Here is a 144,179-nt window from a genome sequence, read left to right as displayed (position 1 = left end):
ATAAGTGTGTGCATTTCATTTCTTTGTTATTGTAATTATGAAAAATTTTTTCAAATCTGTATTGGCCACTGCCCAAAACAATTTGTAAATTATTTTGTGGGGAGCATGGGGGCTATGTAAGTAGGCTGTTTAGGTTTTCTTATTGGTAACGCCACATTGCGCTCTATATGAAAAATCACTGGCTGTGCTGTGTGCAGTCAGTGGCTGGTTGGCATTGTTGTAATACTCGCCATTGTAGCGTTGGGCAGCTGGATGCTAACAGCGCGTAGCGTTGCGCAGTTGGAGGTGAGCCGCCAGCAGTGGTGGACGTGGGGAGAGAGATGGCGGAGTTTTGAAATTTGTAAGAATTGGTGTCATGAACTGATATATTTATTATGACTATTAAGGTAAATACATTGTTTGTTCTGTATTAAAATCTTTCATTTGCTAACTATGTCTATCAGTAGTTAGTGCCTTCAGTAGTTTGAATCTTTTATTTAGCTGGCAGTAGTGGCGCTCGCTGTATAGCAGTAGCTTGAGTAACGAAGATTTTTGTGAGGTAAGTGATTTGTGAAACGTATAGGTTATTGTTAGTCAGGGCCATTCTTTCGTAGGGATTTTTGAAAGTCAGATTCCGTTGCGCTAAAAATATTGTGTGTCAGTTTAAGCACAGTCGTGTATAATTTTTCTAAGGAGACGTTTCAACAGAATACCAGAATTGATACTGGAATGGGATCGACGAGGAGAAGAAGAAGAGGACGACCTATGACCACGTGGCTCCAAAATGTACAGCACACAATGAGGAGAATGTGCGCAGAAAAAAAGAGGACACACAAGATCGAAACACCTGGAGGCATATTTTGAAAATATAGTTTAACAACGTTTATTCTTTGTATTATAATTTCCGAGTTACGTTGGAGGTAAGCCTCTGTTATAAGGAAAAGCTCAAATAATAAATAAATAAATAAAAAGTATTGCCAACATGCCCCGGATTCCCCTAACCGCCAGAATATTGACTGCAAGCGTAAATATATGCATGAATTGTGTTATACAGGTGCTGCATGTCAGGGTATGGGATGGAGTGTAGTGTTCGTTGCACTTGGTCGGTCAATACAGGGACGGTTAATGCTGTTTGTGGAACAAACGACGCTTGAATTGTCATCCGATCACGTCCCATATGTGTTCAATGGGAGACAGATCTGGTAATTGAGTAGGCTTTTTGTTTGTCTGCAAGGCTTTGGCTATGTTTATGTTTGATGTGAAGTTCCCTTTGCTACCGCAGCAGTTTTCTAACTCGGTTGTTGTACCACGGTGGCTCTTTTCCATCTCTTTTATGACGCCCACAATTCAGTTTTGTGTAGTTCGCCAACTTTGTTTTAATCAGAACGTTTTGGAAAAAAGCGAAATGTCTCTGGTATAAATAAAAGTTTTATTATGGTCGCTAAAGATGGAATATTTCCCAGTTTATAAACACTGTTTATGTTATAAAGGGTGTTCATTTTAACTGGTGACATGCGTTTGAAGCCCACAGTTTTGTTTAATTTATTTTGTCTACTTTCTTTTGATTGATTGAAGTGCTTTAAAATAAAGTCAAACGCTCCCGGTGTAAATAAAACTTTTATTACAATCGCGAAAGACGGAATATTTCTCAATATTACGTATGACACCTATCTGGTACTTAAATTAAATGAGATATTGTTATACAGTAAATTTTATAAGAAATTTAGGTATCTTCTCCACATTTCATTCTCAACATTGTGGCAACTAAAATCGACCATACGGAAAGTATGCACTATGGACTTTTACCTCTGCAAAATTCTTCAAAATTTCGTACAATGGTTACTACATTTAATGCTGCACAGTAACTGCATTGAGCATCGAAACAAAATTAAGTCATTTACGGGGGGAAGGTATCAGTCAATAAGATGTGTAAAAATCAAATTTTTGGGCCAAACAGTTTATGTGAAATCGAATGATAAGTGTATCAAAGCAGTCGGAACACCACTTCTCTGCACAGGCGAGCAGTGCAGTGATGACAAAATCTCGCACAGCGAGGAGTGCGGAGAGCACTTCTCTGTAGCAGCGAAAGAGTTAATGCAGTCGTGGTGGCTTTACTTCATAAACTGCGCGCTCCCCCCTAAACGTAAGTTTGCGAACTATACTATACTATACTATGGCGCTGCTTCTCTTGGCGCGTACAACTGGCAACGCAGCAATCTCCCGCGTCTGGGCGGGCATGTGCGAGCCGCCAAGATAAAATAATTGAACTGTAATTGTTAAACGTTAAAGTCACTGCACATTAGACAGTTCTGAGACAATGATTTTATCTTGGAACTCTTCCATTTGGTCCGTGTTTGCACAGAAAAACAGTAATATCAGAAAATTGAGTCCCCCTTTATGAAAAACACCTTGTCATTCATTTATTTCTTTATCCTCCCAAACCAGTTTCGGCGACAAATATCACCGTCATTTGTGGGGTTTTTTAATCTTATTTATTGTATGTCACAGCATGTTTTAAGCAATTATTGTCGTTGTTTACTAACAGCCACTCACAATGGTTGCAGATGACATGATGTTCGCTAAGTAAAAAGCGGCAACAGAAAAAAGCGCACAGAAAATATGTCGCAAACAGCGACAATAATTGCTTAAAACATGCTGTAACATACAATAAATAAGATTTAACAAAAACCACTGCTGATGGTGATATTTTTCGCCTAAACTAGTTGTGGAGAATAAAGAAATAAACGAATAACAAGGTGTTTTGCATCAAGGCGGACTCAATTTTCTGATGTTACCGTTCTGAGACCTTATGTTTGCAACACACTGGTTTAACAACTGATCAGACGTAGACGTTTTGTTATTAAGCATTACATTTTAGAACGGTGAACATGATCGAGGTACCGGCTAGTTTAATGGCTGAGCAAATTCATACGCTCTGGAAATCTTTGCAGCGACTTCGTATCTGTCCGCTTCATTTTGTATTTTTGGTGCCGGCTACTCTTTTTCAGGTCCTTGACAATCGTCTCACTTTTTTCGCACTGTTTAGAGTTATTAAATCAAATGGCCTAAAGCTCTGCCATTAGTCATGGGAATAAAAATAATCAGAGGGTGTAAGGTAGGGGCTATAAGGCATAGGTAGTAATGAACTGAACCAGAAACTACACGACTCGATTTGTGACATGAGGCTGTACATTGTCATGATGAAGTCGACACCCACGCCAAGAAAGTTCCGGTCATTTCCTTGCAATTTACTGCCTCAGTTTAGCCGATACTGACGTGTTCTATGCTGCTGAGACAGTAGGGCAAGAGGGAATTGCATGCGGGTAGATCATTCAATGAAAGTCAAAAAATGTGATCACCATCATTTTCTCTGAGGATGGAACTACTTTCGCCTCTTTTGATGTTGGGGAACCTGGCGATTTCCACATCGTGCTGACTCGTTTTACTTCAATATAATAATTATGCAGCCATGACTCATCACGGTGATAATCGATTCCAAAAACGCATACCTTTCATCAGCAAAGAGATGCAGCACCTCACGGCTTGTCTCCATTTGCAAAGCCTTTTGTTGAAGAAGCAACAGTCTTGGCACCCCACTGGCACAAACACAGGTAGTGTGGAGATGATCATGCATAATCGAGAGAACACTGCCATATGAAATTCTCAACACTTCACTGAAGTTACATAATGTTACATGCTGATCCTCAAGGACAATCACAGCAGCTGCGTTGATGTTGACGTCAGCCATAGCAAAAGACAAAACACCAGGCTCACTTTGCTTAACGCAGACAAGTCGGCCTTCTTTGAAGTCCTCGAACCACCTAAACAGTGCTGTACGAGGTAGTGGATCTTTACTGCATGCTTACTGCAGCTTTTCGTTAAGTTTCAGTGGCTGTATGGTTTAACCGAACACAGAAATTTACTGTGCCATACTGCTCCTCTTGCGTAACCTGCAGTGCTTGGTATGCAAAATGCAATAGAGCATTACTACCGGCCTAGCAATATGAGAGTGTTGCTGCCTATAGACATTAGCCACAAAAACCAGCTCTTTTCACACATTCGTGATAAAAACAGGAAAATATCAAGGAGGCTACAGGAAAAAATCGCTCTCTGTCTTTGTTGATCAGCCCTTGTATGTCAGAGTAGATATCGTCTGTATTGTCATCCCTCGAAGTTTGGTCACATGGGGGCTTCTCTCTGAAATGCTGCCTTCACAATGTGCCTCCTCTGCTCTGTGGTGCATTTGTGTTTGTCTGATACCTCCTCTCAAACCTGAGGATCGATTTCAATCAAATATGGCACAGAAACAGCAGTCCTCATAAGTATCTGCACTGTGGGGTTTATAACCTCCTAGCTCCAGTAGCAGCAGACATACAGGCAAAACACACTTCTTTCCAGCCTCTGGCATATAGACTGCCCTGCACAACAGGCATGTTGTGTAGGAATAGCATCAGCCTGCCAGATCAACCTGCTTTACAAGTCAGCTTACGTGTCAGGGGTAGGAAACGGTATCACAACAGGTACACTGCCCTGTATGACAAGTGTGTTGTGTTGGAGTACTGTAGTATCGTCCTATTTTATCGACTTGCTTTGCATGGCAACCCTTACATCAGGGGCACCTAAATGATTTTGGCAACCAAATGATTTTTAGGCCGCTGTTGTGTATCCTGCCCTGCATGACAGGCATGTTGTGGCAGTATTATGAGCTTGATTTTTAGAACTGTAGCGCAGGAGCATGGTTGTGAACAGGCTGATATGGGTGGAGGATACTATGGACAGGGCGACTGGTAGGAATGAATCGACAGAAAGAAGGGACATGCGTGTGGCAAATGGAAGATGTGGGCAGATGGAAAAGGAAGAGGGGAAGACGAGGATGAAAATAGAGAGGCGGAGGAAGATATGGTCAGAGAGAGGGGGGTGGAGGAAGCAGACAAAGAGAGGGCGAGGAAGTGAAGAGAGAGAAATAGCAGGAACGAGGAGATAGACAGAAGTGGAAGGATGAGGGTGGACAGACAGAGGGAGGAAGAGGTGGACACCGTTCAATGTATATGTCAAACGCACACTTGGGTGAAGCCACGGGGTAAAGACTGTTTAAGTAACTTTTTCCTAATATTTATCATAATGGTGCGTTAAGGAGTCATTGTATTGTATTGTACTGTATGCTAATTGGGGACCTAGAAACGGCAGAGAGGCTCCATCCCCACCGCAGCCGCAGTGGTCCACAACCCCATGACGACTACCGCAGTCCACTTCAACCCTCCGCCGCCACACACCGAAGCCAGGCTTATTGTGCTTGTGCAGTTCGCCCCCGGTGGACACACCCCCTCCCCCCCCCCCCCCCCCCCAGGGAACGTATCACACCAGACGAGTGTAGACCCTGTGTTTGTGTAGTAGAGTAATTGATGTGTACGTGTACGTGGAGAACTTGTTTGCGCAGCAATCGCCTACATAGTGTAACTGAGGCGGAATAAGTTACCAGGCGCTCCTTCCCGCCCGGAAAGTCGTGCGTTAGACCGCACGGCCAACTGGGCGGGCATTAAGGAAGCATACTGGCACGGAAGCACGGAGACATTATCAAATGCGTTATAGTTACATGAAGACTAATTTCATGTATGGTGAGGATTACTTGCTGGATTTGGTAGTGACGTTATGTACAAAAATTTAAACTTGTACAGAGAAATTTATGTACAGGGTTAAATTTCGTTTCATAAATGCACCGGCACACTCATCAAATAATGAACATCACACTTCAGAGAAATATATGGGATGGGTATAACCAAACTTGAGCTACTAGGGAGTACCTCCGTTAAAAACGAGTGATCATAGGACTATCAAACTTTGTGGAAACATTTGTAGGGGCATGTGGAACAGAAGTAACGAATAAACCATTGAAAGAAACACATTTTAATTTGCACACGAAAGATTAACGTTCACGGATTTCCAAAACGCTTGGTTAATAAGGGGACAACCATTTGTGTCAGTCAATTTGTATGTTTGTCCTGCCAATGTGTATTGATAAACTTGACTTCGATATGAGTGTATGTAGAATCTTGACCTGTTTTGTATGCTATTACCGATAACACCATTTTATCTGTTTGGATGATTTGAAAATGGGCTCAGTTAACCCGCAACTAGTCATAAATTAAATTAAAACAAACATAATATTGCAAATTTGGCTGTTTTCTGCATGAAACAGGTTAACATTTGTTAATTGCATACCATGTTAAACATCGAGAGTACAAATGTTACTCAATGTGACGACCGTCTCCATCCACGAGGGCCGCGAAGTTTGCACAGATACCATTTCACAATTATTCGCAGCATTTTTCGAACAGTAGTCATGGACTGTGTCAGCTATTGTGACACATTTCGTGACTGCTTGAAGATTGCATATTGGGTCGAACATTCTCAGCCGTGGAAACAGTAACGCCATCAACAATTTGTGGTTCAAAGGCCGTCGGCCTCTCCCAGGAGCAATTCACAAACAGCCAGTTCAGAATCACGTTCTTCAAGCCCAGTGCGAAAAGAGGACCTCTGCGTGCTCCTTTAATGTGTCGATAGTCGATCAGCAGTTTCGATGAAACAGCTTTATGAGTAAAGCCCTGCTCATTTTGGAACACGTATTCGTCCACGAGACTCAGAGGGTCACAGACACGGGTTCACTGGTAGATGCCGTGTTTCTTCACTTCCGCGAGGCGTTCGATACAGTTCCCCAAATTCGTTTAATGAACAAAGTAAGAGCATATGGACTAACAGACCAACTGTGTGATTGGATTGAAGAGTTCCTAGATAACAGAACGCAGCATGTCATTCTCAATGGAGAGAAGTCCTCCGAAGCAAGAGTGATTTCAGGTGTACCGCAGGGGTGTGTCATAGGACCGTTGCTGTTCACAATATACATAAATGACCTTGTGGATGACATCGGAAGTTCACTGAGCCTTTCTGCGGATGATGCTATGGTGTATCGAGAGGTTGTAACAATGGAAAATTGTACTGAAATGCAGGAGGATCTGCAGAGAATTGACGCATGATGCAGGGAATGGCAATTGAATTTCAATGTAGACAAGTGTAATGTGCTGCGAATACATAGAAAGATAGATCCCTTATCATTTAGCTGCAAAATAGCAGGTCAGCAACTGGAAGCAGTTAATTCCATAAATTATCTGGGAGTGCGCAATAGGAGTGATTTACACTGGAATGATCATATAAAGTTTATCGTCGGTAAAGCAGATGGCAGACTGAGATTCATTGGAAGAATCCTAAGGAAATGCAATCCGAAAACAAAGGAAGTAGGTTACAGACGCTTGTTCGACCACTGCTTGAATAATGCTCAGCAGTGTGGGATCCGTACCAGATAGGGTTGATATAAGAGTTAGAGAAGATCCAACGGGGAGCAGCGCTCTACGTTACAGGATCATTTAGTAATCGCGAAAGCGTTACGGAGATGATAGATAAACTCCAGTGGAAGACTCTGCAGGAGAGACGCTCAGTAGTTCGGTACGTGTTTTTGTTGAAGTTTCGAGAACATACCTTCACCGAGGAGTCAAGCAATATATTACTCCCTCCTACGTATATCTCGCGAAGAGACCATGAGGATAAAATCAGAGAGATTAGAGCCCACACAGAAGCATACCGACAATCCTTCTTTCCACGAACAATTCGAGACTGGAGAAGGGAGAACCGATAGAGGTACTCAAAGTACCCTCCACCACACACCGTCAGGTGGCTTGCGGAGTATGGATGTAGATGTAGATCTTGTACACACTAAGGTCGACTGTCTGCAGTTGCAATGCACACTGATGCTTGTGTTTCAGCCCTACGTCGCCGTACCAGTATCGGCGCCTAACGGCAAGTCATGACACCAACACCACTCACAACGCAAATCATTCAGCGCACAGTCTAAAGATCGTTCCTATAACGTTAGGAAACCATACTGTATTTAGTTTTCCGTCTACACTGGCTCAAATAGTGAAAGTTTAATTACAACCACCCTGCAGAAAAGCACTTGATGGAGGCAGCATGCTGTCGAAACGCTTCATGCTAGTATGTGTTAGTAAAAAGTGACTGAAGAAGTTAAAATGATTTCATGAATTTATAATACAGCCGTTGTCCTCAACCAGTTCCATACAACATTGAAAAATGTAGGTTATATATCATTCAAGACTGTCTCGAGAGTTTATAGTCGAATTCGAGCACTCTTTACACTGATAAGTGGTCACCGATAGACAAGTTATGACTGCGTGAATAGATAATGGCTGCCACTGGTCGACCTCAGGTATGACTTCCACATCTCATCATTTAGTGGTGTGCGCACACTGTTAGCATGAAGACACTGCAGTGCCTGACACGGGCTGGAGATACGTTGAGGAGGAGGGCACGTCGTATTGGGGCGTGTTGCACCGTCTGTAATGTCGTTACTTCCTGTCGGGCAGACAACCGACCCGTTTACACCTGGAGAGAGCGTCAAACGCGATGTAAGTCCTCTTAAGAGCGAGAGTCGCCGCAGTGTATAGAGAGGAAGCAGCGCCGACTCCACGTTATCCTAAACTGTTGTTGGCGGTACGGAGGTACAGGGTCCAAGCCCTCACACCCTTAATTTTGTCTCTAGCTACTGCTTCCTTCTATGAACAACACTATCTGTGCCCAAGGATCTCACCTCCCGCGTGTCTTACTACCCGGCAGTTTGCGGCGGCAGCGCGGCGGGGTTGGCGGGCCTCGTTGCGATTTAATTATTGTCCACCTACCTCAGTATAGCGTCCATTAACCACCCATTGCTCTGCCCACCTACCTCAGTGTAGCGTCCATTCACCACCCGTTGCTCTGTCCACCTACCTCAGTGTAGCGTCCACTCACCACCCGTTGCTCTGTCCACCTGCCTCAGTGTAGCGTCCATTCACCACCCGTTGCTCTGCCCACCTACCTCAGTGTAGCGTCCATTCACCACCCGTTGCTCTGTCCACCTACCTCAGTGTAGTGTCCATTCACCACCCGTTGCTCTGTCCACCTACCTCAGTGTAGCGTCCACTCACCACCCGTTGCTCTGTCCACCTACCTCAGTGTAGCGTCCACTCACCACCCGTTGCTCTGCCCACCTACCTCAGTGTAGCGTCCATTCACCACCCGTTGCTCTGTCCACCTACCTCAGTGTAGCGTCCATTCACCACCCGTTGCTCTGTCCACCTACCTCAGTATAGCGTCCATTCACCACCCGTTGCTCTGTCCACCTACCTCAGTATAGCGTCCATTCACCACCCGTTGCTCTGTCCACCTACCTCAGTGTAGCGTCCATTCACCACCCGTTGCTCTGTCCACCTACCTCAGTGTAGCGTCCATTCACCACCCGTTGCTCTGTCCACCTACCTCAGTGTAGCGTCCACTCACCACCCGTTGCTCTGTCCACCTACCTCAGTGTAGCATCCACTCACCACCCGTTGCTCTGCCCACCTACCTCAGTGTAGCGTCCATTCACCACCCGTTGCTCTGTCCACCTACCTCAGTGTAGCGTCCATTCACCACCCGATGCTCTGCCCACCAACCTCAGTGTAGCGTCCATTCACCACCCGTTGCTCTGTCCACCTACCTCAGTGTAGCGTCCACTCACCACCCGTTGCTCTGTCCACCTACCTCAGTGTAGCGTCCACTCACCACCCGTTGCTCTGCCCACCTACCTCAGTGTAGCGTCCATTCATCACCTGTTGCTCTGTCCACCTACCTCAGTGTAGCGTCCATTCACCACCCATTGCTCTGTCCACCTACCTCAGTATAGCGTCCATTCACCACCCGTTGCTCTGTCCACCTACCTCAGTATAGCGTCCATTCACCACCCGTTGCTCTGTCCACCTACCTCAGTGTAGCGTCCATTCACCACCCGTTGCTCTGTCCACCTACCTCAGTGTAGCGTCCATTCACCACCCGTTGCTCTGTCCACCTACCTCAGTGTAGCGTCCACTCACCACCCGTTGCTCTGTCCACCTACCTCAGTGTAGCGTCCATTCACCACCCGTTGCTCTGCCCACCTACCTCAGTGTAGCGTCCATTCACCACCCGTTGCTCTGTCCACCTACCTCAGTGTAGCGTCCACTCACCACCCGTTGCTCTGTCTACCTACCTCAGTGTAGCGTCCACTCACCACCCGTTGCTCTGCCCACCTACCTCAGTGTAGCGTCCATTCACCACCCGTTGCTCTGTCCACCTACCTCAGTGTAGCGTCCATTCACCACCCGTTGCTCTGTCCACCTAACTCAGTATAGCGTCCATTCACCACCCGTTGCTCTGTCCACCTACCTCAGTGTAGCGTCCATTCACCACCCGTTGCTCTGTCCACCTACCTCAGTGTAGCGTCCACTCACCACCCGTTGCTCTGTCCACCTACCTCAGTGTAGCATCCATTCACCACCCGTTGCTCTGTCCACCTACCTCAATGTAGCGTCCATTCACCACCCGTTGCTCTGTCCACCTACCTCAGTGTAGCGTCCACTCACCACCCGTTGCTCTGTCCACCTACCTCAGTGTAGCGTCCATTCACCACCCGTTGCTCTGTCCACCTACCTCAGTGTAGCGTCCATTCACCACCCGTTGCTCTGTCCACCTACCTCAGTGTAGCGTCCACTCACCACCCGTTGCTCTGTCCACCTACCTCAGTGTAGCGTCCACTCACCACCCGTTGCTCTGCCCACCTACCTCAGTGTAGCGTCCATTCACCACCCGTTGCTATGTCCACCTACCTCAGTGTAGCGTCCATTCACCACCCGTTGCTCTGTCCACCTACCTCAGTGTAGCGTCCATTCACCACCCGTTGCTCTGCCCACCTACCTCAGTGTAGCGTCCATTCACCACCCGTTGCTCTGTCCACCTACCTCAGTGTAGCATCCACTCACCACCCGTTGCTCTGTCTACCTACCTCAGTGTAGCGTCCACTCACCACCCGTTACTCTGCCCACCTACCTCAGTGTAGCGTCCATTCACCACCCATTGCTCTGTCCACCTACCTCAGTGTAGCGTCCATTCACCACCCGTTGCTCTGTCCACCTACCTCAGTATAGCGTCCATTCACCACCCGTTGCTCTGTCCACCTACCTCAGTGTAGCGTCCATTCACCCCCCTTTGCTCTGTCCACCTACCTCAGTGTAGCGTCCATTCACCACCCGTTGCTCTGTCCACCTACCTCAGTGTAGCGTCCACTCACCACCCGTTGCTCTGCCCACCTACCTCAGTGTAGCGTCCATTCACCACCTGTTGCTCTGTCCACCTACCTCAGTGTAGCGTCCATTCACCACACATTGCTCTGTCCACCTACCTCAGTATAGCGTCCATTCACCACCCGTTGCTCTGTCCACCTACCTCAGTATAGCGTCCATTCACCACCCGTTGCTCTGTCCACCTACCTCAGTGTAGCGTCCATTCACCACCCGTTGCTCTGTCCACCTACCTCAGTATAGCGTCCATTCACCACCCGTTGCTCTGTCCACCTACCTCAGTGTAGCGTCCATTCACCACCCGTTGCTCTGTCCACCTACCTCAGTGTAGCGTCCATTCACCACCCGTTGCTCTGTCCACCTACCTCAGTGTAGCGTCCATTCACCACCCGTTGCTCTGCCCACCTACCTCAGTGTAGCGTCCACTCACCACCCGTTGCTCTGTCCACCTACCTCAGTGTAGCGTCCACTCACCACCCGTTGCTCTGTCCACCTACCTCAGTGTAGCGTCCACTCACCACCCGTTGCTCTGCCCACCTACCTCAGTGTAGCGTCCATTCACCACCGGTTGCTCTGTCCACCTATCTCAGTGTAGCGTCCATTCACCACCCGTTGCTCTGTCCACCTACCTCAGTATAGCGTCCATTCACCACCCGTTGCTCTGTCCACCTACCTCAGTGTAGCGTCCATTCACCACCCGTTGCTCTGTCCACCTACCTCAGTGTAGCGTCCACTCACCACCCGTTACTCTGCCCACCTACCTCAGTGTAGCGTCCATTCACCACCCGTTGCTCTGTCCACCTACCTCAGTGTAGCGTCCATTCACCACCCGTTGCTCTGTCCACCTACCTCAGTGTAGCGTCCACTCACCACCCGTTGCTCTGCCCACCTACCTCAGTGTAGCGTCCATTCACCACCCGTTGCTCTGCCCACCTACCTCAGTGTAGCGTCCATTCACCACCCGTTGCTCTGCCCACCTACCTCAGTGTAGCGTCCATTCACCACCCATTGCTCTGTCCACCTACCTCAGTGTAGCGTCCATTCACCACCCGTTGCTCTGCCCACCTACCTCAGTGTAGCGTCCATTCACCACCCGTTGCTCTGCCCACCTACCTCAGTATAGCGTCCATTCACCACCCGTTGATCTGCCCACCTACCTCAGTGTAGCGTCCATTCACCACCCGTTGCTCTGCCCACCTACCTCAGTGTAGCGTCCATTCACCACCCGTTGCTCTGCCCACCTACCTCAGTGTAGCGTCCATTCACCACCCATTGCTCTGTCCACCTACCTCAGTGTAGCGTCCATTCACCACCCATTGCTCTGCCCACCTACCTCAGTGTAGCGTCCATTCACAACCCGTTGCTCTGCCCACCTACCTCAGTATAGCGTCGACTCACCACCCGTTGCTCTGCCCACCTACCTCAGTGTAGCGTCCATTCACCAACCGTTGCTCTGTCCACCTACCTCAGTGTAGCGTCCATTCACCACCCATTGCTCTGTCCACCTACCTCAGTGTAGCGTCCACTCACCACCCGTTGCTCTGCCCACCTACCTCAGTGTAGCGTCCATTCACCACCCGTTGCTCTGTCCACCTACCTCAGTGTAGCGTCCATTCACCACCCGTTGCTCTGCCCTCCTACCTCAGTGTACCGTCCATTCACCACCCGTTGCTCTGTCCACCTACCTCAGTGTAGCGTCCATTCACCACCCGTTTCTCTGTCCACCTACCTCAGTGTAGCGTCCACTCACCACCCGTTTCTCTGCCCACCTACCTCAGTGTAGCGTCCATTCACCACCCGTTGCTCTGTCCACCTACCTCAGTGTAGCGTCCATTCACCACCCGTTGCTCTGCCCACCTACCTCAGTGTAGCGTCCAGTCACCACCCGTTGCTCTGTCCACCTACCTCAGTATAGCGTCCATTCACCACCCGTTGCTCTGTCCACCTACCTCAGTGTAGCGTCCACTCACCACCTGTTGCTCTGCCCACCTACCTCAGTGTAGCGTCCATTCACCACCCGTTGCTCTGTCCACCTACCTCAGTCTAGCGTCCATTCACCACCCGTTGCTCTGCCCACCTACCTCAGTGTAGCGTCCATTCACCACCCGTTGCTCTGCCCACCTACCTCAGTGTAGCGTCCATTCACCACCCATTGCTCTGTCCACCTACCTCAGTGTAGCGTCCATTCACCACCCATTGCTCTGCCCACCTACCTCAGTGTAGCGTCCATTCACCACCCGTTGCTCTGCCCACCTACCTCAGTATAGCGTCGACTCACCACCCGTTGCTCTGCCCACCTACCTCAGTGTAGCGTCCATTCACCACCCGTTGCTCTGTCCACCTACCTCAGTGTAGCGTCCATTCACCACCCGTTGCTCTGTCCACCTACCTCAGTGTAGCGTCCACTCACCACCCGTTGCTCTGCCCACCTACCTCAGTGTAGCGTCCATTCACCTCCCGTTGCTCTGTCCACCTACCTCAGTGTAGCGTCCATTCACCACCCGTTGCTCTGTCCACCTACCTCAGTGTAGCGTCCACTCACCACCCGTTGCTCTGCCCACCTACCTCAGTGTAGCGTCCACTCACCACCCGTTGCTCTGCCCACCTACCTCAGTGTAGCGTCCATTCACCAACCGTTGCTCTGTCCACCTACCTCAGTGTAGCGTCCATTCACCACCCGTTGCTCTGTCCACCTACCTCAGTATAGCATCCATTCACCACCCGTTGCTCTGTCCACCTACCTCAGTGTAGCGTCCATTCACCACCCGTTGCTCTGTCCACCTACCTCAGTGTAGCGTCCACTCACCACCCGTTGCTCTGCCCACCTACCTCAGTGTAGCGTCCATTCTCCACCCGTTGCTCTGTCCACCTACCTCAGTGTAGCGTACACTCACCGACCGTTGCTCTGCCCACCTACCTCAGTGTAGCGTCCATTCACCACCCGTTGCTCTGTCCACCTACCTCAGTATAGCGTCCATTCACCACCCGTTGCTCTGCCCACCTACCTCACTGTAGCGTCCATTCACCACCCGTTGCTCTGTCCACCTACCTCAGTGTAGCGTCCATTCACCACCCATTGCTCTGCCCACCTACCTCAGTGTAGCGTCCATTCACCACCCGTTTCTCTGCCCACCTACCTCAGTGTAGCGTCCATTCACCACCCGTTGCTCTGTCCACCTACCTCAGTGTAGCGTCCACTCACCACCCGTTGCTCTGCCCACCTACCTCAGTGTAGCGTCCATTCACCACCTGTTGCTCTGTCCACCTACCTCAGTATAGCGTCCATTTACCACCCGTTGCTCTGCCCACCTACCTCAGTGTAGCGTCCATTCACCACCCGTTGCTCTGTCCACCTACCTCAGTGTAGCGTCCACTCACCACACGTTGCTCTGCCCACCTACCTCAGTGTAGCGTCCATTCACCACCCGTTGCTCTGTCCACCTACCTCAGTGTAGCGTCCATTCACCACCTGTTGCTCTGTCCACCTACCTCAGTGTAGCGTCCACTCACCACCCGTTGCTCTGTCCACCTACCTCAGTGTAGCGTCCACTCACCACCCGTTGCTCTGCCCACCTACCTCAGTGTAGCGTCCATTCACCACCCGTTGCTATGTCCACCTACCTCAGTGTAGCGTCCATTCACCACCCGTTGCTCTGTCCACCTACCTCAGTGTAGCGTCCATTCACCACCCGTTGCTCTGCCCACCTACCTCAGTGTAGCGTCCATTCACCACCCGTTGCTCTGTCCACCTACCTCAGTGTAGCGTCCATTCACCACCCGTTGCTCTGTCCACCTACCTCAGTGTAGCGTCCACTCACCACCCGTTGCTCTGTCCACCTACCTCAGTGTAGCGTCCACTCACCACCCGTTGCTCTGCCCACCTACCTCAGTGTAGCGTCCATTCACCACCGGTTGCTCTGTCCACCTACCTCAGTTTAGCGTCCATTCACCACCCGTTGCTCTGTCCACCTACCTCAGTATAGCGTCCATTCACCACCCGTTGCTCTGTCCACCTACCTCAGTGTAGCGTCCATTCACCACCCGTTGCTCTGTCCACCTACCTCAGTGTAGCGTCCACTCACCACCCGTTGCTCTGCCCACCTACCTCAGTGTAGCGTCCATTCACCACCCGTTGCTCTGTCCACCTACCTCAGTGTAGCGTCCATTCACCACCCGTTGCTCTGTCCACCTACCTCAGTGTAGCGTCCACTCACCACCTGTTGCTCTGCCCACCTACCTCAGTGTAGCGTCCATTCACCACCCGTTGCTCTGTCCACCTACCTCAGTATAGCGTCCATTCACCACCCGTTGCTCTGCTCACCTACCTCAGTGTAGCGTCCATTCACCACCCATTGCTCTGTCCACCTACCTCAGTGTAGCGTCCATTCACCACCCGTTGCTCTGCCCACCTACCTCAGTGTAGCGTCCATTCACCACCCGTTGCTCTGCCCACCTACCTCAGTATAGCGTCCATTCACCACCCGTTGATCTGCCCACCTACCTCAGTGTAGCGTCCATTCACCACCCGTTTCTCTGCCCACCTACCTCAGTGTGGCGTCCATTCACCACCCGTTGCTCTGCCCACCTACCTCAGTGTAGCGTCCATTCACCACCCATTGCTCTGTCCACCTACCTCAGTGTAGCGTCCATTCACCACCCGTTGCTCTGCCCACCTACCTCAGTGTAGCGTCCATTCACCACCCGTTGCTCTGCCCACCTACCTCAGTATAGCGTCGACTCACCACCCGTTGCTCTGCCCACCTACCTCAGTGTAGCGTCCATTCACCACCCGTTGCTCTGTCCACCTACCTCAGTGTAGCGTCCATTCACCACCCGTTGCTCTGTCCACCTACCTCAGTGTAGCGTCCACTCACCACCCGTTGCTCTGCCCACCTACCTCAGTGTTGCGTCCATTCACCACCCGTTGCTCTGTCCACCTACCTCAGTGTAGCGTCCATTCACCACCCGTTGCTCTGCCCACCTACCTCAGTGTAGCGTCCATTCACCACCCGTTGCTCAGTCCACCTACCTCAGTGTAGCGTCCATTCACCACCCGTTGCTCTGTCCACCTACCTCAGTGTAGCGTCCACTCACCACCCGTTTCTCTGCCCACCTACCTCAGTGTAGCGTCCATTCACCACCCGTTGCTCTGTCCACCTACCTCAGTGTAGCGTCCATTCACCACCTGTTGCTCTGCCCACCTACCTCAGTGTAGCGTCCAGTCACCACCCGTTGCTCTGTCCACCTACCTCAGTATAGCGTCCATTCACCACCCGTTGCTCTGTCCATCTACCTCAGTGTAGCGTCCACTCACCACCCGTTGCTCTGCCCACCTACCTCAGTGTAGCGTCCATTCACCACCCGTTGCTATGTCCACCTACCTCAGTCTAGCGTCCATCACCACCCGTTGCTCTGTCCACCTACCTCAGTGTAGCGTCCTCTCACCACCCGTTGCTCTGTCCACCTACCTCAGTGTAGCGTCCACTCACCACCCGTTGCTCTGCCCACCTACCTCAGTGTAGCGTCCATTCACCACCCGTTGCTCTGTCCACCTACCTCAGTGAAGCGTCCATTCACCACCCGTTGCTCTGTCCACCTACCTCAGTGTAGCGTCCACTCATCACCCGTTGCTCTGCCCACCTACCTCAGTGTAGCGTCCATTCACCACCCGTTGCTCTGTCCACCTACCTCAGTGTAGCGTCCATTCACCACCTGTTGCTCTGTCCACCTACCTCAGTGTAGCGTCCACTCACCACCCATTGCTCTGTCCACCTACCTCAGTGTAGCGTCCACTCACCACCCGATGCTCTGCCCACCTACCTCAGTGTAGCGTCCATTCACCACCCGTTGCTATGTCCACCTACCTCAGTGTAGCGTCATTCACCACCCGTTGCTCTGTCCACCTACCTCAGTGTAGCGTCCATTCACCACCCGTTGCTCTGCCCACCTACCTCAGTGTAGCGTCCATTCACCACCGGTTGCTCTGTCCACTTATCTCAGTGTAGCGTCCATTCACCACCCGTTGCTCTGTCCACCTACCTCAGTATAGCGTCCATTCACCACCCGTTGCTCTGTCCACCTACCTCAGTGTAGCGTCCATTCACCACCCGTTGCTCTGTCCACCTACCTCAGTGTAGCGTCCACTCACCACCCGTTGCTCTGCCCACCTACCTCAGTGTAGCGTCCATTCACCACCCGTTGCTCTGTCCACCTACCTCAGTGTAGCGTCCATTCACCACCCGTTGCTCTGTCCACCTACCTCAGTGTAGCGTCCACTCACCACCCGTTGCTCTGCCCACCTACCTCAGTGTAGCGTCCATTCACCACCCGTTGCTCTGTCCACCTACCTCAGTATAGCGTCCATTCACCACCCGTTGCTCTGCCCACCTACCTCAGTATAGCGTCCATTCACCACCCATTGCTCTGTCCACCTACCTCAGTGTAGCGTCCATTCACCACCCGTTGCCTTGCCCACCTACCTCAGTGTAGCGTCCATTCACCACCCGTTGCTCTGCCCACCTACCTCAGTATAGCGTCCATTCACCACCCGTTGATCTGCCCACCTACCTCAGTGTAGCGTCCATTCACCACCCGTTGCTCAGTCCACCTACCTCAGTGTAGCGTCCATTCACCACCCATTGCTCTGTCCACCTACCTCAGTGTAGCGTCCACTCACCACCCGTTTCTCTGCCCACCTACCTCAGTGTAGCGTCCATTCACCACCCGTTGCTCTGTCCACCTACCTCAGTGTAGCGTCCATTCACCACCCGTTGCTCTGCCCACCTACCTCAGTGTAGCGTCCAGTCACCACCCGTTGTTCTGTCCACCTACCTCAGTATAGCGTCCATTCACCACCCGTTGCTCTGTCCATCTACCTCAGTGTAGCGTCCACTCACCACCCGTTGCTCTGCCCACCTACCTCAGTGTAGCGTCCATTCACCACCCGTTGCTATGTCCACCTACCTCAGTCTAGCGTCCATCACCACCCGTTGCTCTGTCCACCTACCTCAGTGTAGCGTCCTCTCACCACCCGTTGCTCTGTCCACCTACCTCAGTGTAGCGTCCACTCACCACCCGTTGCTCTGCCCACCTACCTCAGTGTAGCGTCCATTCACCACCCGTTGCTCTGTCCACCTACCTCAGTGAAGCGTCCATTCACCACCCGTTGCTCTGTCCACCTACCTCAGTGTAGCGTCCACTCATCACCCGTTGCTCTGCCCACCTACCTCAGTGTAGCGTCCATTCACCACCCGTTGCTCTGTCCACCTACCTCAGTGTAGCGTCCATTCACCACCTGTTGCTCTGTCCACCTACCTCAGTGTAGCGTCCACTCACCACCCGTTGCTCTGTCCACCTACCTCAGTGTAGCGTCCACTCACCACCCGATGCTCTGCCCACCTACCTCAGTGTAGCGTCCATTCACCACCCGTTGCTATGTCCACCTACCTCAGTGTAGCGTCATTCACCACCCGTTGCTCTGTCCACCTACCTCAGTGTAGCGTCCATTCACCACACGTTGCTCTGCCCACCTACCTCAGTGTAGCGTCCATTCACCACCCGTTGCTCTGTCCACCTACCTCAGTGTACCGTCCATTCACCACCTGTTGCTCTGTCCACCTACCTCAGTGTAGCGTCCACTGACCACCCGTTGCTCTGTCCACCTACCTCAGTGTAGCGTCCATTCACCACCCGTTGCTCTGCCCACCTACCTCAGTGTAGCGTCCATTCACCACCGGTTGCTCTGTCCACCTATCTCAGTGTAGCGTCCATTCACCACCCGTTGCTCTGTCCACCTACCTCAGTATAGCGTCCATTCACCACCCGTTGCTCTGTCCACCTACCTCAGTGTAGCGTCCATTCACCACCCGTTGCTCTGTCCACCTACCTCAGTGTAGCGTCCACTCACCACCCGTTGCTCTTCCCACCTACCTCAGTGTAGCGTCCATTCACCACCCGTTGCTCTGTCCACCTACCTCAGTGTAGCGTCCATTCACCACCCGTTGCTCTGTCCACCTACCTCAGTGTAGCGTCCACTCAACACCCGTTACTCTGCCCACCTACCTCAGTGTAGCGTCCATTCACCACCTGTTGCTCTGTCCACCTACCTCAGTATAGCGTCCATTCACCACCCGTTGCTCTGCCCACCTACCTCAGTATAGCGTCCATTCACCACCCATTGCTCTGTCCACCTACCTCAGTGTAGCGTCCATTCACCACCCGTTGCTCTGCCCACCTACCTCAGTGTAGCGTCCATTCACCACCCGTTGCTCTGCCCACCTACCTCAGTATAGCGTCCATTCACCACCCGTTGATCTGCCCACCTACCTCAGTGTAGCGTCCATTCACCACCCGTTGCTCTGCCCACCTACCTCAGTGTAGCGTCCATTCACCACCCGTTGCTCTGCCCACCTACCTCAGTGTAGCGTCCATTCACCACCCATTGCTCTGTCCACCTACCTCAGTGTAGCGTCCATTCACCACCCGTTGCTCTGCCCACCTACCTCAGTGTAGCGTCCATTCACCACCCGTTGCTCTGCCCACCTACCTCAGTATAGCGTCGACTCACCACCCGTTGCTCTGCCCACCTACCTCAGTGTAGCGTCCATTCACCACCCGTTGCTCTGTCCACCTACCTCAGTGTAGCGTCCATTCACCACCCGTTGCTCTGTCCACCTACCTCAGTGTAGCGTCCACTCACCACCCGTTGCTCTGCCCACCTACCTCAGTGTAGCGTCCATTCACCACCCGTTGCTCTGTCCACCTACCTCAGTGTAGCGTCCATTCACCACCCGTTGCTCTGCCCACCTACCTCAGTGTAGCGTCCATTCACCACCCGTTGCTCTGTCCACCTACCTCAGTGTAGCGTCCATTCACCACCCGTTGCTCTGTCCACCTACCTCAGTGTAGCGTCCACTCACCACCCGTTTCTCTGCCCACCTACCTCAGTGTAGCGTCCATTCACCACCCGTTGCTCTGTCCACCTACCTCAGTGTAGCGTCCGTTCACCACCCGTTGCTCTGCCCACCTACCTCAGTGTAGCGTCCAGTCACCACCCGTTGCTCTGTCCACCTACCTCAGTATAGCGTCCATTCACCACCCGTTGCTCTGTCCACCTACCTCAGTGTAGCGTCCACTCACCACCCGTTGCTCTGCCCACCTACCTCAGTGTAGCGTCCACTCACCACCCGTTGCTCTGTCCACCTACCTCAGTGTAGCGTCCACTCACCATCCGTTGCTCTGCCCACCTACCTCAGTGTAGCGTCCATTCACCACCCGTTGCTATGTCCACCTACCTCAGTGTAGCGTCCATTCACCACCCGTTGCTCTGTCCACCTACCTCAGTGTAGCGTCCATTCACCACCCGTTGCTCTGCCCACCTACCTCAGTGTAGCGTCCATTCACCACCCGTTGCTCTGTCCACCTACCTCAGTGTAGCGTCCATTCACCACCCGTTGCTCTGTCCACCTACCTCAGTGTAGCGTCCACTCACCACCCGTTGCTCTGTCCACCTACCTCAGTGTAGCGTCCACTCACCACCCGTTGCTCTGCCCACCTACCTCAGTGTAGCGTCCATTCACCACCGGTTGCTCTGTCCACCTATCTCAGTGTAGCGTCCATTCACCACCCGTTGCTCTGTCCACCTACCTCAGTATAGCGTCCATTCACCACCCGTTGCTCTGTCCACCTACCTCAGTGTAGCGTCCATTCACCACCCGTTGCTCTGTCCACCTACCTCAGTGTAGCGTCCACTCACCACCCGTTGCTCTGCCCACCTACCTCAGTGTAGCGTCCATTCACCACCCGTTGCTCTGTCCACCTACCTCAGTGTAGCGTCCATTCACCACCCGTTGCTCTGTCCACCTACCTCAGTGTAGCGTCCACTCACCACCCGTTGCTCTGCCCACCTACCTCAGTGTAGCGTCCATTCACCACCCGTTGCTCTGTCCACCTACCTCAGTATAGCGTCCATTCACCACCCGTTGCTCTGCCCACCTACCTCAGTGTAGCGTCCATTCACCACCCATTGCTCTGTCCACCTACCTCAGTGTAGCGTCCATTCACCACCCGTTGCTCTGCCCACCTACCTCAGTGTAGCGTCCATTCACCACCCGTTGCTCTGCCCACCTACCTCAGTGTAGCGTCCATTCACCACCCGTTGCTCTGCCCACCTACCTCATTATAGCGTCGACTCACCACCCGTTGCTCTGCCCACCTACCTCAGTGTAGCGTCCATTCACCACCCGTTGCTCTGTCCACCTACCTCAGTGTAGCGTCCATTCACCACCCGTTGCTCTGTCCACCTACCTCAGTGTAGCGTCCACTCACCACCCGTTGCTCTGCCCACCTACCTCAGTGTAGCGTCCATTCACCACCCGTTGCTCTGTCCACCTACCTCAGTGTAGCGTCCATTCACCACCCGTTGCTCTGCCCACCTACCTCAGTGTAGCGTCCATTCACCAGCCGTTGCTCAGTCCACCTACCTCAGTGTAGCGTCCATTCACCACCCGTTGCTCTGTCCACCTACCTCAGTGTAGCGTCCACTCACCACCCGTTTCTCTGCCCACCTACCTCAGTGTAGCGTCCATTCACCACCCGTTGCTATGTCCACCTACCTCAGTCTAGCGTCCATCACCACCCGTTGCTCTGTCCACCTACCTCAGTGTAGCGTCCTCTCACCACCCGTTGCTCTGTCCACCTACCTCAGTGTAGCGTCCACTCACCACCCGTTGCTCTGCCCACCTACCTCAGTGTAGCGTCCATTCACCACCCGTTGCTCTGTCCACCTACCTCAGTGTAGCGTCCATTCACCACCCGTTGCTCTGTCCACCTACCTCAGTGTAGCGTCCACTCATCACCCGTTGCTCTGCCCACCTACCTCAGTGTAGCGTCCATTCACCACCCGTTGCTCTGTCCACCTACCTCAGTGTAACGTCCATTCACCACCTGTTGCTCTGTCCACCTACCTCAGTGTAGCGTCCACTCACCACCCGTTGCTCTGTCCACCTACCTCAGTGTAGCGTCCACTCACCACCCGGTGCTCTGCCCACCTACCTCAGTGTAGCGTCCATTCACCAACCGTTGCTATGTCCACCTACCTCAGTGTAGCGTCATTCACCACCCGTTGCTCTGTCCACCTACCTCAGTGTAGCGTCCATTCACCACACGTTGCTCTGCCCACCTACCTCAGTGTAGCGTCCATTCACCACCCGTTGCTCTGTCCACCTACCTCAGTGTACCGTCCATTCACCACCTGTTGCTCTGTCCACCTACCTCAGTGTAGCGTCCACTGACCACCCGTTGCTCTGTCCACCTACCTCAGTGTAGCGTCCATTCACCACCCGTTGCTCTGCCCACCTACCTCAGTGTAGCGTCCATTCACCACCGGTTGCTCTGTCCACCTATCTCAGTGTAGCGTCCATTCACCACCCGTTGCTCTGTCCACCTACCTCAGTATAGCGTCCATTCACCACCCGTTGCTCTGTCCACCTACCTCAGTGTAGCGTCCATTCACCACCCGTTGCTCTGTCCACCTACCTCAGTGTAGCGTCCACTCACCACCCGTTGCTCTGCCCACCTACCTCAGTGTAGCGTCCATTCACCACCCGTTGCTCTGTCCACCTACCTCAGTGTAGCGTCCATTCACCACCCGTTGCACTGTCCACCTACCTCAGTGTAGCGTCCACTCACCACCCGTTGCTCTGCCCACCTACCTCAGTGTAGCGTCCATTCACCACCCGTTGCTCTGTCCACCTACCTCAGTATAGCGTCCATTCACCACCCGTTGCTCTGCCCACCTACCTCAGTATAGCGTCCATTCACCACCCATTGCTCTGTCCACCTACCTCAGTGTAGCGTCCATTCACCACCCGTTGCTCTGCCCACCTACCTCAGTGTAGCGTCCATTCACCACCCGTTGCTCTGCCCACCTACCTCAGTATAGCGTCCATTCACCACCCGTTGATCTGCCCACCTACCTCAGTGTAGCGTCCATTCACCACCCGTCGCTCTGCCCACCTACCTCAGTGTAGCGTCCATTCACCACCCGTTGCTCTGCCCACCTACCTCAGTGTAGCGTCCATTCACCACCCATTGCTCTGTCCACCTACCTCAGTGTAGCGTCCATTCACCACCCGTTGCTCTGCCCACCTACCTCAGTGTAGCGTCCATTCACCACCCGTTGCTCTGCCCACCTACCTCAGTATAGCGTCGACTCACCACCCGTTGCTCTGCCCACCTACCTCAGTGTAGCGTCCATTCACCACCCGTTGCTCTGTCCACCTACCTCAGTGTAGCGTCCATTCACCACCTTTTGCTCTGTCCACCTACCTCAGTGTAGCGTCCACTCACCACCCGTTGCTCTGCCCACCTACCTCAGTGTAGCGTCCATTCACCACCCGTTGCTCTGTCCACCTACCTCAGTGTAGCGTCCATTCACCACCCGTTGCTCTGCCCACCTACCTCAGTGTAGCGTCCATTCACCACCCGTTGCTCTGTCCACCTACCTCAGTGTAGCGTCCATTCACCACCCGTTGCTCTGTCCACCTACCTCAGTGTAGCGTCCACTCACCACCCGTTTCTCTGCCCACCTACCTCAGTGTAGCGTCCATTCACCACCCGTTGCTCTGTCCACCTACCTCAGTGTAGCGTCCATTCACCACCCGTTGCTCTGCCCACCTACCTCAGTGTAGCGTCCAGTCACCACCCGTTGCTCTGTCCACCTACCTCAGTATAGCGTCCATTCACCACCCGTTGCTCTGTCCACCTACCTCAGTGTAGCGTCCACTCACCACCCGTTGCTCTGCCCACCTACCTCAGTGTAGCGTCCATTCACCACCCGTTGCTCTGTCCACCTACCTCAGTGTAGCGTCCATTCACCACCCGTTGCTCTGTCCACCTACCTCAGTGTAGCGTCCACTCACCACCCGTTGCTCTGTCCACCTACTTCAGTGTAGCGTCCACTCACCACCCGTTGCTCTGCCCACCTACCTCAGTGTAGCGTCCATTCACCACCCGTTGCTCTGTCCACCTACCTCAGTGTAGCGTCCATTCACCACCCGTTGCTCTGTCCACCTACCTCAGTATAGCGTCCATTCACCTTCCGTTGCTCTGTCCACCTACCTCAGTGTAGCGTCCATTCACCACCCGTTGCTCTGTCCACCTACCTCAGTGTAGCGTCCACTCACCACCCGTTGCTCTGCCCACCTACCTCAGTGTAGCGTCCATTCAACACCCGTTGCTCTGTCCACCTACCTCAGTGTAGCGTCCACTCACCACCCGTTGCTCTGCCCACCTACCTCAGTGTAGCATCCATTCACCACCCGTTGCTCTGTCCACCTACCTCAGTATAGCATCCATTCACCACCCGTTGCTCTGCCCACCTACCTCAGTGTAGCGTCCATTCACCACCCGTTGCTCTGTCCACCTACCTCAGTGTAGCGTCCATTCACCACCCGTTGCTCTGCCCACCTACCTCAGTGTAGCGTCCATTCACCACCCGTTGCTCTGCCCACCTACCTCAGTGTAGTGTCCATTCACCACCTGTTGCTCTGTCCACCTACCTCAGTGTAGCGTCCACTCACCACCCGTTGCTCTGCCCACCTACCTCAGTGTAGCGTCCATTCACCACCCGTTGCTCTGTCCACCTACCTCAGTATAGCGTCCATTCACCACCCGTTGCTCTGCCCACCTACCTCAGTGTAGCGTCCATTCACCACCCGTTGCTCTGTCCACCTACCTCAGTGTAGCGTCCACTCACCACCCGTTGCTCTGCCCACCTACCTCAGTGTAGCGTCCATTCACCACCCGTTGCTCTGTCCACCTACCTCAGTATAGCGTCCATTCACCACCCGTTGCTCTGCCCACCTACCTCAGTGTAGCGTCCATTCACCACCCGTTGCTCTGTCCACCTACCTCAGTGTAGCGTCCATTCACCACCCGTTGCTCTGCCCACCTACCTCAGTGTAGCGTCCATTCACCACCCGTTGCTCTGTCCACCTACCTCAGTGTAGCGTCCATTCACCACCCGTTGCTCTGTCCACCTACCTCAGTGTAGCGTCCACTCACCACCCGTTGCTCTGTCCACCTACCTCAGTGTAGCGTCCATTCACCACCCGTTGCTCTGTCCACCTACCTCAGTATAGCGTCCATTCACCACCCGTTGCTCTGTCCACCTACCTCAGTGTAGCGTCCACTCACCACCCGTTGCTCTGCCCACCTACCTCAGTGTAGCGTCCATTCACCACCCGTTGCTCTGTCCACCTACCTCAGTGTAGCGTCCACTCACCACCCGTTGCACTACCCACCTACCTCAGTGTAGCGTCCATTCACCACCCGTTGCTCTGTCCACCTACCTCAGTATAGCGTCCATTCACCACCCGTTGCTCTGCCCACCTACCTCAGTGTAGCGTCCATTCACCACCCATTTCTCTGCCCACCTACCTCAGTGTAGCGTCCATTCACCACCCGTTGCTCTGTCCACCTACCTCAGTGTAGCGTCCACTCACCACCCGTTGCTCTGCCCACCTACCTCAGTGTAGCGTCCATTCACCACCCGTTGCTCTGTCCACCTACCTCAGTATAGCGTCCATTCACCACCTGTTGCTCTGCCCACGTACCTCAGTGTAGCGTCCATTCACCACCCGTTGCTCTGTCCACCTACCTCAGTGTAGCGTCCATTCACCACCCGTTGCTCTGCCCACCTACCTCAGTGTAGCGTCCATTCACCACCCGTTGCTCTGCCCACCTGCCTCAGTGTAGCGTCCATTCACCACCCGTTGCTCTGTCCACCTACCTCAGTACAGCGTCCATTCACCACCCATTGCTCTGCCCACCTACCTCAGTGTAGCGTCCATTCACCACCCGTTGCTCTGTCCACCTACCTCAGTGTAGCGTCCATTCACCACCCGTTGCTCTGCCCACCTACCTCAGTGTAGCGTCCATTCACCACCCGTTGCTCTGCCCACCTACCTCAGTGTAGCGTCTACTCACCACCCGTTGCTCTGCCCACCTACCTCAGTGTAGCGTCCATTCACCAGCCGTTGCTCTGCATTCGTAAGTACTATGTAGACGATGAGAAAAGCAGCGTTGAGGACAACCACCGTCCATGCTTACGATTACAAAGTCCGCGTAACTCAAGTAACAAGGTAAACATGTAAATCTCTATTAATAACGGGCAAAGTGGGTGCTTCCTCCCTTCATTGAAAATGTTTGTTTGTAGATACACATGTTTTGTTACGGTCCTTTTCATTTAAGGTGTCACCAAGCCCACATTTACGTTGGTAGTACATCTACTGCTAGTTCGTTGAGCTTATACACACGTAAGACAGCCAGAAATGTGCCAAGTCCGACCCGAAATATTACGAAATTCACTCAGGCAATACTCTGTTACAAAACGAGTTCACATTCGGTCCTTTTCAGTGGATATTTCTAAAGAATAAAGAAGATGCTTGCCAAAATGTTCTGTACATGCATAGGGAACACGCCACGCAGAATTACACAAAAAATCCGACAGTTTCACACGCGGTTTTTTCTGCAACTAACATACCAAAACCTCTCAAAACTTCACCGAAATTGCCTCTGCTAGCACGGCGATGTAAACAAATGGTTCAAATGGTTCTGAGCACTATGGGACTTAACATCTGAGGTCATCAGTCCCCTAGAACTTAGAACTACTGAAACCTAACATAGTTATAATGCTCATTAACGTGACAAAAATATAATTTTGTAAGATCTGGGTACAGCGCTTCAAAATGTCCGTCGTCTAACAGGCTGCACAAACTTCTTTTTCATTACCGCTTTCGTAACAGCGAAGCTGCTGCGTTAGTCTTCGAAGGTGTCCTTTGCAGTACAATTTAGTTCGCCGTGGGGCGATATTGGTATATAAAGTTCGCTGTATTTGCGTTTGGTTATACTAAGAGCAATTTTGCATCAGTAAGATGACGATTATAAGTATGAACACGTGTTGTGCCCTTCGGGCAGGTCCGTCACTGCAAGTTCAGCATTCTTTGGTGCTGCCGGTTTTCCGCCATCCTTTCCGTAGTTGCCGTTGGTGTATTTATTCTAACATCGTCACTTACCTGCTATTTTCTTCTTCCCCTTGTCGTGTCCCACCCATCATTTCTTCTAACATATACTTTGTTATGCACTATCTTCTCACACACCGTCCTAAACAAATTCTTTTCCTCCTCTTAATTGTTCGTATTATTGGCGTTTTGTCTTCCGGATCGTGTAATAAAACCCGATCTTTTATCTTTCCGATTCACACACCTCATTCTCCTACAAATACACATCTCAGAGGCCTTCTCCCAGCAGCAGTATCCGTGTTTCAGCAACTCACAGGACACTGCGGCAGAGTGTTGTACTTGGAGGACAGGAACGCATCATGTTTCGTGGTCGGTGTTTCAGTCTAGTGACCGAACCTGGAATGGCACGAAGTAAATGCTGGTGTTCTGTGCAGCCTTTGTAAATGTTACAAGTTCTACATATTTAAGTTCTGTATAATATGTTTAGCTATTTTGAGAATATTTCTGACCCTTCAGTCACAGAGTCTTACGGCTAGTGAAATTTTGTATATTTTTAAAAATTAGCTACATTACGTGTCGATGGTTAACACATACCTTCTCAGTAGTGCAGTATCTTGCACTTTTTTTTTTTTTTTTACAGCGCACTTGATATTGGTAAGTGAAACGAGTTTCTTGAATGTCTTCTACAATTTCCCTGTCTTGAAAATAGAAATTTGTGTTAGTTGCCGAAATCTTCTATTTCGAAATATTTATAGCTTGTAACTGATTTGGTAATACGTCTTCACAATTTAATATCTGTCACTGGTTTCTGGTCTGAAGTGCACTGAGGTGACAATAGTCGTGACACACCTCCTAGCATCGTGTCCGTCCTTGTTTTGTCCGGAGTAACGCCGCAGCTCGACGTGGCATGGAATCAAATGGTTCAAATGGCTCTGAGCACTATGGGACTCAACTGCTGAGGTCATCAGTCCCCTAGAACTTAGAACTACTTAAACCTAACTAACCTAAGGACATCACACACATCCATGTCCGAGGCAGGATTCGAACCTGCGACCATAGCGGTCGCTCAGCTCAAGACTGTAGCGCCTAGAACCGCTCGGCGTCATGGAGTCAACAAGTCGTTGGAGGTACCCCGCAGAAATATTGAGCCATGCTGCCTATACAGCCGTTGATAATTGCCAATTGTTGCCGGTGCAGGATGTTGTGTACAAACTGACCTCTCCATTATGTCCCATAAATGTTCGATGGGATTCATGTTGGTCGATCTGGGTGAGCAAATCATTCGCTCGAATTGTTCAGAATCTTCTTTAAACCGATAGCGAACAAATGTAGCTCGGTGACAGGACTTATTGTTTTCCATAAAAATCCCATTGTTGTTTGGAAAGGAGTAGCCGAAATAACCATTTCGGTCCAATTGGACCTGACCAACCAGTCCAGTCCACGTCAACATACCGCACACTATTATGGAGCCATCGTCTGCTGGAAGACCGGGTTCCTGACAACTTGGGCCCATGCATCCGTGGGGTCTGCGCCACACGCGAACACTACCATCAGCTCTTACTAACTGAAATCGGGGCTCATCTCACCAGGCTCCAAACGACACGGTCACGAGTCCAGGAGAGGCGCTGCAGCAGATATCGATCTGTTGTTAGTGAAGGCACTTGCGTCGGTCGTCTGCTGCCATAGCCCATTGACACCAAATTTCGATACAATGTCGTGATGGAAACGTTCGTCGTAACTGTCATGTTCATTTCTGAGGTTATTTCACGCACTGTCGTTTCTCTGTTAACACTGACAACTCTACGCACAAGCTGCTGCAGTCGTTCGTTAAGCGAAGGCCGTCCATGGTGAAACACAATGCCTGAAATTTGGTATTCTCGGCACACTCTTGACAATGTCGATCTCAGAATATTGAATACACTAACGATTTCTGGAATGGAATGTCTCACGCGTCTAGCTCAAACTACCATTCCTCGTTCAAAGTCTGGTAATTCCCAACGTGCGACTACAATCACGCCTTTTTATACTTTGTGTACGCGACACTACCGCCCTCTACAAACGTGCATGTCGCTATCCCATAACTTTAGTCACTTCAGTGTAGAGTAATAATGTACCGCATGGAGTGTTGTTGTTGTGGTCTTCAGTCCTGAGACTGGTTTGATGCAGCTCTCCATGCTACTCTATCCTGTGCAAGCTTCTTCATCTCCCAGTACCTACTGCAACCTACATCCTTCTGAATCTGCTTAGTGTATTCATCTCTTGGTCTCCCTCTACGACTTTTACCCTCCACGGTGCCCTCCAATACTAAATTGGTGATCGCTTGATGCCTCAGAACATGTCCAACCAACCGATCACTTCCTCTCGTCAAGTTGTGCCACAAACTCCTCTTCTCCCCAATCCTATTCAATCCCTCCTCATTAGTTATGTGATCTACCCATCGAATCTTCAGCATTCTTCTGTAGCACCACATTTCGAAAGCTTCTATTGTCTTCTTGTCTAAACTATTTACCGTCCATGTTTTACTTCCATACACGGCTACACTTCATACAAATACTTTCAGAAAAGACTTCCTGACACTCAGATCTATACTCGATGTTAAAAAAATTTCTCTTCTTCAGAAACACCTTCCTTGCCATTGCCAGTCTATATTTTATATCCTCTCTACTTCTACCACCATCAGCTATTTTGCTCCCCAAATAGCAAAACTCATTTCCTATTTTAAGTGCCTCATTTCCTAATCTCATTCCCACAGCACCACCTGATTTAATTCGATTACTTTCCATTATCCTCGTTTTGCTTTTGTTGATATTCCTCTTATATTCTACTTCCAAGACACTGTCTGTTCCGTTCGGCTGCTCTTCCAGGTCCTTGGCTGTCTCTGACAGAATTACAATGTCATCGACGATCCTCAAAGTTTTTATTTCTTCTCCATGGATTTTAATTCCTACTCCAAATTTTTCTTTTGTTTCCTTTACTGATTGAATAACATCGAGGATAGGCTACAACCCTGTCTCACTCCCTTCCCAACCACTGCTTCCCTTTCATGCCCCTCGACTCTTATAACTACCTTCTAATTTATGTACAATTTGTAAATACTGATTAATTCTTCACAGGTTATCATCCGAGTGGTGGCGTCGTCTTGCCGCAACGTATCAATGAGTTTCGTTCCCATCATCTTCTGCCGAAGATGATATAATTTTAAATAGCCTTTCGTTCCCTGAGTTAGACCCCTACCGCCTACAGAATTTGAAAGAGAGTATTCCAGCCAACATTGTCAAAAGCTTTCTCTAAGTTTACAAAAGCTAGAAACGTAGGTTTGACTTTCCTTAATCTATCTTCTAAGATATGTCGTAGGGTCAGTACTGACTCACGTGTTCCAACATTTCTACGGAATCCAAACTGATCTTCCCCGAGGTCGGCTTCTACCAGTTTTTCCAATCGCCTGTAAGCAATTCGTGTTAGTATTTTGCAGCTGCAACTTATTAAACTGATAGTTCGATAATTTTCACACCTGTCAACAGTGTTTTCTTTGGGATTGGAATTATTATATTCTTCCTCAAGTCTGAGGGTATTTCGCTTGTCTCGTACATCTTGCTCACGAGATGGTAGAGTTTTGTCATGGCTGGCTCTCCCAAAGCTATGAGTAGTTCTAATGGATTGTTGTCTGCTCTGGGGGCCTTGTTTCTACTTAAGTTTTCAAGTGCTCTGTCAAACTCTTCATTCAGTATCATATCTCCCATTTCCTCTTCATCTACATCCTCTCCCAATTCCATAATATTGTCCTCTACAACATCGCCCTTGTATAGACCCTATATATACTCCTTCCACTTTTCTGCCTTTCCTTCTTTGCTTAGTACTGGTTTTCCGTCTGAGCTCCTGATATTGATACAAGTGGTTCTCTTTTCTCCAACAGCCTCTTTAATTTTCCTGTAGGCAGTATCTACCTTACCCCTAGTGATATCCTTACATTTGTCCTCGGGCCTTCCCTGCTTAGCACCTTTGTACTTCCATTGAGACGTTTGTATTCCTTTACGAATGGACTATTAAGTACAATAATGGTAAGATTTTCTCGATTGCAACTGTTTCAAATGTGAACACAATATTTGTTCCTCAGTACACAACCCCATCGTACCTTGGAACAGATTTCCCATATGGGAAAACCATACTTTTCCGAAGAAATTTTTGTAATTTTAGAAAAAGATTGAAACACACGTAAAGTGAATGCTATCATTTCAAAATGGAACAAGACAAGATGTTACTTTTCTGTTACAGAATGGAAAAGTGCTCCAGGGTACAATGCTCTCTCCTGCACCATGCAGAAGGCTGCACTAATCGTTTCCTTAACTGTATACTTTATAGACCACAGAAAATAGTCATCCTCCCGTAGGATATTTCTTTTACAATAGCTATCCTCTTGATTACATGTAATGTTACTGATTATTTTCTTTCCAGATACCTGAAGTTATGAACTTCTGGTACTAATTTGTAGTTCATGATGTACAGTCGGTGATGACGTGGAATAATCACGCAACACTCGCACAAATAGCGCACTTTTACTAACGAAGGGAGGGTACATGTCAGAGGCATCCGAACTCAACAATGTCACAAGCCACACTGACAATCAGAGAATTTTGTGCGAGCTTCCGGTCGACCGCCCTCGGCGATGATCTTGTCGACTCACTGGACAGGTTAAAGATCGATCCTTAGGTTCGTGGGTGGGTCGTGGGTGAGGGCTTGTCATTGTTGATCTTGTTGTTGTGCCTCAGCAAAATGTTTGCAGTCGAGTTGAGCTGACAAGGCGCTGATGCGCGAGGAATAGTCTGCCACAACGTTCTCCACACCTTTCTGGTGGCGGACGTCCAAGATGGAGTGAGCAAGGCAGTCGTAAGTACGGGAACCGTCTACGCAGATGTCCTGAGGTAGGTTTCGAATGGAGACGGCGAGCAGACGACGGTCAGTGTAAATAATCAGGGGCGTACTTCTGCGTATTTCCTGAAGTGGTGCACTGCTCTGTAGAATGCTGGCACACGCAGACTACTTGCTTTGTGACAGCGTGAGATTGCTTGAGAAGAAACGGAGTGGCTGCTGAATGCTCCACACTTCTCGTTGCGGTGCTCCGTCAGTAGCTGAGTCACTCGCGTCTGCTGTTTTGATCTGCTGTGCGCCAGGGGGGGGCGGTGTGCTAAGATGATGGCCAGGACAGGGCTGTCTCTAACGCGTTCAAATCAGTCTTCATTTCGATGGTCCACGTGAGTTTGCTTTCGTATTCTTGCCCGAAGAGGCCATGCGTTAGCAGTGTTTGCAAGGAGGCTGCCTGTGGAAGTTGTCTTCTGTAAAAATTTATCATGTCTAAGAAGCAAAGCAGTTGTTGATAGTCTAGCGATGATGGCAGTTGCTAAATAGTCTCTCTACGTTGTGACGTGGGACGGAATGTATAAGCATTTATAATGTGTCCAAGGCAGAAGATTTTTTTGACTTCAAGTTGGCATTTGCCTCGGCCACCTCACACAGAATTTCTTCATTGATTTTTGGAGAAGTTTAATCCTTCAACCGAGAATGCTTAATAATCGCACGAAACTCGGTTTTCCCCAATTTTGATCGCAGTCGACAGATTGACCAATTCAGACGGTTGTTATCAAAGGCCGGCCGGAGTGGCCGAGCGGTTCTAGGCGCTACAGTCTGGAGCCGAGCGACCGCTACGGTCGCAGTTTCGAATCCTGCCTCGGGCATGGATGTGTGTGGTGTCCTTAGGTTAGTTAGGTTTAATTAGTTCTAAGTTCTAGACGACTGATGACCTCAGAAGTTAAGTCGCATAGTGCTCAGAGCTAGTTGAACCATTTTTTTTTTTTTTTTGTTAACAAAGAACAGTACACTGTGCATCGTTAAAATTCTTTATACAATAATTGCGATAATCAAATTTACCAACTATGAAGGCGCAACAAAAATGTTCCATTCTTTAGTGGAAATTTACCAGACTTACCAAATCACATAAATATACAGTGAAGCAGTAGTGAAGGTGCCTAACTTCTTAAACAAATGTCTTCAAGGTGATCGTGGGTGAATACTACATATTATTCTTACAGCCCGTTCTTGAGCAATGATGGCTTCCTTTCGTAAAGATAAGAGATGCCACAATGTTAGTCCATATGACACTACTGATGATAATATGTAAAATATATCAACTTGCTTATTTGTTTCTCCCCAATACTAGAGTACTCTCCTGCAGGGGTCGAAAGAGGACACGGGGGGGGGTGGGGGGGGGGGGGGGGAGAGCGACACAAATGTGTTGGGTTGGGTGAGATCTGGCAGGACGGGGGGCTGTAACGTACCCTCTCTGTTATTGTTTTTTTGTTATTGTACTTGTAGAGATATGAAATTATTGTAGCGGTTTGCTAAGTCAGCCGTACTGCGGAATTTTTTAAAATTAAATGGTGCCTGAAACTTGCGTAATAAATACTTCGCGTGAAGTGCGATTTGCGGCATAAACAAAAATTAATTGCGGAGATGCAATCCACAGAGTATTAACAGAAAAGCTTTAGAACAATACGCACAACTGACTAGACACATTCAAAGGGAACGTACATTCGCGTACAAGTGGTTGCGATCTGATGAGAAAGATATATCTTAATTTTGTTTGTGTAAAATAATTACGTCGTAACACACTCGGAGATTGCGAACGTACAATCAGGGTAGAGGCACGTACTTTCTATCATTCCCCGTGGCCTGGGTAAAAGAATTGCAATTATTTAAATTTAAGAATATTTCTTTTTCAATCGGACTCCTATTTTTATACGAAAAGGAAGATTGCAGGTTCTGAATGTCTCGGCAAAAACACATCGAAATTAATCTTAGCGGCTATCAAAGGAAAGTAGTGAGCACAATCACGTACCTCTATTGTTGAGCAGCGCCGTCGTAAAGATCGTCGCCTCCATCTAAAATTCGCCTTTCGAATTAACAGAATAATTTGTGCTCCATTGGTATGGGATTTAGGCTTGATCTTGACAGAAATTATAAAACACATTTTTCATCATTTAACACCTTCATTTAACACACACATAGACATGAAACTATACAGTACGTCTTTACGCCAGCACATCAGAACAAAAGAGGTAGTTAATACTAGAAGTAATAAAAGAATCTCGAAACTAATCCTTTGTCTCTCAATGATAAAAAAAGTTTTTTAGAGTATTTCTCTGGTATGACAGCCGAACAAATTTTCTTCTTGTATCTTTGAGATTAAATTACAACATTTTTTAGTTCGTTTTCAGGGCCAGTACGTCAATTGAAACTTGCCACTGTATTCCTCGAACCAGTCCATCACACTGCTGGCATTGTGGCATGGCGCATTATCTGCTTCAAAAATACCACTGCCGTCGGGAGACATGATCGTAATGACGGGCTGGCTGTATGTGGTCTGCATCCAGTGTATGATACTCCTTGGGCGTCATGGTGTCTTGCACGAGCTCCACTGGACCTATGGATGCGCACTTGAATACCCAGAGTATAATGGAGCCGCCGCCAGCTTGTCTCCGTCCCACAGTACAGGTGTCACGGACCTGTTGCCCTGGATTACGATGGATTTGGCTTGATGAAGAAAGCATCGGAATTCATCAGTCCATGCAACGCTCTGCCTCTGCGTCAACGTCCGGTACAGATTGTGAAGTGTCCATTTCAGTAGTAGTTGCCGATGTCGTGATTTTAAATTTGACACGTGCATGGGTCGTCGCTTGCAGAGGTCCGCCATATAAGTGTTCGGTGCACTCTGTGTTCAGACACACATGTAGTCTGCCCATCATTAAAGTCTGATGTTAGTAACGCCACAGTTCGCCGCCTGTTCCGCTTTACCAGTCTGCCCAACTTAATAGAGATGGGGCCCCTCCACTCCCGCACCAACGTGGTGACCAAACCAAAAGTTCTACTGTCACCTCCGTCAAAATGTTAGTTATCTAGTAAGTGGATGACAGGATGCTGGGCTGTGATGTTATCCGTGCGACTGGGTAAGACTACGCATTAACACGGTCCGTCAGGTGATAGATAGTGGGCGAAACGCGAGTGAGGGTAGCGATTTGAAGAGCAGAGGGAAAAATGTGCCAAGGCTCGTGCCGTGGGAAAAAAACCTCTGCGACAGTGGGATGGGTAGTATAGACACTCACCACCGCATTCCTCGAACACCCGAAAAGTCGTGCAGTCGATCAAAGTCTCCAGGTCATCACAATCTGCCCTCGGTGAAACTGAGATCGAGCTCCTGCCCCATCCTAGTCACAGACAGCAAGCGCACCGGTTCTACAGACAACATGTGTGTGTCTGGCCAGCAGCCACTCCTCGCCAGGTGACGCTGCTATGGCTTGGACGGGCTTATATCGATAGTAGGTCGGTAGTCATAATGTTCTGGCTTATTATTGTGTCTTTTACTTGCAAACACATCGGAAAAGCAAAGACAGTTGGTACTGCCATGCAGAAAAGGTGCGTGAGGTCAGTCGTTTAATATGCATAGATCTGTTCAAAACAAGTCGAGCACAGGTAACTGGCTGTAGTCGGAAACCAGTTGTCTTGTTGCATCTTCACCATCCATTTTGTCGTTAGCTCCTAGCCTTTTATACGGAACCTCTAATTATTGAAAAGTAAACTACTTTCCTACATTTACCTTAAGTATAATTACAATTGGAATACAACCCTTAATTGTTTAATAAACGTTAAAATGTATTTTGTAGTTTAGTTATACTAATATATTTACTTGTAACATGAAATATTTATTGTTTTATCGTTTCGATATGTGCAATTGAATGCTGAAGATATTGCGTGTACGTTTAATTTCTTGTTAAATGTAACAACAACTATACTGTTACTAGTCACTGTTTATCTACACTCCTGGAAATAGAAATAAGAACACCGTGAATTCATTGTCCCAGGAAGGGGAAACTTTATTGACACATTCCTGGGATCAGATACATCACATGATCACACTGACAGAACCACAGGCACATAGACACAGGCAACAGAGCATGCACAATGTCGGCACTAGTACAGTGTATATCCACCTTTCGCAGCAATGCAGGCTGCTATTCTCCCATGGAGACGATCGTAGAGATGCTGGATGTAGTCCTGTGGAACGGCTTGCCATGCCATTTCCACCTGGCGCCTCAGTTGGACCAGCGTTCGTGCTGTACGTGCTGACCGCGTGAGACGACGCTTCATCCAGTCCCAAACATGCTCAACGGGGGACAGATCCGATCTTGCTGGCCAGGGTAGTTGACTTACACCATCTAGAGCACGTTCGGTGGCACGGGATACATGCGGACGTGCATTGTCCTGTTGGAACAGCAAGTTCCCTTGCCGGTCTAGAAATGGTAGAACGATGGGTTCGATGACGGTTTGGATGTACCGTGCACTATTCAGTGTCCCCTCGACGATCACCAGAGGTGTACGGCCAGTGTAGGAGATCGCTCCCCACACCATGATGCCGGGTGTTGGCCCTGTGTGCCTCGGTCGTATGCAGTCCTGATTGTGGCGCTCACCTGCACGGCGCCAAACACGCATACGGCCATCATTGGCACCAAGGCAGAAGCGACTCTCATCGCTGAAGACGACACGTCTCCATTCGCCCCTCCATTCACGCCTGTCGCGACACCACTGGAGGCGGGCTGCACGATATTGGGGCGTGAGCGGAAGACGGCCTAACGGTGTGCGGGACCGTAGCCCAGCTTCATGGAGACGGTTGCCAATGGTCCTCGCCGATACCCCAGGAGCAACAGTGTCCCTAATTTGCTGGGAAGTGGCGGTGCGGTCCCCTACGGCACTGCGTAGGATCCTACGGTCTTGGCGTGCATCCGTGCGTCGCTGCGGTCCGGTCCCAGGTCGACGGGCACATGTACCTTCCGCCGACCACTGGAAACAATATCGATGTACTGTGGAGACCTCACGCCCCACGTGTTGAGCAATTCGGCGGTACGTCCACCCGGCCTCCCGCATGCCAACTATACGCCCTCGCTCAAAGTCCGTCAACTGCACATACGGTTCACGTCCACGCTGTCACGGCATGCTACCAGTGTTAAAGACTGCGATGGAGCTCCGTAAGCCACGTCAAACTGGCTGACACTGACGGTGGCGGTGCACAAATGCTGCGCAGCTAGCGCCATTCGACGGCCAACACCGCGGTTCCTGGTGTGTCCGCTGTGCCGTGCGTGTGATCATTGCTTGCACAGCCCTCTCGCAGTGTCCGGAGCAAGTATGGTGGGTCTGACACACCGGTGTCAATGTGTTCTTTTTTCCATTTCCAGGAGTGTATATCCACGACGCGTTTAAACCTCCATCATCTGATGGATTTACATTTGTTAATATGACATCTGTATGTGTGTGTTGTGTTACGATTTTTTGGAGGAACTTGTGGCACTGTGTAGCGGAGAAAAATGGTTCAAATGGCTCTGAGCACTATGCGACTTAACATCGGAGGTCATCAGTCCCCAAGAACTTAGAACTACTTAAACCTAACTAACCTAAGGACATCACACACATCCATGCCTCAGGCAGGATTCGAACCTGCGACCGTAGCGGTCGCGCGGTTCCAGACTCTAGTGGAGAAACAAAACCCTATTTCAGAACATGGTTTTGGATTTATTTTGATAAAAAATTAAACGTATATCTAACGGTAAACACAAAAATAAGTAAAATAAATTAGCTCCAATGGCCACAGGTTCCTTTCACTGTCGTCAAAAGAAACCCAAAACCAAGTTCTGAAATAGCGTTTTGTTTCTCCACTAGATAGTGCCACAAGTTTTTCCAAAAAATCGTAACACAACACACACACAAATGTCATATTAACAAATTTAAATCCACCCGAACATGGAGGTTTAAACCTTTGAAACGCGTCGTGGAGATAAATAAAGTAATTGGTAACAGGGTATTGGTTGTTTCATTTAATGTCAGTAACAGTCACGGTAAAGCCTAACCTAAAATGTTTAATTTGTATTTTGTTACACAAATGTTCCACAAAAATTAAATTTTTCTCTAATAGCAGAACAGGTAACACTTCGAACACGAACAACATACTGGCTTCTCGTAATGTTTTGACTCCAGAACGCGTGGAGTCCAAATTAGCATTGGTTGCTGCAAGGGGTCGCTCTATGAAATTGTAACTCGTTTTGTCGCGTGTAGGTAAAAAGCTTAAGAGTATTTGTGAGAATCTCAGCGGACACCAGCATCTGTATCTGTATCTGCTGAGCTCGGGAGGGCCAGGCCGCTCCAGAGGCAGCGGTCGCGTCCAGAGTGCGGGCAAATCTTGGCCTTAACGCCGGCCGTGTGACGTTTGCTGGACGTCAGCAGCCCGTGAGCGCGTGGCCAGAGAGACGTAGAGTGGATCACTAGGTCCGGCTGCAACTCACAGTCAAAGGACAGCGTGCGCGGGGTCGGACAATGAGAATCTAGAGCAGCAGCCAGCGATCAGAAATACGCTGCGCCTCAGCACAGATGTGACTAGTGTTTTTGTTGACGTCGGTTTTTGCCTATGAGTGAATCTAACTGTCACATCCTTGAAGCTGCCGTTTTGTAGCTCCCACTACATTCTGCTGCGCCCTTCTCCTTCTCTGTCTCTTCTTCCCGTTTGTTACGATATGTAACAAATTAAGGGTTATCACTTTCGCGTAAACATCTGCGCAAGAGTCGACAGTGGCCACATCTGCCGCTTAGGCAGACTGTAAAATGGCCACACAACTCAGCGAATTTTGAAGGACGAGGGCCATACTCATTCATGATGTCTTTTCCTACATTAAAAGAACGAAATCGTGTCCAAGAAGTAGACTCCGTAAAACGTGACCCTTTTTAAAACAACTTTTACTACTAATTAGTTGTTACTCTTTGTCGAGAAGGGTGGCACTATCTGCCTAACATATTGGCTGTTTCAAAAAAAATTTGACGACTTGAAAATTTGAATAACGCGCGACAGTGGCACCATCTATTACTAGTCCAGAATGTCGAGTTTCATCCCACATACAGACATGTCGTACTAATCACAGCAACATCGTGCGTTCGCGTTGGTGTTCTATTCGCTTCGAGGAATCTTCTGTGTGCGTGCAACGTCCCTTTCGTAAGCATTTCAAGATTGAGCCGCGATATTCAATTCCTCCTTGTAGGACAATATTGAACTGGGTACTAAACTTCCGTGCAACTGCCAGTGCATCGAATCGAAATTCAACCGGCCCTAGGAAAGTCATCTGAATTTGCGAGCAGGTCGAACGTATGCGTAACAAATGGCTCTGAGTACTATGGGACTTAACATCTATGGTCATCAGTCCCCTAGAACTCAGAGATACTTAAACCTAACTAACCTAAGGACATCACACAACACTCAGTCATCACGAGTCAGAGAAAGTCCCTGACCCCGTCGGAAATCGAACCCGGGAACCCGGGCGCGGGAAGCGAGAACGCTACCGTATGACCACGAGTTTCGGACGTAATAGCTTACAGGTGAGCCCTCATCGTCCGTTACGAAAACGTGCCCGAACGACCGGGCGAGAAGCTTGCAACAGCTAATAGACAAGACTCACGATGAAATTTTAGGATTCCTTGCAAAAGTTACGAAAGACGTGTTCAAAAAGCCGGCCGCGGTGGCCGTGCGGTTCTGGCGCTGCAGTCCGGAACCGCGGGGCTGCTACGGTCGCAGGTTCGAATCCTGCCTCGGGCATGGGTGTGTGTGATGTCCTTAGGTTAGTTAGGTTTAAGTAGTTCTAAGTTCTAGGGGACTTATGACCTAAGATGTTGAGTCCCATAGTGCTCAGAGCCATTTGAACCATTTTGTGTTCAAAAAACTGGGTGAAACGCCTCGACTATTGGCGTAGCCGCGAAGGGTCGTCATTTGTCCAATGCAGTATTTCTTAGGTAAATTTGATTAAATTTTGTACCTTGTGTAAAATTTTCAACTTCGTTTCGCGATTAGTTTGAAACCATCGAAACATTCTGAAACACGTTGTATTTTCCCTTGACGAACTACGTCACAAGTTCCATGAGGCTTTTCACGGATAATGCTGTTGTAAGCAGAGAACCTGCAACGCTAGAAAACTGTAACGAAAAGCAGGAAGACTAGCAGACGACCGACACTTGGTTCCAGGTTTGGCAAATAATCCCTAACATAAACAAGTGTAACTGGGCAGAAAGACCCACTACTGTATGATTATACGACTGCAAAACAATCACTGGAAGCTTAAAATATACAGGAGCGTGTCTGTAAGCAGTGACTTAAAATGGAACGGTCACAAAAAACTAACCGCGGAAACGGCAGATGCCGGGCTGATACTTACTGAAAGAGTCCTCAGGGAGAGTCTGGCCACAAAGGAAAAACCTAGCTAGACCAATAAAGGAATGTCTCTTTTCAGTCAGAGATCCGTACCAGATAGGATCGATAGAGGAAACTGAGAAGATGCCAAGAGTAACAGCGTGTTTGGTTACAGATTCGTTTGATGACGATGATGATGTGACGAGGTCCCATACGGGAAACCAACACTGTCGTACTAGGCAAGGTGCTAGCGAAGGTGGTTTGCCATTGCCTTGCTCCACAGATTCGTTTAGTAAGCACGAAGCCTCTCAAGGCGCTCAGCCTTCTCCAGCAGCAGACGCTGCGAGAGGTGCGTTTTGCATTACGATGCGGTTTATTGTTAAAAGTTCCGAGTACGTACGTCCCTAGAAGAGTGAACCACCATATTACTCCCTACTGCGTGTATTTCGCGAAAAGAACACGAAGACAGAATTAGAGAGATTCAATCGTTCTTCCAGGTCACCGTTCGCGACTGGAATAGGAAAACGGGCAATGTACCCTATGCCAGACACCAAAGGGGGCTCACAGTGGCAGCCGACACGAGCGGCTTCTTGGGGCACCAAACTAAGGGGACGGGGGGGGGGGGGGGGGGGAGTGTGAGGAGGGCGGAAGGAGGAGGGAGGGGAGCGGTTTCGGGTGAGATGACGCCAGACAGTATACGATAGAAGAACAAAATACGCTCCTGGAAACATGGAGCTAAACGTCAATTGTGTATGTGTGGTTACAAGCTACATCTACATTTATACTCCGCAAGCCACCCAACGGTGTGTGGCGGAGGACACTTTACGTGCCACTGTCATTACCTCCCTTTTCTGTTCCAGTCGCGTATGGTTCGCGGGAAGAACGACTGCCGGAAAGCCTCCGTGCGCGCTCGAATATCTCTAATTTTACTTCAGGGGAGGTATAAGTAGGGGGAACAAATATATTCGATACCTCATCCAGAAACGCACCCTCTCGAAACCTGAACAGCAAGCTACACCGCGATGCAGAGCCCCTCTCTTGCAGAGTCTGCCACTTGAGTTTGCTAAACGTCTTCGTATCGCTATCACGCTTACCAAATAACCCTGTGACGAAACGCGCCGCTCTTCTTTGGATCTTCTCTATCTCCTCCGTTAAACCCATTTGGTACAGATCCCACACTGATGAGCAATACTCAAGTATAAGTCAACGAGTGTTTTGTAAGCCACCTCCTTTGTTGATGGACTACATTTTCTAAGGACTCTCCCAATGAATCTCAACCTGGAACCCGCCTTACCAACAATTAATTTTATATGGTCATTCCACTTCAAATCGTTTCGCACTCATACTCCCAGATGTTTAACAGAAGTAACTGCTACCAGTGTTTGTTCCGCTATCATATAATCGTGCAATAAAGGATCCTTCTTTCATGTATTCGCAATACATTACATTTGTCTACGTTAAGGGTCAGTTACCACTCCCTGCACCAAGTGCCTATCCGCTGCAGATCTTCCTGCATTGCGCTACAATTTTCTAATGCTGCAACTTCTCTGTATACTACTGTGTGTTACATCAGTAGCAAACGTTGTCCTAATTAAAGATCCCTACACACTCATCTCTTTATCGGTCGCCCCACCAATTCCGTGTCACCCTAGACACGACCGGCCCTGTTGTTGTGATTTTCTTATCTGAGTTCGTTGAGTTTATGTCCGCAGCTGAGTGATCAGTGCGACAGAATGTCAGTCCTAAGGGCCCGGGTTCGATTTCCAGCTGGGCCGGAGATTTTCTCCTCTCAGGGACTGGGTGTTGTATTGTCCTGATCATCATCATTTCATCCCCATCGACGCACAGGTCGCCGAAGTGGCGTCAAATCGAAAGACTTGCACCCGGCGAACGGACTGCCCGATGGGACGCCCTAGTCACACGACAATTTACTTTTTATTGTCTTTATGTTCTACGAAGTCCCGCTTGGTTTTACACCGAAACAAAAACTGAGGTTCGCCTCGGCAAGGAAGCGAGTATCGATTAACCCTTTCGGTCGTGGCGTCCTCATATAAGGACATACTAAATAAATGCTTAGTATATTAAAATTCGTTACATTTCACCATTTTTAATTGTTGTCCTCAAATTGTCACATGCAGAGAGTTTATTTGAGAACAGCGTCGACATCTCCTGTCAATCTGTGGTACCACAAAACAAAACTGAATGTGTACAGTCACATGGTCGTTTGCCAATAATATTTGTACCTCCCATCAGCCGATTAATGTCTTCTGAGGCTAGGTAAAAAAAAATATATGTCCTTAGGAAGGTGCAATCTTGAAGATGAAAACTAAAGGTGTCTTTCAGGTTGAAAGGTAAGTGACAAATTTATAACTTTATACATATCTCCAAATGAGGACATTGTCATTGAAGGGTTGTAATAGCATAGAAATTTAGGAGATTATTTCGCTGTCTTGTTAGTTATCTTGCGGTGCTTTCACAATGCCCCGTGTCCAAGACGGACGAAGGCTACTTACAGAAGAAGTTATAGAGCTCCTTAAATCATCTGAAATTGGCAATGTATCCGATGATCCAGGCGATAATTTTGAACAAGAGAGCAATGATGGAGGTAATGTTAACGTTTTATATCATACGGTATACTGAAAGCTGAGTAGCCCAGACGCAAAGCCCGCTAACTGCATGATAAGTGACACTGAGGTAATCACGACATACTCGTCCCATCCAAACGACAGTGCATTGCGAGCAAGAGTGTTATTGTTGTGTAAGAATTTGTTACAGCGCAGCCAACCTAAAGCTGAACAAGAAAAATATCAATTCTAATCGTAACAGCCTACCGGGGTGGCCGAGCGGTTCTAGGCGCTACAGTCTGGAACCGCGCGACCGCTACGGTCGCAGGTTCGAATCCTGTCTCGATCGTGGCTGTGTGTGATGTCCTTAGGTTAGTTAGGTTTAAGTAGTTCTACGTTCTAGGGGACTTATGACCTCAGAAGTTAAGTTCCATAATGCTCAGAGCCATTTGAATCATTTTTTAATCGAAACAGACTGAAAGGTAGCTTTCAATGTCCAGATTGGTAAGTCTGATGTCTGTTAACGTGCTCTGTATCCGGACATGTCAAGGCGGCAGCCACGTCTATTGGGCATTTAGCAGGCTTTGCACCCGAAGACATACAGTTAGCTGCTTTTGAAACCGAACACGATTTTCGGCAGCCATTTTCGACGGTTTATTGCTGGTTTTGCAACCTGAAAGTGGACGCATGTTTGCTCATGCAATTGATATTTCATGCGTAAATACATGAATTGAGTACAAGATAAACGCATCAGAATTAGGTGCTCCTAAAAGTAAGACCTTTAATTTGCTTCACTGTAGGGCAAGTGTGGTCAAAGTACTGACAAAAATAGATAATCCAGCTGCCAGGAAAAAGTGAGAGTTCATGTACTTCAAAATGAGCCAATGCGGAAGGTCGCCAGAAGCTGAAGTTCGATTGGACGACGTTAGGCATCTTCCAGTGATCAGTGACATCGGGCTACGAAGGCAAAACCAAATTTTACTATGTAAAATGTAACATTCACTTATGTCTGTATAAAAAAATTGTTTCTTTGATTATCATTCTTCATAAGTGTAAGACCATACTTTATGTATATAATCATTAAGTAAGCTTTGTGTAATGTATGATATATTGGTGAAATAAAATCAAGTAAAACACTTTGGCTTTTCGACTTACACTGCACCCACTTGAACAGAATGTCCCCCCACCCCTTCCGGGGGCACCTCGTAATATTTTATACCTCTGAAAAATCATAATTTAATTCGAAGAACGGGATAGAAAAGCCATTAATTTTTTCAGGAAAAAAATAATTCGTGACCGGAAGCGTTAATGTAAAGAGAGAAATTAATCCACGCTCTGTTACTTAAGGAGATGCAAGGCTATGATTTCTTAATTACCTAAAAATGGATGAAACGTGCATTTTGAAGCCACTGAATATCATCAAACCATTTTTAGCGGAAATGAATATTGTCATGAGAGCGTACAGCCGTAAGCTGCGAGGAGAGACAGCTACATTGCGTTTTCTGGTCACTGGCTGAAGTTAAGAAGACCTCATATTCAGTGCTGTTGTATCCTCTCAATTATTACCCAAAATGTTTCCTGAAACTTGCAGCGTGGTTTATAATTGGTTGAGGAAATACATCATCGTAAAGCAAAATAAATAAAACGAAATAGGTTGTGCCTATTTTATTAATTTATTTATGTATGTAGAATAAAAGATGCCCTGTATGTATAAGAAACTCATTTCAGGCTGGATGAAGAAAAACATACTTGTTGTGGCTCAAACCATCTAATAAATCCAACAACAGTTACATAAGAAATGAACCATGTAGCAACTGTCAGAACTGTGAAAAATTCCAGAGGTTGCTCTTAAGAGCAGAAGGCTTGGATATAGGCTGGGCTTTTTTAATACTTACAGTAAAGCAGCAAGTATACTTTATGAATAGATATCCATGACTGCTTATATTTTAGTTTTTGGGTTTTACTTCCTGTTGGATCTTCACCACCCGTCGCTAGTAGGATACCTAAGGTTCAAAAGGGCTCTAAGCACTATGGGACCAACATCCGACGTCATCAGAACTACTTAAACCTAAGTAACCTAAGGACAGCACACACATCCATGCCCGAGGCAGGATTCGAACCTGCGACCGTAGCAGCAGCGCGGTTCTGTTCTGGAGCGCATAGAACCGCTCGGTCACAACGGCCGGCCTGGGCGCCTAACAGATGCACCATTCTCTGAATGCTATACAACTATTCATACAAATAACATTAGTAGTTTTATTTCTCGAAAGCAGTTGACAATACTTAACTTTGAGATTTACAAGTTGTTTGTTGTGGTCTTCAGTCCAGAGACTGGTTTCATGCAGCTCCCCATGCTACTCTATCCTGTGCAACGTCTTCATCTTTCAAACCTACTGCAACCTACATCCTTCTGAATCTGTGTAGTGTATTCATCTCTTGGTCTCCCTCCACGATTTTTACCCTCCGCGCTGCCCTCCAATACTAAACTGGTGATCCCTTGATGCCTCAGAATATGTGCTACCAACCGATCCCTTCTTCTAGCAAGTTGTGCCACAAATTTCTCTTCTCTCCATTTCTGTTCCATACCTCCTAATTAGTTATGTGTTCTACCCATCTAATCTTCAGCATTCTTCTGTAGCACCACATTTCGAAAGCTTCTATTCTCTTCTTGTCCAAAATATTTATCGTCCACGTTTCACTTCCATATATGGCTACACTCCATACAAATATTTTCAGAAACGACTTCCTGACACTTAAATCTATACTCGATGTTAACAAATTTTTCTTCTTCAGAAACGCTTTCCTTGCCATAGCCAGTCCACATTTTATATCTTCTCTACTTCGACTGTCATCAGTTATTTTGTTCCCCAAATAGCAAAACTCATATACTACTTTAGGTGTCTCATATGCTAATCTAATTCCCTCGGCATCACCTAATTAGCCTGCATTCCATTAACCTCGTTTTGCTTTTGTTGATATTCATCTTATATCCTTCTTTCAAGACACTGTCCATTCCGTTCAACTGCTCTTCCAAGTCCTTTGCTGTCTATGACAGAATTACAATGTCATCGGCGACCCTCAAAGTTTTTATTTCTTCTCCATGGATTTTAATACCTACTCCGAATTTAATATGTTTCCTTTACTTTTTGCTGAATATACAGATTGAATAACATCGGGGATAGACTACAACCCTGTCTCGCTCCCTTCCCAACCACTGCTTCCCTTTCATGCCCCTAGACTCTTATAAGTGCCATCTGGTTTCTGTACAAATTGTAAATTGCCTTTCGCTCCCTGTATTTTACCCCTGCGACCTTTAGAATTTGAAAGAGAGTATTCCAGTCAACGTTGTCAAAAGTTTTCTCTAAGTCTACAAATGCTAGAATCGAAGGTTTTCATTTTCTTAATATATCTTCCGGCGATTTCTAAGGTAAGTCGTAGGGTCAGTATTACCTAACGTGTTCCAACATTTCTACGGAAATCAAACTGATCTTCCTCGAGATCAGCTTCTACAAGTTTTTCATCCTTCTGTAAGGGATTCGTGTTCGTATTTTGCAGTCGCGGCTAATTAAACTGATAGTTCGGTAATTTTCACATCTCTCAACACCTGCTTTCTTTGGGATTGGAATTATTATATTCCTCTCAAGTCTGAGGGTATTTCGCCTGTCTCATACATCTTGCTCACCAGATGGTAGAGTTTTGTCAGTACTGGCTCTTCCAAGGCTATCATTAGTTGCTTTGGAATGTTGTCTACTCCCGGGGCCTTGTTTCGACTTAGGTCTTTTGTGCCTTGTCAAACTCTTTACGCAGTACCATATCTCCTATTTCATCTTCATCTACATTCTCGTCCATTTCTATAATATTGTCCTCAAGAACATCGCCCTTGTGTAGACCCTCTATACAGTACTTCACATTTCTGCTTTCCCTTCTTTGCTCAGAACTGGGTTTCCATCTGAGCTCTTGATATTCATTCAAGTGGTTCTCTTTTCTCCAAAGGTATCTTTAATTTATTGTAGGCAGTATCTATCTTTCCCCTAGTGATATGCGCCTCTACATCCTTACATTAGTCCTCTAGCCAACCCTACTTAGCCATTTTGCACTTCCTGTCGATCTCATTTTTGAGACGTTTGCCTGGTTCGTTTACTGCATTTTTATATTTTCTCCTTTCATCAATTAAATTCAATATTTCTTCTGTTACCCAAGGATTTCTACTAGATCTCGTCTTTTTACCTACTTGATCCTTTGCTACCTTCATTATTTCATCTCTCATAGCTACCCATTCTTCTTCTACTGTATTTGTTTCTCCCATTCTTGTCAATCGTTCCCTAATGCTCCGCCTGAAACTCTCTACAACCTCTGGTTCTTTGAGTTTATCCAGGTCCTATCTCCTGAAATTCCCACCTTTTTGCAGTTTCTTCAGTTTTAATCTTCAGTTCATAACCAATAGATTGTGGCCAGAATCCACATCTGCCCCTGGAAATGTCTTACCATTTAAAACGTGGTTCCTGAGTCTCTCTCTTACCATCATATAACCTATCTGAGACCTTCCAGTATTTCCAGGCTTCTTCCATGTATATGACCTTCTGTTATGATTAAGTTATGCTCTGTGCAAAATTCTACCAGGTGGCTTCCTCTTGCATTTCTTAGCCCCAATCCATATTCACCTTCTCTTTCTTTTCCTACTGTCGAATTCCAGTCACCCATGACTATTAAACTTTCGTCACTACCTGAATAATTTCTTTTACCTCATCATACATTTCATCAGTCTCTCCGTCACCTGCGGAGCCAGTCGGCATATAAACCTGTACCACTGTGGTGGGCGTGGGCTCCGGCCATCAGTTTCAAACGCCGATTCTCTAAACGTCTCCTTCCCGCCAGGAGTTCCCATTTGAGTTCCCGGAGCATCTCCACAACACATGTTGTCTGAACCTACAGGTAATAAACCTAGCAGCGTCACTTTCAGACTAACAGCTAGCCAGTTATGCGTCCGAACTGCAACCGTGCTCTACGCGCTCCATTCGGGGATCAGTGCAGCTTCCGGACTGGGCGCCGTAAGAGCCAGTGCTGCCTGCACGGGAATGTGCGAGGTGGCTGACGACGCAGCAGCCGACAGCGGTCGCGGAGTGCACACACGGGAGTACAGGAAGCGGCCAACATGTCTGCCCTGCAATGGGTGCTAAACGCGATCAGAAGGTTACGAGCAGACAGTCATGCTCACGTCCATTTTTTTATGGTATTTCTTGCGCAATCAGAAAAAGCTATCTATTTAATTACTGCTTTTCGATGTATTTTATAAGACCTACATCTTCTGAAACAGTAGATAATGATGAGATTTTCCCATAAAATAAAAGAGAGATCGAACCATATAAATTGATCTGTTTAAATGAACAGAATATCCGTTGCTATGTAACTGACATTTATTTGACTTTACCATCTTGGGATCCTTCCTCGCCTGCGTAGACTGAGTCCTTTCCCTGTGTATTTCCAGCTGGGGGAGGGAAGGGGGCTGAGACATTTACCAGATTGGGGGGGGGGGGTAGTTGATCTATCGATTTAATTTATTAGTGGGAGGGAGCTACTCGAATAACTCAGTCCTGATAGCATGTGTGTATTGGCAAGAGGGAGGAGAGAGGGTTGTAGGTTTCCTGAGGGGTGGGGGGGGGGGAGGGGGATGGGTGTGAAGTTTCTTAGTGGGACAGGTAATCTCCAGGGGGTAATGAATCAACCCCAAGGGTGTCATAAACCACTTAGCAGAGCAATAGGTTAAGGTCGTAAATCAACCAGCTGTCTCAATTTAACTACTTTGCATATCAATTGGATATCAAAAGTGTGTCAGAACATAGTTTATCGCCCTACTCATGTAGTTCTCTGAACCCCTCCCGCCCAAAATATGCTGATCGCAAAACACTTGTTGGAGTTTAGTGCTCACAAATATTTTTTTTTTTCTTCTGGGACTTTCCCCAAATATGGCAGTAAAGTCACCAGAAAGTGATAATTCAGATCTTCGTTTCGAGAAACTGAGTTCCTTTCCATGAACATTTGTTATTTTTTGTCCTTCAAGCATCGTCATTTTTTTAACTGCAGTAGCATTATTCATTTCGGCACTATCTTTCTGGGGAGTAGCAAAGTTTTGAATGGCATAGTTTCATTCGATGTTTTGTAGGGTGATTCTGGTTCGTTTTCAGGGGGATCAGGGGAAAAAAATTAGTAGTTGAATTCTGGGTGTCGGCATCAAACGTCTCGCTCTGGACATTACCCTGCAATTGTCTCTTTTGAAACTTGTCCTTCAAAGTCTCCATGCTTTTGAAATGGGCCGACTTAGACTCTTTCATGCTTCCACCTTCGCCTCCACTCCGTGTTTTAGGATTCTTGCTCAAGTCCTTGCGAAACGTGTAACTCAAACGTCGCCTCTTTGTTTTCGATGCTTCGTCTGAAATTAGTGAAAAAAAAATGATCAATGTTTTTAATTGTAACCTAGTGTAATGTTCGTGCTTTGAATTATTGTCTTACTGGATATGTTGACTTAATGTATAGTAGTTATTTCTTATTACAGATTTCTATCGACTGGGATGTCATTCCGAGCTTCACAAGCTGTTCTCGTGCACTAGACTCATGAATTTATCGTAATGCATGGTGAAATAAACAAATTAATCGAAATTCAACGCACGAAAACATCCAAAACAGACACAGGTCGCACGAAAAATATCAAACTTGTTAGAACGCTAAACTGCTTCTGATGACGTCATGGATCCTCTGACGTATTCGTCGGTGCCAGCTTAAACGTTCTCTCTGGAAAACAGGTGTGTGTGTGTGTGTGTGTGTCCGGGCGAACTAGTCCGAACTCACTAGAACACATTTTCGTGGGAACTAGCGTCAGTAGGAAACGTAGCCTTACGCTAAGACTACACGGGCGTTCTTGAACGCAACAACTCTACAGAAATACCTCAACGTTCTCTTACTGCAGTCACTTGGTACACCATACGTTAAATAAGGCACCGTTTTATGCGGTTATTGACGCAGGTTTGGGAGCACGACGGCTACACGATATATTGTTAACGCCATTTCCTTTGTAGCGGGATCCATTGTGCACCGACTGGAGTGTAGGACGCGTGTCGAAAACTGAGAAGTACAGTGACAGAACTGAGCATAACATCGAAAGCGATTATTTCGTTGTTGGTTGTCAGACGGCGGTACGTGGGGAAAAAAAGAAAAACAGAGCAAAAACACCCATTAATTGCAGATTGGCTTCGCAAAGGAAGTTCATAAATATATGTGAAACACTGAAGAATTATCCAACCTGGTTTCTCTATCATCGTATGTCGACACAGTCATCTGAGCATTTCCTTTCTGCAGTACGTGGAAAACTTGCACGCAGACTTAGGAATACGCGAGAGCTCAATCTTGTGTCTTATAACGATTTTTGTAATCAGTGCGCGAACATCACAAACGTTTGTGCTTTTCAGCCTCCATTATAAGCACTTCACTGCCGGTAGACAGCACTGTTGAGTGCCGGGGTACCGGCGAGTACTGAACAACTCGCCAACACTCGAGCTGACCAGTAGCCGCTCTGCCGCTACACCGCGCAATTCAGCGCACGTGTGGCCGCTACCGCTTGCGTCTTTTGGCCCAAGAAAATGTGCCCTGGCCCATCCGTCTACGGTACGACCTCGAGAACACACTTGTCTTTCGACAGTGTGCGTTAATTTCTTACCGTGTAGTCACGTCACATACCGTAACACCGGGTCCTTATTTCTTATTTATCGCACAAAAGTTGCGTTAAAAAACGCCCGTATACCCTATTTTATTATTTATTTATGTGGCCTTCCGAGTAGCACTCGATTTAGCTATCAATGACACATTGTTACAATGTACATAGAACTGAAGAAAAGAATGCAGAAACGCATACTGACAAGTGGAGAAACTCTGTCCATTATACATTTTCAACAATTAGCTGAAAAGATAGTTAAAATTGTGTTGAGTTAAAGTTCACACCATTCCTGAAATATCTTCAGAAACAAAACAGAAAAATAGAATATGTACACCATTAAAACCTACAGATTGTGCCCAGTATTGTTAAGAAACTTAACAATCCCTTTCTAAAAGCGAATGTCTTTGGCAAATAAAAGACGAGTAGCTGATTGAGCAACTGAACAATGTTTTCAGAAAGTCCAACCGTTCACGGTCAAATTTGGGACACACAAACAAGATGTGGCTGACATGAGCTTCCGACTCTGGGTCACACTCGCGTGCTGACAAAGCGTACACGTTGGTCCGATGTAGATGCTAAAGCATTTTGCACAGGATAGAGTAGCATGGAGAGTTGCATCAAACCAGTCTAAGGACTGAAGACCTCAACAACAACATCGCGTCATAGAAAAACCAACCACCAGAACTGTTTATAAACTACATATTCATTGTCCCGAAATGTAAACAGTAGAAAAAGTAATAAGAATATGTACATATTCCTGGCTACTGAAGAGCCTTGCAAAGAATAAAGGTGGAACGATTATGACACGAAATTTGTGTTTCATTCCGTTGCAATTAGATAGTCCAAAAGTAAATATTGTCAACATACCGTAAACTTTATTTATTTATCGCTTCAGTAGCAAACTAAAAAAACAATATTAGATACTTTACTACATACATACATACATACATTATGGTTTATAAATTAAACTAGTCAAGAATGAAATAAATGATTAGACACAACTGTAAACTGAGGTTATTTGGGCCCTGGGATGTAACTTGGACCCAAAACAGAAAAATGTTTTAAATCAGTACTGGGTGTTCTGTAATGCACGAACACAGCTGATTGACCATTTCGTCGACAGGTAGCAGCACTAGCTAGCGCCCAGTGCCCTCTGCATTGCCGCTGCTTTTCGCGCCTCCTCACAGCTAACGTTACATTGTTGTGTAGTGAAACCAAGGATTTTCGCTGCCGGGGAACTTCCACTTTCACCGCGATTTCCACTGAAGTTGCATGCAAGGTAAAGTAAAACTGACGTTTCAAACAGATTCCTTAACTAAATAACTATTGTTCTAATTATGTAGATAAATAATGCCCAGTAAAATTGATATATTTGTGGAACAGGGTGCTTAAAACCTAATCATGGGGTTACTTGGACCCCACCCCAGCTGTGGGTTCAAGTAGCCCTAAGCATTGTATTTAAATTACACACTTCTAAATTTCACTGAAAATAATGTATATCGTTAAGTTCTGTCAATTTATTTGATTAAATCATTTGTACACTGTTGATGTTTATTTATTTGCAGATCTGGAGTCAAAAAAATGACTCGAAATTACAAAAGATCCCCTGGGAGCAGAACGTATTCGGATTTTACAACAGAAGAATTGCAAGAATATTTAAATGCTGTAAGGTCTGGAGAAATGACTCAACGAGTGGCTTCAGCACACTTAAAAATAAGTAGGTCTAAGATAAAAAGGAGACTGAAGAATGACCGTATGAATAAACCAGGACATCTGACCATTTTTAATTATGAACAAGAGCAGGCTTTCGCAAGCCACATAGATAAAATTTGTGATTTCGGATTCCCGTCTATGAAATGGACTTACGTTTTATTGTCAAGTCGTACCTCGCAATGCATGGAAAAACAGTACAATGTTTCCGAAAGAACCTCCCTGGCACTGAGTGGGTAAAATTGTTTCTGGAGAGGTTTTCCCAGTTATCTGTCAGATTTGCAAACAACATAAAAAGAGCTCGTGCTCCCATCGATGAATCAGTAATTGCCGAGTATTTTGAAAACCTGAGTGCTTTTATTATCCACCAGATAACATTTACAGTTACGATGAAACCAGCATATCTGATGATCCTGATAGGAACAAGATAATTTGTCGCCGAGGTAGCAAATATCCAGAGAGGATAATAAATTCCACAAAGACTAACGTGACTGTCATGTTTTGTGGCAATGTTGCAGGATCATCTCTCCCTCCATACGTAATATATAAAGCAGAACACCTTTGGACAACATGGACAGAAAATGGATCAGTGGGTGCTAGGTAAAACCGAAGTAAGCATGGTTCGATTGACCATGCAATATTTGAAGATTGGTTTATCGTCCACCTCGTGCCTGTACTGAAGAAACAAGAAGGCACTAAGATTGTGATTGGAGATAATTTGCCATCTCATATCAGCTTAAATGTTGTTAAGCTGTGTGAAGAGCACAATATAAAATTTGTTTGCCTGCCACCAAACTCCTCACATATGACACAGCCCCTCGATGTAGCCTACTTTAAGCCTTTGAAAGCTAAATGGAGAGAGATTTTAACCAAATGGAAACAGTCTGAAGCTGGAAAGAAATCAGCGTCTTTGCCAAAAGATCAATTCCCCATGTTATTAAAAGCTGTATTAAACGAGATGGAGCCTAGGTTGCCAAGCAATTTGAAAGCAGGTTTTGAGAAAACTGGCATTGTCCCCACAAATAAGAATGAGCTTTTATCTCGTTTTCCGACACACGATAGATCAGTAAACTTAGACCTTGTTGGAGACGCGTTCTTAGCTTACCTTGAAGAAAAGAGGTGTGAGTTTGTAAAGCCCCAGTCTAGGAAAAGAAAAATCCAAGTTTCACCAGGAAAAAGCATTCGTGTCTCTGATATTCAGCCTGAAGCAGCAGGAAGTTCATCTTCTAAAACGCGAAGAGAAAATGAACGTACAATAAAAACGGCTGCAGAGAAAAAAGTGTCTTCGAAGAAAAAACGAAACTCCACGAAAAAATCATGTGAGGAGTCAACATCTGAGGACGAGGAAGCTTATAGTCTCAGGGACTCCGGAGAAAGCGACTTACTTTCTTTTGAAGATGAAATTTATCTGCCACCCCTTCGCAGTAATCTTCCAGAGAACGAAAATAAAGAAGACGAAGAAATGCTAAAAGGTTCCTTACAAGAGCAGGATTTTGTTCTTGTGGCTTGGAATAATGTTTTACTTCCAGGTCAAGCAATGACTGTCAGTGACAACGGTGCCATTGTTGACTGCGTGACACCGGCAAAGGAAGCCTGGGCATGGCCTTCAGAAAATGACATTTCATTCTACAAATGGTGTGACATTAAAAGAAAAATTAACCCACCCACTTTCATTAGAAGGGGTTTATTTTCAGTGACCATAAACTAACCATATTGTGCACCATAATTTATTATTATGAACATTTACAACACTGTAAACCATTGAATACAGTTTATTATGTATTTTTTGGATATTTTGCAATTAAATGTCAAATTAAATGAACATTCTTCACACCAACATATCTATAAATGTCTTTATTTCCAGAGCCCAGGTCCTACTTGGACCCGATGCACCTTTAAACTGCTTTTTACAAGGAAAATAATGCGTGGGTTCATGTTAGCCAAAATCTGGAGTTACTTGGACCCAAATTTCAATAATTTTTTTACTCACATATAAAAAATAAAATTCGGTCTGAAACAGATGTAAACTGCTAGAAAAATATCACAAATTCAAAAGAATTTAGGATATCGGCATAATTAATGGTTTTAGACTATCATGTGGTACTAAATATGCAAAAATTTTCACTTCTTGGGTCCAAGTAACCTCAGTTTACGGTATCGTAATAGTAGACGGAGAACCTCAATGCGTTCCACCGCCGTAAATAGAGGGCTACAGTCATAATCCACAGGAATCTGAGATGGCTACTGCAGATTTCACCTCAGACGTCAGAGGCAAGTTGGCGTCACGGGAAACATCTGGAGGTAACGGTACGAGGCCTGCCAGAAGAAGCGACTCAGTGGCCGCGTGACGTCACAGCTCTTGGCCAGTGGCGGGGCAGAGCTGAGCGGATGACCAGCGCGTCCTGCCGGCGACCTTGCTCGCGCAGTGGCCGACGCGCGGCTGCAGGCTTTTCCCGGTTCACGGTCGGCGTTGAGAGCTGCGCGCGCAGCCGCCGTGCAGCGCCGCGGGCGAACCCAGCTTCGCTCGCAAACATCCGCGCCAGTGTTGTGTGGCGAGCGGCCGTGTTTGTTTGATCCTGCCCCCCTGCGTACACGATGTTCTTCTGACGCGTGGCCAAAGCCGCCCGGTGTGACCTCCCAACGCCCTGGGAACTGACTCTGCACAGAACACGTGAGTACTGCTATATCTACACTTACACTCTGCAAACCAGTGCGAAGTGCGTGGCAGAGGGTGCTTGCCCCCTGGACGTTAACTGAGGCTTCTGACTGTTCAATTCGCGTACTCGGAGCGAGAAGAACGATTGCTTGAACGACTCTGTACGCTTTGACGGTGCCTACAGGAGTGATGCACAGGGGACTGTGGTGGAGTTCCAGATTCCTCAGTTAATGCTCCGGTCTCGTAACCCTGAGTAGGCCTTCGTGTGATGGTTGGCTTCTACGTTCAAATGCTGCCCATTCAGTTTCTTCAGCATCTCCGTGACATTTTCCCAGCAGGCAAACCTGTGTGCTGCCTTTCTTGCATATCATTTTTCAATATCATTTTTGGTATAGGTCCCAAAACATTTGAGCAACATCCAAAAGTAGGATAGGTCGCACGAGTGTCTTTAAGGCATCTCCTTTGTAGGCTGGTTGCGTTTTCCAAACATATCACTAAATCCAAGTGTGACACCTGCTCTACCCAGGACTGAGCCAATGTTATTGTTCCATCTCATATACCTACGAGGCGGCCGGAGTGGCCGTGCGGTTCTAGGCGCTATAGTCTAGAGCTGAGCGACCACTACAGTCGCAGATTCGAATCCTGCCTCGGGCATGGATGTGTGTGATGTTCTTAGGTTAGTTAGGTTTCATCAGTTCTAAGTTCTAGGCGTCTGATGACCTCAAAAGTTAAGTCGCATAGTGCTCAGAGCCATATACTTAAAGAGTTGTTAGACCAAGAAATTTGAAAAACACGACTGATTCCAAGTATCATTCAATGGTGATGTTGTTGTTAGATATAAAGTTTTTTTTCACATTTTGTGAAGTGCGCAATTTTAAGTTTCCGAACATAGAAAATGAGTTGCCAATCTTCGCGCCAGTTTCAGATCGTATCGAGATCTAACTGAATGTTTGTAGACGTATTTTCAGAGCGACCTCGATCACAGATCACTGCATATCTGCGAAAGGTGTGAGAGTAATATTAATGCTGTATTCCAGCTCATCATCAATCATCCCCATTACGGTCGGAGGAAGGCAATGGCAAACCACCTCCACTAGGACCTTGCCTAGTATGGCGGCGCGGGTCTCCCGCGTCGCTCCCCTACGTTCGGTAAACGGAGTATGGGACTCATCATCATCATCATCAGTATGAGACACTAAATTCTGACTACCAAGAAACCTTCAACCCAGTAACAAAGTTTTTGGGTATGCTACTGAGTCAAATGCTTTCCATAGTAAAGAAACTATATGTTCTTCACTGCTTTGATCTATGGCCTTTAGGATGTTCTGTGAGAAACGCGCGAATTGGGCTTCGTATGACTGATTTATCTGGCAACGATACTGTTGGGAATGTATGTCATTCTGTTTGCGACATCTGCTGATATTTTGCTCCCACACGTTGAAGAGCTATTCTCCCGGCTTTGCTTGACGATTTTACTCATAATACAGCATGTTCCAGCAGTTGCGGAAGTACAGGATCGTATGTTTGTTTTGCGAATCACTGAAATCGCGCTGCAAAGGGCATTTACTGTTGTACAACATGTTTTGTAGTGATGACATTCGTGGAAGGAGCGCGGGAAGTACTGTTGCTTAATTACCTTGGTGCCTGCCGTAATTAATTTTCTTGAAAGCGATACATGGGAGACTGACGATTATATGCAATTTCCGCCCGGAAATCCAGTTCTCGGAACTTTCTAAACACGTTTTTGCAAGATGGTCATCTTTCTTAGTGTCTGCTGTTTGAGGGTTTATCAGCAGTTGCTTTGCATTTTCTCTCGAGGGAAATAACCGTGCTAACTTTCACATCGCTCCTCCGTGCACAATATCGGTGCGTCCTGTCACTCGAGCTACTTTGCAGCCTACACACTTTGGCGGGACGCAGACGTGTTCTATAAGAATGCCCTTTCCTAGTCTAATGAATACGAGCTATTGGTATATTTTGTGAAGTATGATGTTATATGTGACATAGATGGTGAGTGGGATGTTTTCTTTTGTATATTTGTCGTCGGTCGTGTGTTTTGTTTATTGTTTATAATGTGTGGTGTATTCCGTGGTTTGTTAGGTCGGAAAGGCAATCTATAACATCTTATTGTTATTTTTTTAATATACGTTGCACACTTGAAAGTTGTGTGTCCCTATACTTTGAAGTTTTTAAAAGGGTTTGCAGGCGTTTATAGGAATACTAGTCTCGTCCAAAACCATCTAATCTCGTGTATGCTCGACTTATAGGTCTTTAACCCTTTAAGTGACCAAATTATTTCTGGAAGTTGTAGACTTTTTATGGACACTTTATTGGGCCAAGAAACCGTTCATAAAGTCATAGTTTAAATCTTTAAAGTGAGAGTTTAGCCTACGAGTTCAGAAAACTTACTGGGAACTATTGTTCCTACCGAACTCTGGAGTGACTTCATTTGCTAATTTTTTAAAAAAGTATTTCCTTTATTTTTTTAGTACACATTACATTTATATTTGCATTAGTTCGTACTGCCCTTTGAGTTCACTAAGGTGATGTACTATGGAACTTAAAGACGCATGGTGCTACACACAAAGGTACACGACAGTTGCTACACATTATTTTTTGTTCTCTTCTCTTTGTTCTTGGTGCCACATTGGCACATCTTCTCTTTGTTGTAGAGAAATGAGTTCCAACTTTCTCCAGACAAACTTCATCTGGTACTCCAGACACACCTCTCTTTGGTGTTTGAAAATGAACAGGCCTTCCTCTTCTCTTACGACTTGAGAAGCCAGAGATAAGCTGCCTTACCAAGTGCAATCTAAATGTTAGCTGGTTTGCTTCTGTCTTCTGTAGCTTCCACATAACATAGGAATTGACAACTGCCAAATCCACAAGAAAGTAAAAAAGTTTGTGCCACCACTTCCCTGAACAACGGCCTACAGTATACCGTTCAGGCAGATGATCAAATCTATCCACTCCTCCCATTATTTTATTATACTCTGCCACAGCCAATGGGCAGAATACTTCACTTCTGCTTCCACTAACTTACCTTGTAATATTTATGTAATTTTCAGTCAAATCCAGCAAATATACATGAATACTATCTCCCTCATAAATATAAAAGTAGATAAATACAACACAAGTCACTTCACACGCAAAAGGAAAGCACACTATCCAAAAAACGCTGTAGCGGTCGAAGCAGTGGCTCGTATTCACGCGTGAACTGCGCTTCTGCATTTATTGACTCACAAGGTAGAAATACAACAGCTTTCGTCTAACCGTTGACAATCTAAAAGTAGTTAGCACACATTAACAGAGATGGTAGCACAAGTTAGAAGTGGGAACACGGATTACCACTGAACTTACAGTGAAAACAAATAAGTGGAAACTATAGTTCCCACTGGTCACTAAAGGATTTTTGGTAATGTTATCAGCGCGATATCGAATTCTTAATGTACCCCGCTTTTGAAGGCGAGGGGATACTGCAGAAAGAACAATAAACGTCTCTTTGTAGATGCATCTAAATATCTGAAACTTTGTTCTTGTACATTAATGAAGAAATAGATGCCTTCACCAGTTCAGACGACTAATATAAAATACATATTGTAAGTGTATTCAAATGAAGCACGTTTGTAATCGCATGTAGCACTAAATTTTATTCTGCGTGAAATACTCGGCAAAATCAGTAACGATCTAGTCAGTGACTGCCAGATGAAATATTGGAAAAGTCTAACAAGAGGACCGCCCTCTCCTCATCACCGATTTCGTCCGACTTTGTGATATACGCAGGACCTGGCCAGAAAAGCAAGTGACCGAAGTGGGAGTTCCAGAGGGGAAAGCGGTTAGAAACAGGAGCATTTTTGGCGCGGGCCGGGGAGGGGCCTGAGCCATTAAAGTGTAGCCTCGTTTGTCAGTAGCGGTTGGCGTAGCGGAAAAAGTACACAACGGTAATCAGAGGGTCGTGGACACCAAATCACTATGGGGAAATTGCTTAAGTTTTTATTTTCTGTTTGTACGATACTTACAATGCAAATAAACTGAAGTAATTCTGAACATACTTTTTGATATTTTCATTAAAGGCATAAAAAGGAAAGTCCAAGGAAAATTTGCGATTGAAATAAATTTCCAGGAAGAGATTGTAAGGGGTGCGCGAGAACTTCGTGCGTAAAATTACCCTTACAGTTTTACATTACATAATTTATTTGTGCGGAAAAACAAGTTATACATCATACCACAGTTTGGCAGCAAACCGGACGTAACTGGCGACGATATCTAGTGATGGATAATGGACTCTATTCTGATCCAGTCTTCTCGGGGTGGGATTTCTTCTTCTCTGAGATACGAGCAATTTTGTTGAAGCATTTTGATCATGTTCTGTACGTGTTGATAAAAATCACCGCAGGCTTTGCACTAGCGGAGTGCATTTCGGGAGGAATCATTTTAATACTGCATAGTGGCAATCGTTCATCTTGAACAATCTCGTCGTATAGTTGTGGATTCGTTTGTGTTCCCCACGAGCTAATTAACAGAAATTTGTTGCCATGCATGTAGGGCCTCATCACATCAGACAAACAATGTTTGTATAAAGCTGTTTCAAGTTTACCAGGTTTCGACGAAGTAGTGACAACATTCCTACGTTTTGTGACGTATTCATCTACCTTTTTTGAATCTTCTCTCCAAAAGAGCCAGTAGTCTCTTGCAGGCATACGTAGACTGCTTGCAACAATTTTGCAGAACGGGTTGTAGCATATTGCCCTGCGTAGGAGTGAGTAACTGTGTTCCATTTCTGTGTATTTACAATGTAAGCAATGTAAACATTGAAAATTTTAAAAAAAAGTTTTTTCATAAGGATTTGATCTCACCATTCTCTTTCCGCTGGGCCAACCGCCGCTTGGAAATTGCACTAACATAAATGAGTCACGCCACGCCTGTCCCGCGCCAGAAATGCTATTTTTTTCCCCCGCTAATCGTTACGCCATCAGGAAACCCGCTACTGCCACTTTATCTGGCAGTCTTTCATATGAAATAAATTTGGGTGAGATCAGTGATGACGAATGGGCGCGGTCCCCACTGTAAGACGTAACTAATTTTCACTCCTTGTCAATATTATACCGTACTCCTCCAAGAACATCTCACACATAATAAGAAACTAATTCGCAATCTGTGCCGTCACGCGTTCAGCAAAAACGTGCTGCAGGTTGCAGGTACCAGAGAAGTCGGTATTTGCACAACCGTCGTGTTATACTGCGTCATAACGCTGCAATTTTCTTTTGTGTTTCTAAATAGTGAAATGTTACGCCGTGATGAAAACGCCTTACATTGATGAGGCTTCATTGCTGTTAAAAGAACCGACGTAGAAGACAAGCCATTCCCCAGAAAAAGTCTTCACTCTTGAACCAGATCCGTCTTGGACGATATTCATCAAACCCTGCGCCGCTTGCTGTTGATGTTTTTGTTTCAATTATTTCCTGGCGACTTTCCTCCGCGCTGTACATAGATTCTCAGCAAAAATTGCAGTGAGACAGAAAAGCTTTTTTGTTAATCATTAGTGATGCGTGTGCCTGAAAACAGCTCACAGAATCGAATCTCGAATTGCACAAAAATTTGTATACCTTTACCCTAGCCTTCACCTATCAACAGCGCGAAGTTTCGCCAGGAACGACACGTGAATCGGATTCCACATCATACTGTACGTCTCGTTTCACCGACACGATTGCAGGGGTAGGTTAGGAACACGATCGTCGCCGAAGGTCCAGACGGTTGAGCCGCAGGAAATAATAATAATAATAATAATACTATTATTAATAATAATGGGTAGCGAATGTTCCAGAGGCACTAATGCTGGTCACACGGGTCGACTTTGATTATAAGCTGTCTTTTTTTTCTGCTGGCTTCGAAGTTAAACTCTGAAATAAGAGTTTCACAGTGGCGGATCGAGCAAAATTTTATGACTGTGCTACAATGTGGTGGCCTCTAATCTTTACCGGATATATAAATTTTACATATACAAACTGAATTTCTAGGAATAAAAAGTGTCGGTAACAGCGGGATTTGAACTCGACTCGACCAATTGAGGGTGTGTTGGACCACATGGCCACGGGTCTGTTTAGACACCAGATCCTCAAAATTCCCTCAAACTCTACACTTGCGCAGTGCGCTACGTGCAGCAGAAAGAAAAATATCAGTATGGTAGTGTGGGCAACATAGCACTCATACTGGAAGGGATGGCGTCTCATCAGAGCATGCGCAGTCGAAAACGGATAGCCGCTTCCCTTGTCAGAGTTGATCGTAGTGCGGCTGACCGCCATTAAGGCAATCGGTTTGTAGTTATCGCGGAGGGAGCGCTAAAAAACAAGTTCTCATTCATTTTATTTGTGTACAAGCACTGTTCGAACAACAGTGGCATAGTTTGAGACATCCGGTACACACTCGAAGAGACATGGCACAATTTTAGTGCAAAATTACATTGTTCTGTAGCACACCAACATATGACTGGCTGCTACTGGAGCCTGGATAGGCGGTAAGACCGTACTCCATGAGGTGATGGACTGCAGGTTTGAGTCCCGCTCCGGCGCACAGTTTTAACGTCTGTAAATTTGAATGTATTTAGATATATTTGTCCTTACTTTGAACAACTTGCGAATCAAACTCGTGAAAACATGTTTGCTCAGTACGCATGAATTTCTCGTTTTGTCTTAGGACCTACAGGGGAAATGTGAGGTCATGCGTGTTTTCAACTTTTTGTCGCTTCTTAATGGTACGCTGACATATTTAAACCATATATTTGACTCCAGCGTCGTTTCAGTAATTCTGTACTCAAGAGTCTAAATGATTACCTGAACTGCTGCGTATTATGCAGAGCGATTAAAAAAAAAAAAACCACAACTTTAGGAATTTAAAACTCTGCAACGACAAAAGGCAGAGCTAAGCACTATCTGTTGGCGAATTAAGGGAGCTATAAAGTTTCATTTAGTTGTACATTTGTTCGCTTGAGGCGCTGTTGACTAGGCGTCAGCGTCAGTTGATGCTAAGATGGCGACCGCTCAACAGAAAGCTTTTTCTGTTATTGAGTACGGCAGAAGTGAATCGACGACAGTTGTTCAGCGTGCATTTCGAACGAAGTATGGTGTTAAACCTCCTGATAGGTGGTGTATTAGACGTTGGTGTAAACAGTTTACAGAGAATGGGTGTTTGTGCAAAGGGTAAAGTTCTGGATGGCCGAGAACGAGTGATGAAAATGTAGCACGCATCCAGCAAGCATTTGTTCGCAGCCCAGGAAAATCGACTCGCAGAGCTAGCAGAGAGCTGCAAATTACACAATCAACTGTATGGACAGTCCTACGAAAAAGGTTAGTTATGAAACCTTATCGTCTGAAATAGGTTCAAGCACTGTCTGCAGCTGATAAGATTAAAAGAATCGATTTCTGTGATTTTATCCTTGCTGAAATGGAAACAGATGAATCTTTCGTTTCAAAGATTGTGTTTAGTGATGAAACAACTTTCCACACTAACGGGATAGTCAACCGTCACAATGTCTGTATATGGGGCACTGAGAATCCGCGGGAAACAACTCAGTATGAACGTGACTCGCCTAAGGTGAACGTTTTCTGTGCCATTTCAGCAATAAAGTTTTTGGTCCCTTTTTCTTCGAAGGTGCTACTGTAACTGGACTACAGTATCTGGAGATGTTAGAGAATTCGCTGTTCCCTCAGGTCGAACAAGAAACACAACAATTCATATTTCAGCAGGATGGAGCGCCACCACATTGGCACTTATCTGTCCGTAACTACCTAAACGTCAACTACCCGAGGCGATGGATCGGCCGCCAGGCAGCCCGTGACAGAGGACTTCATCACTGGCCTCCAAGAAGCCCTGATCTTGCCCTGCGATTTTTTCGTATGGGGGTATGTTAAGAATATGGTGTTTCGGCCACCTCTCCCAGCCACCATTGATGATTTGCAACGAGAAATAACAGCAGCTATCCAAACTGTTAGGCCTGATATGCTACAGAGAGTGTGGAACGAGTTGGAGTATCGGGTTGATATTGCTAGAGTGTCTGGAGGGGGCCATATTGAACATCTCTGAACTTGTTTTTGAGTGAAAAAAACCTTTTTAAATACTCTTTGTAATGATGTATAACAGAAGGTTATGTTTCTTTCATTAAATACACATTTTTAAAGTTGTGGTATTCTTTTTTAATCACCCTGTATTTACCCATATTCAAAGCTAAGGCCGTAGTGGATGGCAACATAGGCTCGCGCAGAGGGGGCGAAAAAAGTAAACAAGAACGACGTCTAAAGAATTGTTCACGGGAGGTACGTGCCCTCTCTTAACCCCGGTGCCCCTGCTCTGTACCAACGAGAGCCAGCATTTCCGTCAGCCCGCGACTGTAAACACAGGCTGTTGTCCATGTCATTTCGTCAAAGTAGGTTCATAAAGAAACGACTGTTAGCGAGCATAAGGCTCTCTCTAACACTGTTTTGGTGGCAGCAGTGGGATTGGTTAACACAGCTCACTCGTGTTCAGCAATAGTTCTTGCTTCTAGGATCATAGAAGTCGTCGGCGAACGGATGCCGAGGCAAATATGCTGTTTTGAAACCACGAATTGTTCATCTTTGGCTATCTGCGCCTAATAAACCTTCACCAGAGCGCCCTTAGCTGACACGTTTCAGGGTTCCTGCTGGGCCCCTGTAGCTAACAAAACGTCGCGGAACACACAGTCCACACTGCACGTCGGCCCAGCAGGCTATTCCCTACTTCTTACCGTTCCTCGTTTCCACTGGTACACCGACTACTGACGAGACCCAGATAAACTGCTCAGAGCAACTTCTGTACCAACTGCGTATCTAGAAACTGTACATTTCATCTAGTCCCGGAGGTGTCCAATCAGGTGGCAGTCGGCATCGATTGCAGGCCATTCCATTACACTGGTTCCCGACTGCTGCGCCACGGTGTTCACGAATTGAACGCAATGTACATCTGCGATATCATCTCGAGAGACGAACCCGTCGCCGAAATATTGACTTGTAGGGCTGGCTAATTGCTTGGAGGATCCTGTCCCGACACTGCCCAACCTTTAAACTGACACCGATAATGGCGAGGGGTGTCAGAATCCCTTCCAATATACCGACCCGAAACACGACAGAGCCCCTCGCAGCTGAACCAGTGAGATGGCACGCCCGAGACGCGCACGGGTCTACTGGCCGCCACGCCTGTCCCATGACTCATCAGGCGTCGGACACTCTCTGCACTCGACAGTCAAGCCGACGCTGCTCATTTAGTTTCCATTCGTGGTGCTTACTTGCATACTTTCTCCGCGCACTACGATGCTGGAGGCGGGTCTGTGTTCCTAAGATACGTTTAGAAATCAAGAGTTCGTGTAGAGTAGGTTTCGTGCTCTTGATAAACACACAGCTGGTCTGAATCATACTTAATGAACAGAAAACAAAAAGTTGTGCTGAATAACACAAATAATGTTTGGAGGGTGGTAAATTCTAGTGAACAGGGAGTTATTACAAAGGGAGTCCCACAGTGTTCAATTTTGGGTCATCTGCTGTTCCTTATTCATGTGAATGACCTCTCACTTAACCTTCAGCAAGCAGAATTGGTACTTTTTGCAGATGACACGAGTGTTATAATAAATCCCATTCCTGAAAAAGCAGTTGAAGATATTGTGAAGGATGTCTTTCAAAGAATTAAGTGCTTCTCAGAAAATGGACTCTACCTTAATTTTGAAAAAAACTCACTATATCCAGTTCTGTACACCGAATAGTCATACCTACAATTTATGTAGCATATGATCAGGACTCAGTTAACAGGGTAGATTTCTCCAAATTTTTGAGTGTTCGCATTGATGACAACTTGAGCTGGAAGAAGCATATTACTGAGCTTCTCAAACAATTAAGTTCAGCTTCTTTCGCTCTTCGTATAATCGCTAGTCGTGGTAATAAACAGATCAGCCTCCTAACGTACTTTGCATATTTCCACTCCATAATTTCTTATGGGTTGGGTTTCTGGGGTAGCTCACAACTTAGATACAAAGTATTGATTGCACAAAAGAGTGCAGTGAGAATAATTAGTGGTGTTCACCCAAGGACGTCATGTAGTCACCTATATATATTCGCGAAGAACAGTGATGTTTATACGTACAAAACTAGAGGGAAAAAATGACCTTTCCTATCCGTTACTGAAGCTGCCAGTTATTTAAAAAAAAGAGTACATTATTCAACAACAAAAATCTTTGATCATTTGCCCAACAACATAAAGTGTCTGGCAGGTAGCAGATCAAGTTTTAAACCTAGCTTAAAATCATTTCTTTTGGACAGTTCCTTCTATTACATGGACGAGTTCCTGTTTCAAAACTGGTAAAATAAATAAATAAATTTTACCTCCAAATGTAGTTGCATGTGTAGAACTAAAAATTTCAGTAATATTAATATTAGCACTATTCATATATTCCACATCATATCGATAAAATAATAGTGAAAATGATCTACAGAACATGACATAACTAAACTACACAAATCGCAGTGCCTTAAAAACTCTAAGCGCCGATATATTTAATTTATTAACGAAAACAGAATTTCGTTGTGTAGAGAAATATATCTGCAAGAGTGAGGAAAGCTGTTATTACTTGTGGTGTGTGTGTCGTAATCAACTGAAAATGTTGCAATATGTAAATAACTTGTAGCATGTTGTTTCATATAATAATCTGTGGGCTAAATATTTCAAGATATTAGGTGAAGTTGACATATCCTATATTAAAAGTACTTACGTCGCACATAATGTAATGAAATGGGATCAAAATAAGTTAATCATTTTACCAATGTAAGTATTTTTTCTAATCTAAACGTGTTGTCTCTAAAGCACCTCTGCTCTAGAACTGGTCCGAATGTGACCTTGTGTCTTAATATGCGAACAGTCAGTGTCTAAATAAAGAGCACATAGGTCGCTGTTTATTCCATAACTATACATTTTCTATTGCAGTTGCTTGCACCAAGCTCATTAAGAAAAATGGTTGGCAGCAAGACTAAGCAAATTTCATCTCAACTGCTTCCATGATGAGACTATCTCAGTAGCTGGGACTGCATTCCGGAATCAGGTTGGCCGGTACCAAGACAGTAGCAAATTAGCTCGTTTGTGTACGTGAGTTTGACGTTCATGCTGTGGGCCAGCCGCCCTCAAAGAGGGTGGCGCGTAGATAGTAAGAGGGGGGCGCCGGCTTTCACTGAAACATGTTTATTTCGTATTATGAAAGAAACGGAATTTCTGCGAACAGCTTGTCATTTCGATGAACCAAGTTAGGAAGCTCCACCATTGTTGATTTGTTGTCTTGTTCCACAAGAACGGTCCAGCAGTAACGCCGAGAAAAGTCGAGAGTAACATTTTATCTCTCAGCCCCTGTCACCGATCACTCGCAGTCTTAACTACTTGCCAAAGATTAACAACCACTAAAATCAGAACATTTTCCGCAATGGCATTAGTCAAGACGGAACATCAGTCTAGGCCGTAGCAGGGAAGGGAACTGAAGTCACTGTTTCAAAGATAAAACCAAAACTGGATGTGGTTTCTTAACAAAATCAATCGCACACGTCACACCATCATACCAAATGTGAAAGTGTCAGAAAATTTCAGAATTTTGAACCGTATGCATTTTCACTCTATTATTATTATTATTATTATTATTATTATTATTATTTATTTCTTATAGGCATCGGTTTCTTCCATCGTTGCTATGTAGTCGCTGTGGTTATCCAATATGTAATCTTCTTCTTTAGTGTGTTATTTTCATCATTATTATTTGATGATCAATTTGAATACGACATCTTTTGAAATCGGGATTTAAATTTTGACTAATGTCCTGTCGTTACTTGTGCGTTGTGAATGTACAAACCCCCGTTACTAGATGCATAGGTCTAGTATACAAGGATTGCTTTGTAGAGAGCGAGCGCGCAACATGGTGTGCGATTAGCGGAAGCCCGTGGCGCGCCCACACGAGATTTGCGACGGTCGGTGTGATGTCTTCGCCTCTGGGTGACCACGTGGCCCGTAGCGTGGGGCATTCTTTGATTTTTCCCGCATTACGCGGAAACTGTGTAACTTACGGTGCAGAGCGATGCGGCAGTGGACTGTGGTCAGCAGTACGCACCTTCTGAAAGACCGATCTTTATTTCAAGTTACAAGGCGCAAAAGTTATAGTAACCTCAAAATCAGTTAATATCACTAATACTGAAAGATTAACAGAAAAAGTAAATAACAACCTACAGCGATGAGCGAGCACTCATTAAAAACGTTTCGTCAAAGCGGATCGAGTGCCGTAGTCATATTTTAAGACTGATAAATAATTAAGCCCATAAAAATGGCTCTAAGCACTATGGGCTGCTATAAACGAAAATTACTCAATTCGAAGAGAACCCCAAGTCCCACTGTCCTCTTTGTTCTAACAGTTTTGGCGCGAGGTCACACTTCGCCACATGTTCACTTACGTCGATGTATATACCTCGTAAATCGTACTCACACAAATAGTCGTAGCACTTCCAGTTCACCAAATATATGCTTGTACACTTGCACCGTTAAACAATACTCTTTGTCGAAATAACTCGGTGCGAAAAAGAATTCTCAAACGACCACATGGGCCACCCTCAAGTGGGACTTGCCCGCCACCCATCCTCCAAAACGACTGACCAATGACTGACCCTGGCAAAGATAGCCACTCGCTTATATAGGTTCGGACATCAACCCCCTCATTATGCAAGTACCAGTCTCACCAGTTAAGGTTACAAATTGTGTTACATACATCCCTCAACAGAAATAGCTACACCATCGGAACCACGTTAAAAAGTACATCTTATCTACTATCTTACATTAATTTCTAGGATTATTCTGTCGCCCGTAAATCAAGTCTTAGTTTTTGCAAAATTTCACCACTTGCGCAAATTTGTTTGTTGACATCTGTACTGCAAAGTTTTAACATAGAACTGCATATAGCACCGTTTTTAGACGTAATCTATAGCGATCTACACATTGCGCTGCTCAAAAATCTGCATATCTATAATAATTAATTATGGGCGATAAATGTTAATAATAATTTGCAAACAATGAAAACTATTGCAAGTTAACTAAACATATTTCCCTCAAACTTTGTTTTTTGCTCTTTATGGGCTTAGTCGGCCGTGGTGGCCGAGCGGTTCTAGGCGCTTCAATCCGGTACCGTGCTGCTGCTACGGTCGCAGGTTCGAATTCTGCCTCGGGCTTGATGTATGTGATGTCGTTAGGTTCAAGTAGTTCTAAGTTCAGAGGACCGATGACCACAGCTGTTCCGTGGCTGCGGTTACCCTTGAAGCAGCATCACAGACAGGACCGCCTGCGATGGTGTACTCAATGACGAACCTGGGTGCACGAATGGCAAAACGTCATTTTTTTCGGATGAATCCAGATCCTGTTTACAGCATCATGATGGTCGCATCCGTGTTTGGCGACATCGAGGTGAACGCACATAGGAAGCGTGTATTCGTCATCGCCATACTGGCGTATCACCCTGCGTATGGGGTGCCATTGGTTACACGTCGCGGTCACCTCTTGTTCGCATTGACGGCACTGAGCAGTGGACGCTACATTTGAGATGTGTTAAAACACATGGCTCTACCCTTCATTCAGTCCTTGCGAAACCCTGCATTTCAACAGGATAATGCACGACCGCATGTTGAAGGTCCTGTACGGGCCTTTCTGGATACAGAAAATGTTAGACTGCTGCCCTGGCCAGCACATTTTCCAGATCTCTGACCAACTGAAAACGTCTGGTCAATGGTGGCCGAGCAACTGGCTCGTCACAACACGCCAGTTACTACTCTTGATGAACTGTGGTATCATGTTGAAGCTGCATGGGCAGCTGTACCTGTACACGCCATCCAAGCTCTGTTTGACTCAATGCCCAGGCGTATCAAGGACGTTATTTCGGCCAGAGGTGGTTGTTCTGGGTACTGATTTCTCAGGATCTATTCACCCAAACTGAGTGTACATGTAATCACATGTCAGTTCTAGTATAATATATTTGTCGAATGGATACCCGTTTATCATCTGCATTTCTTCTTGATGTAGCAATTTTAATGGCCAGTAGTGTATTTCAGATGGGGAACGCGACAAAAAACGTTTGAGAACCCCTGCTGTAGACACCTCAGCTTCATGGTCCTGATGGTCTAACCGATGTATGGCATGACACAACTGCGTGAGGTAGAGAGATGCCCGCCTTATCCTAACAAAGATCAACCTTCAGAGGCCATATGAAGGCCTCCAATAGAAGATGGTAACCGAAAAACACACTTCACTCCGTGTTTCCGCAGACTACGAGCAGTCCTGTTGGAAATGCTACCCGCGTGTCACAAAAAGGCTGTAGAATCTGATTCACGGTTGGTCGACACCGGAACGCGCGTCTGATGTTTATTTTATTACAACCATTCTGGCGAATGATCACTTAGTTGGTATAACTCCGGTGACAAACTTCCAGGGTTTGAAATTACGTGGTCCTTGTGAACCCATATTTGAAACCTGTATAGTTTACAACACGAACATTACCGCAAAACACGCTGACAGGCTTGTTGGGAATGGCTAACTCTCGTCCAGAATGTCGAGTAGGCTTTTGTAGAATATGTGCGAAACTTGTTGAGTACGTCATACGCCTTGAAGGAGCACATAGAGGGAGGACCCGCAGATCTGCGTGAACAGCCGATGTCTTGAAGTTGCCGATGCCGTCGCCGAATGCTTTGGGCTGTGCCAGATTCAGTGTCAATCACGCCGCACATCCGTAACTGAACAGCACCTGCTGGCATGGAGGACGTAAAGCGTCTTCTGTTGGTGTGTTATCGGCGCACACTGCGTGATGAACGAGGGAGCGAGCTAACTCCACCAGCAGGCCCCGATCGGTTAAGGGCATATTGGAGGAGACGTCAAGGCAAGCTTTGTCTTGATGCGTACGTCAAATTTCAACACAAATTTTAATCATATATGGAGTCTGTATATTGAGCAAGCAATAAAGGAAACAAAAGAAAATTTCGGAGTAGGTATTAAAATCTATGGAGAAGAAATAAAAACTTTGAGGTTCGCTGATGACATTGTAATTTTCAGAGACAGCAGGGGACTTGGAACAGCAGTTGAACGGAATGGACAGTGTCTTGAAAGGAGGGTATAAGGTGAACATCAACAAAAGCAAAACGAGGATAATGGAATGTAGTCGAATAACGTCGAGTGATACTATGGGAATTAGATTAGGAAGTGAGACGCTTAAAGTAGTAAAGGAGTTTTGCTATTTGGGGAGCAAAATAACTGATGACGGTCGAAGTAGAGAGGATATAAAATGTAGACTGGCAATGGCCAGGAAAGCGTTTCTGAAGAAGAAAAATTTGTTAACATCAAGTATAGATTTAAATGTCAGGTAGTTGTTTCTGAAAGTATTTGTATGGAGTATAGCCTTGTATGGAAGTGAAACATGGACGATAAATAGTTTAGACAAGAAGAGAATAGAAGCTTTCGAAATGTGGTGCTACAGAAGAATGCTGAAGATTAGATGGGTAGATCACATAACTAATGAGGAGGTATTGAATAGAATTGGGGAGAAGAGGAGGTTGTGGGACAACTTGACTAGAGGAAGCGATCGGTTGGTAGGACATGTTCTGAGGCATCAAGGGATCACCAATTTAGTATTCGAGGGCAGCGTGAAGGGTAAAGATCGTAGAGGGAGACCAAGAGATGAATGCACTAAGCAGATTCAGAAGGATGTAGGCTGCAGTAGGTACTGGGAGATGAAGAAGCTTGCACAGGATAGAGTAGCATGGAGAGCTGCATCAAACCAGTCTCAGGACTGAAGACCACAACAACAACAACATGGGATCTCTTCAAAAATTTGCGGAACTCTGTTCACAAAATCCTTCTTGCGCTTACCTTTTCCCTACTGTGCATGGTGTCCTACTATTCTCCTACACAATCGCTCCCGACGCCATTTCCACTTCCGGAAGCGCTCGTGGTTCGGCTCCTGCTGGATCGCGCGAAGCGCCGCCAGGGAATTATCTTTTATCTCGTCTATCGTTGCAAATCTTCGCCCTTTCAACGGGGTTTTCAACTTTGGAAATATAAAAATCTCATTACCAGTTATGATTCTCTTAAGGAACATCTTTTTCTCATTTCCGCGATCCAAAAGCTCTTCGCAGATTTCCTGCTCTCGACTCCTGAGCTCTGAGACGAACTTGGTGGTAACACAGTGCATTCAAAAATGCTATGCGAGGATTCCATGGTATGATCCAGCTGAAATGTTACATTCTTCTGCAATTTCTCGGAAAGTCAGTCTTCGATTGACACATACAATTTCGTTGATGTTCCTGATATGAGAGACGTCGATTTACGTCGAAAGGCGTCCTGAACTAGTCATCTCTAACTTCCGTCGGGCCATTTTTAAACCGTGTGAACCATTCATAACATCGAGTATGGCTTCAGCACTGATCACCGTAGGTTTTCTGCATCAATTAGTGTTTCTCTGTAATGTTTTATTAAGTTTCGTGCAAAATTTAATGCAGACGCGTTGCTCCTTTAACTCCATCTCGAAATTCGGAAATTGTCCGACACAACAGCACTGAACAATAACTAACAGACATAAAACAATAAAACTTCCGGCACTTAGACATTAAATACAGGCATATGCAGGGATGTCTATCGCATTTCGCCCCAACACAACATAGGCTCGAAATTACTAATGTTCCGGAATTTTCACAACAGACTTCGTATTACAATTACAATATCAGAGACCTTACCTCATGGCGCTCATGCTAATCTTGCATTTGTCATTTGTTCCAGTTTCAGGCATAACGCCAGATGTCATTGTGCCGCAATAATGAAAAACTGTTGTTGAATGTGTACTCGCTTCTTCCCAAGGCCGCCGTTTTGTCTCCTCCCAGCTATGCTGAGCCTAATATTCTGTGGTTTCTCGAAATGTGCGCACTGGTATTTCGAGGAATGTTGCAGCCGCTGCGGGTCCCCTTCAACTGGCGTCTGGGACCTGCTCGTTGCTATCGCGTGTCGTGGCCACAAATTACGTGGCCGTGGCCTTCCTCGTCACTAATTGTGGCTGCGAGCGCAGAGGGGAAAGACACGCAAGTATTAGCCTGGGGACACTGGCGCCTCTCACTGATTCCTTTACAAATGTGAACGATCTGTGAGCAGAGTCAGTAATAAGAATTATGCTACACACCATCAAATGTGCGATTAGTATTATCATCGACAGCTGTTTTTGCTTATAACTGATTAAAACTACACGCATGACTGAAGCTAGTAAATGTCAGACGATGTTTAAACGCCTTATAACTCCTTCGGCATTTCACCCTGCCCCTTGTAATCTGCCCTCCCCCTTCCTTCTTCCATCTATTGTCCACATTAAACAAAGTATTTTATGAAGATCTGAGAGGAGCGAGGTTACAGCAAACTTTCTAGTTTACTTAGCTTGTCATGTCTCCTTCTTGTCTAGGGGTCTGATTCTTGAAGATGAAAGTGTCACATCTTAGATTCTTGAACTAAATAAATTTGAAGATTGCTGCTGCAGGGTTTTCGTTTTTACGTAAATATATTTTCTCACGTTTTAGTATTATCGTACAGTCTTTTGATTTTTCACATTAACAAAGCCGAAATTACATTATTCGTACAAAAATACGTCCAGTCACATCAGAGGCATGCTTACGAGTCACACTCTGCGGAAATAACAATATTCCAAAGGGTTTCCAATTTTTCTTAACAAATTAATTACCAGTAGTCGGTGTTACATTATTAATTTCGATTATTGTTTCATAAATGAATTCAAAAATAAATATAGTAAACAGCACAGGATTGCGTAATTAATAACAAATTTTAAGTGTGCAAATAATTCGTTATTTCAAATGTTTCTAAAAAAGTAATTTGAGCTGTAGATTCAGAACTAGTAATTGTCGTTTTTAAGATCAAGACTAAATTTTTTTATGAAGTAATTCCTTTTCATAAATTTAGCTTGAAATATAACATACTATGCATAAGCTTATATGAAAAGTTTCAGAGAAGCACCTGAGATAATACCGACCTGTCCACAATTCGAAAAATAAAACTGGTATCGCCAAGTTCTGTTGAGGAAAGGTAATGCTAGAGGAGGATGTGCCCCTACACCCTCTCCTTCTCCCTCCTTCGGCCCCATTTGACAGTCCGTGCCCCTTAACTCCCCACAAAGAAATGTGATACTGGGAGACAATCTGTGTCAGGATACGTATTACATTCCGGGTGTCACTTCTGCATGAACAACTGACCAGTGGTCGTGACTGTTGTACACTACCTGGTCAAAAGGATTCGGGCAGCCCTACGTAGTGCGGAACTGACAACGAGAGACGCTCCCACCGGTGTAAAAGGAGGCGGGTAGTAGAGGAACACGGGTCCGGCAGAGCCAGCAGAGCACAGTGATTTCGAAAGTGGACTCGTCACTGGCTGTCGCCTCGGTATCACGTTCGTCAGTCCACTGTTGGTGTCGTGACTGCGAAGGAACGGTCACAGCTGACCCGGGACCAGGCAGCCCTCACGCACTGGTGGACAGCGACCGTCGAGCATTTCGGGGTGTGGTTGTAAAACACTGCATGAAGTCAGCAGAAGGAAACACTCGCGAATTCCCAAGCGCTACCAGCAGTCCAACTTGTACACTGACCGTGCCTACGGAGGGTCCATTATTGGAGCAGCCCCTCATAAGCCACACATTCCTGCAGTTAGTACTAACTGAGGCTTGAGGTGCTGTAAGGAGCGACGCGACTGGACAGTGGATGACTGGGAACAAATGATTTCGAGAGGTCAGTTACATATACCTTGTGGCAGTCCGATGAGTCTGAATTCGACAAACGCCTGTAGAATATTACCCCTAATCATGCGTAGCGCCAACAGTGAAGTATGAAGGTGGAGTTATGCCATGGAGCTGTGTCTCGCTCTTAGCATGTGATCGCTTATTGCACTTAGAAAACGCTTAATGTAGAAGAATATGAACACATTTTACAGTACTGTGTGCCACATACAGTAGAGGATCAGTTTGGAGATGAAGCCTGTCTGTTCAGCACGTCAATGCGCCTTCTCATAAAAGCCCCCTGCATGTTCGAGGTTAGAATAGGCCCGAGGTATTCCTATCTGTCGTAAGAGGTGAGTGAAAGGAGTCTCACATTTTTCGGCCCTGTGTGTTCAGCTCCCATTTTCTGGTTTGACCTGCCACTTTCCAGATTCTACAGTAGTGCGGACCATATGGGGAAGGACGCCTTACGTGATGCTCGAGTTGTCCATAATGCCCTTAAATTCGATATCCTGAATCACTTGTCATGGCTTTGCATCTCCACCTGCAATTCAAGTATTTGCGTGAGGACACTTTCCAGGGTATGTCATCTTCTTTCGTTGTCTCCTCTTTCGCCCCCATGAGAATATTGGATTTCTCTGCACCCAATATCCAGCACAGTAGCCAGTCTGTTGTGGTGGGGCCATCATGAACCCATTTGGTGGTAGCCTTCTGACAACACAGGGATCGCACTGCTGCTACCTGACCTGTAAACTCCCCACTGTTATGGCTTTAGCCAAGGACTTAATAAACACCGTAAGGGAATCCAACAAAAGGCCACCGCCCACGTTTTGTCCTGTACAGAGAAAACGTATGACGAGACTCCTGGTCGCCCGCCAGTAGGCCCCTTAGGACGGAGGTGTGTCCAGGTTTGAACGGTCCACACTGTACACCAGGGCAAAAATTGAAGTCGCAGAGGTCCGCTCCAGAGGGGTGAGATTACTTTCAGTGCGGTTGCTAGGCCACGCCGTCCTTAGAAAAGGGTTGCAGCGTCCGTGGAGTGTCGGCAGTGCCAAGGACCTGGTGCTCACTGCACCGCCACCTGTCTTTTTCGATCGCAAAATGTTTGAAGGTGAGCTCCACGCGGAACTGTGGTATCACTGGCGCGCTTTATGCCACCCCCTGAGGCTTTTTCGTGTCGATTGGGACCGGCGGTTTCTCTGACAAGCTTTCTTCGGCCACACAGAAGAAAACCGCGTAAGTTCAACGCTGGGCGTCGCGGTTCTGACACCCATCGCGGAGCCGTCAAAAGAAGAAGTGAGTTGTGGGTCAGAGGGGCTGCCTCAACACCCCCCCACCCCCTTCCTACCCCATCGTGTGGCACGTCCACTGCGGTGTTGGGCAGAATTGTGCTGACATGTAGCACCAGTGTGACATCAGACGTCCACCTCATACATCACGTGAACTCCTGAGCTCTGGCCTTTTTCTTAGCACGTATCGATCTGTACCTTGCTGTTCGAATCGTCGTCGGGCGTGACTTCTCAGGGCGCCATTCTTTTGCATCATTACACAAGAGTTGTAGGCACCTTGGAGCCGAATTTCAAACTTACAAGTAGCAATGGGAAATAAGTGTGGGGTTTTAAAAAAGTGATCCTTTGTGTTGTGCAGTGTGTTTTTTCTGTCTTCATTGGTCATTTTCTGAGGCAAGTGGACGGCGGAGCTATCCCGGCATTCACCATCAACTAGAACTACTACTCGTTCCATCTCCGTAAAAAATATCTGCGAACCTAGTAGTGCTTGATCATGGAGGAACTTGTGGGTTTGGGTGGTTTTTGGAAGTGCGGTTCTCGCTTCGAGGAACCTGCACACGCGATGCGACCTATGTTAGGGTACTGCTCTAACGTTCTGAGTTGTTATCAAGCAGGCGTGATAGAAGAAATCATACGAAATTAGAGAGACGCTAGTAGATTCGTAACTGATCGGTCTAGCCCATAAGAGTGTGTAACGAAGGTACTCTTACAGGAACCAAAGACGGAAGACTGTGCGACAGTTCTGCTTGCAAGGTATATCTCGGACTAGGGTCACAAGAATAACGAATAGAAGAGCACGTTACAAGGCATACAGTAAGTTTTTCCTTGCGCCATACGCGAAGAAAGTAACACAAAAGCGCTAACATTGCCACGAAGACAACCCTCTGTCATGCAGTTAACAGTAGGCTGCGGTGTATATGGATGCTATCCCATCTGATACTGTCTTAAGAGTTTTTCATCAATGAAAAGTTTCTTCGATTTGGTTAAACTCAAATTACCTTTTACTTATAACACGTGGCAAAAAAGTCTTGAATTCATATCGAAAGGGAATCAAGCCTGGATGAAATCTAACCAGTAATTTAGAATGCCTACCCCCATGAACCATGGACCCTGCCGTTGGTGGGGAGGCTTGCGTGCCTCAGCGATACAGATGGCAGTACCGTAGGTGCAACCACTACGGAGGGGTATCTGTTGAGAGGCCAGACAAACATGTGGTTCCTCAAGAGGGGCAGCAGCCTTTTCAGTAGTTGCAGGGGCAACAGTCTGGATGATTGACTCATCTGGCCTTGTAACACTAACCAAAACGGCATTGCTGTGCTGGTACTGCGAACGGCTGAAAGCAAGGGGAAACTACAGCCGTAATTTTTCCCGAGGGCATGCAGCTTTACTGTATGGTTAAATAATGATGGCGTCCTCTTGGGTAAAATATTCCGGAGGTCAAATAATCCCCCTTTTGATCTCCGGGCGGGGACTACTCAAGAGGACGTCGTTATCAGGAGAAGGAAAACTGGCGTTCTACGGATCGGAGCGTGGAATGTCAGATACCTTAATAGGGCAGGTGGTCAGAAAATTTAAAAAGGGAAATGGATAGGTTAAAGTTAGATATAGCGGAAATTACTGAAGTTTGGTGGCAGGAGGAACAAGACTTTTGGTCAGGTGAATACAGGGTTATAAATATAAAATCAAATAGGGGTAATGCAGGAGTAGCTTTAATAATAGAAAAATAGGAGTGCGGGTAAGCTACTACCAACAGCATAGTAAACGCATTATTGTAGACAAGATAGACACGAAGCCCATGCCTACTACAGTAGTAAAAGTTTATATGCCAACCAGCTCTGCAGATGATGAAGAAATTGATGAAATGTATGATGAGATAAAACAAATTATTCAGGTAGTGAAGGGAAACGAAAATTTAATAGTCATGGGTGACTGGAATTCGAAAGTAGGGAAAGGGAGAGAAGGAAACATAGTGGGTGAATATGGATTGGGGGAGAGAAATGAAAGAGCAAGCCGTCTGGTAGAATTCTGCACAGAGCATAACTTAATCATAGCTAACACTTGGTTCATGAATCATAAAAGAAGGTTGTATACATGGAAGAATCCTGGAGATACTAAAAGGTATCAGATAGATTATATAATGGTAAGACAGAGATTTAGGAACCAGGTTTTAAATTGTAAGACATTTCCAGGGGCAGATGTGGACTCTGACCACAATCTATTGATTATGAACTGTAGATTGAAACTGAAGAAACTGCAAAAAGGTCGGAATTTAAGGAGATGGTACCTGGTTAAAACTTACTAAATCAGAGGTTGCACAGAGTTTTAGGGAGAGCATAAGGGAACAATTGACAGGAATGGGGGAAAGAAATACAGTAGAAGAAGAAGAATGGGTATCTCTGAGGAATGAAGTAGTGAAGGCAGCAGAGGATCAAGTAGGTAAAAAGGCGAGGGCTAGTAGAAATCCTTGGGTAACAGAAAAAATATTGAATTTAATTGATGAAAGGAGAAAATATAAAAACGCAGTAAATGAAGCAGGCAGAAGGGAATACAAACGTCTCAAAAATGAGATCGACAGGAAGTACAAAATGGCTAAGCAGGGATGGCTAGAGGATAAATGTAAGGATGTAGAGGCTTATCTCACTAGGGGTAAGATAGATACTGCCTACAGGAAAATTAAAGAGACCTTTGGAGAAAAGAGCCACTTGTATGAATATCAAGAGCTCAGATGGAAACCCAGTTCTAAGCAAAGAAGGGAAAGCAGAAAGGTGGAAGAAGTATATAGAGCGTCTATACAAGGGCGATTTACTTGAGGCCAATGTTATGGAAGTGGAAGAGGATGTAGATGAAGATGAAATGGGAGATACGGTACTGCGTGAAGAGTTTGACAGAGCACTGAAAGACCTGAGTCGGAACAAGGCCCCAGGAGTAGACAATATTCCATTAGAACTACGGACATCCTTGGGAGAGCCAGTCTTGACTAAACTCTACCATCTGGTGAGCAAGATGTGTGAGACAGGCGAAATACCCTCAGACTTCAAGAAGAATATAATAATTCAAATCCCAAAGAAAGCAGGTATTGACAGATGTGAAAATTATCGAACTATCAGTTTAATAAGCCACAGCTGCAAAATACTAACACTAATTCTTTACAGACGAATGGAAAAACTGGTAGAAGCGGACCTCGGGGAAGATCAGTTTGGATTCCGTAGAAATACTGGAACACTTGAGGCAATACTGACCCTACCACTTATCTTAGAAAAAAGATTAAGGAAAGGAAAACATACATTTCTAGCATTTGTAGACTTAGAGAAAGCTTTTGACAATGTTGACTGGAATACCCTCTTTCAAATTTTGAAGGTGGCAGGGGTAAAATACAGGGAGCGAAAGGCTATTTACAATTTGTACAAAAACCAGATGGCAGTTATAAGAGTTGTGAGGGGCATGAAAGGGAAGTAGCGGTTGGAAAGGGAGTGAGACAGGGTTGTAGCCTATCCCCGATGTTATTCAATCTTTATGTTGAAGGAAACAAAAGAAAAATTCGGCGTAGGTATTAAAATCCATGGAGAAGAAATAAAAACTGAGGTTCGCCGATGACATTGTCATTATGTCAGAGGCAGCAAAGGACTTGGAAGAGCAGTTGATCGGAATGGATGGTGTCTTGAAGGGAGGATATAAGATGAACATCAACAAAAGCAAAACGAGGATAATGGAATGTAGCTGAATTAAGTCGGGTGATGCTGAGGGAATTAGATTACTAAATGAGACACTTAAAGTAGTAGACGAGTTTTGCTATTTAGGGAGCAAAATAACTGATGATGGTCGAAGTAGAGAGGATATAAAATGTAGACTGGCAATGACAAAGCATTTCTGAAGAAGACAAATTTGTTAACATCGAGTATTGATTTAAGTGTCAGGAAGTCGTTTCTGAAAGTATTTGTATGGGGTGTAGCCATCCATGGAAGTGAAACATGGACGATAAACAGTTTGGATAAGAAGAGAATAGAAGCTTTCGAAATGTGGTGCTACAGAAGAATGCTGAAGATTAGACGGGTAGATCACATAACAAATGAGGAGGTATTGAATAGAATTGGGGAGAAGAGGAGTTTGTGGCACAACTTGACAAGAAGAAGGGATCGGTTGGTAGGACATGTTCCGAGGCATGAAGGGATCACAAATTTGGCATTGGAGGGCAGCGTGGAGGGTAAAAATCGTAGAGGGAGACAAAGAGATGAATGCACTAAGCAGATTCAGCAGTATGTAGGTTGCAGTAAGTACTGGGAGATGAAGCTTGCACAGGAAAGAGTAGCATGGAGAGCTGCATCAAACCAGTCTCAGGAGTAAAGACAACAACGACGACAACAAATGTAGTATGCAAATGTGGCTCTGTGAAACTGTTTCCCCTAGTTTCCAAAATGATGCCCGCTCGTGACTTTGCTACGCAGTACGATCGGGTCTTTCAGTAGTGGCCTATATTGACGTTGTTTCTCCAGATAGTAAGTAGGTTAAGTCGAATATGTGTTAAAAACCAAGACTAAAGCTGTATCTTTCTCGAATTGCATTTAATTCTTTATTTATTGCTTAATTTTATTCTGTTCCTCTGTTAATTGTGTAACTGGCTGGGCGAGTGAGTTCAAAATCGGAGGAAGGGAAGGACGTAGCACTTCAAATAGGATCATGCCCAGCGAAGCAGAGTTGCTCTTCAAAGGAAGAAGATACAGGAGTACTGACAGAGTTTAATTCTCGAACCGCTGCAAAGGTGAGTCATCCATATTCAGTGTCACCGAGTTGAGAAACAGCTGAAGTTGCTGCAACTGAATACGGCCTAAGGGTCCGATGGAATCCTTTTGAGATCCTATACAGAATTCGTAACTGACCCATCTCCTCTTTTGAACCACACTATACCGTAGATCTAGCGAACAAAAAAAAGTGCCCAATAGCAATAGTTGCAAGGAAGCGTGAGTCACACCCGTCCGCAAGAAGAAGAGCAGAAGTGGTGCACAAAGCCGGCCAGGGTGGCCGAGCGGTTCTAGGCGCTAGTCTGGAACCGCGCGACCGCTACGGTCGCAGGTTCGAATCCTGCATCGGGAATGGATGTGTATGATGTCCTTAGGTTCGTTAGGTTTAAGTAGTTCTAAGTTCGATGGGACTGATGGTCTCGGAAGTTAAGTCCCATAGTGCTCAGAGCCGTTTGAACCATATTTTGGTGCACAAAATTGCAGTGAAATGTCATCGGCGTCCACCTACCATAGGATCTTGGAACATACTCCGCGCTCACATATGATGAAGTATCTCGGAGTGACCTCCGTGTTGCTCATCAGGTAGTGTTTCGAAAACACTGATCATGCGGAATCTCACTCTCGCATTCTGCCCACGACATTCTGAAATCCGTGGGTCAAGACGGTCACGCAGGTGGAGCTTTCGTTGACTTCCGAAAGTCTTTTGACTCAGTGTCGCACCAACGCTTATAAACTACGGGAGTGACTGGATTGGGGATTTTTTTGCACTGAGGAGGCAACACGTTATCTTGGATGTAGAAGTAACTTGGGGAGCACCTCAGGAAAGTTCGTTGGGACCCTTGCTATTTTTGTTATATGTTAATGATGTTTACAAGCAATATCAGTAGCAACCTCAGACATTTGTCAGATGTACACTTATCTATAATGTACACTACTGGCCATTAAACTTGCTACACCAAGAAGAAATGCAGATAAGCGGATATTCATTGGATAAATATATTATACTAGAACTGATATGTGATTACATTTTCACGCAACTTGGGTGCATAAATCCTGAGAAATCAGTACCCAGAACCACCACCACCTCTGGCCGTAATAACGGCCTTGATACGCCTGGGCATTGAGTCAAACATAGCTTTGATGGCGTGTACAGGTACAGCTGCCCATGCAGTTTCAACACGATACCACAGTTCATCAAGAGTAGTGACTGGTGTATCGTGACGAGCCAGTTGCTCGGCCACCATTGACAAGACGTTTTCAGTTGGTGAGAGATCTGGAGAATGTGCTGGCCAGGGCAGCAAAGTCGAACATTTTCTGTATCCAGAAAGGCCCGTACAGGATCTACAACATGCGGTCGTGCATTATCCTGCTGAAATGTAAGGTTTCGTAGGGACCGAATGAAGGGTAGAGCCACGGGTCCTAACACATCTGAAATGTAACGTCCACTGTTCAAAGTGCCGTCAATGCGAACAAGAGGTGACCGAGACGTGTAACCGATGGCACCCCATACCATCACGTCGTGTGATACGACAGTATGGCGATGACGAATACACGCTTCCACTGTGCGTTCACCACCTGGATTCATCCGAAAACATGACGTTTTGCCATTCGTGCACCCAGGTTCGTCGTTGAGTACACCATCGCAGGCGCTCCTGTCTATGATGCAGCGTCAAGGGTAACCGCAAGCATGGTCTCCGAGCTGATAGTCCATGCTGCTGCAAACTTCGTCGAACTGTTCGTGCAGATGGTTTTTGTCTTGCAAACGTCCCCATCTGTTGACTCAGGTATTGAGACGTGGCTGCACGATCCGTTACAGCCATGCGGATAAGATGCCTGTCATCTCGACTGCTAGTGATACGAGGCCGCTGGGATCCAGCACGGCGTTCCGTATTACCCTCCTGAACCCACCGATTCCATATTCTGCTAATAGTCATTGGACCTTGACCAACGCGAGCAGCAGTGTCGCGATACGATATACCGCAATCGCGATAGGCTACAATTCGACCTTTATCAAAGTGGGAAACGTGATGGTACACATTTCTCCTCCTTACACGAGGCATCACAAGAACGTTTCACCAGGCAACGCCGGTCAACTGCTGTTTGTGTATGAGAAATCGGTTGGAAACTTTCCTCGTATCAGCACGTTGTAGGTTATCCTCTTAATGGCCAGTAGTGTACTACCTGAAAACAGTTCCACAATTAGTCAACTAAACTTTGAAGAGATGCAGAGATTGGCATACTGGTTCAAATGTTAAAAATGTTAATAGTGTGTACATCGAGTAACGAAGAAACGTGATATCCTAAGAGTGACAATATATAGGGAAATGTAGTTGAATGATCACAACTATGCAGTCGAACGTAACGGATATAGCAGACGTAGATTCATTGGTAGGATAACGAGAAAATGTAATTAGTTTACGAAGAATATTACTTACGAATAAATTTTTGCGACCCATCATAGAATATTGTTCAAATGTGTGGGGCCCATACCAAATAGTTCTAACAGGGGATACTGAATACACACAGAGGGGCAACACGTATGGTCGCAAGTTTATTTGGCCTGGAAAAGGTGTTACGGAGATGCTGAAAAGTCTGAACAGATAAATTGTTGTAGACACACGTAAACTGTCTTGTGAAGGCCTACTTACAGCGTTTCAAGAACCAGATTTAAATGAGGACTCCAGGAATATACTAACGCCTAGCCGTATCGCTCTCGTAGATACCGCGAAGATAAAATTATATTAATCCATACGCCAATGGTAAGGGAAGAAGCCCTGATTTGCGCAATTGGAAGGTACCCTCTCCCACGCCGTTAGGTGGTTTGCGAGATGTACATCTAGGTGGTGTAAAAACCAACCTTAGGATTTCTATTTTCTATTTCCGTTTTATTCAAAGGCTCCATTTCTTATGCAAGAATGTAGAAAGTTCTCCTGAAATAGCATTTTGAAATAGGATCGTTCCAGTCCGTTGAATTTTTTCACACTTTCACATTTCGGACCAATTTGAACTTGCAAATTAGTGCGAAGTTACAGTTTGAAAGGACGTTACACTGAACTTAAATGGCCCGTGACTGATTAATTGGTCAGAGGTCTTCGTCAAACTGCGGGCCGCGGTTCTGTCTTATTTCATAACAATTGCATCTAGCAACTAACAGTCGAAGCCAAAAAAGTGATCTAACGGCTACTCTGGTGTAGTTTTCCTGCTCGGTAGCAGATAAAAAATAATTAAGACAGTAACATTTTAAGATGTGCTTGGTTTTAATTGGGCAACGGCTTGCACAATGGCTACACCGGTTCCCGTGAGACCACTGAAGCGCTGTCGGGCGTGGTCGGCACTTGGATGGGTGACCATCCAGGCTGCCATTTTTCGGGGTGCACTCAGGCTCGTGATGCTAATTGAAGAGCTACTCGACCGAACAGTAGCGGCTTCGGTCCAGAATACCATCATAACGACCGGGAGAACGGTGTGCTCACCCCACGCTCCTCCTATCCGCATCCTCCACTGAGGATGACACGGCGGTCGGATGGTCCCGGTAGGCCACTCGTGGCCTGACGACGGAGTGCTTTTTTTTGTGAGTTCGGCCAACCTTATGGGCTGAGTGTTAAATAGCGCGGCTGGCTACTGTCCGCTTAGACTTTTAGACGATGTGGGAGGGACAATTTAATGGCACAAACGACTCGTACCGACCGGATGTTATGGCATAAATTTTGACACGGAAGTAACACGGATTCAAGAATGCGCATTACAAAGACAGTCGTCATCAAATGTGGTACATTTCTATAGCAAGGAATATGAAATCACAAAAATGTTGTATTACAAAAGCGCAGTGAGTAGAAGAAGAAAAATGGTATTCAAAACATTTAGCAGTAAACATTAATTTTGTAATCGTGTCTCATATTGCATAAAGCATTTGAATATAAGTACTACTATTGTTATTAATAAATTAATCATCCGCTCACAACAACACAGTCTGGAATCAGTCTCCCAAGTTTCTATCGGAAAGAGCGGCAGCAATCTGAAACAAATGAATCGACACGAGGTGTTAGTGTTAGTGCTTTGGAAGCCGAAGGCCAACTTCCCGCGCCGTTGCTACAGCCAGTCTACTGGGATCCATAACATAATGATTTATGTAGGTTACCCATGAGTGATGAAAGCGGACGTCACTATTGACTCTTCAGTAAAACAGTCTGACGACCACAGAACTAGTGCGTTACGCATGCTGGCACGAGTTCAGCGAAGGCTGTCTGGCTGTGCGTGGCGCCAAAGTGGGCGCGGCTTATCGATTCACGCGCAGCCAGCTTCCGAGTCGGTTGTAACTCGAAGACGCAGTGCTCATCTCCGTGCACATCCTCTTGGGCGAGGTCGGAATCCACTGATGTGCCAGCGATTTCAAACGTTGTCTTATTGCACGCATGCAAAGTGGGAATAGTTAAATATCATTAACGTTTTTCCGCCGTGTCAGCTATTCAAAACTTCCGTTTCGTTTTTCGTTTAGCTAGGCTACTCTTCCAAACGAGCCACAGACTTCGTTTAAATGCATAATTCTGTCCTTAAACTGCAGAGCCTTCAGGCGAAATATTGTGCTCATTTAATAGAGTGGCTCTTACCCGTAGTACTGTGGAAGGACCAACTCATAAACGCTGAAAGATGTTGAGAATGTCACACTACATGGCGCCTTTGAGACACAATCATTCGCACGAGACGTTTGATTATGAGAGTCCTTAAATTCTAACACAACTCTCTCTTGTAGAATCGTATCTTAGTAACAGGAAACAAAAGCTGAACTTTAATAATAATCACTCTGGATCTCGAAAGGTTTCTAGAGGTGTTCCCCCAAGCTTCTGTGCCTGAACTTTTTTCTGTGATTTATGGAAACAACATGCCTCTTATCATGGCATGCAAATCTTTTCTTTATGCTGCTGATACTACTGTCATAGCGACTCGAAATGACTTGGGGAGCCTGATGGAACAGAACACAAGCACACTTACAATACCTAGTAACTAGTTTAAAGATAATAATTTAGCTCTAAATGGAGATAAATGTTGTTGTTGTTGTTGTTGTTGTTGTTCTGGTCTTCAGTCCCGAGACTGGTTTAATGCAGCTCTCCATGCTACTCTATCCTGTGCAAGCTTCTTCATCTCCCAGTACCTACTGCAACCTACATCCTTCTGAATCTGCTTAGTGTATTCATCTCTTGGTGTCCCTCTGCGATTTTTACCCTCCACACTGCCCTCCAATACTAAATTGGTGATCCCTTGATGCCTCAGAGCATGTCCTTCCAACCGATTCCTTCTTCTAGTCAAGTTGTGCCACAAACTCCTCTTCTCCCCAATCCCATTCAATACCTCCTCATTAGTTACGTGATCTACCCATCTAATCTTCAGCATTCTTCTGTAGCACCACATTTAGAAAGCTTCTATTCTCTTCGTGTCCAAACTGTTTATCGTCCATCTTTTACTTCCATACATAGCTACACTCCATACAAATATTTTTAGAAACTACTTCTTGGTTCATGGTGTGGCTTCCTCTAGTCATGTCTTAGTTCATGAACCACGGGCAACGTGTGAGTGGACAAGTAAGTGGTCCCGACAGTCGGGATACCAGTTACTTTGGAATAAGGCTGGGCATCTCGGACTTATTACGAGTCGTGGTCACCTTTGTGCTCACACGGCAAAGACTACCAAATCCACCAGTTAGTCTCTCAACCATTAGGGGTAAAACTCAATGGGTCTCAGGGCAAGCAAGGCTAGCAACCTGGTTCCCCGATACTTTAAATATGATGCTGGCAACAATCAGAGTAAAATGCCTCGGACCTTTGGAGGTGACGGAGTCCCACCTCTAACTGACAAACCAGGGACTCCTAAGACACGACTTGGCAAACAAATGGTAATGAGATGGGGAGCTATTAATATCAATGGAAGCTACCCTGGGAAGAAGGTAGAGCTGGCAGAGGCTGCAAGTAAGATGGGGCTGGACGTTTTAGCTGTTAGTGACATTCGGGTAAGGGGTGAGAAAGAAGAGGAAGTGGGAGAATACAAGGTCTACCTGTATGGAGTCAAAGCAGGAATAGCACAATGGGGTGTAGGTCTTTACATCAGCAAAGAAATGGAACCCAGCGTAGTTGCAGTAAGGTATGTAAACGAACCACTGCTCTGGATAGATTTGACAGTGTCTAGCAAGAAAATTAGGATTGTGTCAGTATATTCGCATTGTGAAGGGACATATCAAGATAGATGGATAGTTTTTATGAGGCACTCAGTGATGTAGTTGTTAGAGTAAAGGACAAGGACAGTGTTCTGCTCATGGGGGATTTTAATGCCAGGATTGGAAATCGAACAGAAGGGTATGGAAAGGTTATGGGTAAATTTGGAGAGGATATGGAGGCCAACAGGAAAGGGAAACAACTCTTGGGTTTCTGTGCCAGTATGGGCTTAGTAATAACAAACTCCTTCTTTAAACATAAGAACATTCACCGGTATACTTGCGAAGGCAGGGGAACCAGATCTGTCATTGACTATATAATAACAGATCAGGAATTCAGGAAGGCTGTGAGGGACACACGTGTATTCAGGGGATTCTTTGATGACACTAATCAGTATTTAATCTGCAGTGAAATTGAGGTTGTAAGGCCGAAAGTGCAGGAGGTCAGGTCCATATGTAGGAGGATAAGAGTGGAGAAACTTCAGGATAAGGAAATCAGGCACAAGTACATAACAGCAATCTCAGAAAGGTACCAGTTAGTTGAATGTAGTCAGTTACAGTCGTTGGAAAAGGAATGGACAAGGTACAGGGACACAGTATTAGAAGTGGCTAAAGAATGTCTTGGAACAGTAGTGTGTAAAAGTAGGATGAAGCAAACAGCTTGGTGGAATGACACAGTCAAGGCAGCCTGCAAAAGGAAAAAGAAGGCGTATCAAAAATGGCTACATACTAGAACTCAGGTAGACAGAGAAAGTTATGTTGAAGAAAGAAACAAAGCCAAACAGATAATTGCAGCATCCAAGAAGAAATCTTGGGAAGACTTTGGAAACAGGTTGGAGACTACGGGTCAAGCTGCTGGAAAACCATTCTGGAGTGTAATTAGCAGTCTTCGAAAGGGAGGTAAGAAGGAAATGACAAGTATTTTGGACAGATCAGGAAAACTGCTGATGAATCCTGTGGATGCCTTGGGCAGATGGAGGGAATATATTGAAGAGTTGCTCAATGTAGGTGAAAATACGATCTGTAATGTTTCAGATTTCGAGGTAGAATGGGATAGGAATGATGATGATGGAAATAGGATCACATTTGAGGAAGTGGAGAAAATGGTCAATAGATTGCAGTGCAATAAAGCAGCTGGGGTGGATGAAATTAAGTCGGAACTCATCAAATACAGTGGAACGTCAGGTCTTAAAAGGCTACACAGGATAATTGAAATGCCCTGGGAGTTGGGACAGGTTCCATCAAGCTGGACAAAAGCAATAATCACACCAATCTTTAAACATGGAAACAGGAAAGAGTGTAACAATTACAGAGGTATCTCTTTTATCAGTGTTGTGGGCAAAATCTTCTCAGGTATTGTTGAAAGAAAAGTGCGAGTATTAGTTGAGGACAATTGGATGAAAATCAGTATGGGTTTAGGCCTCTTAGAGGTTGTCAGGACCAGATTTTTAGTTTACGGCAAATAATGGAGAAGTGTTATGAGTAGAACAGGGAACTGTATCTATGCTTTATAGATCTAGAAAAGGCATATGACCGGGTTCCTAGGAGGAAGTTATTGTCTGTTCTACGAGATTATGGAATAGGAGGCAAACTTTTGCAAGCGATTAGAGGTCTTTACATGGATAGTCAGGCAGCAGTTAGAGTTGACGGTAAATTGATTTCATGGTTCAGAGTAGTTTCAGGGGTAAGACAAGGCTGCAACCTGCCTCCACTGTTGTTCATATTATTTATGGATCATATGTTGAAAACAATAAACTGGCTGGGTGAGATTAAGATATGTGAACTCAAAATAAGCAATCTTGCATATGCGGATGACTTAGTTGTGTTGGCAGATTCGATTGAGTTCGCAAAGTAATATTTCAGAACTAGATCAGAAATGTAAGGACTATGGTATGAAGATTAGCATCTCCAAAACGAAAGTAGTGTCAGTGGAAAAGAAATATAAACGGATTGAGTGCCAAATAGGAGGAACAAAGTTAGAACAGGTGGACGGTTTCAAGTACTTAGGATGCATATTCTCACAGGATGGCAACATAGTGAAAGAACTGGAAGTGAGGTGTAGCAAAGCTAATGCAGTGAGCGCTCAACTACGATCTACTCTCTTCTGCAAGAAGGAAGTCGGTACCAAGACTAAGTTATCTGTGCACCGTTCAATCTTTCGACCAACTTTGTTGTATGGGAGTGAAAGCTGGGTGGATTCAGGTTACCTTATCAACAAGGTTGAGGTTACGGATATGAAAGTAGCTAGGATGATTGCAGGTACTAGCAGATGGGAACAATGGCAGGAGGGTGTCCACAATGAGGAAATCAAAGAAAAACTGGGAATTAACTCTATAGATGTAGCAGTCAGGATAAACAGGCTTAGATGGTGGGGTCATGTAACACGTATGGGAGAAGCAAGGTTACCCAAGAGACTCATGGGTTCAGCAGTAGAGGGTAGGAGGAGTTGGAGCAGACCAAGGAGAAGGTACCTGGATTCGGTTAAGAATGATTTTGCAGTAATAGGCTTAACATCAGAAGAGGCACCAATGTTAGCACTGAATAGGGGATCATGGAGGAATTTTATCAGGCGGCTATGCTCCAGACTGAACACTGAAAGGCATAATCAGTCTTAGATGATGACGACTACTACTACTACTACTACTACTACTACTACTACTACTTCTTCCTGACACTTAAATCAATACTCAATGTTAACCAATTTCTCTTCTTCAGAAACGCTTTCCTTGCCATTGCCAGTCTACATTTTACATCCTCTCTACTTCGACCATCATCAGTTATTTTGCTCCCCAAATAGCAAAACTCCTTTACTACTTTAAGTGTCTCATTTCCTAATCTAATACCCTCAGCATCACACGACTTAATTCGACAATATTCCATTATCCTTTTGTTGATGTCCATCTTATATCCTCCTTTGAAGACACTGTCCATTCCGTTCAACTGCTCTTCCAAGTCCTTCGCTGTCTCTGACAGAATTACAATGTCATTGGAGAACCTCAAAGTTTTTATTTCTTCTCCATGGATTTTAATACCTACTCCGAATTTTCCTTTTGTTTCCTTTACTGCTTGCTCAATATGCAGATTGAATAACATCAGAGAAAGGCTACAACTGTGTCTCACTCCCTTCCCAACCACTGCTTCCCTTTCATGCCCCTCAACTCTTATAACTGCCATCTGATTTCTGTACAAATTGTAAATAGCCTTACGCTCCCTGTATTTTACCCCTGCCACCTTTAGAATTTGAAAGAGAGTACTCCACTCAACATTGTCAAAAGCTTTCTCTAAGTCTACAAATGCTAGGACCATAGGTTTGCCTTTCCTTAATCTTTCTTCTAAGGTGAGTAGTAAGGTCAGTATTGCCTCACGTGTTCCAGTATTTCTACAGAATCCAAACTGATCTTCGCCGAGGTCAGCTTCTACCAGTTTTTCCATTTCTCTGTAAAGAATTTGCGTTAGTATTTTGCAGCCATGACTTATTAAACTGATAGTTCGGTAATTTTCACATCTGTCAACACCTGCTTCCTTTGGGATGGTATTTTACCGGTCTTCTACATCTTGCTCAGTTTTCTCAGGACTGGTTCTCCCAAGGCTGTCAGTAGTTCTAATGGAATGTTGTCTACTCCCGGGGCCTTGTTTCGACTCAGGTCTTTCAGTGCTCTGTCAAACTCTTCACGGAGTATCATATCTCCCACTTCATCTTCATCTACATTCTCTTCCATTTCCATAATATTGTCCTCAAGTACATCACCCTTGTATAGACCCTCGATATACTCCTTCCACCTTTCTGCTTTCCCTTCTTTGCTTAGAACTGGGTTTCCATCTAAGCTCTTGATATTCATACAAGTGGTTCTTTTTTCTACAAAGGTCTCTTTAATTTTCCTGTAGGCAGTATCTATCTTACCCCTAGTGAGATAAGCCTCTACAACTTTACATTTGTCCCCTAGCCATCCCTGCTTAGCCAATTGCACTTCCTGTCGATATCATTTTTGTGATGTCTGTATTCCTTTTTGCCTGCTTCATTTATTGCATTTTTATATTTTCTCCTTTCATCAATTAAATTCAATATTTTTTTCAATTACCCAAGGATTTCTACTAGCCCTCGTCTTTTTACCTACTTGATCTTCTGCTGCCTTCACTATTTCATTCCTCAAAGCTACCCATTCTTCTACTACTGTGTTTCTTTCCCTCATTCCTGTCAATTGTTCCCTTACGCTCTCCCTGAAACTCTGTGCAACCTCTGATTTAGTAAGTTTTAACCAGGTACCATCTCCTTAAATTCCGACCTTTTTGCAGTTTCTTCAGTTTCAATCTACAGTTCATAACCAATAGATTGTGGTCAGAGTCCACATCTACCCCTGGAAATGTCTTACAATTTAAAACCTGTTTCCTAAATCCCTGTCTTACCATTATATAATCTATCTGAAACCTGTCAGTATTTCCAGGCTTCTTCCATGTATCCAACCTTCTTTTGTGATTCTTGAACCAAGTGTTAGCTATGATTAAGTTATGCTTTGTGCAAAATTCTACCAGACAGCTTCTTCATTCATTTCTTACCCCCCAGTCCATATTCACCTACTACGTTTCCTTCTCTCCCTTTTCCTACTACCAAATTCCAGTCACCCATGACTAATAAATTTTCCTCTCCCTTCACTATCTGAATAATTTCTTTTATTTCATGATACATTTCTTCAATTTCTTCGTCATCTGCAGAGCTAGTTGGCATATAAACTTGCACTACTGTAGTAGGCTTGGGCTTTGTGTCTATCTTGGCCACAATAATGCGTTCACTATGCTATTGGTAGTAGCTTACCCACACTCCTATTTTTTTATTCATTATTAAACCTACTCCTGCATTACCCCTATTTGGTTTTGTATTTATAACCCTGTACTCACCTGACCAAGTCTTGTTCCTACTGCCACTGAACTTCACTAATTCCCACTATATCTAACTTTAACCTATCCATTTCCATTTTTAAATTTCGTAACCTACCTGCCCGATTAAGGGATCTGACATTACACGCTCCGACATGTAGAATGCCAGTTTTATTTCTCCTGAAAATGGCGTCCTCTTGAGTAGTCCCTGCCCGGAGATCCGAATGGGGAACTATTTGACCTCCGGAATATTTTACCCAAGGTAATGGCATCATCATTTAACCTTACAGTAAAGGTGCATGCCCTCAGGAAAAATAACGGCTGTAGTTTCCCCTTGCTTTCAGCCGTTCGCAGTACCAGCACAGCAAGGCTGTTTTGGTTAGTGCTACAAGGCCAGATAAGTCAATCATCCAGACTGTTGCCCCTGCAACTACTGAAAAGGCTGCTGCCCCTCTCCAGGAACCACGCATTTGTCTGGCCTCTCAACAGATACCCCTCCATTGTAGTTGCACCTATGGTAAGGCCTCTGTATTGCTGAGGCACGCAATCCTTCCCACCAATGGCAAGGTCCATGGTTCATGGGGGGAGGGAAGATAAGGGATGTAATTTTTAGATTTGGTAATTCTGGCACCGGCTGTATGTCCGTTAAACTGATGAGTATAAATTGCAACTTAAAACTGCCATAGAAACATCCTGATGCTGCCCAGTGATTGAAGGAAGCACGCTGTACTGGGTGCAGAATGGTTCGCTCAGCTTCCATTGCAGATTCTCAGCATTACAACTTACCTGGAGAAAAAGAAGGAAGATAACAAAAAAGGCGAAAGCTGATCCAGCACTTCTGGATGCACAGGACCCCCCCCCCCCCCCCTGCCTCCCCTCACCATGCTGCTGGTGAATGTATCGCTGCTCAACAGATGGTGCTCGAGGCTTTGGGACATGATAAATGCTGCAAAATATTTTCTAGGCATTATATTCATTCCCAACAAAGAAACACAAGCATTTCTGAACATTCACTACCAAACTGAACTCACGAAATAGCATTTACGTAAGACTATGAATTTGAGTCACTACTCAAGGTGGTGGTGATGGCTGCTTCTATACGGCGCAGTGAATGGCAGCCATCTTTATGTCTGAGACTAGCACTCCTGCCTCATAAGTGTTATAAGCTCAGTTAGCCTGTAATTCAACTGGAGTCTGCAAAACGGAAGTGGGAGTGCCGCTTGAATTTACAGCATGTTGACGAGCTGCAGGTTGCATCGTGGCACACCCTGCTGGCTGCAGGGATGCACAGTCACGTCTCTTCTATCACTCTTGCCCCCACCAAGAAATGTTCTCATTGATTGGTTTTCAACATGCTTTCGTACTTAATACTTTATAACCTTGCATGGTTCAGAATATTGTAGAAACGTAGCATTACAGTGTTTAAAATAGAACATTATGTTCCTTTTTGGGCATAAATATAACAGTTTACAAGTTTATAAAGTAATGGAGAGAAATGCTGCCTGACTCTGCCTCTCAAAGTTTCCATCAATGAGAGGCTTCTTGTCCGATCTTAGGGACACTTGCTGTTTTGTGCCTATGGCTGCTATGTAACAGATATAGTGTCAGTCTTTGTCTCCTAACTACAGTATTGCCCACACTATAGAACTCGGAAAAAATTACGCTAGTACATCAGAACCATTATGTTTATGTTAAGTTTATATGAACATTATTTTTGCTTCTAGTTTTATGGTTGTCAGCTTCACAATTCATCTTGAATTAACACTTAATCAATCATGAATACCATTAGGGACTACATTTTTGGGCATAAAAATTTCAGCATTAGCAGAAATGAGAACAACAAAGAACTTAAAATCTAAACTCATGACAAAGAAGTAGATGAAGTGAAAGAATTCTGCTGCAATGAAATTGTGAGTGCAGGTAAAGTTTTGTAGTGAAATAACATCCTGACCACCACTTTAAATGAAGAAAGCTTTATTATAAGGAACACATTTACACAAGTCAACTGCACAGTTCAGCAGTAGACAAAAAACTGTCCTAGACTCCACAGTATGGGCCAAAGATCTTAGTGCAAATATTCCCCATTACTCGATAAATTGATTGGGCACAAACGCCCCCTCATAGAGTGGAACATAGGGTAGGAGCAGTTAGAGAAATTGAGATGGATCGAGATAGCAGGAAGTGAAGACATGACATAATCCTGTAACCATGCCGGTTGGCACAGAGGTTGACCCACATGGGAGAATAGGACACAAATAGGTGTAGGTTGCGAGGGCTGATCGCACTGGATGTGAAATGTAAGGAGACATCACTTATGGAAGCTTGAAGAGAGCCATCTACAAAGTCAGTATGCAATTGGAAAGTTCAGATGAGCGTTATGTTACAATCAGAATCTCCGAGGGAGTGAGGTGATGCATGAATATCAAATTGTCTTTATGTAAATAAAATAGAAAGAAACTTCCACATGGGAAAAATATATTAATAACAAAGATTCCAAGACTTACCAAGCGAGAAAGCACCGGTAGACAGGTACAATAAAATAACACACAAACACACACACAAAATTACGAGCTTTCGCAGCTGGCGGTTGCTTCGTCCTTCCCTCTTTCCTGACGAAGCAACCGCCAGTTGCGAAAGCTCGTAATTTTGTGTGTGTGTTTGTGTGTTATTTTATTGTGCCTGTCTACCGGCGCTTTCTTGCTTGGTAAGTCTTGGAATCTTTGTTTTTAATATAAATTGTCTTTATGACATTTCAAGGAAATATCCTGGTTTGGGGTATGCAGAGACATCGACAGTGAACGTAGTCGTGGCGGCAGAAGGCGTGGGTGCTGGAAGAAAATTGACAGATTCATCACACGCAATACTCACTGCTAGGAATACTATCACTTACACTGCCCTGATGACGAGGGAGGGACCACTAGGTGGGAGTGCCTACTGAACACTCACCAGGGATTGAGTCATTCTTCACGACTATACTCGGGGTGATCTCAGAGTCCTCGTCATCTGAGAGCTGGCTGTCGAGGATGCACGACAGCTTCACCCATTGTAGGGAGACTGTTTGTGGTGTGCCATTTAGCAAGATCACCATTGTATTTTCCAATAAACTGAGAACCTGATGAGGTCCTCAATATAGCAGAGTTATGATCGGATGAACAGTTTCATAATATAATAAAGTCCCAACTTGCAATGTCTTTGTGCAGAAAAGCTTGTGGGCATGTTTGCAGCTAGGGTTGCGCATGTGTGCAATATGAGAGCAAACTTGCTCGACTAGAGAGGACAGTACCTCATCTTCGGTAGTATTAGAGTCCTCGACAAATTCAGCGGGTGGTACGAGACACTTGCTGTAAAGGATTTTTGCGAGCAAAGCTTTCAAATCATCTTTCATCTTTATAGGCTGTGCATATGCCCAATAGAACCCATGGAAGTCCATGGGACCGAGAGTGCGAGTGACACATTAAAGCTGCTTTCAGTGTTCGTACCAGCATTCCACCAACCCGTTACTTTGTGGGTGATAAGCTGTCGTATGAAATCTCTTTGCACAGCATAGAACCCATAAGCAGTCCAAGAGCAAAGATTCAAACTGGTGGCCCTGATCTGTGATGATGGATGAAGGGCAGCCAAAACAGGAGAGCCAGTGGGTAATGATTACTCAGGCCACAGTATCTTCCAAGATATCGTTCCAAGAGACTTCCTTGTTATGTGGTCAATGCAGCAGTGGTCATCAGAGGGGATAGGGGGCTGACAAGATCCATGTGTAAGTATTTAAAATGTCCCTTCAGAATCTGTGTCAAAGAGACAGCTGAGAGTGCCGACCAACTTTAGCATGCTGGCACAACACGCGTGCTCAAGCCCACTCGAAGCAGTTTTTCTTAACGTTCAGCCAGACGAAATGTACAGTGACAAGCTGAGCCATTGCTCTGATGCTCAGGTGAGCTAGTCGTGTAGTGGAGAAAAGATGGTCTGGTGCAGGTTAAGAGGTACAAGGGCTTTGATGTGTTTGTCAATGTATCACAAAGGACTGGTTGCTCGACACTAGGAAAAGGGCATGGTCGGATGCAGAGGGAAGTGAAGTTGTTTGTAGTTACTAACTGCACCTCAGGATCTGTAGTTTGTAGTTGTAAGAGTACTGCTGGGTCAAAGATGCTTGTAATAGTATCAATGTGTTACATGTAGTCTGCTGTGATGTTATCCGCATCTTCGATGAAACAGATGTCTGTTGTATTTTGGCTGATGAAGTCCATATGCAGAAAGCAGCGTGGACGGATATCACTGGCAATATTACATAGAGCATCAACTAGGGGATGGTAGCCCATGTAAATAGTGACATCTCATGCCTCGATACCCTCTTGAAAGTAGATCGCAAGAAGTCACCTATCAAAGGCAGACCACTTATGCTGAGAAGCAGACTACTTTCCGGAAAAGAAGTGTAGCGGCAAAGAGGTCTTGCCTATATGTTGCTGCAGCACAGCACCAATCGCGGTATAACTAGTATTAGTAGTGATTGAAATTGGGTTATCGGTGCTGGGAGGAGCTAGTGTGAACTGCATTAGCTGGAGCCATTTTAGGTGGTATGAGGAATGTGGCGCCTGAAGAAATTGATTGTTCCCGAGAAATGCCGGAGATTACGAAAACTGAAGGGTAGTGGTAAGCTAATAATGTGAGTGGCATGTTCAGACGTGGGAAGTATGCCTTTAGAGTTCACGGTGTGACCTAGGAAAGTAACTTCCATCAGACACAGCTGTGATTTGTTGTCATTTACCTCTACACTGTTATCAGAGAGTATGCGGAGTACCTGGGATAGGTGATTCTCATGTTCTTCAGCAGTCACAGAAAATAATTCAAATGTCATCGAGATAAGCGTAGCAAAATGGAAACTGGAGAAATAGTTCACAAAACGTTGCCACGTCTGAGCTTCATTTTAGAGTCCATAAGGAATAAAGCAGTATTTGAACACGGCAAAGGGAGTTACAATGGCAGTTTCAGGAATGTCGTCTTTGTAAATTGGAATCTGGTGATATACGTATGTCTTATGACAGTCAATGACGCTGACATACTGAGTGCCATGTAATTGCAATGCAAAGTCCCGAATGTGGTGTGTGGGGTAATTGCCTAGAATGCTGCAAGCATTGAGCCTACGATAATCCCTGAAAAGTCTGAAAGTTGAGTCCTTTTTGGGGATGAGATGAATGGGTGATGGCAAACTGCTATCGGAAAAATGTACAATCCCTAAGTTAAGAATTCCTGAATGCACCCTTTGGCAGCGCGAAGTTTCTTACCTGACAGGTGGCGTGCCTTTGCACGGACAGGAGGTCCTTCGGAGGTATGTAGCCTGTGACAAATACAGTTTGTAATAACCTTAATGGATGTCCTGAGTCAGACAAGCAGTAGTCACTCTGGGCTGGGGGACAAAGTCACACACTGTTAAACAGAGAAGGGCTGGCCTGAACTGCAGGTCCTGTCGTCTACAGCATGGGTGTGGTCACTGTCAATTGCGGTGGGTGCTGTGGGGCAGGCTTGTAGAGGCTCGGTGGGAGCTGTAGCTCGTTGGCTCAACTACTGTGGCGGACATCTCATTGAAGCTATCTATTGTGGAGGAAGTAGCTTACTCACCAGGTGAGCAAGATGCCAGGTTGACGTGAACCTTCTCAGCGAAGACTGTGACTGAGGTTGCGAGATTTGGCTGCACAACATGTGCAGTAGTAATGGGTGTCCTCGCTGAGAGTGCAGTGATATTTGTCCGTGAATGTACCAGATTCGCTGATGTGTTGTCAATGAGTGCTTGCAGTGACACATTTCCCGCACATAGAGCTGTGATGTCACGTCACTTGTTGAGTGGTTTGCACAATGAATTTACCGGGTCAGGAATAAGGCATGAGAGTTCCGCTAACTGTGGCAGAGAGGCAGCAGTCGTCATTCTCAAATGCGAGGGCACTGTGATGAAGGAGCCTGTGATGCATCGGTTGGAGGGAGGTTGTAACAGTGTGACTGACGAAAGTTCCAGAGAGAGCCAGTGGTGTCGTAGAAAGTCTGTGCCCGACACAGGTTCATCAATGTCTGTCACGTTAAATTTGCAATCACAACAAAATGCTAATTTAAATTTAGGTTTAAGATGAGTAGAGCCATAAACCGTGACTGAGAAGTTGTTAGCTGCTTGCAGAGTCACGGCGAAAGGTGTCGGTGGCATACTACACAATGACGGGGTACGACACTAGTACCTGCACTGGTATCGACCAGAATGGCTATGAGAGGATGCATCTCATTCATCCTGTGGCACAAGTTTGGGTCCCACAAGTGAGGCAGGCAGCACATGGATAGATAAGATGAGAAATGTGAAGGTTGTCTGTAGAATCGGCAAAGAAAGAAACATATGGAAAACACTCACAAGGGACAGGATGATGGTGCACGTGACAACACATGAACAAATAACTCCCATGGTACTAGAGGGAAGTGTACATGGTAGAAACTGTACAGGAAGACAAAGATTGGAATACAGCCATAAAATAGAGTGCAAGTGCTACTCAGGGAAAGTGTCACTACAAGCTGCATTAAACCAGTCAGAAGACTAATTACTCAGAGAGAAAGAATATAAAGGTTATTGAAGAGGCTTCTGTAGATGTCTTGTTTTGATGTCTACGTAAGATTCTTACTGCACACTTCTGTCGAATAAATACTTTTTCTAGCTTCAGCAGCACTGCAACAGATGATTATGCCATTGGGTGGTACTCAGCGAATGTATGCAAAATATACCAGCACTGCTGTCTGTAGATCTACAAAATGAGACTTCTTACATGCAAAGCAAGCAGAGTTAAGATGTTTGATTACCTTACTGACATACTAGTTCCATTTATCTATAAGCCTGTAAATTAAGACTTGTAGCTTCATGCTGTTTGTGTCCACTGATTTGTCCGTTACTAAAATAATTATTATTTCTTTGTAATTGCATTGACTGACTTTTTCTAATATTACAGGTTAAGGTATTTGTTGTGAATTAGTTGCAAACCTATTTTGCTATTCTTCTGATCATTTTACATTGATTCATTTTGGACATTTACCATTATACTTATCAACAAAGTTAAGTTTCTGAACAGCCTCCTCATTCCCATGGTAAATAATTTATGTAGCTCAAGAAGAGAAGCAGGCCAAACACCAAATCTTGAGATACTACGTTCAATACTTCCTGGCAGACCACAACTCTTTGCTTGACTGGGACTTGAACCTTGTACCTATGCCTTTTGTGCACAAGTTCTCTACTGGCTGAGCTGTTCAGCATGACATGCCCTCACAGCTTTACTTCCGCCAGTACCTCGTCTTCTACCAGACAGTATACCACTTGCCCATGAAAGCTGAAGGTTCCAGGTTAAAGCCATGGTTCAGAAAATGGTTTTGATATGACAAAGTTTCAAATCAGCACACACTTCACTGTAGAGTGAAAATTCATTCTGGATCCTACATTTAATGCTTTCCCTCTCTGAATTTTATTAGTTTGGTATCATTTGTTACTGATGACCTACATTCTCTATTGTTAAGATATTTAACGTATGGCTCCATTCATGGCGAGGAAATGCCCTTAATGCCATAAAAGTGCACATTTGTTATTAGAATTTTAAGAACTACACAATCAAAGATATTATTGTTAATTTTCTACATCACTTCTCTAATTTTGCTACAATCCTCAAACATTAAAAAAAAGCTCTTATTTTTCCTTGTGTTGTAAATTATTGTCACAGGCTGTGAAACATTTATTTTAAGTTGATTTGTTTCCCTAATATGGGGCTGAAAATTGTCACACTGACCTAAATTTTTAACAAATTAGTTCCACTTTCTAATATTGTCCCTGCTAGTGATACTATCAAAACTGGCTTTGAACTTATTACTGTTAAAAGAATAGAACTTAGCAGATGCTTTCTAGTGTAACTGTTGTCTTTCTTTTGTTTGCAGATGGAAAGTAATGGATCATCAAATTCCCCAACAAAGTGAAGTGGATGCACAGAAAGCATTGTTAGATGCACTACTGGCAAATGATTTCCAGACATTCTGTAACTTGCTTGAAAGAGGTCAGGTTAATCCTCTGTATCGCTATGGCTTCCCTCACTTCTCTACCTGTCTAGAAATAGCATCTCGCCATCCTGAAATTCCAGCAACATTTACAAGTAAACTACTGGAATGTGGTGTGAAGCCAAATGTCAATGTAGTTGTACCTGAACCAATACACTACGCTGCCAGGTGAGTCTCTCTCTCATGAACATCATTTAGATGAACTTCTTTAAATTACTGCTGCCGTAAACTTGACACAACTTATGTGGCACAAAGGATTGTCCCATGCAGCAAAAGGTTGTTATTATGAACCACAAAGTGTGGAAACAACTAACTAATTGTAAAAAAAGGTATGAGTCACTGTGGTTGTCAAGATTAGTCATTGGTCAGATGTGCATAACCATATACTGGTATCTGTGAATGCAATCTGTTTTAGAATTGTGAAATATAGGTTATTTGTGGGAATTATGATCTTATGGAGACTGAAAATTTTCTCTGTATGATTCAACACAGTCCACAGATAGACATTTTGTGAAACTCTTGCTTGTTCTGTATATTAATGTAATCAAGAAGGCAGTAGGTCAATATACCCAGACTGACACTGTGTTCTTTTATTTCTGTTCAAAGCAATGACTTCATTTCCTCACTGCTGCCTGGTGAATAAAATGTGACCACACAGAATATTGGTCCAGATTTGTGATTTGTTTAAGGGCTTCATAGCAAATAGAATTCAACACACACTTTTGAATTGGTCAAAATTGTCAGATGTTATTTTAAAGTTACTTTGAGCATGACCCATCTTGAGAGTGTTTGGATGCTGTTACTGTTCGCAATGTATCAAGATGAACTGGTGGACAACATTAAAAACTCTGTGGGACTATTCACAATCGATGGTGTAGTAAACTGGAAAGTGGCAATGCGATAAAATTATTGCAAAATTCAAAAAGACCAGCCAAGAATCGACGCTGAGTGCAGGGCCTGCAGCTGACTCTCGTTGTAGATAAATGTAATGTATTGCAGAAAGATCCTTTATTATTTGATTATATGACTGGTGATCAATGACAGAGGACAGTAACAATTGCAAAATACTTAGGAGTATGCTTCTGCGGCAACCAAAAATGGAACAATCACATGGAACTAGTTGCAGAAAAAATAAGTGCAGGACTGAGATTTACTGGAAGAATCTAAAGGAGAGAGTTCAAACATGAAGGAAAAATGTAAACTCTGTCCACAGGCCTCGGGAGGCCATATGGACTGAACAACTACCACATCATCTGCTGCCACTGGCATCATTGGATGTGTGGTATGGGGGGATTGGTCGTGTCAGTACATGGCTTAGTGCATCACATTTTGCAATGGTTTTTTTCTCCGCTCTCCCCCTCTCCCATAGACATGTTTCTTCTTATAGATTAACCTGTGCCTTAATATTCAGCTTTTTATGCTTAATATGGTTTCAAAGAAAGGAAAAGAGCCTATAACAATTTCTTCATTGAGGATGATTGACTTAATGATAAATTACTTTAGCAGTTAAAAATATATAAAGAAATTCCACTCACTAAATGGCAGGAAAGCTGTAGTTACACAAATAATTATTTGAAACAGGAGGTGTTTTTATCTGATGAAAGAGTCAAGTGAAGGAATTGAGACTAGTTGGGAATTATGTAGGAAAGTCACCCAGGATTTCTGTGTTGGAAAAACACAGGTTAAAAGAAATCAAGCACCTCAATAATGAGGATAGAGATTATTATTGCTGGAAATGCTGATTAGAAAACAAAAATTTACACTAAATAATAAATAATGGAAAAATAAGCTGAAATATACAATTTTTAGGTTTGTAATTTAACTACATGTTGGCCTTACAAAGCTACTTTCTCTTAATTCATACTTTTAATAGTTCTCCTCATTGTGCTCATTTATCTTATCTATACAGAAATATGTGTGTAGTATTAAATGGACATTCACTTTATTTCCACACAAAATAAGCACCAAACATCAAACTTGACCACCAATGGAAATATGAAGAATTATTTGTTTTTAATTCTGTTACAACAGGTGTGGTAATGGAGCAGTCCTCGGAGTTTTACTTTCACATGCAGCAACACGGGTGAATGCGGTGGACAGTTCGGGTCAGAGTGCCCTTCATTACATTGTGCTGGCCTTCAGAGATGACTGCCTTCCAGAAGCAGCTTCAGAGTTTGAGTCTTGCATTGAAAAGCTCATAGAATGCCAGAGATTTGATATAAATATTCTTGATAATACAGGGCTTTCAGCAATTCATCTGGCTGCCAATAAAAAAAGATATAGAGCTGCTACTGCTATTATTGAGAAATCAAGGTAATGAAAATGGAACATCATATAAACATAGCTGTAGCTCTTACTGTGCTTTTGGAAGAGAGCTTTATATGGTGTTATGGCATTGTATGTATTTCATCTAGTCTGTGAGAGTAGAAATTAAAATCATTGTTACCAGGTCACCAATATCAGTCAGCACCACCAAGTATTTTACTGGATCACTGGTCATTTTGTACAGCTCACTGAAAGTTAACACTGAAAGCATATAGTGAAAATAGATATAAACAGTTTCTGGATAACCTGTAAAACTGTTTCCATCCATCCATCCATCCATCCATTCATTCATTTATTTATTCATTCATACATACTCTCATTTAGCTTGTTACATAGATTTCATTGAGAAAGGAAAAGCCAGATGCAAATAGCATTGTTAGCTGCCACAAGCCGATGATGCTCCACACTTTTCATGGGGCACCCCATCCCCCTTCCACTTCCCTCATACACTTTCATATGTGTCAGTATTAGTAAGTAATTATGATATAACACTCACTGTGTACAACTCTAACTCTCGGCTGCCCTGACATCCAAGAGGTGGCTTGTGTCTTCGGCACACCAGTGTAGAAGTTATCACAGATCCAGCCAGCTTAAAAAAAAATTGTATGGTTCCCACATTTATTTATGCAGCCTACATAAGCAGACTTACGAATTTTCCTTTATGCAAGTCGATGTGTGCCAGACTGGTCCAATTCAAAAATCTACATCCTAATGTGTTACAACACTGTTCCTGTCCCTTTTACTTAATCTTCCATTCATTTTGTCAACACTTGCATCTATCATAATACACTGTATTTTCTCAAACATTTTTGAGTACAAAAAGACACCTCGTATGGTACTATAATATCAATTGTAACCTTAATTTGTTCTTTTCAGAATCCTTTGGTCACAGTATCTTCATTGTAAACCAGTTGTTCCTTAATTTCATTATATATTTTATGTGAAAAAAGTCATATTTTTTAGAATTTTGAGACACTTGCAAATGTAATAGTTAGATGAATTTTTGTAAGTTGTTAGTCATTCATAACCAGCTTCATAGTAAATAGGCATTTGTTTGCAGTTACTGTAAATAACTAAAATATCAGGTCCCATCAACAGCAGTGTATACTGTCTGCAATTATCATAAATTAGGCTTCTGCAAAGTTTGGAAGGTAGGAGACGGATACTGGCAGAAGTAAAGCTGTGAGTACTGGACGTGAGTCGTGCTTCGGTAGCTCAGTTGGTAGAGCACTTGCCCACGAAAGGCAAAGGTCCCGAGTTCGAGTCTCGGTCGGGCACACAGTTTTAATCTGCCAGGAAGTTTCATATCAGCGCACACTCCGCTGCAGAGTGAAAATCTCATTCTGGATAAATTAGGCTACCGATATTTTTATAATTGTTAGTGAGCATAACCTGGAAAGAAACAGTTGGTGCAAAGTTTTCTTGTTTTTGTAATAGATATCTCGGTTTGGCTGTTAATTACTTCAGTTCTAAAAGGCTTTGGATACCTGCAGCATATCATTCCCATAAATTAAAAGATAATCAGCAGGCTTGGTCCAAAGTTATTTGTTTACTATTCAGTAAAATATTGGAACAGGCATAGCGCAGCCCCATTGTGTATGCTGTCCTGAGGCATGGGATGTAGTTGCTATTCATAAGCACCTGCATCTGCATCTACATCTACATCTACATCTACACATCACCATGAGGTGGATGGCAGAGGGTATGTCCCATTGTACCAGTTATTAGGGTTTCTTCCTGCTCCATTTGCATATGGAGTGTGGGAAGAGTGATTGTTTGAATGCCTCTGTGCATGCAAAAATTATTCTAATTTTATCCTCGCGATCCTGGTGTGAGTAATACATGAGAGTTGTAGTATATACCTAGAGTAATTTAAAGCCAGTTCTTGAAACTTTGTTAATAGACTGTTAATAGACTTTCTTGGGATAGTTTACATCTGTGGGTTCCACACACTTGACCAATATTCTCTGATAGATTGCATGAGTCATTTGTAAGCAAGTTCTACCAATAAACCAAAGTCTACCACCTGTTTCGCCCATGACTGAACCTATGCGATCATTCCGTTTCATATCCCTACAATGTTTTACACCCATGTATTTCTATGAGTTGGCCAGTTCCAGTGATGACTCATTGATATAGTCAGAGGGTACTATATTTTTTTGTTTTGTGAAGCACAAAATTTTCTTCTGAACGTTTAAAGCAAGTTGCCAATCTCTGCATCCTGTAAAATTTTTTATCAAGCTCTGACTGAATATTTATGCAGCTTCTCTCAGATAGTACTTAATTACAGATAACTGCATCATCTGCAAAAAGCCAACATGAAGAGCAAGGGTCCCAACACACTTCCCTGGGGCACACCCAGAGCTACTTCTGCATCTGACAATGACTTTCCATCCAAGATAACATGTTGTGTCCTCCCTACTAAAAAGTTGTCTAGCCACAAATTTCACTTGATACCCCACATAATCATACTATTGACAGTAAATGTAGGTGTGTTACAGAGTTGAATGCTTTTCAGAATTCAATAAACACTGTATCTACCTGGTTGTCTCAACCAAAAGCTTTCGGTATGTTACGTGAGAAAAGTGAGAGTTAGGTTTCATATGATCAATGTTTTCAGAATTCATGCTGACTGACATTGAGGTAATCATTCTGTTCAAGATACATTAGGTCTGAGCACAAAATATGTGCTAAGATTCTACAACAAATCGATGTCAGGGATATTGGACAGTAGTTTTGTGGATAACTTCTACTACCCTCGTTCTAGACAGATTTGACTTGTGCCTTTTTCCAAGAACTGGGCACAGTTTTTTGTTTGAGGAATCTATGATAGATTATAGTTTTGAAGGGGGGGGGGGGGGGGGGGGGGTGCTAACTCAGCAGCAAATTCATTATAGAATCTGACAGGGGTTCCAATGGGGCCTGAAGCTTTGTTCAATGTTAATAATTTCAGTTGTTTCTCAACACCACTGGTACTAATACTTATTTCATTCATCATCTCAGTAGTACAAGGATGAAATTGGGGCAATTCTCCTGGATTTTCCTTTGTAAAGGAACATTTGAAACTGGAGTTAAGCATTTCAGCTTTTGCTTTGCTACCCTCATTTTCAGTTCCTGTCTCATTCACTAGGGACTGGACACTAACTTTGGTGACACTTACAGCCTTTAGGTACGACCAGAATTTCTTTGGATTTTATGAAATGTCATTTGACAATATTCTGATAAGGTAGTCACTGAAGGCATCACACATTTCTCTCTTGACAGCCAAATGCGTTTCATTCAGCATCCCTCTTACACTTTGTTTTACACCTCTTATGCAGTAATCTCTGTTTCTTTAGAGCAGCTGGAAATCATATTGATGACTGTCAAGTGATTGAATGCTTCTGCAAACTGATGTGTTGGGAGAGCTACCAAGAGTTGTGTTCTATCCTCAACTATGGACTCTGTCTGTTCTGCAGAAAATACTGGAGATATTATACCACTTGTGCGCTCGACTGTGAGTGGCGAGTCAGCGGCAGGTGTAGGCGTCTTGTACAGGGCAGACAGGGACCAGAGAGGGCTCAGAATGTTACAGACAGCCCCCAGCTGATAAATGCTACCTTCTAAGGAGACTTAAACTGAGCCTGTGAGACACACTTCATTTGTTGGGAAATGTGCCAAGCCCTGTGTCTGGGGGTGGCAAACACAAACGGGCAAAAGTCTAGTAATCCTCAGCAGTTCAAATGCATGGCAAATAATGGTACCACCTCAGGCAAATGGTAGCAAGGGACATACAATCAGTATTTACGCCTGGGGACCTCATTAAGCCTGCTGAAAAGACTATCCTGGCAGCCACTGAGTGGATAGGGTGCAACCAAATGCAGATGTTGGCTCTCATTGTGACAAACAATGCCTCTCATTTGGGCTCGCAAATTGTACTTGAATCATTCCAGTTATGATGAAGCAAGCTGGGGATATCTTTGCTTCCCCTCTTGTTTTGCCAACTGCCTACTTAATTTGTTATTCATTTTTGAACTAATTACCATTAACATACTTGAGTATAATGTGCATTGTCGTAAAAGAGAGAGGGTGCCCCTCAGTTTTAAAGAATATAGCACCAGATCTAATTTTGTGCTTAGTTTTATGTATGTAACTGATTTTCTAATTTATTTTGACTGTTTCTGGTTAGCATCTTTTGTTATAGGGCGAAATTAGTAATTGTTTTGTAACTGAAATTCTATTGTTGACATATAAACAAATATAAATTATGTAATAATTGTAAACATTTGGAATACGAAATGCTAGTATTCTTAAAGTAACATATGTTGCTTTAGTCGAAAACATGTTAGCAACAACAGCCCATAATTTCAAAGTAACTAACAGTTTTGTCTAAAGTATTGTTTGTGTAACTATGCTTGTTAATTTCATGATTTAAACAAATAATTTGGCCTAACTCATGTAGTAGAAGAAACTGTTAAAAAGACTGAATTTTTTGATGTATTCAATTAATTTAATGGGTTAAGTTTTAATTGTAATTTCTGTAAATTTAACTTCAAACAATGTGTAGTTTCAGCACTTATTATTGTGAAGATATATAAGGGCACAGTTTTTGGTCATGAGACAGTCAGTCCATGGCAGAGTTTCAGACGAGGAACCTGTGTTGGTTATGACAACATCAATGCATCAACCTAACAGTGTAATAAGTGTTACACAATTAGGCCATGTGTTAAAACAGTGACAGTGTCTGCACTGTATGTAGCTTTAACTAATTAATGGAAAATCTCATATAAAGATGTGAAACAATTACTAACAAAGAGATAGAGGGGCTGGCCAGTACTTACCTGAACTCAGTAAAGCCGATAGAAACACAAAAAACAACTGAAAATTTAAGTTCCTAGCTTTCGGAATAAATGTTCCCTCATCAGGGAGGAGAGAGGGGAAAGAAATGGAAGAAGGGAAAGTGGATTTAGTTACTCACAACCCAGGTTATGAAGCAACAGGGAAAGGAAAACAGGGAGGGTAGCAAGGATGGAGGCATGGTTGTCAGAGGGAAGCTTTCCCTGTTGCTTCATAACCTGGGTTGTGAGTAACTAAATCCACTTTCCCTTCTTCCCTTTCTTTCCCCTCTCTCATCCCTGATGAGGGAACATTTATTCCGAAAGCTAGGAACTTAAATTTTCGGTTGTTTTTTGTTTTTCTATCGGCTGTACTGAGCTGAGGTAAGTACTGGCCAGCCCCTCTATCTCTTTGTTAATAACTATATGTAGCTTTCTATTCTTCAAAAACTGTGAACTTTGTGGATAGGCTTTTACTGCTCGTAGATGTTCAACAATAAACTATTGTAGCATTATGTGGATTTTCACTTGCTAACTAGTAATGAGGTTTATGGGAAGTTAGAACACCAGTGCACTAGCCAAGTAACTGTGTATTATTGGGGGGGGGGTTCAGCCAGTAAATAGACACCGAGGACAACAAACGACAAACGAAGAAACAAAGTGGGTGAACCTCTACATTGTGACTGGTAGAAGGTTGAGAAGATCAGCCCTGCTCATGGATTTTCAATTAATCTTACAATTTGCAGCATTCTCTAGAATAGGTCATGGGGCCCACTTGGTGCTGAGTTGTGTGGAGGCGTTGAATCTGAGACACAGAAAATTCTGTCACAAGCTGGCAGCAACTTCCTGGACTTGTGCCATAGGGTTGAGAACTGTACGGTCCCCCTAAATGGGCCAGGTGTGCACTCTAGATCAAAGTCTGCTGCTCAGACAACAGACTGTATGTGGGATGTACACAAGGGTGCTTTAGATTGGGTGACTCTCCACCTAATCCAGACAATGACAGCTGTAAGAGACCCAGGAGAATTAGTGCAACATCCAAAGGAATGACCACCACCACAGACAGAAGTATTAAAATCCTATTAGTTAGCTGCAGAAGCATTTGCAACAAAGAGCCAGTGTTTGGATCACTCCTGACACACAGTGAAGCTAACAAAGTGCTAAGTGCAGAAACATGTTTAAAATTTAAGCATATATTGAAAGGATAGGGAAGTGGAAGTAGTGTAATTGCCGCAGTAGACAGAAAACTCAAATGCACCAAGATAGAAATTGAAGCTGCATACAAGGCTGTTTGGGAAAGACTAATCATGAAGGGAAGGCATAAAATTATAATTGGATCCTTCTGTCAACCAACAGACTCACCTATTCTGTAATTGAAAACTTGAGAGAGGAACTCTGGTCACTTGTGAGTACTAGAATACTTAGTTTTGTTAGTGGTGGGCATGACAAGACATCCTGCGAAACATTACAAAATGCCTTCTCTGGAAACTACCTAGAATGGAGGGTTCAGAAGCCTGCTGATGATGGAAATGTATTACATGTAACGGCAACAAACAGATCTGGCCTCTTTAAGGATGTAGACATCAAAACTGTTATCAGTGACCATAACATGGTTGTGGCAACAATAACTTCCAGAGTACAAAGCCTAACTAAAACAAGGAAAAAGAAATATATTTTCAGTAAATTAGATAAAAAATCAATAGTGCCATATCTCAGTGAGCAACTTGAAACTTGCAACACAGAGCAGGAGCATAATGAACTATGGCTCAAGTTTGGAAGAACAGTTGACCTTGTACTGAATAGTCACCTACCCAGTAGAACAGTTTATAATGGGAGGGACCCCTCTATGGTATACAGACACTTTAAAGAAAGTTCTAAAGAAACACAGACTACTGCTTGGATAGATGCAAAAACAAAGCATAGGACCATCCCTGTCAGATTCTATTTTGAATTTCTGGCTGAGTTAGTCGCTCTTCTAACTACAATCTATCATAGACCCCCCCTCAAACAGAAAGCCATGTGCCGTTGTTGGAAGAACGCATGCGAAAAAGCTGTCTATAAGAAGGATAGTAGAAGTGAGCCACAAAACTACCATCCAATATCCTTGACACTGATTTGTTGCAGAATTGTAGAATATATTCTGAGCTCATTCCTTCCTTCCTTCCTTCCTTCCTTCCTTTTATTAGGTGTCTTAAACTGAGTGATCTCCTCCATGTCAACTAGCAGGAATTCCAAAGACACCACTAATGTGAAAACCCAACTTGCACTTTTCTCACATGACCTACTGAAAGGTTTGAATCAAGGCAGTAAGGTAGATGCAGTACTTCTTGATTTCTGAAAGCATTTGACTCAGTACCTCGCCTACACTTACTGTGAAAAGTTTGATCATAAAGGGTACCAAGTTAAATTTGTTGACTGGATTGAGGACTTTCAGGAAGGAAGGATGCAGCTGTTATCTTGGATGGAGAGTCAACATCGGGTGTAGAAGTATCATTATCTAGAATGAAGTACTGTCTGAAAGGAGCTGCAAGAATATTCAGTCAGATCTTGAGAAGATTTCAAAGTGGTGCAAAGATTATCAACTTGCTTTAAATGTCCAAAATTGTAAAATTTTGCACTTCACAAAATCAAAAAATGTAGTACCCTATGCCTATAATATCAGTGATTCATTATTGTAATCAGCCAACTTGTACAAATACCTGGGTCTAACACTTTGTAGGGATATGAAATGAAATGATCACACATTCTCAGTTATGGGTAAAGCAGTTGGTAGATTTTGGCTTATTGGTAGAATAGTGGGGAAATGCAATCAGTCTACAAAGGAGATTACTTACAAATCATTTGTGCAACCAGTTCTAGAATATTGCTAAAATGTGTGGAGCCCATAGCAAATAGGACTAACAGGGGATATTGAACATATACAGACAAGGGCAGCACAAATGGTCAAAGCTTCATTTGACCCATGGAAGGGTGTTACATTGATGCTGGAGAAACTGAACTGGCAGACTCTTGAAGGCAGACATAAACTAACCTGAAGAAGTCTATTAACAAAGTTTCAAGAATCAGTTTTAATGATGACTCTAGGACACCCTCTGTATTGCTCATATAGTGATTGTGTGGACAACATTAGGTTAATTACAGCATGTTCAGAGGCATTCAAACAAGTATTCTTCTTGCACTCCATACATGAATGGAATGTGAAGAAACCGTAAAAGATGAATCACCCCTGAAGATAAACACAGTTAAAATGAGTAATTCATTTTTCCTAAGGAGTGTAACAGAGTTTGAGGTCATGAATATAATCTCAAAACTCAAAGTAAAATCATCTAGTGGCTGGGATGACATATCATCCACACTACTTAAAAAATGCAAAAATGAGTTAATAAAACCAATAACACATCTAATTAACAGTTCAATTGGACAGGGGACCTTTCCAGAGCTTTTAAAAATCTGAGATACAATCAGTGTATAAAAAGGGGGCTATCACAGACATAAATAACTACTGGCCAATCTCTTTGACTTCAACACTTGACAAGCTGCTTGAAAGAATAATTCTAGATCAAATGGAATCCTTCTTTTGTAAATACAAACTATTAAATAAAACACAACATGGGTTTCGAAAAGAACGATCTACAATAACAGCATTAGCAACTTTTTTCCATGAACTACTGAACAGGCTGGATAAAGGAAACAAAGTTATAGGGACTTTTCTAGATCTGTCTAAAGCATTCGATTCTGTGAATCGTGCAGTATTGTTATCCAAGTTAGAAAATTACGGGATAAGAGGAGTAGCTCTAAAATTACTAAGTTCTTATCTCTGTGATAGAAGACAGTGCACAAAACTAAATTATAAGAATGAAAGTAAGATCCAAACAGTAAAGTCAGCATACATAACTCTCAATTGTGGAGTTCCCCAAGGAAGTATACTTGGACCATTCTTGTTTATAGTATATATTAATGACATAACACAGCCACAAAACTCCAAACTAGTGAACTATGCTGATGATACATATTTTATTAGCTGGGGCTGTACAGAGCGGGCAGCATTCCAAAGCAACAAAGAGAACTTTGAAATGATCACAGAATATCTAACAGCGAATAAGCTTACACTGAATAAGGACAAGACTGTAGTAACAAAGTTATTGCTACATTTTAATAATACCCAGACTCAATCACTTTCTACAGTTGAAACATCTGACGAACATAAGTTTTTAGGCCTATTGATTGATGAACATCTCACTTGGAACGTGCATATCAGCTCCACCTGTAAAAATGTTTCTAGTAATATTTACTTACTAAAACGTGTTGCAAATAAAGTAGCTCCCCTCGTCCTTAAACAAATGTTTTATGGGTTAATACACTCACATTTGCAATATGGGATCGAGGTCTGGGGTGGGGCACCCACTGTCTATATGGATCGCATTTTCAGGCTTCAAAAGAGAGCAGTTTGGATAATAGCTAATGTAAGTAAATGCCAGTCCTATAGGGACTATTTCAGAAGTTATAAATTACAGACTTTTTACTCGTTTGTAAAAGAGAACAAGGAAAATAGTGTAAAGAACAGTGACACTCATCATTACAACATTTGAGCCAAAAGTGACTATCATAGCATACGGACTAACAAGAAAGCTACAGACCACAGTCCATATGTAACTGGGAGACAATTCTAAAATAAGTTGCCAAAAAATAGAAAACAACTGCAAGGCAATCTTTTCAAGGGCAAGTTGAAAAATATGTTAATAGAAAGATGTTTATACTCATTAAAAGAATTCTGAGCAGTACTGTTAGTTTATCCTTTTAGATACTGCAGCATATTAGTGGTGGTATTGTTATTATTGGATAATTGATGTATATAATCATTATATGTATGGAGTGATATACAATGTGCTACTTGATGTATATATTCATTCTTGGAATGAAATGATATTGATATAATTGTACAAAAAAATGACTATGTCCAAGACTTCCAAGTTAACATGGATGAAAAAACAACAACAATAATAATAATAATAATAATAATAATAATAATAATAATAATAATAACTGGTACAAAGGGACATAGCCTGCTGTCATGCAGTTTTTAGTGGTTTGTCAATGTGGGTGTAAAAGTCTCGTATCTTGCTTGATGTTTATGAAATATCATCCTGAAATGTAATTTTAGAAATGATAGTGCCAAATTATTTGAGACATCCAACAGTTAAAATTAAATGGTTCCTTCCCACTGTATTCACACACAGAAAATTTTGATGGCCAGTTCTGATGATACAATACACATTTTTTATAGATAGATAAATCACATTTCTTCCATAAGCATGTCCACAATACAATAACTTGGCTTTAATTCAGTGACACTCTGTTTTTTGGATATTTCAATAAAAACTTGATGCAGTAGCAATATATCATCTTAATATACAGTGCATGTTATTGTCGTTTAGACATTTGACAACATAATTAAATTGTCCAGTAAGTAGGTTTCATGGCACAGTCACACTTCTATTTTGTAAGATTACTATTGCATCTGTGATTTTAAGATACACAGATATTATTCCACCAGAACAGATTTTCAGAGCTATAATTCCACTCTAACCACCATAGTTGTTACTTCTGAGCTTTCAGATTGCATACTTTTAGATATATAGATGTTAACAGTATGACTGGAGCCCTCAGACTATTTCTTACTGACCAAAATAACTGTTCTGTGAACTAATGCAACCAGCAGACTTTAACGCAGACAGACTCAATTGTGTTACATGATTGATTTCCAGTTGCATACTCAAGATTCTGGAGTGGGGTGGGCTATTTAAAGATTGACATATGGATATTTATTAGTCTCAGAAACTACATAATGTGTTGAATATTGGCTTAGTTAGATTTTGCTATTTTAGATGCACTATGACTGAACTGAAAAATGTTGAAGGTTAGTAAGTTATAAAAGTATGCAGAAATCTTATGCTTCCACCTCGGGAATACCCTAATTGCAAATATGGAATCCATCTTTAAATTTATTTTTTGTGATATCAAATTATCAAAGTCATTGATTACTGATCAATTTAATTAGTAAGGTATGTAATTTAGATCAGAAAAAAATATAGTGTCAAAATTATTATGTCGAAGTTTAGAATCCAACAATCACAGAGATAAAATTGGCACTTGAAACTATACAACATGTGAACTGCAATTTCAATTATCTTGGAAGTTAGTTAGTGTCATAATTTAAAGTATGTTCTCAGAAAGAGTGGAATGACTGATTTTGAAAAAATGGTAAAAATACTTCTTATTCTATCAATGTGCTCAAAATGTTTTCCTTATTATATATTGTAGTAAAACTCTCAGTTAGCTACAACTTCCAGTTAACTGAGCTTCTAGTAAAATTAACTGCATAACTGAATTCAGCAAGTTCAATATAACCATCTGAATAAAAAATGTATATGGAACATTAACTAAATAACACATTTAGAAATGTTTATGTACAACTATATTAAAATGAGTACTAAGATCAGGGAAAATGTTGGTCATTTGTGGAAGTATTAACAGTTGAAGGATACCAACTAGTTGTGTGTCGAGATATTGAATGAAATGTGTTTGACTGACTCGAGAGCACTGCATGAAGCTTTCAGTGACACTTTATGAGAACATTGTCAAAACATCTTTCACAAAGCCTAAAGAAATTCTGTTCATGTGTGAAAGCCGTTAGTGGCACCAAAGCAAGTGTCCAGGCACTTTTGGGTGAGACAGGAAATGAAACTGAAGGTAGCAAAGCAATAGCATAAATGCTGACCTGTTTTCCAACATTCCTTTACAAAGGTAAATGTGGGAATATTGCCCAGATTTAATTCTTGTGTCACTGAAAAGATACTTAAAATATATATTACTGTCAGTGGCTTTGAGAAACAACTGAAATCATTAAAACTGAACAATGCTCCAGGTCTTGATGTAATATGTACTGGATTCTACAGTGAACTCAAGCTGACTCAGCCTTTCTTTAAATTATAATCTATCATATTGGAGGTGACAGGGGTAAAACACAGGGAGCAAAAGGCTATTTATAGTTTTTACAGAAACCAAATGGCAGTTATAAGAGTTGAAGGGCACAAAAAAGAAAAAAATTGGCATAAGAATTAAAATCGAGTGAGAAGGTATAAAAACCTTGAAGTTTGCCAATGACATTGTAATTCTGTCAGAGAGAGCAATGGACTTGGAAGAGCAGTTGAATGGAATGGACTGTGTCTTGAAAGGAGGATATAAATGAACATCAACAAAAGCAAAACAAGGATGCCGAGGGAATTTGAGTAGGAAATGAGACACTTTAAGTAATAGATGGGTTTTGCTATCTGGGCAGCAAAATAATTGATGATTGTCGAAGTAGAGAGGATATAAAATGTAGACTGATGATAACAAGAAAAGCATTTCTGAAGAAGAGAAATCTGTTAACATCGAGTATAGAGTTAAGTGTCAGTAAGTCTGTCTTGGAAGGTATTTGTATGGAGTGTAGCCACATATGCAAGTGAAAGATGGGTGATAAACAGTTTGGACAAGAAGAGAATGGAAGCTTTGAAATGTGGTGCTGCAGAAGAATGCTGAAGATTAGATGAGTAGCTCACGTAACTAATGAGAACGTACTGCATAGAATTGGAGAAAAAGAGTAATTTGTGGTGGAACAACTTGACTAGAAGAAGGGATCTGTTGATAGGACATGTTCTGAGGCATCAAGCAATCACCAATTTAGTATTGGAGGGAAGTGTGGACGCTAAAAATTGTAGAGGGAAACCAAGAGATGAATACACTAAGCAGATTCAGAAGGATGTAAGTTGCAGTAGTTACTTGGAGATGAAGAGGCTTGCACAGGATAGAGTAGCGTGGGGAGCTGCATCAAACTATTCTTTGGACTACAACAGTAACAGGGCTCTCAGAACAGAAAATCGTCCCAGTAGCTGGGACAAAGCACAGGTCTAAGAAAGGTAGCAAAAATGACCTATAAAACTACCATCCAGTGTCCTTAAAACTCATTTGTTGTAGACTCTTAGAACATATTCTGAGCTCAAATGTAATGAGGTATCTTGAATAGAACGACCTCCAATGTGACAACTAACATGGACTCCAAAAACATAGATCATGTGGAATTCAACTACCAGTTTCCTCACATGACATGCTGAAAGCCATAAATCAAGACATCAAGTAGATGCAGTATCCCTAAATTTCCTAAATAAAAAAAAAAAAATACATTTGTCTCAGCAAGACATCATTGCTTATTATCAAAATTATAGTCATATGTGGCGCCAGTCAATATTTTTGACTTGAGTGAAGACTTTTTGGTAGGGAGGACACAGTAAGTTATCTCTGATGAAGAGTCATTAACAGATCTAGAATTACATGCTGATTAAATGGAGTCGGTGAACTATAGCACCATTAGTTATGATGCATCAATATGCTCAGTTTCTGACTGTAATACTTGTCTTATTGTGTTAAACTTCTAACTTAGTATTAAACACCTTAATGAGTAGTTTGACACTGTTGCCTCCACACTGCTACTGGTATGTTGCTGCCAAGATAACATTTTAGTAATATAGATTCTTCTGGAGCCTTATGATACTCTTCTTTTGTTAAAGAATGTGCAAGTAATATTCCCTCGCAACTGAAATACTTCACAAAAATTAAATATTCTGTATGAGATAAGTAATACATAGACTTTCATTTGCAGGGCTGCACACCGTGATCTAGATGTGGACAGACATTTAACACGTGGGCGAACAGCGCGTGAGGCGCTGGAAGCGGAGCTGCCAGATGTGTGTCTGAGACTGATCGCTCATGGTAAAAACTTTCCTGCCAGCAAGAAACGTCTACTTGAGGCAGTGGATCTGGGCGACTTTTCCCTTTATCAGCGACTGCTAAGGCGAGAAGCTGCGAAAGATGGGTTTGATGCTGATTTCTGGTTCGAGAAGCCATATAATACTAGACTTCTTGAACGAGCCTGTGGCCTCAGAGAATCAAAACTTGCTGCAGAATTTGTCAGAGTCACTCTTGATGCTGGTGCACATCCATCTTCTGTTAATCTCTGTAGCAGAAGGTAAGAAAATTAATAATAAAAAAACTAGATAATGATAGAGTACAGCAACATAGCCTGAAACTATAGCCATCCAATTGTAAAGGTTGGAGATAGTGACTGAAGGAAAACTTGAAAGTAACACATGTAGCTATTACTTGGATTTATCTTTGCAGTGAAAATTACCCATCCTGGTACTATGGTACTGAGGTCACAGTTTTTTCCACTTTTCTCCCCCCCCCCTCTCTCTGCCTGCCTCTCCTCCCTCTCTGCCACAGCTCATGAAATTTTCTGTCTTGTATGTTTCCACAGATTCTTTAATAATGGAGTGCCAAAAAGATGTTTCTGTGACCAAAATTGTTTTATCATACTCAATTGAATGTATTATTTAATAGGATGGATAAAAAAAATCTACTCACCAAGTGGTGCCAGAACACGCACATAAGACTGTTGTGATTGGCAAGCTTTCAGAGCCAGTGGCTACTTCTTCAGGCAGAAGGGTTGAAGGGGGAGGATGGAGGACAGAGGGTGAATGAAAAGGGCTGGAGAGGTCTATGAAAAAGGGCAGATTTCTGCAAAGTCACCCAGAAGACTGTTTCCTTTCCTTCTCATCCCATACAGTAAGTCTCCCCTGACCCACGGCTCTGGGTGACTTTCCCGAAGTCTCCCCTTTTCTTAGACCTCACCAGTCCTTTTCCTTCACCCATCTTCCTTCCCCTTCCACCCTTCTGCCTGAAGGAGGGGCCACTGGTTCTGAGAGCTTGCCAATTACAACAGTCTTTTATGTGTGTGCTCTGCTGGTGAGTAATTTTTTTATCTATCCAATTAAATAATTTGAATATAATAGAGGGAAACATTCCATGTGGGAAAAATATATCTAAAAACAAAGATGCTGTAACTTACCAAACGGAAGTGTTGGTATGTTGATAGGCAATACACACACACAAATTTCAAGCTTTCGCAACCCAAGGTTGCTTCATCAGGAAAGAGGGTAAGGAGTCATTCCAATCCCGGGAACAGAAAGACGTACCTTACGGGGGAAAAAAGGACAGGTATACACGCAAGCGAGTGCGAGTGCGAGCACGCCCACGCCTATCCGCACGTGTGTGTGTGCGCGTGTGTGTGCGCGTGTGTGTGTGCATGTGCATGTGCGTGTGTGTGCGCGTGTGCGTGTGCGTGTGCGTGTGTGTGTGTGTGTGTGTGTGTGTGTGTGTGTGTGTGTGTGTGTGTTCATTGTCTCTATCAACATACCAATGCTTTCGTTTGGTAAGTTACAGCATTTTTTCTTTAGATACAATTAAATAATTTTATCAATAATTGATTGTTTTTGTTGTTCCATTGAATGTGTCGTGGAGACATAATGTCTGGCAATAGCAGATGTGCTCAGTTGTGAAAGGTGAGTGGAATGTTGATGTTTAGTGCAGTGCTCTTCCACAGTGCACACAGTCTGACCTATATCAGCTGTACCACACTGGTAGGACATTTTGTAAACTCCAGCCTTCTGCAGTAACAAATTTTCGTTAACTGAACCCAGCAAGTCAACAATACTAGATGGTGGGTGGAAAACCGCTTTAATGTCAAAATTACAGATGATTCCTGGTACTTTAAATGAAATATTGTCAACAAAGTGAAGAAAAACTAGGGGTGCTTCTCTCCTTATCCACTTCCTAGTTCTCAGTTGTAAACTGATAATGCCCTGTTAATGTGTGGGGTAGAATATCCTTTTGACTTCACCACTCTATTGTGCTGCCATCAGTCTGCTCAAAATATTAAAGTTCATTTAGTCAGTTTCATGTGAACTTGCTTTGTTTTGGCATGCTCATTTCTCAACCTGTTTTCTGTTAACACCTTTGCTGCGGCATCGGTGCAGATGCGCAACTCTCCAGTGTGGCTCGCAATGTCGCTCGTAACAGATGCTCCTAAGCACGCCTGAGCTACAGGATGATGTCAAGACCTTGTAAGATCTGTAGGATCATGTTCTACACTGACTTAACGATGACACCTTAGATGCATTACTTCAAATAAGCTTCGATTGTATTGTCGTCATGTATTGAAGTCTGTTTGCTGTCTGACACCTGTAGGGGTCACACAGGCATCATTCAAAAGTTCATTAGCCATTACGAACAATATACGTTTGATAACTGACCACACAAAACAAAAGTTCTAACAATGATAAATTAATTATTTTAGTAATGGTAATAATTCTGGTTTACAAATTTGGGTTTGAAATTAGATATCACTCGAAATCACATGAATTTAAATTTGGTTCTGCTTTATGATCGATTCACAATAACGTTTTCCAAACTGAACTTTTGAGATCTAATTCCAGTTAATTAACGAAAGTGATAAAGATGCTAACATTTATAACTACTTCTAATTAAATGAATAACATACTGATTATTATGGTTCCGAGTAAATACTGATGGTTCATAGTGATTATTATGTTACATATTTACATATTATTCACTTATTCATAAATTTTGTTTAAATATCATTCATAGTATCATACAGTACAATTACATAACAGGAAAAGGTGCCATAATGGCATGATTTTCATTCTTTGTGTAACAGAAAGTACCGATACCTGCCTACAGATTCTGGGTATTGAATATTATAGTAATGCTGAGGGGTGGGGGGGGGGGTGGGGGAGGGGGGAGCAGGCGGGCGGGCGAGGGGTGGTATGTCACAGTAGGATGGCTTACCTAGGCCAGACCACATGCACCATGGTAGAATACAGCGCTGAATGTCAGTTTGCACTCGCATTTTGCAACCAAGAAAGTCTGCTATTGCCAGACATTGTATCTCCACTAGACTTTCAATGGATAATTTTGTCCACGCCAATGTCTTTTAGAGACTCCATTATTCAAGAACTCATGGAAATACAAATGTTGGAAAATCTAATGAACTGTGACAGCTGCATAATGGGTGCAATCCCATCTTCTCCATGATTTGCTCAAATCGAAGACAACAGAGTGCATTGATGGTCATGGCTTGCAGTAATGCAGAGGACAATTAATTTCCACAGTTCCACCAGCAAAAGCGCTACTGCCAGGAAATTTGGTCGCTCTGTCAACATGATTTTGATGCATGTGCAACGTACTCGGAGCACACTATATATTGCAGAAAGGAGGACATCCTCGCCAATCTTTTGTGGCCTACCTGAGGATGATTGACAGATGCCCAATCGAAATGTTGTGGGTGTAATTGATGATAACTAGCTAGAAGCCCAAACGTTTTTCATAATTGTCCTTTAAAATTACCACTCATTCAAAGATGCAGCAGGAAATGCAATGTTTACAGTATCCTCTTGTTTAAAATATCTGCAGCTGATGATGTAGCTCAAATGTGCTTCACTCGGCAAACGTGTGGTCTATCCAGACATCACTGCACTTGTTAATCAATGCTAGTCACTGTTATAATTTTTTAGTTTCATGTCAGGTTACAGCTAGGACCACTGATTGCAATCTGTGATATGTCTCAGAAACAGTTTAGTTGTTATTCACCTTACTTCAGTCCCAACATCATGGTGTTACAACTGTTATTGCACAAAATGTCAGTCCATGTGAAGAAGTTAGTTCTGTTACCACAAAGTCACAGTCTGCACTGTTCTTATAAAACATTCAACTTGATATAATTCTCTCTTCTGTCCCAATAAGTAACTTTCACCTTTTTAGTTTGTGATACAGTAAGTTATAAAACAACACTATAAGCTGTATTTTTAAAGAGTTTGCAGTTAGCTCTTTTCAGCAAAATCTGTCCCCTTGGCAGACAGCTTACTGCACTGCCCACATATTTTGCCTTAAAGTTCACTTTGGGATGACAGTCAACAATGTGAGAATACATTAAAATTTAATATTTTAAATCTGCAATCCTGGATACTCATTGAAACAGTTTGTGCTGTACCCACACTGAATGCCATTACACAATAACCATGTGACTTGCGTATCATATTTTCAAGTTTAATTTTTTGAATGCTAATCCATGATGTGAAGCAATCTAATACATTTAGTTTTTATCTTAATTGTCTGCAGTTTGTACTGAAATTGTATGCATAACACCAATAAAAAGTCTCAAAACAGTGGCCACAAACACATGACTTCCTTGGTCATGCATGTGATGTGACAATCGGTATCCTACATGCTCTTCAGACACCACTGATGGTGTTTCATCTATCGACGCCCCGATACATTCATAAAGGTCAACTTGTCTCACTTAGTATCACACAAATTACAATGTTTCAGTGTTTTACAATTTTAGTTGAAACAATAATATTACGTTTATGTGCAACTTCATCTGTAAAGAAACCTATTAAATGCGCAAGAGGAGAAATTACCAACAGCAATTCCTCAGACTCTCAATTACAAAATAAACCTAAAACTGACACTACTGCAAATTCTCCTTGTGCACAAGCAAAAGCCAAAGGGAATTAAGAAACAATGTATTGTATTAGTATCTACACAAAATGTGGCTAATTTGAAGAAGGAAAAAAAAAAATCAGAAAAGTTAAGAAATGTTGAGCATTATTTCATTCATATTGTTATATAATTATCGGTAATACCTACTGACTCAAAATATTTAGATGAGTTATAGTAGTGGTGGTTGAGGCACTCTTACTTTTTTGTGTTATCTAGGGATTTCTAACTTTCTGTTGTTTGCCAAAATGTAAAAAATCTATTCTGAACAAAAGGTAGGGATGCATAGTCCACATTGCTATTATGGCTTTCTGAAGACTGATCTGATGTAGCTCTCCACACCGATCTGTCCGGTGCAGGACTCTTCTCTTAACTGCTTATTATCTAGGTTTCACTTCCATACAAAGCTACATTCCAGTCAAATACCATGAGAAAAGACATCTAGATTAGATTAGATTCAGTTTCCTTTCCAAAGGCCCAAAAGTGAGCTGATTCTCTTGGGTGTGGAACATGTCAGGAAGTATAATACAAAAGAAACATAAAACATTTGAATGTAATACTTACTACCCTGATATTCTGTCAGAAGATTGTCAAAATTGATGAATACATTACAGTAAACTGGAACTGCTAATATTTACTGTCAGAATGAAACAGTGTTATGCACTTTTTATAAATTTATCATACACAACATACCTAATCTTGACTGTTGTAACCAAGTGCAGTCAAAACTGAAATCTAACACACATTTTTATTTAAGCTGGTCTAACCTTTCATGTTAAGTTATTCATCTATAGACTACAAGAAGCTTCCTATCAAAAAGTCTTTCAAACTCTGTTTAAACTGTGCTTTTAATGATCACTGGCATTTTGTTGAAAATGTGTGTTCCTGAATATTGGATCCCTTTTTGGACCAAGGTAAGTGATTTTAGGTCTTTATGTAGATTGTTGTTATTCATAATATTGATACTATGTATTGAACTATTGGTTGGAATTAGAGCTATATTACTTGCAACAAATTTCATTGATGAATAAAACATACTGAAAAGTGGTGGTTAAAACAAGAAGTTGCTTGAACATATTTCTACATGATGTTCTTGAGTTTACACCACAAATGATTCTTATTACACGCTCTTGCACACTAAAAACTTTTGCTCTGTTTGATGAGTTACCCCAGAATATGATCCCATGTGGCATAATAAAATGAAAGTAAGCAAAGTGTGCAAGTTTTTATATTTATATCTCCTACATCTGACATCATTCTCACTGCAAATACAGACTTGTTTAGGGGCTTGAGCAATTCTGTGGTATGGCCTTCCAAACTGAATTTATTACTGAGTTGTAATACCATAAATTTAAAACTGTGAACCTCTTACATCTGCATGTTATACACATGCTGGAAGGCAATCTCTTACAGGTTTTCAACTGCATATAGTGGGTCTTTTCAAAGTTTAATCACAGTGAATTAGCTTTAAATTCTTTATTAATGTCAGTGAAAATTTTATCAGGAGCTATTTCTAAATCTGTACTTGACTTGCTATTTATTACAACAACAAACTTGGCATCTGGCAATGCAACAGAGAAAGAGGTCATCAATGTACACAACAAAAAGCAATGGACCCATGATGGAACCTTGAGGTACACCACTTGTAATTAATTCCTGATCAGATGAAGACTGACTGTTTACTGCCCAGGTATTTTGCAAAGACACCCTTTGTTTGCTGTTGCTTAGATAGGACTCAAACCCATTTCACACCATTGCCAGTGATACCATAATATTCTAATTTACTTAAGAGAATGCTATGGTTCACACAGTCAAAGGCTTTAGACAGGTCACAGAAAATGCCAGTAGCCTCTGATTTACTATCTAATTCTCAGTGTAAGTGTAAACAGTTTCTCTATATCAGAACACTTAAGAAACCCAAACCGTGACTTGGAAAACACATTATTGCAGTCAAATGCCTAGGGAGATGCTTGACACAGTGTTTTCAAATATTTTTGAAATACCCAGCAAAAATGAAATTGGTTGATAACTTGATGGTATCTCTTTATCCCCCTTCTTGTAAAGAGGCTTAAATTCAGCCTATTTTAGCCAGTCTAGAAATGTTCCACTGACAAAAGATGGATTACACAAATAACTTAAGATAGAACTCAACTTGCATGAACACTCCTCGAGTGACTTCACTGATATCTTATCATACCCAATGGAATACTTAGATTTTAAGGATTTTATGATGCATGCTACTTCTCTGGGAGATGTTAGTGTCATTTCCATTTTACTGGAGTTATTTTTAAAGACTGGTCTCAGACACTCCATCTGAACACATCAATTTATGTTAAATGTTAACAAACTCCTTTTGTTCAGAAATGCCTTTCTACTGTTGGCATCCAACATTTTATATCGTATATATTACAGCCATAGAGTTATTTTCCTGCCAAATAGAAAAACTCATCTAAAAGTTCATCTCTTTTTTCCTAATGTAATTTCCCTAGCATTGCATGATTTAACTAGATTCTATACTCTTGTTTTACTTTCTTTGCTATTCATCTTATAACCTATTTTCAAAACATTATCAATTCCATTCAGCTGCTCATCTAAGTCCTTTGTCAGAATTGAAATCACAGCAAACCTCTAAGTTTAATTTCTTCTCCCTAAAATTTAAACATTGGTTTGCCTTTCTTTAATCTACTTTCTAAGATAATTCATAGGGTCATCATTGTCTGGAATCCAAACTCATCTTCCTCAAGGCCAATCTGACAATCTCTACCAATTTTTCTATTCTTCTCTAAATAGTTCAGGTCAGCATTTTGTCACTCTTTGTCTGACTAGTTGTCTCAGGTTAGAATTGGCACCTCACTCATCTCCCCACATGTTCAAGAGATCATCATCCTGCAGGGCTCTGTGAAGATTGTTAGTCTCTTCCTAATTGCCATCAATTGCTAAGTGACATCCATTGGACCAGTGGTCACCCCCCACGCTGTAAATCAATGACTTTTGCATTTGCTATAGAACCTAATCTGTAGCATTACCTGAATACCACCTCCAGGGTGCCATTCAAGGGACAACCCCCAGTTCTTCCTGCAGAAAAAATGAAGCATGCATTTCTGTCATTGTACTATAGTCAGCCCTGACCCAGAAGACTACTTGGGTATCCAGCACCTGGACATTGTTGCACACTCCAGATTTTTGGGACACTTCTTTGGGGGGGTGGGGTGGAGGGGAGGGAGAGAGAGAGAGAGAGAGAGAGAGAGAGAGAGAGAGAGAGAGAGAGAGAGAGGAAAAAAACACTGACATATGTTGCAAAAGCTTGAAGCTCTCAGCTTCTTGGTCCACACTTGCTTGGATGTGGATTGTGGTACTGCCCTCCATATTTACAAGACTCTCATCTCATCCTGATTAAACTATGTGTACCATTTTTATGGCTTGTGGGCACCTTCGGCTGTGAAATTATTGGACTTACCCACCATCATGGAGTAAAAGTGGTCATTAGTGCTCTCCGGACTAGTCTCATAGAATATCTCCCAGTCAAATTGAAGATCTTCCTCTTCAGGTCTGATGGTACAAACTCTTCTAACTAATTAATGGAAAATCTCATATAAAGATGTGAAACAATTACTAACAAAGAGATAGAGGGGCTGGCCAGTACTTACCTCAGCTCAGTACAGCCGATAGAAACACAAAAAACAACCTTTCCCTGTTGCTTCATAACCTGGGTTGTGAGTAACTAAATCCACTTTCCCTTCTTCCCTTTCTTTCCCCTCTCTCCTCCCTGATGAAGGAACATTTATTCCGAAAGCTAGGAGCTTAAATTTTCGGTACAAACTCTTCCTCACTTACACAATTGTGATCTGACAATTTTGTAATCATCCAATGTATCATATTCTTTTAGCATACAGTGAGCTCTGATGTGCTGACACCTACCTTTGGATGAGGTTACCAGGGGAAATGCACTTCACAGCCCTCTTCCAGGACCTTCTCCTAACTTGCTTAGAATATGCTTCCTGCATTTTTTGCACACCCTCTCTTGGTTAATACTCAGACCACAAATCAGAACTGAACTATTTCGAGGACCTAAAGTTTCACCCACCTCCTCTGCCATGACATTTCAGCACGTTTCCCTCAGTTCTTTAGGAGACATGGGATACTTCCATCTTTACACTGATGGTTCTAAAACCATAGACAGGATGGGGTGTGTTTTTACATCTCCTGTTGGTATGAAGATAATTGGTTGTCAGGAATATGTAGTGCTCTCACAGAAGGATAAATAGGCGTTAATAGAGCCTTCCATTTAATTAATTAATTAATTAGTAGTGACTCAATGGGGAGTCTCCAGGCTACTGATCAATGTTACTCTTGTCATCCAGTGATATCTTCTCTCTGATCTTAGTTGTAGTGGCTGCTCAGTTGTCTCTCTCTGGGTCTAAAGTCTTGTGGGTATCTCAGGAAATGAACTGGATAAATGTTTGACTAGAGTAGTTATTCACCCAAAATTCACTTTGACTTATCCAAGGTGTGGATTAGTGGGTGCAGATAAGATCTCTCCTCACTTAGAGATGGAAGATATTGGAGGAGGGGGAGAGGGTGCTACGAGGAAACATACTGCTGTATTGCACTCCTGGAAGGAATACACCATCCTATGTCATCACCACATTGGTCTTACTAGACTAACCCTTGGTTGTATCTTATATATTGAGCCAGCCCCACACTGTGGCTGCAGAGCCGTAGACAGTAGCTCACACCCTGATTGACTGTCTCATCCTCCAGGCTGTCCATGTTAAACGTGATCTACCAGATTATTTGCCTCTAATATTTGGTGACAAGTCATGAGCAGGTGAACTGTTTCTCTGTGAAATGATTTTATTCTCACAAGCAACTTTTTAAACTACTTTCGTGTGGAGGCAGGGTACATGGGATAGGGGTGTCCCCCACTGCATGCTGATGGTGGGGGGACCCTCTGCATGCTGATGCTGAGGGCCCCTTGACTCCACCTGATTTGCCAGCTGTCTTGTTCATCCCTCTTATAATCTCTTTTCTGTCAGATGCGGTTGCTCCCTTCCCATTTTAGGGGGAACACTCTGATGAGTAATGAGTGCTGTTCCTATCTTAAACATTTTGACTTTAAAGGACTGGAGGGAGGGACAGATGTGGGAGGACAGCATTCACTGCATGCAGAGCTCTGCGAGACATTCACCTGCACTCACCCACCTATTAACCTAATTACTTCTCTCTCCCTATTTTATTATTGTTGATCAAGCTGATGTCATTTACATTTTCAGCCTTCTCCCTTTTGGTAGTATGTGTCACCCAGCTAGATGGCATTCTTTACTTATTATAAATGTCTTAGTCCTCAGTTGGGCTGGTGTCAATAACTCCAGGTGACTTATATCTTGGCCAGGGGATACATCATCTCACTGTTTACTCCATTAATCTCCCCTCTCCGTCAGTCAACCAACAGTCCTCTTTGTAGGTATCTATGAAACATAATGATTGAATGGTTTATTGATTACAAATTTCAGATGGGAATTAAATGTGACTGGACAGTGGAAAGTCATAAGAGGGCCAAGATGACACTTATAACTTTTATGGGATCCTTACTCTGTGAGAATGTCAGCAGAATTTATTACACTTTACATTAAAATTTTTTGCACAGTTTTCAAATATTTTTCATCAATAATTTCTGCACATTTTATCCTTCCTCTGCAGCTGGTTCCTTGCTTAAATCCAGCAATATGATAAAATAAAAACCTATGAGTTGATGCATAGTGTAATTACATTATATGAAACATTTTAAAAGCTTAATAGCATTTTTTGAGTGTTTAACTTTGCTTTCTCAAACTGAATGCTGATAGGTGTGACATTATCACAATAAACTGGAAATTGTATGCTTAAAGCCATAGTTTTACAAGAAGAAATATTATTCTTCATATAATAACTTTCCTTGTTGCTTTAGAATATAATGGCCTCCAATTTGTAGTGTTGCTGAAACCAATATTAAATTTATCTAATCATCTCTCCTGAAGATACTTTGTAAATACAATCTATATAACCCACATCGTTTCATTACTGAGGGTGCAATAACTGTATGTAGTTTTTAATAGTTTCTTTTAGGGGTTTAGTATTTCATTTGTAGCTTAGGTACAAATTTAAGACTTTTTTTAGATAAATACTGTGAAACTAAAATTTTGTGATAGTATGAAGAATGCAATTTCTTTATTAATAATAAATATGTAAAAATAAATTAGTAGAAACAGTATTATTATAATGAGAGAGAAAATCTGCATTACTCACAAGTGAATGATGACTGCAATGTAAATGTAATAAAAAATTAAAACTCCAGGTAGGAATATCAACAATGTCGGAAAATACAGATTGCTACTTACTGTAAGGAAGACACATTAAGGCACAGACAGGCACAATTAAATTAAAAGATACTTCGATAAGCTTTCAGTCACAGCCTTCATCAGTAAAACCACACACACACACACACACACACACACACACACACACACACACACACACACACACACAAACACAAACTAGCAAGCACACCTTATGCACGTGTGTGTGTTTGTGTGTGTGTGTGTGTGTGTGTGTGTGTGTGTGTGTGTGTGTGTGTGTGTACGCATTGTTAAAAGTATAAAAATGTATTAGTGAACTTAAAATTTTGCTTTAATTTTCAGGACTCCAATGCACGTAGCAGCTGCAGCAGGCAACTGGGCAGCACTTAAGCTACTTGTTGAACATCCACTTGCTGAGATTAATGTGAGGGACAGTAACGGACAGACACCTCTCCACATCGCCGCATCTTGTTCGACTTCTGAACATACGCATGATTGTTTAGAATTACTGTTGAATGTGGGTCATATTGATGTGAATGCAAAGGATGACTTTGGGAGGACACCTGCTGATGTCGCACGATGTGATGCTGCTGTAGTAATGATAGAAGAAAAAGGTGGGATCAAAAGTGGAATGTCTCCACCTGTTCGGCTTTCCAGTCAAAGGGGTCCCACTCACTTGATAAAACCTGCAATTCAGTTCCTGCGTAATGCAGGTGATGGTGTTGCTCCACTTGATAGTACTATTTTGTTTGATGGTGAAGGTGAAGACATTTGGCCCAAGCACGTACCTGAGAAGAAGATACTTTTTGACTTTATGATCCAAAGGAGGTATGCAGAATTTGAAGAGTTGTTTGAAAAAATGTCTCTTGAAGAAAACTTTCTGAAATGTGATGAATGTGGTTACACATTCCTGCAGTATGCTTGTGAAAGAGGTCTTCATGATTTTGCAAAGAAACTTCTCGAAAAGGTAGATCCAAATGAAACCCACGAAAAAAATACGAGAACACCTCTTATGTTAGCCTGTCTCCAGAATGACTCTCACATGGTTCATATACTGTTAAATACTAAAGTTATCAAAGGAGTAGATACAAATATTTCTGATCATAAACAAAATACTGCCCTACACTATGCTGCTAAAAATGAAAATATGGACATCATATTTGAATTATTAGGTCATGGTGCTGACATACTCGCAAAAAATATGTTTGGGAAGTATCCCCTATCTGTTGAAGAAATGGAGAGGTTGCTAGATAAGAGCATAGAAGTTAGAGATAATATGTTGCCAAGCAATGATGATTTTGTTCTAATCTTCAATTATAAAATGTTGATATCTCAACAAAACCAAAAAAATTGTTTGAAAAGCTGTAACAGCAGTCTAATCCAAAGCAGCCCATCAAAAACAGAAAGTAAAAATGGAAAATCAGTTTTACTTGGACCCAGGTCTCAAGTAAAATATTCTGAAATGAACTTCTTACACTCACTTAGCAGCTCCTGTGAATATGCACCACTCTTAAAGCATCCACTTATCACTAGTTTTTTGAGAATTAAAGATGACTGTATGAGACCATTCCTGTCCTTGAACCTCATACTCTGTGTTGTTTTTGTTATTACATTAAATGTATATATCATAATTGAAGTTAGTAAACTGAATGAAAATTCCACACTGGTGCATTCTATTCAAATGTGCTTTTGTGCAGCTGCTTTTATATGTACCATGCTCATGTTACTCAGAGAAACTGCACAGCTTGTTTTAAAAACAAATTTGTATATTAAAAATTGTGAAAATCTGTTTGATCTGTGTCTGATACTCACAGCAGCACTTATTCTTCTTCATTGTCCTCTTGGTGCATTTACTCAGTGGGCCTTTACTATCGCTATTCTGCTGTCGTGGCGAGATCTTTTTATTGTGACTGGCAGACACTACAAATTTTCAACTAATGTACAAATGTTAAAGGCTGTATCATTAAACTACCTACAGTTTTTAAAGTCTTACATATTCATAATTTTTGCTTTCTGTCTCAGCTTCTATGTAATATTCTCACAATCTACCAATCAGCCTACGACAAATTCTCAAGGTAATAATACTGCAGATATTTTTAATCAAACCCAAACTGGTGGTGGAGGAACTGAAGCCATCAATTTCTTTGAAAATCCATTAAAAACACTGTTAAAAACTGTCATTATGATGACAGGAGAATTTGAAGCTAGCAATCTTCCTTTCCTGACAGACATTTGGCTGACTTCAGTTGTATTTTTGCTATTCTTATTTTTTCTACATGTTGTATTACTAAATCTTTTGACAGCTCTTGCTGTCTCTGATGAACAGCATATAAGGGGAAATGCAGAGATTTTGAGTTTAATATCTCAAATACAACTCTTGTATGAAATTGAAAACATTGCACTTAGTTTATATACATTATTTAAAAACTGTAAATGTATTTCAAAACATTTTCAGAATTTGTTGTTGTTTTCAGAAAAATCATTAGAGGAAGCTTGCTTGTTTACTTGGCCCAATAAAGGGACACAAGCAAGGATATCAGGAGAACACGGGGATATTGTAAAAAGATTTAATTCAAAAATAGTAAATGAAGCTAAAAGCATTGTGACAAACCACAGATTATTTTCCCTAGAGAATGGAGGTGACACAGATGGCTTGTCAGCATTGATACAGCACATAGAACAAATACAAACTAATGTAAAGCTGCTTTTAGAGGAACAACATGTAAAAAGTGGTAAAAATATGGACCAGAGACCAAACACATAAAAATGAGTAACACTTCAAGTATTCATAATTGAAAATTACTTAAGTTAGATTCATAGACACTCTAACTATTAAGTTTATTATTGTATCATTATCGAGGTACGCTTGTTATGAGAAACTTCTCCTTAAGCAGTTTTAAATATTTTCACAAAAGAAAACACTAAAGTTTTTGTAGCAAAAAAAAGGGTTTCTTCTATAAATTCACAAAGTTAGTGTTTTTTGTGTACCTAGAAAGTTACTCCATACAAATGTTGAATCTTGTTGTTTTATGCAAAAAAATGGTAATTTTATAAAAGAAATGGATATTGTTTGAATCTCAGATACCTAAAGTTATTGGCAGCTTGTAATTTGTATTTAGAGATTGTGTACTAATCTGACTTTTGATAAAATTCTATTTTTATAAAAATAGTATAAATTAAATAGTTATTATGTGAAATAAATATTGTTTGTTACTTAATTTTTTCATCAATATGTGTAATATCTACTGATTACAGACACAGTGGCATTTTCCGAGTGCAATAGCGATCCAATACAATTCTTCAGATTAGTTATTACAAGGTTACACAGTTGCAAAAAATATTACTAAGCCTAAACTTAAGCAAAATTAACGACTCTTTAAAAATCTATTTAAACTCAAATACTGAAAACAAAGGATGGTTAACAGTTTACAGTGAGTGTCTAATGTAATTTATTGGTTGTTACAACTACAAGCATTTTGAAATAACTTGCCAACATAGTGAGTGTGAACACAATTTGCTGCCCAGTATGGTTAATGCCCAGTAAGTTGCATAATTAAACAATTTCCAGAGTCAAAATGTTTGGTTTGCACTTTCAAAGTACAAACTAACGTCATGGCAACCTCATGGCCACCTCATATGCTGCTGCAGGAAGTTGTCAATAATTGACACTAAAAACATTTATGTGAATATTGTCTCCCCCATAGTGGTGGTTCGAGTATGCGTACACACACACACACACACACACACACACACACACACACACACACACACATGTTGAATTAGGAAAAGGGGGCAAAGTTCAGAATAGTCGCCCAGAAACCCGAATCGGGGGAGATTTTACGGCCAGCATTTCAACCCTTCTGCCGGAAGGAACAGCCAATGGCTCCGAAAGCTTGTATACTGAAAACCTTTTTCTTTAATGTGTGTTCTTCTGCCACCAATCGATAAGTAGATTTTTTTTTATCTGCCCAGTTACTTTATATTGTCAAAAATTGACGGTCTTCATTGACACAGAATTATGTTTCTTCAGAAACATATACCACTGATTTCATAATTTATGTAGTCACAAATCATGTTCTGTATGTCTTGCGCATGAGAGATAACCTTTAAATTAAAATATAGAACATTTGTTATAACTTGCTGTGTTGCAATATCATAAGCTATTATTCTGCCCTTTTACATTATCATGAAAGAGCATTATTAAAACAGCAGTAAATGAACATAAAAATTGTTAAAACACTTGAAAAGATGAGTGGGTTTCCATATATACTATTTTCAGCTGCTGCTGCTCATTACCTGCCATTGAATACCACATACTTACAGAAATATGCAAATAACCATGATTACTCACCTTTTGTGCCTTTCTATCTTTACAACCTTCCTTCTGGGCAAAAGTAACACACTAAAACCCAACATGGTAACCATGTTGTTGGGGGTGGAGGGGGGGGGGGGGGTAGAGTTCATCAGTTAGTTACCTGATGGTGGTAGCCCCTCTGACCATGCAGGTATCACACTATTGGTGCTTAGGCTGGCAATTCACTGCATATGCCAAGGAGTACTCCAGGCAGTTGTTATATCTATGTCTACACTACAAATCACTGTGAGGTGCATGGCAGAGGGTATGTCCTATTGTACCAATTGTTAGGGTTTCTTCCCATTCCATTCGCATATGGAGTATGAGAAGAATGATTGAATGCCTTTGTGAGTGCAGTAATTGTTCTAATCTTATCCTCACAATCCCTATGTGAGGAACACCCAGGGGCCTGTAGTATATTCCTAAAATAACTGTTTAACACTTTCAACACTGCCCTCTTTACACCCGGCACTTGGCTGTGAACTGGCATATTTAATGGATGTTAGAAATTAGATTGCAAAGAACAGAAAAAATGATAGGAATATGGTTCTTGCATCATTTAAAAGGAAAAAGTAAGAGCTTTACATGAATGTGAGTTTATTTTACAATATAAAATACAAATGGGTGTTATAATTAAAAAACGAAAACACAAAAATATTGTGGATAAAAAAGTTTTACATGATCTCTCTCTTGAGTAATGCCATTATTACTGTATCTAAATTTAAAACAAACTATCACTGCACTGTCTAACTTCAGGTACCTGTAAATTAGAGTATTTTAATAGTTCAGATATAGTTAACCTTTGTGTGAAAATCCTGGAAACACTATGGGACGCAAAGGGCGACGCCACAGTCCTTGCGCCACCATCTACTTTCCTTCCTGATGTGCTTACCCGTCTCTTTCTTCTCCTTGTCTGAACATATTTTGCAATACCTAGTAGTATTCACCTTGTTTGCAGTGGGTGGGACCTTCTCTGGAAAGTGCCTTGCAAGTGTCCTCTCAATTTGCAAGGCTGAAGCGGTTTGTTGCTGAAAAATATTTCCGCCATTATCAGCCAATTTCTTCCTCACTCTGTGAATAAAGTCTACTAGGGATACATTCTTCCTAGTGTTCTCTTTATATGAAATAAAATTGTTGACAGTTGACATGATAAACAAGTGAAAAAACAGCTTTTACCACCACTTCAAAGTTTTTGGGCAAACGGATAATAGCTGGAGAACTGATCTGCTCTGTCAACCCCAGCTTTATTTTTATTGTAATCAATAACAACGTCTGGCTTTACAATTTCTGCTATTCCATCTTTGGCCCTCACTTGAATACTAGTGCTGGTAGACTTATGCTTTGTGGAAAGACAAAAAACATCTTGTTTTGACTTCCACTTCACTGCCAAGAGACGGTGTTTCCTTTGAAAAACTACCTTTTTTTAGTTTTAGTGTTCTGAATATTCGTCGCAAAACCTTTCTTGTTTTTCATTACGGTTTCCACCCCCAAGAGCTTTATTTTCCCACAACATGTCCAAAAGAGATGGACTGGTGTAGTACTTATCTATATAAATGCAATTTCCTTTGCCACAGTACTGTGAACGCAACATTTTTACAAGGCCCTGGATACTATTGTCGGCACTGCCTGCAGAACCTGTATATACATCACAGTTTAGCATATAACCAGGTGATGAATCGCAGAGAGCATACAATTTTATTCCATATTTATTGGGTTTGTTTTTCATGTATACTCTGAAGCTTGTTCTACCACGAAAGGGACACACTGCCTCATCTATTGCCACATTCATGCCTGGACGAAAACTAATTTTGCTTTTATTCACAAAGAAATCGAGCAAAAGCCTCACTTCGTGAAGTGCGTCATGCTTTTCTTCACCTCTGCTAATGAACATAGCATTGTCATTCAAGTGTCACATCGACAATGTAGCGCAAAATCGATCGCGACTCAACAATTTACTCGCAAATCCGGTCTGCGAAAACGGGTCTGTTGACCAATAATCACTGATTTTCGGCAATTTGATGACGTACATATGCAAAATAATACTGAGAGACCAGTAAATCTCTTGCAATTTTACTACAGACCACTTATGCCAAACAGAGTTTATTTTCAGGCTACCTTTGCATTTCATTGTCCTAATAACGTTACCAGTGTACAGATTCGTTTCACTTTTGATGAGCCGAATAAGGTCGTCATCAAAGAAATAACTAAAATATCGAAGCTCCTCAGTGGCACCTGAAAAATGCGATGCGATGCTGTGCTGACTACTTCCTGGAAATCCGTCAGTGCTGGTCGATTGTCTAGTTCCGACCAACCTTGCTGTTTATGCTCAGTGAGGCACACACGACCAGGTACCACAAATGGTGACTGATGGTCTGTACCACTGTCTGCATAGAAAAAAAATAATGCTAAGATTGGCACTAAAAGGTACTAAATGCAAGTGAAGTAATGAACATTACTCACAATACAAAATGCGGTAATGAACTCTTAACTTTATGAACAACTGAGACATATACATACCTGAATCATCACTTGTACTTTCATTTGGAGAGTGCGAATCCTCTTCATCAGAATCATCAATTTCAGGTCCTGCATCTCCATAAAATATATCTAAGATCTCTGCCTCCATCAACTCGCTGCGTGATATTTTCACGAAAACACCTTTAAATGAACTGCAGATAACATTGTCTTTGCAGTGCTCACAGCCGCTCCCAGGATGAGATAGCCAATAAGTGCTTGCCTCTTGCGGAAGAAGAATGAAATACCTCCACATCAGTTGATGAAACTGCTTCAGAGACGTGCTAAACACACTTACGGAACCAAATAAAGGCTCGCCCGTACGCCATACGGGCGCTGTTGCCAACGTCAGGGCATCCGCGCCTGTATGGCATACGGGCACCGTACATAAATTAATATTTTTTTCTTTTAGTTGTCTTATGGTTTTATCTAGTGCTCTTATGAAAATACATACTGATATATTTAAACCAAATTGTAAGACTAAAAACTGGTAGCATCCTCCACCAAACAAAAATGCTGTATACTTACTCAAATCCTTTGAAAGAGCTGTGTGTCTGCAGCCTGCTTTTTAAGTTCCATGTTGCTTACATACTTAGCTCCAGTAAATCCAGTTAATAATTCATCAGTTACGGAGATCCACTACTAATGGAATGTTATATCAGCTTTCCAGAATTTCAATAATTTTCCATTCTCTCAACTGAATGTCATACTGCTTCTTTTAAAGTTATGGATATTGGATAAGGTCTAATATAAAATTGTATGTGAGGTTTTGGTTTTAGCTTGCATTCAAAATTTTCAAATGGAGAAAGCATTGTTATGTTTACTTAATATTGGTACTATTGCACTCTCTTCACTTGTTACTGGGAATGTAGACTTATTAACTATTTCATTTAAATCTTTCTGAACACTATTGCTATTTGTTACCATTTATTTATCAGGAACATTGTCTTCAGCTATAATTTTAATTCTAACAAATGTAAAATATTCGGTTTTAACTGTCAGTGAATTTTTTCTATGTCATATGAAAAGTCACAGTACCTCAGAAAAGTTAAACAATAATTTATTTTCTGTTAGCTAATCACTGCCTAACAGAATCAGGACACTGAACCCGACTACAGAGTACATTGGGTATTCCAGTGTGTAATCTTGAACACTGAACTTATTCAATAATTCTTCTCCAATTGGTTTACCAGTCTTTCCCATGATCCCTATTGCTTTTATTCCAGTTATCAGTAACTATACATGGAAGAACCGTGGAGTTACTAAATGGTATCAGATAGACTATATAATGGTAAGACAGAGATTTAGGAACCAGGTTTTAAATTGTAAGACATTTCCAGAGGCAGATGTGGACTCTGACCACAATCTATTGGTTATGACCTGTAGATTAAAACTGAAGAAACTGCAAAAAGGTGGGAATTTGAGGAGATGGGACCTGGATAAACTGAAAGAACCAGAGGTTGTACAGAGTTTCAGGGAGAGCATAAGGGAACAATTGACGGGAATGGGGGGAAAGAAATACAGTAGAAGAAGAATGGGTAGCTTTGAGGGATGAAGTAGTGAAGGCAGCAGAGGATCAAGTAGGTAAAAAGATGAGGGCTAGTAGAAATCCTTGGGTAACATAAGAAATACTGAATTTGATTGATGAAAGGAGAAAATATAAGAATGCAGTAAATGAAGCAGTCAAAAAGGAATACAAACATCTCAAAAATGAGATCAACAGGAAGTGCAAAATGGCTAAGCAGGCACGGCTCGAGGACAAATGTAAGGATGTAGAGGCTTATCTCACTAGGGGTAAGATAGATACTGCCTACAGGAAAATTAGAGAGACCTTTGGAGATAAGAGAACCACTTGTATGAATATCAAGAGCTCAGATGGAAACCCAGTTCTAAGCAAAGAAGGGAAAGCAGAAAGGTGGAAGGAGTATATAGAGGGTCTATACAAGGGTGATGTACTTGAGGACAATATTACGGAAATGGAAGAGGATGTAGATGAGGATGAAATGGGAGATACAATACTGCGCGAAGAGGTTGACAGAGCACTGGAGGACCTGAGCCAAAACAAGGCCCCCGGAGTAGACAACATTCCATTGGAACTACTGACTGCCTTGGGAGAGCCATTCCTGACAAAACTCTACCATCTGGTGAGCAAGATGTATGACACGGGTGAAATACCCTCAGACTTCAAGAAGAATATAATAATGCCAATCCCAAAGAAAGCAGTTGTTGACAGATGTGAAAATTAACGAACAATCAGTTTAATAAGCCACAGCTGCAAAATACTAACACGTATTCTTTACAGACGAATGGAGAAACTAGTAGAAGCCGACCTTGGGGAAGATCAGTTTGGATTCCGTAGAAATATTGGAACACTTCAGGCAATACTGACCCTACGACTTATCTTAGAAGCTAGATTAAGGAAAGGCAAACCTACATATCTAGCCTTTGTAGACGTAGAGAAAGCTTTTGACAATGTTGACTGGAATACTCTCTTTCAAATTCTGAAGGTGGCAGGGGTAAAATACAGGGAGTGAAAGGCTATTTACAATTTGTACAGAAAGCAGATGGCAGTTATAAGAGTTGAGGGGCATGAAAGGGAAGCAGTGGTTGGGAAGGGAGTAAGACAGGGTTGTAGCCTCTCCCCGGTGTTATTCAGTTTGTATATTGACCAAGCAGTAAAGGAAACAAAAGAAAAATTTGGAGTAGGTATTAAAATCCAGGGAGAAGAAATAAAAACTTTGAGGTTCGCCGATGACATTGTAATTCTGTCAGAGACAGCGAAGGACTTGGAAGAGCAGTTGAACGGAATGGACAGTGTCTTCAAAGGAGGATATAAGATGGACATCAACAAAAGCAAAACGAGGATAATGGAATGTATTCGAATTAAGTATGGGGATGCTGAGGGAATTAGATTACTAAATGAGACACTTAAAGTAGTAGACGAGTTTTGCTATTTGGGGAGCAAAATAACTGATGGTGGTCGAAGTAGAGAGGATATAAAATGTAGACTGGCAATGGCAAGGAAAGCGTTTCTGAAGAAGAAGAATTTGTTAACATCGAGTGTAGATTTAAATGTCAAGAAGTCGTTTCTGAAAGTATTTGTATGAAGTGTAGCCATGTATGGAAGTGAAACATGGACGATAAATAGCTTGGACAAGAAGAGAATAGAAGCTTTCGAAATGTGGTGCTACAGAAGAATTCTGAAGATTAGATGGGTAGATCACATAACTAATGAGGAAGTATTGAATAGGATTGAGGAGAAGAGAAGTTCGTGGCACAACTTGACCAGAGAAGGGATCGGTTGGTAGGACATATTCTGAGGCATCAAGGGATCACCAATTTAGTATTGGAGGGTAGCGTGGAGGGTGAAAGTCATAGAGGGAGACCAAGAGATGAATACACTAAGGCAGATTCAGCAGGGTGTAGGTTGCAGTAGGTACTGGGAGATGAAGCAGCTTGCACAGGATAGAGTAGCATGAAGAGCTGCATCAAACCAGTCTCAGCACTGAAGACCACAACAACAACAACAACAACAACAACAACAACATCAGTAACTGGGGCAAATTGTTCAGTACATCATTCAATTCTAAGAATCACTTATCAATAATACAAACCATGTTTCCTGAATTGAGAATAAGATGAACTGGTGTATTTTGTAATAAGCCATGAACTTTCAGTTTAAAATACTTATTTGTTTTGTAATTCGATTCTTCTAAAAGTTTTGCACAGTCTTCTCTATTTATTTTTTTTTTAATTTTTTGCAGGAGTAGTATGAAATTTTTTCTGAACATTTAGCTGTAAGTTGGTATATAAAGTATAAGTATTTTCTTTTATCTACAAGTGAGTCATAATTGACTGTGAAATAGATACCAGGTAGCGTCAACAGTCGGTGATGGAGTTCCTCTTCGAGACGTTATTACCCAGAATGAAACATGGTTGGTTTTTTTTTCATCTGACCCAGAGAGCAAAACCCAATCCATGGAGTGGCAGGATCCAGGTTCCCCTTGGAAGAAGAAAATAATACTTTCACAAACAGCAGGCCGAAAGGTGATGGCCTCCTCGTTCTGGGATCAGTGTGGTGTCATTTTCATTGACTTTTTGGAACCTGGCTCTACAATTAACCAGGACCATTAGTGTTTTTCATTAGACAAGCTGCGACATGCCTTCAAGGCCCACAGACCACAGATTCAGGGTCAGCTCATCAGACTACACCCTGACAATGCCAAACCCCATACAGCCCTTATGACACAGGAGAAAATCAGGAAAATGGGTTGGAAAATTGTTCCTCATCCTCCCTACAGTCCGGACTTGGCTCCTGCATGGTAAAAGATTCGATAATGAGAAAGACCTTATTTCCTGTGTCAAGTGACAGTGTAAAAGTCACTCTCTGGAATTTTACGAAAGTGCATTTACATCATGGAAACAACGTTGAGCGAGATGTGTCACAGCTGATGGAGGCCACATTGAGTAGGCTCAGTGTATAGCTAAATGATCCAAGTATGTTCACAAAAAATTTCATTTTCCTCTTTTCTGGCTAGCACATCTGTCAGTGATGGTTGTGAAGCAGCCAAATGCGATAAGTTGTGGCGTAAGTTATGGTACATCTCTGCTAGAGCCAGGATATGGGCCATGAGTACACACTCCACACTCCACTCTTAAGGCAGCCAGGAACATGACCTCTGGTTGTTCAAGTTGAGATTTAGCCTCGTTAATAATAACCCCCCTTTGTGGAGGGTGGCTAAGACCTGCTCTAAATAAACAGTCTTCAAAGTTATTGGAGTAGATCAAAATATCACATCTGGCTCACATCTTCAAACCACATGGCATATACAGGTACTCAAAGAGCCCAACCGGGATACTGATCGTGGTTTTCACAATGTAATTTGGGTGCACAAGAATCTGCAGGTACACCCATTCAGTTGATGACACTGAACACTGTGGTGCCCACAAGTATATTAGTAAAATCTTGCACATTAGAATAGAGTTGCTGTCATAAATTGTCCTGGAATTAAGAACACTGTAATCACCACAGAGCCTTGTGGTACCATCTTTTTTCCAGACAGGTCTGATCCTGGATGCCCACAGACTGTGCAACAGTCACATGATACCCACTTGGAGCAATTCATCAATAGTGTTCTTCTTGATCTGCAGATCCACTGGACAGAGACAGCGTGGTTTGTGATGGCTGAGTGGACATCCTGTAATAACAATGGGATGCATTATACCACCTTTAACCATACACACGTGTGTCAACACCGTACGTTGTCTTGTACAAACCTAGGTGTGAGTCTTGTCCCATGGTAGCAGTGCTGATGGTGGCAGAACAGCTCCTTCTTCATGAGTGGAGCTGGCTTGCAGTCCATTTGATGTAACCAATTGTTACAAGGATAAAGACTGCAGGCAGTCATGTGCTCATGTGAGTGCTGTAGTGGTGGTTTCGATGCAGCATGTTTGAGAAGAATTCTCACATTATAGGTTTTGTGACTGTGAGTGATGTTTGAGAATTTGTTGGTGCATAGTGAGGATGTTGTTCACTGTGAGAGAGCAGTCGCAGAGGGTCTCCACGTATATGGTGTCGAAGATGTGAAGTTCTGATGGGCGGATTGTGTCACATCAGGCTGTAGGTGGGAAGGGTGTCATGACACCATCCACACAATACCCCATCATATGCTGTGTGAGCATAGCTTGCATGACATCTGGTGAAAGTTGATTGACAGTTACATAGAAGTCCCATCAAGACACATGATTTTTTATTGGGCAACCGGTGATTGACTTCATGCCATATGCAAGAATCTAAGGGTCGTTAGATGAGTGTGGGCATAAGGTCAATGTTGGCTGCAATGTCACCCTGCTACTGACTGGTAGTGAGATAGTGTCTGACAGTGTATCCACTAGAAAGTACATGTGGGTGGTGAGGTCGAGGACGAAGAGACCTCCATGTGGAAGTGTCTATAATTACTCTTTCCATTTAGATATTTTTAATATTAGCTGCAGTGAACAAAGAAGAAAGAAGAGAGTGAGGGTGACTATAATGATGAGATGCATGGTGAAAGTGAGCAATGCCCGTGTTGTAGGCATATCTTTAACATGATGATGTGTGACAGTGGAAAGATGATCAATCAGTTTTGTGCATTAACTTCACAATAAAATGACACCCATAAATTGGTATTGGACTTCATTATCATGTAATTGAATGAAGATAGGTTCATTTTCTGGAACACACAGTGGGGTCATTCCATATCAAGTCACCCAATACAAAATAAATTTTACACCCACCTCCTTAGATTTTCATGAAATGTGGCTCAAATGGTTCTAATACCATCCTGACAACACCTGCAATTTTTTTGCTGTACCTCTTATAGTTTTTTTTAATAAATTTTTAGAGTTTTTATGTTTTGCATTTTCTGAACCTTCGGAAATGGTAAATTTAATTTGTATTCAAAACTTTAAAATTGCTTATCTTAAAAGCTCTTTTAGATAACATAATTTGCAGCAAGTTTATTTATTATACATATTATTATACATATTTGAAGATAAAAATGATACTATTAAAATATATTAATATTTTCTATGAAAAAAACTTATATCTTTTTTTTTTTTTTTTACGGATGTTTTGTTTTATAAGAATTGCAGTATCTAGAGTCTCAGACCTGATAGAATGCTCAAATTTGTTTTAGTTTATTCTTAAACATATGGGCCACTTGATAAAACAAAAATAATGATGGCTTTTTCATGTTTATTAATTATAGTAGATTACATTAGAATTATGTACAAAGATAGTGTACTTACGACACTTAAATATAGCCCAACTGATTGCTTGAAACATTGAATTTTTTGAGTAATTTTGTCTTTTTAATAAACATTAATGCTGATTCAAACTGTTTTTCCACTTGATCCAAGAGCTTTCAGTTCTTTTGATACAGTCTTTTTTTAAAGCAATACATTCTTCCAGTGCCACTTGATTGAGATGCGTCTACTACACAGAGTTTGTGTTCCAAAGGCACTGTGCAAGAATCTTCTCTTTCAGACCAAAAAAAATGATGCAGCTGGTCCTGAAGGATGTAGAAATAGAATTTCTGCATCTTCTTCATCATTGAATATTGTTTTTACCAGTCCAAAGTACCAGTTATCATAATTTGCAGCCACATAGCTATTTATGGATGGTTCAACAAGAATCTAATCAGAAGAAGAATGGAAAGAAAAGACTAAGGAGGGTTTTACACTATCTGTAGTCCTTCTAATTTCAAGGTTGTTTGTTTGAAGTGGTTTGAAGTTATGAAAACTTCTTGTTCCAGGAATGGCTCGCGTTGCTGAAAACAGTTTTTCTAGTTTTAACTGTAGCAAATGGGATTCTCCCATTTGAAAGAATAATAGAGTTATCTCAAGTTTCACAAAATGAGTCTGTTTTGCATGTACACATTTTTTTTGAACACTTACTTTGTCTTTTGTTCCAGGTAGTACTCTGGAACTTCCATCCTTTTCATAAAAATCTGTTACAAGTCTTACTGTATTTTCAGAAAGAGTTTTACCTTTTTTTGGACCAGGAGTTACCAAAATACTCTTTTCAGATTTTAGCTTTCTAGCTTGTCGCACCATGTACTCACTTACATTAAATTCTTTCATCACTGTATTTCGACTCCAAGAATCTGAAGCCAAGGTCAGAATCTGGATTTTTCTAGACCTCCCAACAGATGAAATCTTCTCTTTCATAAGAGAAAACATTACATCAAAATCCTTCGCTTTCTCGACCACACTTGTATCTTCTTCGTCATCATCAGAACTTGGTGCATCATATTTTAATGCTTTTGAAACCGCCTTTTTTGCAGTCTTTTCAGTACTGCTAACCTTCCTTTTAAAATAAGAGCCTTTACTTTGTTCTGACAAGGCATGAAGCTTTATCGGTGTTAAACCTAAAATATCAAGAGCAATGTTTGTTTCTACGAGGGATTCATTTCTGGATTCCAATGATTCTAATTCAACCATGACTTCATCATCTGTTTCACTTTCATTGACTTCAACCCTTAATTTTTTCCTCACAAAAGTTATGGCATGTTGAGCAAAGCTTTTGTCCAGGTTTTATGCTAATATTTTTTGTCAGTAATTGTTTAGAAAGATCCAAGCCTACACTTCTCAACAATTTTTTGATGGGCTTTTTGTGTTTTTTTAGTCGGTCTACACATGTTGTTTGATACTTTTCAAAAACATTTAAAAAGTAGTAGCTGTGGTATGAACATATATTCTTAAATTCACACAGATTATTTCCAGATCGTAAGTGGATCAAATCTTTTTCTTCCTCACTCAATTCAGATACCGGTTGTAACTTTTTTGAAGGTTGTAGGTTGTTTGGAAACAGTCAGATTTTTTAAATAACCCTACACTACAGGTTTGAATATCTGACATACTGATTTCACTTTTGGTCTGATTACTGTTCTGGTTACTTTTATAGGATATTTGAAAAGCATCTATGTAAACTAAGTAACAGTACTTACTGACAGTTCAAATAAACTTAATAAAATACTATCCAAGCACTATTTAACACTGTAATAATTTTTTACTTCAAAACACAGGAGTAACAAAACAAAATCCAAGCGTACATTGTTACTCCAAGAAGACCTATTTTCGGTGTCTAAGTCACTTGGTACTTTTTATTTTTAAAATATAATTATTATTTTAAAAATTAGATAACTATTAAACAGGTTAAAAAGCCAACATAATTTTTCTTTTATCTAATAGCCTATACAATTAAGAGTATTTTAAAACAAATTTGAGCTTTCTATCAGGTCTGAGACTCTAGATATTGCAGTTTTTGTAAAACTAAACATCCATTAGCTAAAAAGAATCACCCTTGTAAATTTTTTTTTCGTTTGGAAGATTTTAATATATTTTTATGGTAATTTTTTTAACATTTAGATATAATACGCAAACTTATTCCAAAATTTTATAGTGATATCTTGAGTATTCTTTAATATACAAATTTTTTTAGTTGTGAGGACACGTTTAAGTTAAGATTTCCGACTGCTGAAACAATGTCAAATCTAAAAACTTTAAAAATTTATTAAAAAAAACTATAAGAGATAGAGCAAAAAAATTTTACAAGTGCTTTCAGGATGATAAAAGAAGTAATTGTACCAAGTTTCATCAAAATCAAATCTGACATGGTTGGTGTCAAGGCCTGGGTGACTTGACATGGAATGACCCAGTGAGCAGTTAAGGCTGTGACAATGGTGGCCAATCAATTGCATCGTTGTACTGAGATGACCACAACTAATTTTTTTATGAAAAACATTAGAAATTGTTATACAAGGTCAAGGAGTAAATTAAATAATACTAATTAAGAAAACAGATCTTCAGATTTACATAATTCAAGCTATTTAAATAGTCATAACAAGACATCACCTTTTATCACAGTTGTTCACTAAGATGGCTACACATATAAATTCCCCAGAAGTTCTGTTTGCAGATGATACTTCTGTTTTAACTGAAGATGATAATGCAGAAAAAAATTCTGAACTCCATCATAAGCACAATGGATACCTTAGAAAACTGGTTCCAGTTAAATGGGTTTAAACTGAACGTTGCAAAAAGCCATATGGGGCATTTCAAAACCAAACATTCAAAATGTGTGGAACTTAAAATTCAGCATAACAGTCAGCCTATGAAAGAAGTTGCCATGATCAAATTCCTGGGACAAAAACTTAAGCTGGAATACACGTATGATTTCCTAGCAAGTAAACTAAGCAGTTTTGCGTTTGCAATGCAAACACTAGCAAATTCCAATGACTTGAGTACATGGAGAAATTACTTATCATAGCTATTTTGAATTTGTCATTAGATATGGAATAATTTTCTGGGGAAGTTCAAGTAATGTATCACGAATACTGAAACTGCAAAAGAAAATTGTCCAGTACATATGTACTGCACAGCAAACAGTCTTGTCACCCATTATTTCGGAAACTACAAATCTTAACTGTTCCCTCCATAACTATAATCTTCCTACACAGCAGACAAAGTTTATTTGAGGAGAATTATTTTTAACCACACAAGTAACACAAGAAATAAAAATAATTTTATGCTGCCCACACACCATTTGAAATTATACCCATGGACTCAACAGTATCTGGAGATGACAATGCACAAGAAGTTAATGGACAAAAACATATTTAACATGAAGCCAGAAATTTTAAAAATGAGGCTACAGCAGATTCTGCAGGAGAAGAGCCACCATTCAATAGAACAATTCATAGAGGATGAAATGATAATTTGAGAAGTGGGTGATTAAGTGTTAGATTTTATTGTATGTGCATATAAAAAATTGTATTATTATTAATGTTATGATGCAGTTTGTTAACGTCAGCTGTTCTTTATTTGTGGAGAAGTTTACCACAATTTGATGTCCCTCCTGTACCTGAATCAAATGATTTAGATTATGTATGTTATGAGACAAATAAACCACATTTCATAAAAAAAAATGACTGAAGAGAGAGAGAGTAGTACACAGTTTTGAGACACTAGCATTTGTTATAAAACAAGATTGTTTCATACATCAGTCACAGAACATACCTCTGAAATTGGGAAGCTGTGATGATACTAATAAATTGTGGGATTAAATGTCAGTGGAGTGTCCTGTATCTGTGCACCATGAGAATGGTGTAGATGGGTTTGGTTGTTAGCACGGGCCGGACCATTTAATTTAGCCCACAGTTTGTGGGGCGGCGAAGAAGTCGTCGAATGAGTTGTTTGAATGTTCATTTCACGTAACAGACTATTGCCGATGCAACATATGTGGGACGGCGAAGAAGTCGTTGTTTAATGTTGAATGAAAGTTGAACATTGCCACCTTAAATCACGCGAGCCTGGCAACTAATTTGGTGGCCAGTCAGAAAGCGAAGGGAAACTTACTGACCTTAGTTCCCAGTCTGCACGGCCACATTCCTGTACAGCCCAGCTAAACGAAAAATATCCATAGTTCTTCACGGGATTAGGGCTGCTTCAATAAAATTTAAAGTTCCAAACAAGATTTTATTATCTTAAAGGCTCACACAAATTACTCGAAACTTCTGACAATGCTAAAGACATTAAATATTGTTAATTCAGCCAATCGTTTAATAGTTCAGAGGCGACTTCTACAGCAAGTTCCTCCCGAATAGTTCATTACTCTAACTAACGGTGCTCTATTAATAGTTCGCAATAATGTTAAAAAAAAAGATTAATGCTCGCCTTAAAAGTGGAGTTAGTCACCACTTGCCACGCGGAATTATACTTCACACGGACGGCACAATAACAGTTTGTTACCGAAGTCTAAACGATCCAGGACGGTGT

The 144,179-nt window shown here is 43.0% G+C and overlaps 1 protein-coding gene across 2 annotated transcripts; it reads left to right on the top strand.

The window, feature by feature from the left end:
* Nucleotides 1–54,703: 54,703 nt before the first annotated feature.
* On the top strand, nt 54,704–129,193 carry LOC126281626 (serine/threonine-protein phosphatase 6 regulatory ankyrin repeat subunit A-like). Of its 2 annotated transcripts, XM_049980750.1 has the most exons (6): nt 54,893–55,110; nt 98,950–99,234; nt 101,098–101,379; nt 114,904–115,269; nt 126,335–126,820; nt 128,467–128,604. In XM_049980750.1, exons 2-6 carry the CDS (start codon nt 98,960–98,962, stop codon nt 128,507–128,509), a joined length of 1,452 nt encoding a protein of 483 aa, XP_049836707.1. In that variant the 5' UTR covers nt 54,893–55,110; nt 98,950–98,959; the 3' UTR covers nt 128,510–128,604. The 2 variants fall into 2 exon arrangements, with proteins under 2 accessions (XP_049836706.1, XP_049836707.1); XM_049980749.1 differs by having other exon boundaries at nt 54,704–55,110; nt 126,335–129,193.
* Nucleotides 129,194–144,179: the final 14,986 nt, after the last annotated feature.

Source organism: Schistocerca gregaria, chromosome 7 (genome assembly GCF_023897955.1).
Source record: "Schistocerca gregaria isolate iqSchGreg1 chromosome 7, iqSchGreg1.2, whole genome shotgun sequence".
NCBI lineage: Eukaryota > Metazoa > Arthropoda > Insecta > Orthoptera > Acrididae > Schistocerca > Schistocerca gregaria.
The sequence above is the reverse complement of the archived record's forward strand: the minus strand, read 5'-3'. Positions and strand labels throughout refer to the sequence as shown.

Coding starts and splice junctions, on each gene's coding strand:
- LOC126281626 (XM_049980749.1), top strand. CDS start 98,960: ATGGATCATCAAATTCCCCAACAAAGTGAAGTGGATGCACAGAAAGCA. Junction 99,235..101,097: donor CCAATACACTACGCTGCCAG/GTGAGTCTCTCT, acceptor CTGTTACAACAG/GTGTGGTAATGGAGCAGTCC. Junction 101,380..114,903: donor GCTATTATTGAGAAATCAAG/GTAATGAAAATG, acceptor TTTCATTTGCAG/GGCTGCACACCGTGATCTAG.